This window comes from Cuculus canorus, chromosome Z, assembly GCF_017976375.1.
Source record: "Cuculus canorus isolate bCucCan1 chromosome Z, bCucCan1.pri, whole genome shotgun sequence".
Lineage (NCBI taxonomy): Eukaryota > Metazoa > Chordata > Aves > Cuculiformes > Cuculidae > Cuculus > Cuculus canorus.
In genome coordinates, this window is record NC_071441.1 from 77,738,384 (window position 1) to 77,860,621 (window position 122,238).

Genomic DNA, 122,238 nt, shown 5'->3' on the forward strand with positions numbered 1-122,238 from the left:
CCCCGTCTGATGCCACCTCACCAGCCAGGAGGCCCCTCGCTTTGGTAGGAGGATTTATTTGCTAGACTGCTTTTAAAAGAAGTGACGCTGCTTTATGTAACTTCAGAATCCTGATTTCCCTCGGAGGGGATGCGAGCTGGCTCCTCAGTTTGCAGAATTAGTTTAAAACACCGTCTTGAGAAGAAATCCTCCAAACCAGAAATGCCAAAAAATTTCAGCTATGGAATGTCTGTACACTCATATATTGCGTAGAATTGTCACTATGGTACTGACAAATGTGACGGAGCAAAGCAGAAATCTCACCACAGTTTCAAAATTCAGGATTAGGTGCTGTCAGATTCACTCCAAATGTCCCAATTTTGAAGGCCACTGAATTATTCATTCATCTCTCTGCCTGGGTTTAGTGATTTCTAAATGCCTCTGCTTTACCTTGCCTCCGCAGTCTGTGAATCCAGCCAAAAACCTTCACGCGCTGGCCTCTGTAAGCCTTCAGGGCTTCGATCTTCACCTGTGAACGAAGAAAAGCAATCAAATAGACAAACGAGTCGCCATTTAGATGGTGGGTTTGAGTAGAAGGGCAAGGACACCACCCTCCCAGGCTATGAGCACAGCTGCGATACCAAGCAAGCCGTTTAGCACGGAAAGAGCATTTCAGTGAGTTCCATCACAGGTCTGGACAGTGTTCCCAGACTCCTTCCTATTCCGCAGACTTACTTTGCCACGTGGGAACTAAGGATTTAGCTTTGAAAAGCTTTCATGGAAGCGCGCTTTGCGTTTGATGCCGAGAAGTCAAAGCGCACAGCAGCTCATGCCACAAGACCAGAGCATTCGGGCGCTGCTGGAAATCCGGGGCGTGTTAAGCACCGAAACACCAGGAAAGGACAGCTCTGACAATTCCTGGGATAACAGGTACATCAGAGATGTCGCTGAGGTGCCAGCGCTGCTGCAACGCAAAAGCTAACGCAGCCGGTGCCTCTGGAATGGTGCGGAAGAGCCCAATGCCAGTCCCGCCACCCCTGTCGCACAGCACAGCCAAGAGAGGCTGGCCACAGCCCACACTGGTTCTCACTCACGCATTTTGGCTCCGCAAGGCTGGGATCATTCTTGATGACAATCTTCTTGGCTTCCTCCAGGTTCTTTTCTCTTCTCAAGAGATCTTCTGCCTGGTTGAAACAATGAAGTATTAAATATCAAACAGATTGGAGTTATTCCAAACTCAGCACTTCCAGCCATTTCCTTCTCCTAATCCCAACCTATGTGTAAAACAGCGACACAAAGAACCAAACAAAGCTGGTTTGGGAATAACAAGGAGATGCTGTTTGATGTTTTGGGGAGAGAAAGCAAGGATGCTTCCTCCAATCTGGGATCATCGGCAACCTACCTCCTTCTTCTCCTTCGCTTCATTCTTCATTTGCTCCCGGTGCCACAGCTTCTTGACATTCTTCATCTGCGACTTGGAAATAATGGCCCATCTCTAAACCGACCCGAGGAGAGAGAAGACAAGAGGTCACACTTGGGTTCCTTCACACAAGGAGTGTTAATTCCTACTGGGAAGCTCTAACACTACAGCACCTCATTTTCCTTTTGTGAGTCCACGTAAATGGTAGGAAATGGTTCCTTTCCCGCAGTCATCAAAGCCTAAAATGGAGGAGAAAACAAGAGTGAGTGGCACTGCAAGCGAAATGAAGTCATCCTTGAGGAGACCAAGCAGGCGCCCTGCTCCCATCCTTCCGGTTGGAGCTGCAGAACAGGAATGAAACGGACATTCAGAGTCATAGAAATGCTTAGTTGGAAAAGACCTTTGAGATCCAACCGCACCCATTCACTGCTATCCCATCTCCGAGCCCCTCATCTGCCTGGCTTTGGATGGGGACTCCACCCCTGCCCTGGGTAGCCTCTGCCAAGGCTTCAACATTCTTTCCGTGAAGGAATTGTTCCCAATATCCAATTTAAACCTCCCTTGTAGCAACTTGAGGCCATTTCCTCTCCTGTCACTTGGGAACAGAGCCCAGCATCCACCACCCCACAACCTCCTTTCTGGGAGCTGCAGAGAGCGCTGAGGCCTCCCGTGAACCTCCTCTTCTCCAGACCAAACAGCCCCAGCTCGCTCTGCCACTCCAACTCCTGTTCTCTAGACGCTTCCCCAACTCCGTTCACTCTCCAGATGCGCTCCAGCCCCTCAATGTCCTTCTTGGAGCAAGGGACACAAAATCAAACACAAGATTTGAGACGCAGCCTCAACAGTGCCAAGCCCAGGAACACGATCCTTTCCTGCTCCCACTGGCCATTTTGGGATGCTAGGCCAATCGCTTGGCCAGAGGCACTGCTCGTGCTTTTCCAGGGTGGCAGCGGAACTCAGAAACCCCTCCTATGCTCACCTTCAGAACAGTCTTGAAGGGTTTCTTCTGCGTCCCATCGCCAGTGGAGTCACTGCCTTCCCGATCGGAGACATAAAGATCCTCTGCAACACAGGACAAACACAAGCTAATTACTCAGAGAGACTAATTACCGCCTATGGAGACAACCCGGAAGAACCTGGACACGCAAGAATGTAAAAGATCCAGTGTCATTGGCCTGGAAAACCTTGGTTGAGAGAACAATTCCTTCTGCCTTAAACTACTTGTGTTTGCCCACAGCAGAAGTCATGTCCTTCAACATCTTATCTCATAACAGCAAGCACAGCCGCACTCACTGCCCAGAGAGGTCACGCTGCAACCTTGTAGGTAGTGAGAGCAGAGGGAGAATGGTTCCTCAGACCTGACACTGCCCAAAACCATCTCAGTGATTCAAAGAACCATAGTATGGTTTGGATTGGAAGGAACCCCAAAGCTCGTCCAGTTCCATGGGCAGGGACACCTCCCACTGGATCAGGGGCTCCAAGCCCCATCCAACCTGGCCTTGAACCCCTCCAGGGATGGGGCAGCCACCACTGCTCTGGGCACCCTGGGCCAGGGCCTCCCCACCCTCACAGGAAAACATTTCTTCCCAAGATCTCATCTCAATCTCCCCTCTTTCAGCTTAAACCCATTCCCCCTCATCTTATCCCTGCCCTCCCTGATCCAGAGCCCCTTCCCAGCTTTCCTGGAGTCCCTCCTTCTGCACTGCTCTAAGGTTTCCCCGCAGCCTTCTCTTCTCCAGGCTGAACAACGCCAACTCTCCCAGCCTGGCCTCATACAGGAGGTTCTCCAGCCCTCGGATCATCTCCGTGGCCTTCTCTGGCCTCGCTCCAACACCTCCACGTCCCTCCCGCGCTGAGGCCTCCAGAACCGGACAGAGGCCCAGCCTGGGTCTCACCGCGCGGAGCAGAGGAGGACAATCCCCTCCCTCGCCGCTGGACGCAGCCCCGACCCCGGGCGGCCCCTGTGCTGGGATCTCCCCCGCGCCGCTCCCGCCCCGAGCCGCGCCCCGCCTCACCGAGGCCGAGCCCCGCCGCCCTGCCCAGCACCTCCGCCGCCATCGCCGCGCGCCGGAAGAGCCGTGGCTGCGCTTCCGCCTCCGCTCGGGCCCCGCGCCCGCCCCCCCGCCTCCCCAGGTCAATCCGCGGCCGCCTCGCATCCGGCCCCCCGCCCTCAGCCAATCAGCTGCCGTGTTTCATCCGCACGCCCGCTGCATGCCCGCCCCGCCCCGCCCCCGGCTGCCCTCAGCCAATCGTGTGCCGCCTCGCATCCACCGCCTCCATCTCTCAGCCAATCCGCTGCGACCTCGCACCCTCGCCCACCGCCTCCCGGCATGAGCCCCGCCCCGCGGCCCTGAGCCAATCGGCTGCCGCGTCCAACCCCCCCTGCCCCGCCCCGCCCCGCCCCGCGGCCGCAGCGCCCCCTGCTGGGAGCGGCGCTGTGGTCGGCGGCGTTCGCGGAGGGACCGAGGGAGGGGAGGCGGAGATGCGGTCTGGGGAGGAACGTTCTCCTGCGAGGGCGGGGGGTGCCCCATCCGCGGAGGTGCCCGAACCGGGCGGGTTCGAGGTCCCTTCCAGCCCAAACCATTCGAGGGTTCTACGATCAAAGTGTCGGTGCTTTGCCGCTCCCCCTCCTGGCTGCTCCGGCCCCGCTGCTGCCACTGGAGAAGCGGTGCGGTGGAGCCCTCTGGGCGGGTCCCTTCCGGCTCGAGGCTGCTGCGGGCGGGAGAGGGCACTCTGGCACTGCGCGGGGCGGCCTGGGCTGGGAACCAGCGCTCGGGGGAGAGCCCCGACCGGTTGTGATGGGAGTCCTCGATGAATGGAGGGCGAGGACTGTGCCAGAAATCATAGAGAACTTTGAGTTGGAAGGGACCTCACAGCCCATCCAGTCCCACCCCTGCCACGGGCAGGGACACCTCCCACTGGATCAGGGGCTCCAACGCCCATCCAGCCTGGCCCTGAACCCCTCCAGGGATGGGGCAGCCACCACTGCTCCGGGCACCCTGGGCCAGGGCCTCCCCACCCTCAGTGTGGAGAAATTCCTCCTTATGTCGTGTCTAAATCTGCCCCTCTCCAATGTAACGCCATTGCCCCTCATCCAATCCCCACAAGCCTTTGTGAACAGCCCCTCCCCAGCTTTCTTGTAGCCCCTTCAGGTACTGGAAGGTCACTATAAGGTCTCCTTGGAGCCTTCTCCTCTCCAGGCTGAACAACCCCAACTCTCTCAGCCTGTCCTGGTATGGGAGGTGCTCCAGCCCTTGCATCATCATTGTAGCCTCCTCTGGACCCATTCCAACAGCTCCATATCCTTCTTAGGCTGAGGATTCCAGAACTGGACACAATCCTCCAGATGAGCTCTCACAAGAGAGGAGCAGAGGGGCAGAATCCCCTCCCTCCCTGCCGACCACGCTGCTTTGGGTGCAGCCCAGGACACGGTTGGCCTTTGGGGCCGTGAGCACACGTTGCTGTCCTTAAAACTTCTCCCTAAGAAGACACATATTTCCATCGCGGCCACGATGCGCCCAGCCCATCCCAGCCTTCTCTGCTGCTTTCTCCTTCCTTTCCAGTACCAGCAGATGGATGGGGGGACAGCGCAGTGAACTCCAATGGGGAACAATTAATGAAGCGAGAGTGCAGGGCACTATTTTTAACCCAGCTCATTGCCTGCTCCCGCAATCCGTTTAATGCCATGAAGGTGGGAGCAAACGGCAACTGAGGAGGATCCGCTGCTGCCCAACGCTAGAGGTCACAGAATCACAGCATCACGGACTCAGAGAATTGCATGGTTGCAAAAGACCTGCAAGATCATCGAGTCCAACTGTCCATGGCTAAACCAGAACCCTGAGCACCTCATCCACACAGCTTTTAATCCCCTCCAGGGACAGAGGTCTGCACAGTTTCTACTTGCACAGTTTCTTCTGAGCACAGGCGCCCGGCAGAGGTGACGTCTGTGTGTCCTACATCGCTTTTGGCTGTGCAAATAAGGCGGGGGATCAGCACTGAGATTCAGCCCAGATTTCCACTCAGTTTTACCCCTGGGTCCACCACACAGGATTTGCTCCTTTGGTGAAGAGGCTCCTCAGCTGCTCTCCACACTCCCCAGAGCAGAAGTTGAGCTCTTCAGGGGACTCCTGTGATGGTGGTACCCCACAGCCAGGACATTCCCCTTGGAGGGACGCCTCCTGGTTCCTTGCCTCTGTTCCTAATGCTAGGAGGGAGTGATTCTGCCCCTCTGTTCCTCTCTTGTGAGACCTTATCTGGAGGATTTTGTCCAGTTCTGGAATCCTCAACATAAGAAGGAGATGGAGCTGTTGGAACAGTCCTCATAGAGAAAAGGTGCAGCTGCACCTCAAATCCTGGGTTCAGGTTTGGGCTCCTCTCTCCAGGGAAGACCTTGAGGGGCTGGAGCATGTCTGAAGGAGGGAAAGGAACTGGGAAAGGGGCTGGATGGAGAACAAGAGTTATGAGGAGCGCCTGGGAGGCCTGGGGCTGTTTAGCCTGGACAAGAGGAGGCTGAGGGGAGACCTCATCACACTCTGCAGCTCCTGAAAGGAGGTTGTGGGGAGGTGAGTGTTGGGCTCCTCTCCAAGTGATAGGACAGGTGGAAATGGCCTCAAGTTGTGCCAGGGCGGGTTCAGATTGGACATCAGGAAGCATTTCTTCCCCTCAAGGTTTCTTGGGTACTGGCAGATGCTGCCCGGGGGGGTGGTGGTGTCCCCTTCACGGGAGGGGTTCAACAGACAGGTGGATGAGGAGCTCGGGGGTGGTTTAGCAGTGGACAGGTCTGGTTGGACTCGATGATCTCCAAGGGCTTTCCTAACCAAGCCATGCTCTGGTTCTGTGGCTGAAGCGCAGGATGAGACCCTGCATTAGCCGCGCTCACCAAGCAATGAGGTCAGCGTAGGATAATGGGGAAAAGCGAACCCCGCCACAAGGAAACGGCATGTCGATAAATGCGACTTCTCCGGTTTTTATAAACAAAATTAAACTTAATTTGCTGCACAGTAGCTAAGGTGCCGTTAATTCAAAGCGCACAGAAGAACCCACTGGACACAGTTAATAGTCAGCAGACCACATAGGCCAGGCTTTGAAAGCATTTAATATTCGCTGAAGTGCTGCTTGTATCCAATTATAACTCACTACTTGCCATCTTAATAATTTAAATCTGTCCACTCTTTAGAGAGGAAAAAAACGCACTAATCAAAGACATGAATGCACCTTTTGCTTTTGACAGCATTAAATTAAAACTAAATGGTAGATCTTGAATGAGTTACTCTGCGAGAATAAAGGCATTAATGAGGTAATTTCATTATAGAGGCTCATCCAAGCCTATGTGAAAACAAGGGAAGTAAATGGAGAGGAAAGCCGCCGAGGAAATTAGGGTTCCTTCCACACTAATTAATGTTTTGGGGCATTTAGTACAGGCACCAAATTAACTGCTCCAAAGAACTCCATTGACAAAAAAAATACATTGTTGCCCTGCCATGTAATTAGAAGACAGGACAAGCAGAACACTTAATGAGTATAAAGCCAGCCTTTAACTGCTTCTGCCCGGCTGCTGAAAACCCCCCTTTGTGGCAGCCTAAGTTTAAGGAAGCACCGGGCGGACAATATCGGATTGTTTAGGTCCTTCTGTTCGGTGAGCTGTAAACAGGTAGCCCTGAATGAGAGCCTCTGAGACTCCTGGGAGGCCCGGCTTCCCAGGAAAGGAGGGGGAAAAAAGGCTTAAATGCATCCCGAGAGGAGAAAAAAAAGGTGAATAGAGGCGGCCCGGGCGGCGCGGTGAATGCTCACCGCTGTCTTAAGTGATTACATGATGTTGGGCCGCCCCCTCTCATTGAGTTATCTTTACACTGCTTTTGTCTCCTCTAATTGGAGCTGATGAGGTGCTAATTGGTTGCTTTTTTAAAAAAGCACTGCTTAAGCACCGGCCAACAGAGTAAGACAGCGTGAGGGGAGTTAATGAGGGCTTAGCGGGGAAAAAAACCCAACAAAAAACCCCAAACCCAACCTCAAAAACCCCCAAAGCTAAAACCACCCCCCAACGAACACAAACACACCCGGGGCAGCCTTCCTGGGGGCGAACGTAGGGAAATCAGGGAAAAGAGGGTGGGGTGGCGTGGAGGGGACCCTGGAGAACATGGAGTCATGGAATGGGTTGGGTTGGGAGGGACCTTAGAGGTCAGAGGATCATGGAATGGTTTGGGTTGGAATGGACCTTAAAGATGAGACAATCACAGAATGGGTTGGGTTGGAAGGGACCTTAAAGAGATCTAATTCCAACCCCTGCCACGGGCAGGGAGACCTCCCACTCAATCAGGTTGTGAAGGTCTCAATTGGGTGAGAAAAGGGGCAATATGGGGAATAAGTAGGTGCCTACTGCCTTGGCTGCTATCCTCAACATCTTGGGAATGGGCTGAAGCACCCCAGTAGCTGGTGGGGTTACCCAAAGGCCGGTTCCATAGAATTATGGAATCATTAAGGTTAGCAAAGCCCTCTCAGCTCATCCAGTCCAACCATCAGTCCAACCCCACCGTGCCTGCTAAACCATGGCCCCAAATGGCACATCTACGTGGGTTTTGAACCCCTTCAAGGATGGGGACTCCATCGCTGCCCTGGGCAGCCTCTGCCAGGGTTTAACCACTCTTTCAGCGATGGAATATTTCCTAATATCCATTCTGAACCTCCTCTGGTGCAACCTGAGGTCATTTCTTCTCATCCTATGGCTTGTTCCTTGGGAAAAGAGCCCCTGCCCTGCCCCACAGGGTCCCTGCCTGCAGGCGGTGGGGCTGCCTCAGGAAAATGCCAGCTAGTGGGTGGAATTTGTCTCACCCCACTTTGCAACTTTCCCGGATTGCTCAGGGAAGCTGTGGCTGCCCCATCCCTGGAGGTGTTCAAGGCCAGGTTGGATGGGCCTTAGAGCAACCTGATCCAGTGGGAGGTGTCCCTGCCCATGGCAGGGGGTGGAATTGGATGGGCTTTGAGGTCCCTTCCAGCCCAAACTATTCTATGAAAACCAGGACAGTGGAGTTGACGCTATAAAACTTACAGGAAGCCAAGGCCCCTTTTGTAAGAGGACTCCGCTGACCTATTTATATGGAAGAGAAAGAGGCAGTCAGGGCTCCCCCTCTCCTCACCTCGGTTCTTTTTTCCCCTCTTTTTGCCTGTGCGTAACTGCAGTTAGCAAAACCAATTAGTTTGCAAACAGCTGGTCACTTGAGGGTGTGTTTATGCTTGGTAATTTGTCCCCCTATTCACATTGGAACTGGATTCCTTTCACTGCAGTGCATGGTCACCCGCTTTTCTTTCCGTTGTCATGAAAACAGAGATTTCTTGCTGGCTGGTAGAAAGCAACTTCCCCGTGAACAATGAATTCCGTGTGTTCCTAGAGCTGTCCATCTACAGCACGGGCAACAAAGCAGAGCTCCTTGCTTTAGGAAGTCCTCAAAGATGCAGAGATGAAAAGAAGCCGGGATCCCTGAAGGCTCACTGAATCTATTTGGGTTGGATGGTTTGCGATTCACGTGCTTGCAAACCTTCACATGCTTTCTGAGGCAGGTACGACTGTGCCCGCAGAGATGAGCGCTCTGGTCGCTGCTGCCCGCTGGGTTCTCACAGAATGCTTGCAGGAGGTAGTTCCTCGGGTTTCCTTTGTTTCCTCAGCTATTAAGCTCCTGGTTTACCACAAGCCAGCGTGACATGGGTTGGGGAACCGCATGCTGTGCATGCCAAGACACAATCCTTACACATGGTCTGACCTCTTCCCACTTCCTCCTGCAGTTACCTTGTGCCTCGCTGCTGTTGGGAAAGATGCTTCCCAGGCCCGCTCCCTTCCTAATGAGCACGGCCAATTGTGCTCCCATTTAAATGGGAATGACCTTCATTTTCTGAAGGTGAAGAGTGATTCTGTTCCTACAGAACAGAAGCGAGAAGAGCTGGGGTCCTTCCCCAGGGTCACACAGGGGATGAACACAGCCCTCCCACACCAACAGAGCAGGTAGGTTTGGCTCTGGAAAGGTCCTCTTTTCCTGCAGGAGTGATGAGCAGTTTGGTGATTGCAAAGTGCATGGAGTAGATGTCATGAGGCAAAGGCAAACTCGGCTCTAGAGCAGAAGCATCTTTGGCTTCCTGATGGGAGTTGTTCCTGAAGGTGTTTTCAGGCCATCCTGTCTCAGAGCCTGAGCCACAGGCTCCTGCTGTCAATAAATCTCTCCTCTTTGACCTTGGGAGAGGTAGCAGATGGCAGCGGACGCTCGGTACAGTGACACTGCACCTCGTGTGGGAAGCACCAAAGCCCACCACCACTGCCATCAGCAGTGACCCAGAGAAAGCAAGGGGATGGGGCTTGGAGCAACCGGATCCAGTGGGAGGTGTCCCTGCCCGTGGAATTGGGTGGGCTTTGAGGTCCCTTCCAGTCCAAACTGCTCCATGATTCTATGATTCAGTCCCTCTGGAAATATTAGTTCAGTATAAACTCAGTCAGGCTAGTGTTTAACAGGTAAGTGCTCTCCAAAGCAAGTAAAAGTAAACCTCCAAAGCCCTGTTGATGGGCTTTGAACGCAATCAGGATAGCGCAGCGTGGGTCCGAGCAGGCTCAGCGGAGCAGGTCAGCGTGTACAAGCGTGCCTGGGCACAGGCAGCTGGGGATGGGCGCTGGAGTCTCCTCCCAGGGCAGCCCAGGGCCGTGCTGTGCATTTTCTGATGTTGGCAGCTCTGACATCCTCTGTCCCTGGGCCTGGCCAGCCGGGGGCCGGGCTGCTGGGAGTGTGTCTCTGTGTGTGCTTTCCCCTGCATGTTTCATCCTATTTCAGAGAGCTATTCTCAATAAATCTAAATCAAACGGGGCTTTTATCGGAGTAGTTATGACTTTAGGTACCAAAATCACCAAGAACGCCTTCCTGTTGTGTATAGAAATGAAAGGGGAAAGTGTGCAGCGTGTGTGCCTGTGTTGAACACAGTCTGCATGGTTCTCCACCCGTCAGCTGCTGCTTGAGGGGTCATTCCTTACATTGTCCTCCCCACCGAGGCTGCTGCTTGTATTGCACTCGAGGAACAATGAATGTCTGCAAACATGTCCAGCTTTTTTGTCACTGGAAAGAGCGAACAGGCAAAAGAACGGAGTTGAGGTAAAACAGCTGAGGGAGCGCAGATGTAGCAGAGGTGGGGCTCAAAGTCTGGGGCAGCCTTCTGACAAGTGAGATGGATTCATCACGTAGAAGTGACGTAGCGGCGAGAATCATAGACTCATAGAATCACAGAAAGGTTTGAGTTGAAAGGGACCTTAAAGATTATCCAGTTCCAACCCCCCCTGCCCTGGGCAGGGAAACCTTCTGCTGGATCAGGCAAAACCGGGGTGGTTCAAGCTGCACTGTGCAGAAGCGCAGGCAGAAGCAGTTCCCCTCAGAAAGCCAAAGTTCAAAGCCAGGGATGCTTCCACATTTTTCGTGGTTCGCTTCCAGGTCATTTGCTTAAGAAACTTCTCAATTTGATGGCTTCTCATGTTCAAAGGTGTTCAGGTGTTTTTAAATCCATTCAGCTCATCCCTGCTTGAGATAAATGAGAAAGGGTCAGTTGGTCATTTTGATAAAATTCAACTCTAAATTAACCATTCAGAGCCACAGAAGGGAACCTTGCCTTGGCCTTGTAGAACCTCATGAGGTTCACACAGCCACACCTCTCCAGCCTGCTCAGGCCCCTCACGCTTTAACAGATCAGCTCATGTTTGCCGTGTGAGCTGCATGGATGTTTAGCCGTGCCCACGATGTCTGTGTGCTTGCCCTGTCAAATCTCCCATGAGATTCATTCCCAGCGCCTACAGCCCTAGGAGAGGGTGCGTTGCATCCTGAGCTGGTGGAATCCTGCTGCCTTGCTTTTCCATGGGCTCAATCCTTCAGGCTGGTTTCGTTCTGACAGCGTCACACAGGTAGCAGCTTCCGTCAGGACCGACCGCAGGAAGAAACCAAGGTCTGGCACGGACCGCATGTGTTAGCGGCGCCAGCTTACGCAAACACTGACAGCTTCACACTGAGAAGCCGTGAAATCCGTGAGCGATGACTAAAGCAATTTTAGCAGAAAAAAACCCCGAGGTTTGTCAAGCGTCATTGTTTTGGACTTGTGGTGACCTCACTTAGCAGAACGGTCCCGCTGCCGGTAACCTTTGTCTCCAGTATTTTCGGTGGTAACTAGCTTTGTGGGCATTTGTTTTCTATCATCAAATCATTAAATAGTAATGCAATTGTTAGTTTCCTTGCCCCGGCTGTAATACATTTTGCGGCCAGTCACCATTCCCAGTTCATTAACTGACTGACCTCAGCATTAACACCCCCTCTGCTCGCGTTGCCTTGGAAACAAAGCTTCCTGTGCGTAATCCAAGCTTATCGAGCTCTTTATCCTACATGTGACCCTTAATTACTTGCTAAATTAGAATGGTTTTCTGAAAATCACAAGAGGAGGTTAATATGTTCTTCCAGAGCTGGTCAAGCTAAGATGACACTAAATTCACAGGGAATTCAAATTACATGATCCCTGAAGGCGTCTCTTTCAGAAGGAAGATGAACTTTCCCAATGGGAGGCAGTGTGCCATGATAATGCTCCTGTCACTCACTTTCCTTGCCCTGCTTGTCCAGCCACGGCTTAATCCAGTCGGAACAATGCAGTAAGTAAATATCAGGTTGATTAATTATGGTGCAAGATTCAGTAACCACTTGTCTTCTGTAATTAACATTGTAATTGGAATTAAGTAATACACTACATTTCTGGACTGGGAGGAGGAATGAGGCAGAATCCTCCAGGCTGTGACAGGGAAGTGAAGGAAACACCAACAGGGGGCAAAACATTCATTGTCTCTTTAAAATTGCGCATCTTTTCCAGAAACATTTCGTTTAAAAAGAAAAAAATCACTTCATTACTTCCAGAGGTCTCAAAGAGGTGTGAGATGGGGTTGGTTTGCCCAAATACTGCTTACAGTTTCTGAAAATATATCTTTCCATCGCTGATTTGAGAAGTGGAAATGGTAAAGAAAGGTGACGCTCTCTCAGATGCTCAGTGGTTCTTCTCTCTGTCGTTCCCAGTGTTTTTTCTCTCTGTTGTTCCCTGTGGCACATCACCTACAGGAGCACGAGGCTTTTGCTCACACAAGCAGCTTTATAAACTTGTGCTGAGGCTGAAGTGCTATCACACCATCGGAGAAAAAACCAAACCCCTTTGCGTTCCAGCTGGGGAATATGGGCCAGGCTGAGGGATCTCCTTGGCAGAGCTGAAACTGGGACTCGAGATGGCACTTAGTGCTACGCCCACAAGTGACAGGTGGGACGTCTGTCTCAACAGAGCAGTGCTGAGGGGCTCAAAAGTTGCTTATGTGTCATAGAATCACAAACGGTCTGGGTTGGAACAGACTTCAAAGCCCATCTAATTCCATGAGCAGGGACACCTCCCACTGGATCAGGATCTCCAAGCCCCATCCAACCCGGCCTGGAACCCCTCCAGGGATGGGACAGCCACCACTGCTCTGGGCAATCTGTTCCAGGGCCTCCCCACCCTCACAGGAGAACATTTCTCCCCAAGATCTCATCTCAATCTCCCCTCTCTCAGTTTCAAACCATTCCCCTCGCCCTATCCCTGCACTCCCTGATCAAGAGCCCCTCCACAGCTTTCCTGGAGCCCCCTTTCATAGTGGAAGCTGCTCCAAGGTCTCCTCAAAGCATTTTCTACTGAGGGGAGACCTCCTCGCTCTGCATGGCTCTCAGAAAGGAGATTGTGGGGAGGTGGGTGCTGGTCTCTTGTCCCAAGTGACAAGGGATAGGACAAGAGGAAATGGCCTCAAATTGCACCAGGGGAGGTTTAGATTGGATTTAGGAAAAAATCCCTCACAGGAAGAGTGCTGAAGCCCTGGCAGAGGCTGCCCAGGGCAGTGGTGGAGTCCCCATCCCTGGAGGGGTTTCAAAGCCGTGTGGCCGTGGTGCTCAGGAACAGGGGTCAGCGGTGCTGGGTTAGACTCAATGATCTTAAGGGTCTTTTCCAATCTCAGTGATTCCCTGATGCAATATTTCTGATCTGTAAAACATGCAGCTATGGTTCACTGCTGCCTTCAAGTCAACAGCAGAATTCCACGGATTTTAGTGGAAGTGTGCTCTGATCCATGGTAATTTTTTATGTTGCTGCTAAGTAGTGGTGTTGGAAAGTTGTTGGGAACTTTCCATCCAGAAGGCCAGGTTGGATGGGGTTTGGAGCCTCATGATTCAGTGGGAGATGTCCCTGCCCATGGAACTGGATAGGTTTCCAACCTATTCCATGATTCTCTCGGCATAGTGTGTTCCCAGGTGTCTGCCGGGTGCGTGAGGTGGACAGGACAGGGTTTCCACTGCCCTGGCGCAGACAGCACTGAATCCCTGTGCCCTCAGCATCTGCCACTGAGCAGCCCGCCAACCCGTAGCCCCGCCCCCGCCCCGCCTCACAGCCCGCCAACCCATAGCCCCGCCCCCGCCTCAGCCCGCCAACCCATAGCCCCGCCCCCTCCTCACAGCCCGCAGCCTATAGCCCCTCCTCCCGCCCCGCCCCATGGACCGCCCTGCCTCCTCGCCCCGCCCACTGCCTCCTCTGCATCGGCTGCCGCCCCGCCCCTGGCCCTTCTCCCCGCCCGCCCCGACCCATTGGCCGCCCTACCGTCTCGCCCCGCCCCTCTTCCCTCCCACCGCCCTTCCCACGGGTTCATGGCCCCGCCCTCCTCCCCCCATTGGTCCCCGCCCTCCTCCCCCCGCCGGCCCAGCCCCTCTCCCCGCCGGCCAATGGCGCGGCGCCCTGTTGGCCGCGGCGGGCGGCAAGATGGCGGCGGCGGCGGCGGGGTGGCGGGTAGTGGTGACGCTGTTGGCGGCGGCGGTGCCGCTGCTGCTGGTCCTGGTGCGGGCCGAGGGCCCGGGCACGGCGCCGCCGCACCGGCGCTTCGAGTACAAGTACAGCTTCAAGGGGCCGCACCTCGTGCAGGCGGACGGCAGCGTGCCCTTCTGGGCCCACACGGGCAGTGAGTGCGGGGGGCAGGCGTGAGGAGACGGGGGAGGGGGGCCGAGAGGGGAGCGTGGAGGAGGGTGAGGAAGGGGGACCTGGGGTGGGGGTGAGGGGAGAGCCTGTATGGGGGGGGCAGGGAGGGAGGGGGAAGGGGGAGCTGCGGGAGTGGTGAGGAGAGAGCCGGCGGGGGGGGCAAAGGGGGGGCCAAGAAGGGAGGGAGCGAAGGGAATCGAGATGGGGGAGCTGGGAAGGGTGAGGGGAGGGGGTCTTAGCGGGGAGCAAGGGTCGAGGAGGGCGGGAAGTTGGCCCCCGGGTAGTTTGGGGTGCCAGGCCCCGGCAGGGGGTGGAGGAGGGCTTGGGGAGCCGGGTCTGGGCAGCTGAGGTGATGATGTGTCACTGCGGTCAGCTCGTGCCAGGCCGCTGTGCTGCTCCGTGGCCAGAGGCCCTGCTGGGTTCCGGGGTGTAGTGGGGGATGTGTGTGTCCCCCAGCACGAGATAAGGGTCTGACTGTGCTCAAAAAGGTGCCCAGTCTTCCCTGAGTCTCCCCAAGAATGTGACGATATTTACTGCACTTGGCATAGTTTCTTTGCTGGGCTCTTGTTTATTGGCAACCTTTAATTTAGTTTGTATTGGTTAATCAACGAGCGTTGAGTTTTAACTCTTCTTCTTCTGGGTTCTCATTTATTGCCAAGCTTTAATTTAGTTTCGACTGGTAAACTAACAAGTTTTGATTTTTGACTCTTCTTTGATGTAATGCTACAAGTGGTATGAAGGGAACTGCCCGTAGATGAGGTTTTTTAAACAATCACCAAAATAATTTCTATTTTTAGAAGTTATTATCTTTAGTCCCTTTTAAGTCATGCTTTATGGTCACACCTGGGAGGGGGTTAAGTCTTCTGTGAAGCAGCAGCAGTCATCAAGGTGTTGAAAGTAAAGCTGTGGGGTTTGGTTTTTTCCTTCCCTGCTACAAAGTTGGTTTGGAATCTGTTCTCTAGTTGGGGAGACCAGAAAACCTTGTGAATTCAGGTTATTTGTTAATTGGCTGGTTAATACCTTCTTGTTTATGTTCTGTGTCGGTTCCTTTCCTTTCCAGATGCCATACCGAGTGCAGATCAGATTCGTATCACGACGTCTTTGAAAAGCCAGAAGGGATCGGTGTGGACGAAAAACAAGTCAATATTTGAATACTGGGAAGTCGAGGTGACCTTTCGCGTTACTGGAAGAGGCCGCATTGGAGCCGATGGACTGGTATTAAGAGATTGTTCGCACTGAAAACAAACAGGTGCGCTTTAAATAGCGAATCGTGACTTACGGCTCTCCCTTGCTTTCTGCTCTAGGCCATCTGGTTTACGGAAGAGCAAGGCTTGGAGGGTCCTGTCTTTGGAGCAGCTGATAAGTGGAACGGTGTTGGAATTTTCTTTGACTCCTTTGACAACGATGGAAAGGTCAGTTGGAAGCATACTATTCTAGGAAAGATTAGAAATCAATTTCCTGCCTGTGTTGTTCATGTCTTCGTGGGAAAAACATAGGAGGTTGTTTTCCTACTCTCCCCTCTTCACTCCTCATAGATTTTTGCAAGGCTTTGGCATCCATTTCTTTTAAGCATGAAAGTTAAAGCGAAACACCTGATGATTGTTGGTTTGTGCGTTGGGTTTGGAGGGAGTGTGCCACGTAGGAACTGAAGTTTGGACTGTCCATGGACAGCATGAAGTGTTGACATCTCTGGAAGAAGTGTAGGACACTGGGAATGCAGATTTCCATCTCTCTCTCTCGATGCTCTGTGTCTTGCCCCAAGCTGCCTTGAGCAGTTCAGCAGCAAAAAGTCTCTGGCAGATGGTGGTGACAGTTGCTGTTTTGAGTTGCCAGTTTTCCAGCCCAGAATGATCCTGGGAGACTTCAGTAATACATAATAGATTTGCTTTGCCTCTTTTGCTTTTCCTGCTCTAATTTGACCTGGATTTAGATGCTTTAGACATGTTTTTGTAGATATGCAAGATGTACAGCTGGACTTTGATATACAGCAGACTTCAGCATATATAAAAGCTGAAAGGCTGAAGGTGACAAAGTTTCTGCTCTTCAAGGACAAGACAGAGAATCAGGATATTGTTCAACTATTTAAGGATTTGTAAATCTTTAGTTTTCCTATGGATGCTGGTTGGTTTAACTGGCTAGAGGTGCTATGTACCAAAGGCTCGGTAGCACCGGGACGCTGATGGTGACAGCACCTGAAACCTTTTCTTAGGAAGTGATGATGTGGCACTTGTGGTCAGAGCAGAGTTGTTGTCATGCTGGTATTGGTCTGATGTTACTGGAGCGTGCAGGACTTTTTTTAATGGCAGCCTGTTACTTTCTTCAGTCCCAGCGTGGAGAAACTCTTCTTCTTGCTGTTCCACTGGGGGCACTTGAAGGTGCTCAGTGCTCCAACTGCTCCTCAGGCTGATACGTTGGGGTCCAGAAGCAGCCCTCGGCTAGTGCTGCCAACTCACTGCCTATGGGGCTGGTTTAAAAACTGCAACCAGGCCTTTTTCTGTCTTCTTTCTAGGCTGTAAGTTTTGCTAGAGTTCAGTTTTGATTTCTCTGTAGACTAGAATGGTTTTGTTTGGAAAAGACCTTTAAATCGAGTCCAACCATTGATCCAACCCTGCTACGCCTGCCTCCAGACCATGTCCCCAAGTATGACATCTGTCTATCTTTTAAACACCCCTGAGCAGCCTCTGCCAGCGCTTGGTGACCCTTTCAGTGAAGAAATTCCTTCTGATATCCAGCCTAAAACACTGTTCTCGTCATAAATCCAAACTGGAGCCCCGTACGAGCTACTGTGAAGAAACTTGACTCTGTCCCAGGCAAAACCAATGCCCTTTAGGAGAAAATAAATAGAAATCTTGAAGGGGAAGGGAAATGAACTCCTGTGCTCTTGTAAAAACTGGAGTTCACTTTGTAAATTTGTGAGAGCAACCGTACATCTGTTCTGCCGGTGTCATTTTAGCTCGTTCTCGTCCTCTAGCAGTTTAAATAACTGTGTGTGTGTTCAGCAGACTGGGTTTAGTCTCTGGCTGGCAGCTGCTGAGGCTTTCCTAATGACTGTGGTGAGGCTGTGGGTGATGTTACTTGTGTTCTGCTTCAAATTAAACTATTCCTTTTGTTCTTTTCTCTAGAAAAACAATCCTGCAGTGCTCGTTGTAGGCAACAATGGGGAACTTCTGTATGACCATCAGAAGTAAGTTTCTTTTTAGTGTTATTTATGGACGTTTGTTTTCAAATGATGAAATGTGGTGTGAAACTCTTTGAGAAACGTTGTGAAGGTTTCTTTCTTACGGAACTTTGTTGTTTCCTTTCCATTTGAGCATTTCTATTTGTTAAAACATTGTTTTTGCAGTAACAGCACAGAAATGGGTGACTTGTGAATATTTAAATGGCCTGAGTCCTTTGGGATGGATGAACTGGGATAAACGGTGGATGAACTGGGATAAATGGGGGCACAGACTTTTTACCTCTTTTGCTTACATGTGTTTTCTGCACACAGCCATGCTGACAGAAGTGAATGACTGAAAGTTGATTGCCTGTTACTAAATTAATCAGTTTAATTTTGATGTCTGTTGTTTGTCAGCAGCACAATTGCGATCTCTTGGGTTCCCTGAGGTGTCTCACTCACTGTGTAGTCCACACTGTAGCTTATTTCCCTCTCAGCTCCCAGATGCAGGAATATCGGTTGGAAGCAGGCGGATTTCCCCGCTGCTGCATTCCATCTCTATTGTGTCTGTGCAAAGCATCTGGTGCTGCTGATCCCAGACTGCAGGAAAGCTCAGTGCGATTGTGGGGCACATTTGAAAACGTGGCGTACTGTGAAGCTGTCGAGATGTTGCTTAGTGATCTGCTGGTGCTTTGTCTGAGCTGATAAACCATAAGATGCAATTTCATTCGAGTTGTCTTCTTGCCTAGTGATGGTTCCACGCAAACGCTGGCCTCCTGTCAGAGGGACTTCCGTAACAAGCCCTATCCTGTTCGAGCAAAGATAACTTACTACCAGAAAACGTTGACTGTAAGTATTCTGGAATAACAGAACTACTCGTGTTTTTCAGCTTTTTAAGTGTGAGTTTGCTGCAACTCTTTGGAAACCCAAAGACCCCATCTGTTAATTCTGATGTTCTTGAAAATGTTGAGTGTGGTAGCTGTCATATGGTAGTAAATGTTTCTCCAAAGGTAAACATGGATGCACCTGAAAGCGGGTGGACCTTGTACCATGTTGTAATGGGAAAAGCTCTCCATTACTCTTGAATGAAAATGGAATTTCAGGCTCCAAGGCTGCTCTTTTTGAGCGTGCCTGGTCCCCAGTGCTGTATCTGGAACAACTCTGGCCTAAGTGGTGCTGCCAGCCTTAGGAAACGTGTCCTCTCTAAGCTTAGCTTCAACCAAAGAACAGTAAGGGAAGGCTCTTCTAGATCAGCCTGCTGAGCCGGGGGTTTCTCCTCATAGCCTGTTGAACAACCGGGCTGGATGATCACTAGTGAATGCCCATGACGTCGGCCTGTGAATTACTTGATCCGTTGTATTTGTTAACTGATAAAGGAATTCACACAAGTAGATTTATGTGGTACAATTGTGTTTCTCTTTTAGGTATTAATTAACAATGGCTTTACTCCTGATAAAGAAGACTATGAATTTTGTGCGAAAGTGGAAGAGATGGTGTTGCCATCACAAGGATATTTTGGAATTTCGGCAGCAACGGGGGGACTGGCAGGTAGCAAACATTGGAAGTTTTGACAAGCGATGGGGGGACTTGTAGGGGTTTCACTGTTCACGTTGATGCGTGATACCAGTTTTTGTCCATGACAATTTAATTAATCCTCTCAAAGTTACTGATGCTTAGGCCTTTTCCTGGCTAGAGCAGGACTCTGTCCTGGCAAAGAGCTTGTGCGCTTTCATTCCCCACTGCGTAACCCCCTGGGAGGGCTTTGGGAAGAGACTGCTGCCCGAAAATCCTTTGGCTTGGGAGATGGCAGGGTTTGTAGTGTGCAGCAGTAGCGATTAACAGCGTGCTTTTGGTTTGTGTGTTGAAAACAGATGACCACGATGTCCTGTCTTTTCTGACTTTCCAACTGACGGAGCCTGGGAAGGAAGCGGTAAGGATCTTCATGCATGATTAGTAAAATACGTAATTGTGTGTGCTTTATATGTAGCACCAGACAATGGTGTTTCCTCTGAAGCCATACTTGGCATCTCTGCATTGGGATTTTGGCAGGTAGCTGTGCCATCATCTCTAGAAAAAGGACACTAATAGTGTCACGTTTTGGTAATATTTTAACATCTTCAAGACCAGAGTTCTTGAATCAACACTGAGTTAGCAAAAATCCTGATGTTTCATCAAAACACATGGAGAAAACAAATGAAGAATACACTTTGGGAAGTGGACAGATAATCTGTTAGTACTTTCAACTTCCTGTACCTCTAGAATCTTCTGTGCTGCTCCACAGCTTCTGTCTTTGTACAATGTGATTTGCTTAATGTACGAATGCCTGGTTTACACTTCAAATTAGAATTGTAGAACATAGATTTACCGTGTAAATGTGCTCTGCTCATGTTGGGTCTCAAATCTGACACCTGAGCAGCCTCACCGGAGAGTGAGTTATATCAGAGTGGTGGAGGACATAATAAACATTTCTTCTTCTATCCCTTTACTCTTTTAAAGCCAACACCTGGCGCAGAAATTCCTCAGAAAGATAAAGAGAAGTATCAGGAAGAGTTTGAACACTTTCAACAAGAGCTGGACAAGAAGAAAGAAGAGTTTCAGAAGGAACATCCTGATGTGCAGGGACAGCCAGGCAAGTTATTTTGGTGGTCGTTCAGCTGTACTTAAAAAGTACAGCCTTTATTTTCATGTGTTAAGCTGTTGATAAGAAATGTAAGTTTGACTGAGTAAGGCAGAATTGCCCTTTGCGCTATCGATACCGCATACCTGCAGCTCTCTACAGGCAGAGGTTTAGAGAGATTTCAGGCCGAGCAACTGTTTTACGCTGATTTCAAGTGATATTTAATTTAAGGAAGTTCTACTTACGGCTCTCGCCCAGTGGTTTGGGTGTTCAGCCACAGTGCTTTGGCTCTGATTGTTCTGCTGTGGAATGCGGTGGGAATTTTGTCATCAGAAACGTACTTTGGTGTCTAGACCTGGAACTTCAGGTTCCTGCCTTTGTGCAGTGATAAGTTAGGACTGTTCTAAAGGTCCTACACCATTTTAGCTTCATCCATGTCTGAGCAGAAACAATGTCCTCTTTTCATTTGATATCACACATGACTCAAATATCCAAACAGGAGCTTTAGGGTGGAATCTGGGTTGGAACATGTGGGTTCTCTCCAGTCTCATTCCATTTGTCTCCTTTTCCGTGGCAAGGGTGGAGAAATAAACACCAAATATATCAAATTATGGGAGGAAAGCACATCTACTTGGAGATAGTACAGTGTGACTTCTGAGGAATGCATGTATCTAAGAGCTACCTGTGCTTTTTTTCTTTTCAGCTGATGATCTGTTTGAAACTGTCAGCGATCGTGAACTGAGGCAAATCTTCGAGGGGCAGAATCGAATCCACCTTGAAATCAAGCAGCTGAACAGGCAGTTGGACATGATTCTGGATGAGCAGAGGAGATACGTCTCCGCAGTCACTGACGAGATTGCTAAGAGAGGAGCTGGTTTACCAGGGCAGCAAGGACAGGTAAAGAAATATCCCGTGATTGGTAGCTGAGCCCAATTCCAGCAGCACAACCCATTTGCTCCTCCTAAGATGGGTTGATCTTTATTCTCCCCACACCCCTGCCAGGTTCCCCAGCAAGAGATCGAGACAGTTGTGAAAACTCAAGAAGAGGTCCTTCGACAAGTGAATGAGATCAGGTAAAAGCTTTCTACAAACTAAACCTGTGTTTTGAATTTGAGGTTATTTCCCACCTTTTCGATCCTATTTATTATTTCGGTAGGAGAATGTTGACAAATTTCTGTGCCAGTTCCTTAATGATGTCGCTTTGCACACATTTAATTTCAATAATAAATTAAGTTCATGCCCCTGAGGTGGCTAAGCCCCCTCTTTTCTTATCATGAAGTCCTACTTCAACAGGTAAGTTCAGACCGGCTTAAAAATAAGCCATTTCTGCTGATACGATAACCTGGTATGTCGTGGAAGTTTGTCGCTCATGATTTATAGCGTTGATAAGAAACGTGGGTGTAAATGCCTTTGGTTTATAGCTAGTGCCCCTCAAAAAAAGGCGTGTTGGAGGGTCTTGTTGATATAGTTGGTCAGTGCTCAATAGCGTGATTATATATTAAGATATAGCATTGTGAATAAACTCTATAGCGTTATATATTGGTACTGTTATAGGAGATGTATTCGAGGTTTTGTTGATTTTAAACAACCTGCGCAGGCCTGTGAGCAACCCTGAGAAGTAGTTCTGTACAAATGAAACTGCCTGTGTGTGTGATAAGAGTCGGTGAGATTCTAGTTCTCAGTTTTGGAAAGTAGGTCACTTCTTTCTTCAGAATGGACTGAGATTTGGGTTTGAGTTTTCCCCTTACTTTGCTCTGATGGCCTAAAGTTCCTGTGTGGATGATTGCTCCGTAGTGCTCTGCTAGTGCTACTGATCAGCACATCACAAAGTGGTGGCTGCCCCATCTCTGGAGATTCTCCAGGCCAGGTTGGATGGGGCTTGGAGCCCGTGATCCAATGGGAGGTGTCCCTGCCTGTGGAACTGGGTGGGCTTTGAGGTCCCTTCCAATCCAACCCATTCCATGATTCTATGAGGTGCTGTGCTGCAAAATGGATCTGAGAAGAGTCCTCTTAGATCAGGATGTCTGGGTGCTGCTTCCAAGATGTTTTACAATCGCTGTCTTTAGTGGGAATGGCTTTAAGTTGGTTTAACCCTTTGTTTGTGGTAGCTAAAAGGTTCTTTACCTTAGGCTTAAAAAGGAGAAACCCAGTTCCTCCAGCTGTGGTTCCCTGCGTTGGTTCAAGGGCTGCTCTTGCGATTTATCTAAGTAGGTCAGGTTTTGTGGCACGAAGATTAGAGTGCTTCCATTCCTGCACTTGTTCTTCCCCGAAAGCTTTTATGTTAATATTCTTGACAAATCTTTATACCTTGCAGGCAAATTAGATTTTCTTGTTAGCGTTGGCTGTCTGCCCTCACAGTCACTGCTTATTAGGTACGAGCTTGCGTAACATCGTCTTAATGTTTTTCTTAGATTAAAGAAATGTTGTGTTTATGGATAAAGATGAACAACCTGCTTTTGTTGCCGGTCATCCCGGAGGAAAAGGACTTATGCCTAAGTAATTTTCTTGTCAAGATTTGTGGATTCCTTAATCATCTGATTACAGAAGAGTCTCGCATGTTCCTACAATAGGAGCGATCAGTGTGGCATTGTTTGTGCAGAAGTGACCGTAAATTAAATCCGATGTGTCGATTTAGGGACATTGCTATGCTGCTAACCAGCCGGGGGGGGGAAGGTGGGTGTGTGGATCACTGTTAATCAAGTAGGGAAGGGATAAAATGAGCGTTGGGCATCTTCTGGCACTGAGAATAGTGAGTCTACGTAAACAGTGGGATGGGTGCGGACAAGTAGAATTACTGTCAGCATTCGTTAGGCAGCGGTCGTAGAATGGGTTAATTAAGAACAAAATCTTCCAGTGAAAAAACTGTTTATAGAATAGGTTATTAAACCAGGACAGGTAAATGTTGAATCAATTTACTTTAATCTATACAATTGAGAAATATGAAATGACTTCTGGATAATGGATCTGCTAATTGAATTTGGGGCACAGGAGAGGGTTCTGTGCACGTAAGGTTCAGCCCAGAAGTGGAGAACAGAAGGTGAATTGGAGCATCATGGAATGGTTTGGGTGGGAAGAGACCTCAAAGCCCATCGAGTTCCACTGGCAGGGACACCTCCCACTGGATCAGGGGGCTCCAAGCCCCATCCAGCCTGACCTTGAACACCTCCAGGGATGGGGCAGCCACCACTGCTCTGGGCAACCTGGGCCAGGGCCTCCCCACCCTCATCGTGAAGAAATTCTTCCTTATGTCTAGTCTAACTCTGCCGCTCTCTAGTTTATCCCCATTGCCCCTTGTCCTGTCACTCCATGCCTCTGGAAAAAGTCCCTCCTCAGCTTTCTTGTGGCCCCTTCTCCAAGCCAATCCATCTCCAATCCCACCTCCCACTGGGTCAGGGTTCTCCAACCTCCGAGTCCTTTCCAACCCGAGCCGCTCCATGATGTTATGATAGATTGCTGAGCACTGCCGAGAGAGGCCGGACTGCACCTCGAAGGCATCGAAGTAAGCTCTCATCTGAGCAAAATGGGAAGTTTTAAGTAAATGAAAAAGAAATCCAAAGATGTACATTGTGATTGTTTGTTGATAAGGAAGAGATTAACTTTCACATGATAAATATTTTAGCTGAGGATTAATCCTCTTTGCAACTGAAAAGAGACATCACAGTAGGGGAAAATTATGTAAACATATTGATTAGAGATTGTTTTTCTTTCATTGACTAGTTCACCCCAAACAAAATTAGTTATGGAACCTCCACTTTTTACGGATTTAATTTGATTTGTTGTAGAGGCAAAATGAATTCCCGTGAGGATGATATTAAGTATTATGACAACGCATATGGGAAATGAGTTTCTCGTATAAATGATAATCATGAAACAAGGATGTATCTAAATCTTTCCTTATCCCTAAAGCCTCTTCTTTATTTTTATTTCTTACATGACTGCCTTTATTTCTTTATTTTCAACCAGCTTTGGGTTTTCTTCGAAGATTGTATTAAACTCTCTTATCCTAAAGCCTTGGCGGGAGCTTCAGATAAAACACTCGCTTTGGACCTCATCAGTTGGGCAAAGCCGATGTCTGGCAAGGGAATATTTGCCAGGTCTCAGTTTTCAGCGTGAATTTGGGAGTCGATGTGCTGTGTGAATTGAAATTGTGTAGTTACACTTGGAAAAAAAAATCACAGTTTGAATAAAAACTTATTTCTTGATAGGTGTTCTCAGAAGCTGGAAAAAATGTGTCCTGCTTTTTGGGTGTTTTAAGGTGATTTTAATGGACTAAAGAGAGCAAATGGTGTTTGTAGCAAAGCTATTAGGTGCTGACAGCCACTGTGTTGCCGTCTTTCAGGAATTCCGTGGCCGATACGCTGAAGCTGGTCGGTGGAGCTCAACACCCCGGCTCTGCCGCAGGAGCCTACGAAACAACTCAGCACTTCAACGACATCAAAGAACACCTCCACGTCGTAAAGAGGGACATCGAGCATTTAGTACAGCGCAATATGGTAATTTACGTGCTGGTGGCGTAAAGCGGGACCGTAATGCTGCTTGATTTGGCTGTTAGTGGAAAGCTAGGATGAGCCAGCATGCAATTTACGGAGCAATTAATCCTTCATTAAGCTGCTTCGCTAAAACTGCACTGCCTTGACCTAACTGCATGATCTGTGTCTTGATGAGAAGTTTTGCACAAAGAGCATGATTTTTAGTCTAATTTCCTGTGGAAACAAGGTCAAGCAATTAGGTTTTCTGGGTGCTTGTTTTGTGTTTGTCCCCCTACTTAACAGCTCTGCACAGAGGAGATTCTGTGTCGCTCCGGCACAGGCGGGAGAGCTTTAATCAGGGGAACTTGGGCAGGCTCTGCTTACGGGCCCCGAGCGTGAGAGGGGACGGCGTTCTCATTCAGGAGCACCTTGGTCTGGGTAGCAAGTGAGCCGCCAAATTAGCGCGTGATCCCAAGGGAGGGTTTTGACTTCTGCATTAATTTACCAAAGATTCGTTCTTTCCCCTGTAACCCTCAAATTAATGTATATCAGTTTATCTGAGAGACGTAAAGGTGAGAAATTAGAATTAGATGGGGTGTGAGACTTTTCATGTCATTTCTGTCTGTGTTTTCTGCTTAGATTCTGATTTTTAGATACGTTGCAGAGACCTTGTGTTTCTTCTTACATAGAACAAGTCTTTTGATGGTACATCTTTTTTGCCTTTTTCTCAAATACTGTTTGTTTTTTCTTGTTTTTAAGCCACCAAGTGAGAAAACAAAGTGTCCGGACCTGCCACCGTTTCCCTCGTGCTTATCTACAGTGCACTTTGTCATATTTGTAGCGGTGCAAACAGTGTTATTCATTGGTTATATCATGTATAAGTAAGTATGGTTTTATTTAAAGATAGCAGGGCAACTGATTTTAGACCTCCTGACCGGCAATGCAATCGCAGGGGGGTGATTATGTTAATCTGCTTTGAAACAAGCAGTCATTGCGATTGGAAGAGACCTTGAGCGGGCTCTGCTTCAGCCTCCTAAGCGGGGTTGACACTGACTTCAGACCAGGTCGGCCAGTGTTAAGACTGGTCAGGTCTTAAACTTCCGAGAAGGGAAAACTTACTGCTTACAGAGCCCATTGGAAATGTTTAATTACCAAAATTAAGTATTCTTCCCCCACGGTCTGTCTAATGGGAACCTGCCTTGTTTCAGCTTGACCGTTTTCTCTCTCTTATGTGTATCTCGGTCAAGAAACTGCCCTTGTCTCCTCAAGAACATTTTGTGGGTGCTGGGAATCTGCTGTTAGATGCCCTGAAGGCTGGAACAAGCCCCGTTCCCTCCCTCTCCTCTCTCGAGGCACGTGCTTCAGCCCCTGCCCACCATCCTTGTGGTCCTCTGCTGGCCTCACTGAAGTTTATTGATACAGTTTAAGGGGAGAAAAAATTGGATCGCATTTCATTAAGATATCAATATCGTTCTGGCTCCTGCCCAGGATGTTTAGTTTCCATCTGTCTGCTGCAAAACTGGATCCCAACAGTGATGTTACTTGTCTCTGTAAACAGGAAAAATTATAGCCTGTGTTCGTGGTGTGACTTAAACTTGATTTCCCTAAGTCTCTGCTGACAAGGAGTGGAATCTTTTAATCCCTAAATAAATATTTCTTTGAAGCAGTTAGCTGATCTTATACTATAAGTACTTAATGCATTCTCTGCTGGTTTTTCTTCCAGGAGTCAGCAAGAAGCGGCAGCCAAGAAGTTCTTTTGATGACCCATTCGGTTAGTGTGTACGTACCAGTGTATGCACGCACAGAGAATCCAATACGACTTCTGGAAATGAGGGAAATCTTAGTGTTTGATATACTTCAACATTGTAAATTATTGAATTTTCTTAAACAAAAGGAGTTCTCACTTCAACCGTTAACGAGGGACTGGGGAGCAGCAGAGCAAATCCTGGCTGGGGGAAGGCTGTGGACCTGTCTAGGTCTGTGTTTTGAGCTCACTTTCTCATAAATGCCGGAAGGCGAGTGCCGTATTCATCATCTTGTGTTCAGATTCCAGAGGAGGGAATTGAAACGCCCAGGTTGGGGGTGGCTCATCATGAGAATTGCAGATGGTAGCTTGCCGTAGCAGTTTGAAAAACCGCAGGAGTGAGCAAGCAAACAAAAAGCACCTCAAACAATGGTTCTTTCCCATTTGTTATAAACATTTCAGTTCTTTACCACTTGGATTTAACGGTTTAAGAACTCTTAACTTGATTCATGAAATACAGATTTAACCACTCTGATATGTGGGCACTTTTTGACAGGCCCATCGCGGTTTAGTACCCGGTACAGAAATCAAACTGCAGAACAAGCACAGAAAGGCTGATCTCCTTATTTTGGATTTAGGCAGTGAGAAAACACGATAAAGTCGTTTCTTCAAGTCTCTTGTGGGAGTGATTTCTTTTTTGTAGTTTCAAGTCTATCTGTGATTTTGTTGGGAGATTTGTGGAACTCTCAGCAGAGAGATCATGGCTTTTATACCTCTTTGAATCTGATTTTATTGAGGAGATGTTTAGTATATGACAATGTCTCTAGTTCTGTGATGCTGTCTTGTCTTTCCTGTGTCAAATATAGCTGCTTTGGTTTAAATCTCGATGTGGCATCCTAAACTACAGATGTGGAGTGTTAGCCCGTCCCTTCCCAAGCTGTTGCTTCTGCCGTGGTTCGTTAACCCAGCAGCTACCGTAGAACCAGTGCTGTGTGTCAAGTCCTGCTTTAATATCCAAAGCGTAAGACTGAACGGGTGGTTTTGATGCTGCTTATTAGGTGAATATTTGCTTCGGCAAAGGAACAGAGCAGAACAGCCCAAATTAGGAATGCAAAATGAATTAATTTTGCCTTGTTTACGTATCCGTGGTAACTTTGTCCTTGAGTTGTTTGTGTGGAGTTAGAACAGGGGTTTTGGGGTGTTTTAAATTCTATCAAATACACTAACGGGTCATGGCGTTTCACTTTTAATAATCAAATCTATTCGTTAGAATCTGCAAAACCTATCTGGAATCTACCGTACTGCTCCCGTGTTGCTAGTCTGCTCCCTTGGAGTGCTGCACGTGCTGCCAAATTCGCTGTCGTGAGGAACATTTCAGTATTGTGCCTGTCAGTTTGGAGAAATGATAAATCTATGCAATATCTTTTGTTACTTAAAATACAGTGTCTAAAATGTGGGTGTCTGTGCGTTGGCAGTGAAATGAGGCTGCCTGTGCGCTTAGTCGCATTGCCAGAGGACGGAGCGTGCTGTGTGCGGTGTGGCTTTATGGACTCATTCCTAAGGTTGAGAAGATTTTTGCTGTGCTAATTGGAGAAGCTGCTGCCTCAACCAATCTTGTTGGATAAATAGGGTAAATCGGTGGGAAAAGCTTTTTGGATAAGCCAGAATAACACATGGGAATTTATCCATTCAGTTCTTTCAACACCAGCAAATCCTTACAGGTGCCTTGAGTCGAAGCTGTTAGTACTCAGACTCTTCTGACTAAACCTAATGTATTTTCTTATTTTCTTATTTTCTTACTGTTCTGAACGGTGTTGTTCCTTTCGATTCCGAGCCCCCTAACAGAGCTCCCTCTTGCCACAGGCCCTTGATGCAGAAAGGCTGGTTTTTAACAAGTGTGTGTTCCTCCTGGAATCACGAGGAACAGCTCGAATAGGAGGACGCCTGTATTTTTTATTACTGTGAATTTATCCAACCCTAACTTTGTTTAAAAGCTGGAGCAGCCGCTGCTGCTGTTAGAGGAGAAGGCTGGGGGTGAGTTAACATCTCCAGCGCGGCTCAGCCTGTGTTTGTGCTGCTAACAGACCTGACACGTGTCCCACGTGCAACGGGAAACTCCTGTATCGGGGAGCAGGAGTTCTAAAGTGTAACCACCACAACGTGGTAACTCTGCTTCGTGCTTGGAACTTCTCTAACTGCCTCCTCGCAGGGTTGCCCAGCTTAAATTCTGTCCTCTCTGGGTTTGAAGTGATAGCAACACATTTGGACTTTAAGAACATCTGCCAGTCAGTGTAGCCTCCTGCTCTGGCTGCTGGAAGCTCCTTCCAGCTCTGGTAGCGTTTGATTCTTGTCAAGTCAGATTTCAGGACCAGGAGGAGACCTCTTGGAATCCAGTTTGCCAATAGGAAGGAGAGCAAGTCTGATAATCACATTAGAAGTGTGGATGATAAGCAACAACCATCTGGCAGTGACAAGAGAATCACAGTGATCTGCGTACGTTAAATATGTTGTCACACCTGAAAAATTCACAGTAGGGGTTGTAAATCAGCCGGCTTCTTGTGGGAAGGAAATCTGCCATCTCTCGATTATTGTAACTCCCAGGACCGGCTACTGTTCTTTTGAATTCAAACAGCTTCATGTTTCTGACTAATGTAAATTGGAGTTCAGAGATAACGTTATTTGAATAAAGATGCATATTTTTAGTAAGCTTTTTTTCTTTTCATGTGGTACACGTGGCTGCCCCATCCCTGGAGATACTCGAGGCCAGGTTAGGTGTGGCTCTGAGCACCCTGATCCGGCGGGAGGTGTCCGTGCCCTTCACCGGGGGTGGAAAGGGATGGGCTTTGAGGTCGCTTCTGCCCCAAACCAGTCCATGATTCTTTCCTCATGGATTTTTAACGGTCCTATTCAGTAAACTGTTTGTGGGAACCTCCCGCAGGAGAGTAAGAATTCACTCCCTGGCCATTGTTTTCCCCTCAGCAAAGAGCAATTTCTCTCACAGGCAAAGGAGAGGAGTCTTTACTCGAATTGAGAAAGCCCCATAATGTTAATTTCTCTCTTCTGGTGCAAATATGTGTTCTGACATGCAGAAATGGTGATGTCCTTAGAGAGATTTGAAGCGGAGGGGCTGGGAGAGTCTTGTGCCTTCTGAGGAGCATTTCACTACCTTGAATTGTGCGGTTGGAGTTGGCTGGGCCTGCGTTTTGGGAGCGTTCAGAAAAGGCCGGGGGTGCGGATGCCTGCCTTCAGCATCTTAGTTTGGGGTTTTCTTTGCGATTTGCCTGGCTTGGGACTCTGAATCCTGTTCTGGGGTTGGAGATGCCTGTGTTCTTTGGGTAGGGACTGCAGGCACTGGATTTAAGGACAGGATGGCATCCAGAGGGACTGGACAGGCTGGAGAAGTGGGGCTGTGAGAGCCTCAGGAGGTTCAGCAAGGGCAGGGGCTGGAACTGGATGGGCTTTGAGGTCCCTTCCAACCCAAAATATTCTATGATTTGTAGTTGTTTAACTTCACCAAAAAACAGCTTAGATTTCATTTCATGCAGTCAACTTCAGACCAAAGCGCGCTCGCGTTTAACACTCACTGGTTAAACTGGGATGAGCTATGGAACGCCGGTCTCGGCTCTGTTAGCCATCTGGGCAAGTTCAACGCAGTTTTGGCAACCAAGGTCAGATGTTGGTTCTTGCCACAACTCCTTGGAAGCGATTGTGAAGCATCAGTTTTGATGTACGAGGAATGTTTTCTGCGCAGTGTCTCAAGGTGGGGTGGTTTGGAGTTTGTGCTTCCGAGTGATGCTCTGGTTCCAAAAGAAACACAGAGTTTCTCGTTTAATCACTAATAATCCAGGATTACAGACCGTCCTGCTTTTTTTTTGAAATAGTAACAGGTCTGCTTTAATTAGAAAGACTCTAATGCAGATTAAAGTGTTAGGCAAAGCGGAATCCTCCTGTCTCTCAGGGAAATGATGAGAGCTGGGAGGACCATTTAGAAAATCAAAACTGCGGAGGGGTTCTTCGAGGCGTGTGCAGGCTGTCGCAGGAGTGTAAATGCTCAACCCCCCCAAATTCATCAGGTTTTGATACCTAGAGGATTTTCTTTCCCAAACCAGGCTGTGAGCCAGGGAGCAGATCCTCACCTGGGCAGAGCTGGTGAGGTTTGGAGGGGTTTGACCGCTGGGGACCCCCACGACCATCCACAAGCAGGAGATCCCCGGGCTGTGCACGGCACGCAGGGGCAGATTCAGTTCTCCTGTCCTACCAGTTCAGGTTAAAAGCACCCATAGGAAGATGGGATTTGCTTTTTGGGGGATTTTTTTTCTTGGAAAAAAGTAGTAACAGCAGTAATGCCCCATTCACCTGTGGGACAAAGCAGCTGTGTGCAAGGGGATGAGAAAAATCACTCAATTGTACTTTCTGCCCAGTGTGGTGAAATGTTGCTGTATAAAAAGGATCGGGGGTTTTGCTTAATGAAGAACTCCAGATTCCAAATCTTGTTTGATTGGGCAAATCCAGAAGGGATTTCTGCTTAGTAGGCGCAACGTCACGGTTTTATTATGGCCATTTAGTCACCCAGGTTTCTAATTCAGATCTCTGGTGTCCCAGGGAGCATTTTCATCCCTGTGAAAGTGAGAGTTTGGAGACTGAAGAAGTCAAAATGCCATTGCACACGGTCGTTGCTTTGTGTGTGCGTGCGCACAATTAGCTTAAGGTATTAATATAGAAAGTAGGTAGCTGCATCTAATGATTTTTTTGGAGTAATCTGAACCATCTGCCTCTAGATATTAAGGAGTTGGCTCTTTAATCCAGATTATGGCTGACAAACTGGTTTTGGCGTTCGCGTTTCACTAGCACTGTGCCCTTGGAGAGCTGATGTGGCTGTAGGACCTCGCTCGCTTGGGTTTGAAAACACTTGGGGTTTGGTTTGGCTTTGTGGTCGTTGGGTGCTCGTAGCTCCTTTTTCTTGAGAAGATGGCCTTCTTAATGAAAAGTATGTTGAGCAACCAGGTAAAGAATCTGGGACTTGGAGGTGGAGGGGAAGAAAGCAAAGAAGAAAGCACTCCTTCTGATCCAGCAGCAGCTGCGGGAATGACCAGAGAGGAGTATGAGGAGTATCAAAAGCAAATGGTTGAGGAGAAGTGAGTACCTCTTCCCTTCTTATCAGTGCGGGGCTGGTGGTAACGTTGTGCCGATAAGGATAACCCAAAGAAAAGCCAAACGTTCACCTCTCTTCCCTTTTTTTTAAAGCAGAATCTTTGCTAAAGAGATTTTCTGAAATAAAAGTTCACCGACTAGAAATGATAAAATATTATGTTCCCCCTCTCCCCCCTCGTCCTGCAATTCTCTCCCGCACTTTCCTGCTCTCCACACACCTCGATTCTCTGGGTTCATTCCTAAGGGATGTTCCTTATCCATCAGGGTTTTCCATAGGCACAAAGCTGTCTGTAGAGCAGGAGCTAATTCTAAACTGATTTGTTCTCCTAGAACCCCTCGCAGAGCACACTTTCCATACATAATCTTTCCTTTATCCACCTTTGTGACGGCAGACAGGAAAAAGCAACGAGCGTTGCATTAAATGGATGATATTTCTCTAGAGAAAAGGTTTCAGATGGTTATTTTTTGTAGCTGCAATTTCAGTTATTTTTTTCTGACACTTGATATAAAGCAGAACATCTTAACTGATTAAACCTCAATTTTATTGTCTCTGCAATTATACCCTTCACTCCCTGCAGCGTTAAATATCAAAACACATAAAATAAAGGACCGAACTTGGAGTTCAAACAGTGCATAAATATAAATAAAGCATTTGAGGTGATGCATAATTATGAATAAAACAATTGACTTTTAGATCTCAGCTGCATCTGTTCCTCTAACGGTCAATTGCGTAATGGTTGTGTAAATCCTGCCTGTAAGATGATTAGAGGTGAAAGGTTAACGACTGACGGAACTCGAGGTATCCAGGTCTGTATTTAGCAGCAGGCACCGCTGTCATAACCCCCTGGATGCATTTGGTCTGGGATGAAATAACGAATGTATTTTGTCAAAGGGGTGTTTAGAAGAGAGATCACCGCCCGCCGGCTTTCCTGGGGCTGAGGAGCGGATGAGGATTCCTGGAATGGGGAAAATGCTTGGGAAAAAAAATGATTTCTGTGTTTTCAGTGGAGGACGGTGTCCATTAGGTGCTGAATAGGTCCAAAGGAACGGTGCAGGAATCCTCCTGGAAGTGCAGCTTGGAGCTGCAGCAGGGATGCTCCATCCCTGAGGTGTCCAAGGCGAGGTTGGATGGGGCTTGGAGCCCCTGATCCAGTGGGAGGTGTCCCTGCCCGTGGCAGGGGGTGGGACTGCCTGAGCTTTAAGGTCCCTTCTAACCCAAACCATCTGTGATTCTATGATTGTAAGAGGGGAAAATAGGCCAGAAGGGCTCAAAACCTCCCTTTCCAATAGTCTCACCAACAACCGGCTCAGAGGTTTCAGACAGCTCCCAGTTCATGGAATACGAGAGAGAAGCCCAAAGCTTCATTTGTGGAAGCAGAGGACAGATAACCCTTCATCTCTCAAGCAGTTCTCTGCCACCAAGTGCCTGTACTGCAACCAAACCCACTTTGCCTCAGGCTTCCCACGGCACTGCTCCTGGGAAAAAAATCTTCAAGGGAGATGGGGTAAGGCGAAGGTTATCAAATGGTACCAAAAATCCTCCAGGAGACGTGTTTTGCAAATACGTAAGAAATCAAATGGAAAATTATGCTGAACAGTTCTTAAATCTGGTGAAAGTATTTTATAAAATCACAGATTCAAGAAGTACTTTTCCGTACAGGGAATCATAGAACCATGGAGTGGTTTGCATTGGAAGGGACCTCAAACTCATCCAGTTCCATGGGCAGGGACACCTCCCACTGGATCAGGATCTCCAAGCCCCATCCAACCTGGCCTGGAACCCCTCCAGGGATGGAGCACTGCTCCGGGCAATCTGATCCAGGGCCTCCCCACCCTCCCAGGAGAACATTTCTCCCTAAGATCTCATCTCAATCGCCCCTCTTTCAGCTTCAAACCATTCCACTCTTTCCATCCCTCTACTCTCTGATCAAGAAGTTGTGGAATTCATTGCTGCAAGAGGTTCTGAAGCAATAAAATGCTGCAGAAAAGACCAGGAAAATTCATAGATGACAGAGGCCATCCAGGGGGAGTAAAGACTATGAGATTGGGCCCATTTCCAGCTCTTGCACCCCGGTTTTTGGAAGCTGAGCAGACCAATATCCCTTTGGATCAGTTACTCAGCTTCGGGGATAACTCTGCATGTGGCTTTTCACAGCCCAGCAACTGATTCGGTGTAAAAACACGTTATGTTTGTATCCTGAAGAAATATTTTCTGTGCTTTCCAGGATGGAAAGAGACGCAGCGTTCGCCCAGAAGAAAGCCGAGCGAGCCTGTCTGAGGGTGCACCTGAGAGAGAAGTACAGGCTGCCCAAGGTAAGCGCTGCTCGCCCCCTTCAGCGGCCGCTTTGAGGTTCGTGGGCAGCAGCTGCTTCCCACAAAGAGCGTGGAAACATAGCGTTTAGGTGGATAGTGTTCTCCTGACGTAAAACCACATGGATACAAACAAGGAGAGCGCTCTGCTGCATTTAAGTGCTGTCCTGGTTCAGAGAAGTCTCGCTCCTCTGTCTGTTTTCTGGTCATCTTCCACGGTTTCAGGGATTTAGCAGCAGAACTCTTATCAAGGGTGTCATTGAAACACTCGCATTTCCCAGACCCTTCTGTCCTGGGATTGTGGCTCTAGTTAAGGTAGGGAACTACCCGTGCCACTCTTTAGTCTACGTTAATTAAGCTGCAGTAATGAAATCAGCCGTTAACAGGGAGTTCGACACATTCAAAATGCGCTCGGCTATGGAATTAATAATGCCCCAGAGCGCTTCGTTCCTAAGGGCTCGGGGTTACTGTCGCAGGGATTACCCGACAGCAGGGAACCAGGAGTCAACCTGAGCCCGCTGGCACCTACCCTGTAGGACCCAAACTGAGGAGCTGAGGGAAAAGCCTTCCCAGGACCTACGTCTTGTGGTTATGGCTTTGGAAAAGCACAAGCATTGCGGAGGGAGTCCAAAATCCCTATCCCATCTCCCAGCACCTGCAGGAGGAAGGGAAAGACGAGGTGGCACAGCTGGACATTGGGCTCTGTCACCTCTGGCAGCTGCCGCCTGGATTTGGGCCGTGTCCTTCACCTGAAAGCTCTCTGCAGGTTTGATCTGCTCAGCTCCCACCTGCAGATTGGCTCTGGCTGGGCTATAAACGCCAATCCATGGCCCAAAGTTCCCAATGGAGTAGAATCATAGCATCACAGAATCATCCAGGCTGGAAAAGCCCAGCTCAGGCGGTCCAACACGACCAATAAATCATGTATTTTCCTGCAGTGGTTTGATGGTCCCCAGCCCTGAGCCAGTAGAGGCCCTCTAGTGCCTTGGATTCACACTGCACTGCTCCTAAAGCAATCCTTTACCTGATCCAAAGGGCAAAGCACAGCCCGGAGGAAAAGGGAATCACCTTTGTGCCTCAGGTGAAGTTTACCTGCATTTACCCAGCGAGGAAGGCGGCGTCCACAATCGGGGACGGAAAAGGTATTGTCTCTAACTTGGAAAACAAGTTTTTGCAGCAAAAACCTTGCTGACTTCCCAAGAAAGAGAACTGCTGCCTTAAAAACAGATTTATTTTTTTTTTAAGATGTGTCCAAGGGGGAAAAAAAAGCTGTGGAGACGCCTCAGTTAAGGCGCCCCTACTTGTCGTCCCAGCGTGCCGGTGTTGAACTGAAAGCTGTCGTTAGCAGATTTGAAGAGGATAATTCTATATAACAACTGATTTCAGGTCAATGTGCTCTCTGGCAGGACGTGTGGCTCTTAAAGTCAAAGCTGAAGGCACAGTGGTCTTCACAAATGAAGGCATCTTCCTACCCCTAAAGCCTTTCGTTTGAATGCCCGCTTTAAATGGCAGTAGAATCAGAGAGTAATTTGGGTTGGAAGGGACCTTAAAGTCCATCCAATCCTCATCACAGAGACAACGAGGAGGAAAGCATATCCCGAGAGCAAGTTTAATTACAGCAAGATTAATTACAGGCAAAAAAAAAAATGAAGTACAAGATTTTGAGTGGTTGATTGGATTGCAGGCCTAAATCGCTAAACACCAGCATTTTAATTAGCAGCTGAGAAGTAAAATATCATTAGGCTTTGGTTTCCTTGTGGAGGCATACGCTGAGCCGGCTACCGGGCAGCGCCTCCCCACACTCGGCTCCAGCTTCACAGCCCGAAAGGGGCGACTTTCAGAGGCTTCAGACCCCCCACGCTCGTGAGAGACCTCATCTGGAGGGTTGTTCCAGTCCTGGAATCCTCAGCATGAGAAGGAGATGGAGCTGTTGGAACGGGTCCAGAGGGGGCTACAAGGATGATGTGAGGGCCGGAGCACCTCCCGTACCAGGACAGGCTGAGAGGGTTGGGATTGTTCAGCCTGGAGAAGGCTCCGAGGAGACCTTAGAGCAGCTTCCGGTACCTGAAGGGCTACAGGAAAGCTGTGGAGGGGCTGTTTACAAAGTCCTGGAGTGATAGGATGAGAGGCAATGGCTTTAAATTGGAGAGGGGCAGATTTAGACTGGGCATACAGAAGAATTTCTTCATGATGAGAGTAGTGAGGCCCTGGAACGGGTTATCCAGAGCAGTGGTGGCTGCCCCATCCCTGGAGGTGTTCCAGGCCAGGTTGGATGGGGTTTGGAGCCCCTGATCCAGGGAGTTGGAATTATTCTATGATTCTGGCCCCAATGAAAACTCAGCGGAGTCGGGTGTCTCTGGGATTTGGAAGTTCTCCCCTCTGTGGTGCGTTGTCCAGATCTGAGGTGATGTTCAGGTCCCCCTGGTTGCCCTCCAGCAAGCACGCTGCCACCCCAGAGCACCCATGAGCTGCCCCATCTCCACCAGGACCTTGACTTTGATATACACTAAGTGTACTTTCAGGCCAAATTCCAGGAGTACCCACCGAAGGCTTCCCCGGAGGCAGGGCAGGGGCTCTAAACCAGCAAAAAACAACGTTAAGCATAGACTTAGCTTTGCTGATTTGTGATAGCAGCTAACAAAGTTTGCAGGATGTGCTTCTCTGTGTTCTCTCTACCTCAATAGCATCTCTTGGTCAAAGGTCTGCTTTCTTTTCATCAGCTCTTACAAAAACATACGTTATATCAGGAAGAAAATGGCATTATTACATGCAGGTCAATGGCAAAAATTTGACTCCGTGATAGAACATTATGGCAGCAAAATGCTCTCGGACTTGCGATAACGCATTAACTGCTTTGAACAACGAAAGGCATTTCAGGTAGTCCCGTAAGGGGCAGAATCCCCGACTATTACCAGTATCGATCACTCGCACGCATTGTAAGTGGAAGCATGAAATTCAGGACAAAGCAGGGCCCCCTTTTCAGAGCAAAAGCTAAAGCTTCGCCCTATCTGGGCCAGATTTATAAGAGAAAGCAGTCCCTTAATGAACCTAATCCTATTAACAGAATTGTCAACTTCGGTTTGTCATCAGAAAGATGTTTTTAGCCATGTGACATTTGATCTCTGGACAACTTTTTTTGTCTTCAGAGCGTTCATTGCATCACCGCCATACAAAACATTTCTTAAGAGTTACATAAATGCATAAATAAATATTTTAATTCAAAAAAAAGGAAACCACACTGAGCTCTTTTATTCACTTGATGCCTTTTTCCTTAACCCAGTAACCAATTAACTTTTGCACAGTCTAAATGGAGGGGTTTAGGGGGGTGGTGGTGCCTCGGATGCAGGAGAGGAACATCCAACCTGTCCAACCCATCCAAAGTCCTGCACAGCGACCTCTCCTCAGGGTCCCACCACCCCTTTCCCAGCGCTGCTCTGCACACACAGCCACCGCCTCACCCCAAATGCTGGCACCCCCGTCACAGCGCTGGGGTTCTTCTGTCCCGGTGTTTGGGGGGGAAGACATGAATTCATGTCTCGAGACGTGAATTTCCAGCACCTCAGGAAGGGTCTCTCATCTGCTTCAAGCAGGTGCGTTCCTTCCCCTCCTCAGAGCCCTTCTTTACAGGATTCTCTGTTACAGAACCTCAGGATGGTTTTTGTTCACTGATATTTGGAGGGAAAGAGGACTCGGGTGCAATCAGGTGCTGATCTAAATGGTTTCTCACGTGGCCTGCGTTCACCTGCCCAGGGCTCTCTGAGCACAGCCATCGGCCCATGTCACGACAGGAGAATTCAGGCCCCAAGAAAGGCACACAGCGAGGCCGCAAAGCAGCCGCCCTGCCCTGTGCCTCCGTCTCTGAGCTTTGATCTCTTCTCGTTTACAATCAGACCCCATAAAAGAGACACTTAAGCTGTTTTCTGCTCGCACCTCCGTGTCTTCCATGACTGTTCCTCTTTGACACATAAATATGTATGTAGGTTCTGTTGCACCTGTAACAAAATGGAGCCGAGTCTGCAGCCCACGCGGAATCGGGGTTAAAGACTATTCCCAGGCACCAGGGCTGTATCGCCTGCGCCGTTGAATTGTCAGAAGAGTGTGTGACCCACTTTGGGCCTGGGCACTCTCCCAAGCAGTTCCCAGGGCCCGTTTGGGAGTTAGGACAGGCATTCCCAGGAGGCAGTTGGATGGGACCACCCTGTTTGGTGGGGCGAGAGCGTTCCATAGCGACGCCGTGGGCTGGCCAGCTGGCCTTGGGGTGGGAGACCAGTGCCAGGCACAGCTCATTTACCAGGAGAGATGTTGCTCCTGTGTTCTCCGAGATCCTAAAAGGGTGGCGGAGCACTTGCAGAGACCTGAGACGGGTTAACACCAACAGGAGAGCGGCCGTCCAGGAGGTCACCAGAGACCACAGGGGGCTTTCCGTATGGGTTTGCAGGAGCCCACGGCCCCGGCTGTGCCCATTTTGGGTGCGCTCGTACCCAAGCTGAGCGCTGCCTCTCACCGCCAGAGCCACCGCTTGCGCGGGGCACGGAGCGGTCCCCACGCTGGGGCACACAGGGCCAGCAGGATCTGCACCCCCTGCTCGCGCTCCGAGCGCACGCTGCTGGCTGAAACCAACAGGCACGGTGCATTCCCAGCACCACATTCCTGATCCCAGCGTTCAGAAATGCTCGGAGCTGCAGGACACTCACACCGTCAGCCCGACTTTAAGAACATCTGTGGGAAAATCTGATCGGTCCTTGTGAGAAAACACGCTTTGACTTATTTCCACCAGACTTAAAAGAAACCTCAACAGGCAAAATCAGAAACTTAAAGCTGCATTTCCATTTCAAATCCAAGTAACAGAACCAGATGTGTAAAATGTTAGGAGGAGAAGAGGCCACACACATCTTATGTGCTCCTTGGCTCGGTGGCGAGCGATCCTGCCCTGCCGAATCTCCCACCAGGTCTATGAGACTGAATGCCAAGTGGGTCGAGGAGGTGGCTTGGGTGGAATTGCACTGCTTCAGACTACATCTGAATGTGTCCTGGTCTGGTCAGAGAACACTTTGAGTCCCCAAACTGTGTTGCACACCGCAACTCAGCCTTCAGGAGGACAGGGAGCTTTGGTGCAAGAACGTGGCAAACAACTGTTCGTGTCACCAAAGGGGCCTTTGTGTGCACATCTCTCCACTTCATACACAGCAGCGTGCAGTGATGACGCCTGAAATTATAGTTCTAAAGAAAAGAACATGTGTGATTGTCTGCTTTGAGGGATCTTTTCAGTAATTAACCCAGCACTTTTTTTTCCATTCTCCTCTGCTTCTGCCTGGGAGAACTTCAAAAGGGACCTCCTCCAACAGCCAGCACTCGCTGATTAAAAGCTCAGCACATTTTTCCTGCTACACAATCAATAAAGAGTACTGCCGACTGGGATAGTGCTTCTAGCGCCCACAGATCCAAAAGCACCATCCCTACCCAACGCTTCAAGAGCCATCCTCACCATCTCATCCTCATATAGCAACGATGGTGAGACACCTCCCCATATCTTCATAAGAGACACGGGGACAAAGCAGGATGAAGGGAAGAACAGTCATTGCGGACATAAAGCTGTGCAAATACACGTAGCAGTAAATAGTGGCTATGCAGTCAAGCATCCCAATCTGCCCGTCCTTGCTTCGGCCTGGAACTGCAGACACTGCTCATCTACGTCCTCCCATTCATTTTTGCATTCATTCATTCATGCAAACCCAAGACTCCTCTGACTCTCAAAAACACCTCCTGCTGACAGCGTTGCTGCTCATTCACATCAGGCCTTTGCTGCTGTCATGCTTCATTTTGGGGATGTAATGAGGCATTAATGCTCATCTTTGATGTGTGAACTGTGTCAAAATATCCTGTTCTTCGGAGCTCTGGATCCATCAGTATCCACCACAAAACGTGAACAACATCGCCATTGTCTGGGAGACGGACGCAGCCCCACTGACAGAGTGGTGCAGCGGGCAGGCAGGAAGCAAGTGTGTGTAGCGCTTACTGCATCTCAGCCCTTTTAATTGCTTAACCAGTTCCTTCTCCTGTCTCCTTCTGCTTTCTCAGACTCACACCCAACCTCCCACCCCTCTTTTGTTGTCCAAGTCCTCCCATTACTCCACTCTCAGCACCGCAACACTGCTCCGATTGTGTGCTGGGCAGCCCCTGCTCTCCCTCACAGCTCAGAGACGCCAACCAAAGACCCAGGCAGAGTTTAGATATGGTTTGGGGAAGATGAGGATCTTTTTTCCCCACTAATTCTTTCCTAAACTGAACGCCTCTTTCTCCAGGAAGGCTTCAGTTATCTAAAAACCACCCACTACCAAATGAACAGGGGAAGAGCAGCCACACCGTTCTTCTAAAGCCATCGTATCATCAACCAAACCATGGAGCAGATGACGGCCTGGGCAGTATGTTCCACCGTGTCACAGAACCATAGAATCATTTGGGTTGGAAGGGATCTTAAAGATCTAATCTAAATTTGTAATAATACAAATAACTCGCAGTGGATTTAGGGTAGAATCCGTGCGTCACCGCACACAGCAAAGAGCTCCAAACCAGAAAGCGATGTCATGGGCTTCAGTTGTGACACCACACAAACCCCACAAAGAAATAGCATTGCAATTGTTTGAAAAATGCCGTTGTACAGCAGCCGGTGGAGGCCCTGAGCTCATGAGCACCAACTAAAACCTTTCAGTTGTCCCTAAACCAAACGAACTGAGCCCCATGGGGAGATCCTGGGATGGCAGAAACGCTCTCATGTCCTGTGTTTGTTCTCTTTTGTGCCAGAGCGAACTGGATGAGAATCAAATACAGATGGCTGGCGACGACGTGGACTTGCCAGAAGACCTTCGGAAGATGGTGGCAGAAGATCAGGTGGAAGAGGAGGACAAGGACTCTATCCTGGGACAGTTGCAGAACATCCAGAACATGGACATGGACACAATCAAAGAAAAGGCACAAGCCACCTTCACCGAAATGAAACAGGCAGCCGAGCAGAAATGTTCTGTGATGTAGGAGAGACGCCACGGGCTGGGAACTCGGGCTTGTCAGGGGCTGGGGAGGAGCGCACTTAGCTCTAGAGCATTAAATGTCAATATAGAAAAGAAAGAGAGAGAGAGAGAGACTTTTAAACCCTAAGGACTGGCAAAATTTATGTGCTGCAACTGCTTAGTGCAACATTAGAACTGATCCTCATTTTTTAACATAACATTTTTCCCCATGGAGGAAAAAAAAAAGGCTTTGAAAAAGCCAATAGTGGGGAAAAAATGTGCCTTCTTCCATTTTTTCAAAGTGATCAGAATGCTATTAAATGTGTATTTTTTAGCAAAACTGTGGTTCTGATGCATAACACATAGGTAACCACTCATTTAACATGGCTTTCAGAAATATATACATATATTTCTAATAGAAGCCTGCCTGTTTCAACCATTTTGAAACAAAAAAAGTATTAAATATTGACAGTTTCTGCAAAAAAACTTGAAAAAAATAGTTTTGATCATCTCTGTAGTAAATACAGCAGTAAGTAAACCATATAATTCCACAGCTTAGGACAAAACTGTCATCGTACGTAGAACCGGGTGGGACTCGGAGGAAGCCAAGGCTCGGGAGCTGTGGGCAAACCATGGGCAGCGAGGTGAGCTCCAGGCTACTTTAACTGCGCAGCCTCTCTGTCTTCAGGTGCAGCTCAAGCGCCGAGTGACAGCGGCGGCTTGGCCGCTACGTGTGCCAAATTCCAGGGCTTGGGGTTCTGCGGTGAGCTGAGGGACGGCTCCTCGGGCAAAGCCAGCTCCTCCAGCCCCAGCTGGGTGGGAGCATCCTCTGCCTCCGCACTGTGTAGCCATGAGCCATCACCCACAAGAACCCACACAAAAGCTGCACAGCCCTCGCACGGGGATGATGCTCACAATGCCGCTCCCGAGGGGCTCAGTTGTCTGTATTCTCAGATACTCTACGCAACACAGAACTGTGCAAGGTCTCCAAAAGCCAGCGGTGAACAAAATTCACACATGAACACAACGTAGCACCTTCCTGCAGGTTTGCAAGTCTCTTTCTCTCTCTCCGTCTCCATCCAACCAAGTACAAACATTCATTTTAAGTGAATAAATGCACTAACTATGATTGCCTCTTTTCTTTTTTTCCCTTTCCCCTTCCCTTTCCCTTCCCTCCTTCCTTGTTCTTTCATTCTTTTGTCTCTTCTTCCCTTCCCATCCCCGTACAACACTTCTGGGCAGCAGAGGGGCGGATCCAGAGCACATTGTTACTGGCATTCGTGTTGATCTAGAGTAAATGACTTTATTTCTGCCCCCATTTATGCGTGGGATCATCTGCCACAGACCCATAGGGAAGAACTGCACATCTCCAGCTCCTCTCTAGACACTTTTACCACTGAAGCCCCAAGAAAACATACCTTTTCTTCTCATCACTGAAGAAACACAGGAGCTGTCAAGTTTACCTCCTTCACATTTTCCAGAGGATGCCCTGGTCCTTTCAGAGGGGGATGTGAGTGGCTCTGGTGTTGCAACAGGTCGTTTCTTTAGTGGAGAACACCCATTCTCAGAGCTAACAAACGCTAACTCAGTCTCAAACACTGCCTAAAACCACCGAGACTTCTGCTCTAACTTCTGTCTCTTGGGGTCCTTCTCTCACATGCCACCAGAGAATGTAATTATCTAATTATTTAATAATTATCTAATTAGTTAATAATTAGTTAATTGTCTTTTAATCGTTAATTATTAAAGACAGGTGGAGGTCTTTACATCAAGCAGTTAAAATAGTCACCAGTTCAGCTCAACCATCCCTTGCCCGGGGAGGATCGATCCATGTCTCTCTATTTGCACAGATCTGGTGAGTATCTCCAAACCATCCCGTTACTCTACAGAACTGTCTCATCCGTGAAACACCAGACTAAACAAGCCTAAGGCTTTCCACCTTCAAATTAAAATGTGCCTGGGACATCCTGAAAATCTTATCGAAAGCATCTGGTGCTTTCAAGGAGCTAATTAAATTTGTCAGCACATATAGGATCAGCGTTTTCACTGTTTAAAGGGCCAGAGAAGAAAGTACAGTCGGAATCACCAAACAAGTGATTAATGAGGTTCCCAAACCCTGTCAGGGCTGGGAGGTGGCTGTGGGCTGTCCTGGGACAGGGGCTGAGCCCATCCGCAGCGTGGGATGCTCCCCAGCCCCGACCACAGCCACGCCGACCCTCTCCCAGGAGGGGAGTGGGCAGCTTGGGCGCCGTCCTTCAGCGCTCTGAGCCTGTGGCAGGGCAGGCAGGCAGCACACGGACTCCGTTCCACCTCTTAAGCAAAAAGAAGGAAGATTATCCCCAGTGTCTTGCACTAACCAACCTTTCTCCTAAGGCTGCTGGAACCTCGAGAGGCAGCCCCTGCGCTGGCGCGTGTGTAAGGCGCTGCACATGCTTGTGGCGGTGTGCGCAAAGGCACACGCATGCAGCAGTGCACACGTGTGCATGTATGTGTGCATCCATGTCCGTGGGTGGGTGCCACACGGTAGAGGAGCAGATTAAAGCGTTGGGTCACGTGGGAGCTACTGCTGGACGGACCCTACCTGGGATTTGGGTTCTTACAGTTAATAGGATCGCTGGGGCTCAAGGCCGTCATCCCATCAAGATAAATGTCTCTAGTGCCCACTTTTAAGCAATCCGAATTCAATTAGGCTAATTGGAAAACAAGTAAAGAAGGATTGCGTTAATATAGCCTTACAGCATGAACCTCCGCTGCCTCCCTGCGCGGGGATGGCTGAGTGCGGTGAGACGGCACGGCGGAGCCCTCGCACCAGGCCCTCGCTGCTCACATCCCGGAACGGGCCCCACGTCCGGAACATCCACAGCCGATGCCGTGTCCATGGCCAGGACGGCAGCGGGGCAGGCGTCTCCGCGGAGTCTCGGGCACCGGGCTGCACAGGGGTGGCTCAGCACTCCCAGCGGGATAAAAAGCAGTGAGGAAAACACAAGCAGCCCTCGCAGGGCAGATCCGGAGAAATCTCTCCAGGGAAAAGCAGGAGGAGAATGTCAGGGTGGGAGCAACACAGGGCAGGGGGAGGCTGGAGAATGTTCTTAAACTGCACCCGCAGGAACGCCTGGGGAGACAAAAAGCAAAGCCATTTTTTTCCGTTGTTAGCAATTGGCTGGATGGTGCGGAGCACGCAACCTGCAGCAGGGGAGGGTCCTGCTGGGTGGGTGCTCCCCCCTTTCCCACGTCGATTTGCTGTCTGACCCCAAAAGCCCTGTTCCTCTTGCAGGGAGGGGCTGCACACCGCTGGCTTGGAAAGCCATGTTCCCACCTGCAGAGGGACTTGGGCTTCCAACGGCCGCTCTGTGAGGCATTCGCTATTTCAGCTTGACTTAGAGACGAGACAGGAGGAAAGGAAGAAAGAATATGGGCATTTTATGGCGCTGGTTTCACCGTGCAAAGCCACGTCCTGTACATGCATCTCACAACACTGACCGGATCAAAACTGTCCCCATTTAGCCTCCGCTTAGGGAAGAGGAATAGCAGAGAGCTGCGCTCTAGAAACTGTCCATCGAGAGGGCTGTTAGCTTCCAAACATCACCTCCGCAGTAATTTTTGCAATCATACATTCTAAGAAAAAACTAAAAAAGGGGGATAGAATGAGGACTACTTTTTGGAAAGGCAAGGGCCAAATCCCACCGATTTAACCCCCTAATGAATACTCTCAAATCTGATCCTGATTGTGCACGTTCCCAAAGGGAAACAGGTTTTAATTCAAATTTTCACAGATTGTGACCAAGTGAGTTGCTTCCTCTTCTGATGACTCCACTCCCCTGCAAGAAGGGTGCTACAGCGGCAAAAGCAGTTCCACACATCCAACACAATGGTAGCGAGGAAGGAGGAGCCTTCCCCATTAGGGAGGATGGTCTCGTGCACTCTGTGGGAAGTGTCCCTTGCTTTGGGGGTGGAAGAGGTTTTCCTGTACGTTCCCGTTGGCATTAACATTAAATTCGAGTCTTGTCCCTGTATTTGACAATTTTGATAGCAGCCTCTGTGCCAAAACACATGGATGGCGCTCCATGGCAGGCCAGGTTCCGGCTACAGGGTTTTTGCTCCTTCCTCTCACCTTGCTATCTTTGTTTGCTACAACAAGCAAAAACAATTCCCAAGTTTGCCCGGGGTTTCTGGAGGGACGGGGCACGTTTTGTGAGCACCATAAAACCCCAGCTCCAAATTAGAAGAAATTAGGGACATTGCACAGTTCATTCATCTTCCCTAATAGAGTTCTTGGGAAAAACACATGTAGATTAAAGGAACACAATGGCCCCTGGCTGATTGCTTTGAGTACCCTCCAATGCCCCCACAATGGTATTGACTTGCTTTTCATATTCTGCACAAAAGCCACACTAACCTTTTCTTGTCTCCTCTGTTGGTCTCTTCCCTCCCTGCAAGGCCGCGCAGCCCCTGGGCCCGACCCCCCCAGCAGCCACCGGAGCAAACCTCACCTGGAGCGGAGCTCAGCCCTTCCCAAAGGGATGAACCCCACAAACCTCACGGAGGTGCGGGTGAGCACTGCCAGCTTTGTTCTGAAGCCATTCCTCTGCAGACATCCACACAAAAGCCATCCTTTGGGGCTGGGGGGGAGCAAAAAGAGATGTGTGGAGCGGTGGTACCTGCTGGGAGCCTCGCTCGGGTGTCGGGAAGCAGCGGTGGTGGTCGCCGTTCACTCCAAACGGGAGCGTCTTCAAAGCTAAAAAAACCCCTCTGGAAGTGTCTGTTTGTCCCATCCGGGACACGCGGGCTGGTGGCTCAGGAGAACCGGGAACTGCAGGCGTAAAAAGCGATAAAGTGTCAGAAAGAGAAAAGCAGGAGGAGCACCGCCGCGGGAGGGAGCAGGGCGGGAGGCAAGAGACGCCGCCGGTGCGGGGTCAGCGCTCCGAGCCGGGCGGGAGGCGGCGGCGGCGGCTCCGAGCGCGGGTGGGTGTCCCGCGGGTGTCCCCCCCAGCCCCACAGGGGACAGGGCCGCAGCTCAGCTCCCTCACGGCGCCTGTGCTATTCCCACACCTCAGGGACTCCCCCGGCGGCTCCGCGAGCTGCTCCGAGCGCCCCAGGGGGATCCCCTCGGCGGTCCCCGGCCCGCGGCACCCTCACCGGCAGCCTTGGAGGCTGACACCCGCCCGAGGCAGCAGGACGCCGTCCGGGAGGGAGGCAGGACGGGGTTCCTGCGATGCTCCGGGAGCTGAGGATAACGCGGGGCCCCGGGCGGGTACGGATGCTCCAGCCCGGGCCCCTGCGGCCCCGCTCCCGCGGCGATTCCCGACGGCTCCGAGGGGGCAGCGGGGGCTGCTGCGGGGCTGGGGGCGCCGGGGCAGCCCCCGCACTCCTGTGTCCCCCCCCCGCAGCCCCCCCTCCCCCCGCAGCCCAGCCCCGCCGGAGCCGCCCCGGGACCGGAGGTGCCGAGCCCCCCCCGCACTGCTCCCCCCTCGTCCCGAGCAGCCCGGCGCTACCAGGTGGCTCCGCCAGAGCTGCCCCGGCAGCGGGGGGTGCCGTGCCTTCCTCCGCGTCCCTCGTACTCCCTCCCTGCCCCGAGCAGCCCGTTCCCGCTGCCCCCCGCCTCCCCCCCGCCCCAAACAGCCCCGGGACCGGGGGTGCCGTGCAGCCCTGCCGACCCCCGCCTCCCCCCCCCCGCTCTAAGCATCCCCTCCCCGCTGCCCCCGCCTCCCCATCGCCCCCCGCCCCGAGCAGCCCACCCATTGCCCCCCTCTCCTCCTGCCCCGAGCGGCCCAGCCCACCTCCCCCGCCTCTCCCCCTGCCCCGGGCATCAGCCCGGCCCATTGCCCCCCGTCCCCCCGCCCCGGGCATCCCCTCCCGCGGCCGCCCATCCCCGCGGTGCCCGGCCGCCCCATGCACCCTCCGGGCGCGGCGCTCGCCATGGCCGAGGGCGCGTTCTCGCTGTCGGCGCGGAGCCCCGGGGGCGGCGCGGCGCGGCTGCACAGCATCGAGGCCATCCTGGGCTTCCCCAAGGAGCCGGGGCTGCTGCCGCCCTTCGCGCCCGAGGGCAGCGCCGAGGAGCCCGAGCGCCGCGGGTCCCGCCCGCGCCTGCCGCCGCCCGAGCGCTGCCCCGGCGAGCGGGGGGCCGCCCCGGGCTCCCCGCAGCCCCCGGGCCCCGAGCCGAGGCCGCCCGAGGACGAGCAGCCCAAGAAGAAGCACCGCAGGAACCGCACCACCTTCACCACCTTCCAGCTGCACGAGCTGGAGCGCGCCTTCGAGAAGTCCCACTACCCCGACGTCTACAGCCGCGAGGAGCTCGCCATGAAGGTCAACCTGCCCGAGGTCCGCGTGCAGGTAACGCCCGCGGCCCGCAGGCACCGAGCGGCCCGGCGCCGGCAGCCCTCCACGGCGCGAGCATCCCGGGAGCTGCCCTGGCACGGCGCATCCCCGTGTTCCCGGCTCCGGGACCCCGTGAATCAGCACGGCCCGGTGCATCCCCGTGTTCCCGGCTCCGGGACCCCGTGGATCAGCACAGCCCGGTGCATCCCCGTGTTCCCGGCTCCGGGACCCCTTGGTCCAGCAGAGCCCAGTGCATCCCCGTTTTCCCGGCTCTGGGACCCCGTGGATCAGCACAGCCCGGTGCATCCCCGTGTTCCCGGCTCCGGGACCCTGTGGATCAGCACAGCCCGGTGCATCCCCGTGTTCCCGGCTCCGGGACCCCGTGGATCAGCACAGCCCAGTGCATCCCCGTGTTCCCGGCTCCGGGACCCCGTGGATCAGCACAGCCCGGTGCATCCCCGTGTTCCCGGCTCCGGGACCCTGTGGATCAGCACAGCCCGGTGCATCCCCGTGTTACCGGCTCCGGGACCCCTCGGTCCAGCACAGCCTGAGCCGGTGCATCCCCGTGTTCCTGGCACGGGTGATGCCTGCAGGAGTTACTATTGCAAAAAGTGGAATATTTTTTCTCTAAGCTGAAGTAGAGTTAAGTTTTATCCAAGTAACTCTATTTTTCTGAAAGTTAGACAGTTTATTCAGTGGCATTTTCAGTACCACCAGGAACCCCCGACCCGGTTTAGCCTCACGTTCCAGGCTCCAGGAGCCGCTTGGCCCCGCACAGCCCATCCCCGTGCAGCCCCACATTCCCAGCGCCGGGAGCCCCTGATCCGGTGTGGCCCCTTGTTCCCCGCACCGGCAGCCCCTCAGTCCAGCACAGCCCATCTCAGCACGTCCCCATGTTCCCGGCTCTGGGATCCCCTTGTCCCGGCTCAGCCTTGTCCAGCATATCCCCACATTCCCTGCTCCGGGAGCCCTTTGGACTGGAAAAGCCTGGCCGGGTGCATCCATGTGTTCCCAGCTCCCGGAGCCGCTTGGCACAGCCCATCCCTGCACAGCCCCACATTCCTGGCACTTGGAGCCCCCGGCCCAGAACTGTCCTTTGGCTGTGAGTGGCGGCCCAGGGCAGCGGCTAGCGGGTGGCTAGTGGGTGGCTAGCAGATGGGCAGGCAGGGCCACCTCCACCATAGGGTGGTGCGTGGTTTCCCCGGTGCTGCTGTATGCCGAGCGTGGGGCTGCAGGGCTGCCCAGATGCCATCGCTACCCAGCTCGGCATGGCAGAGTCTGCTGCACCACCGTGTCCCGCTCGCCCTGTTCCGCAGGCACCGCTGCGCCCAGGGGAGAGGCTGTGCCGCCCGTGGCCTGGCTAACGCCACTGTGCTTGCAGGTGTGGTTCCAGAACAGACGGGCCAAGTGGCGGCGGCAGGAGAAGCTGGAGGTGACCTCCATGAAGCTGCAGGACTCGCCCATCCTCTCCTTCAACCGCTCGCCGCAGGCAGCACCCATGGGTGCTCTCGGCACCAACCTGCCGCTGGAGACGTGGCTCAGCCCACCGGTGCCCAGCAGCACAGCCCTGCAGAGCCTGCCCGGCTTCGTGGCGTCGCCGCAGAGCCTGCCCGGCAGCTACACGCCACCGCCCTTCCTGAACTCTCCAGCCGTGACCCACGCGCTGCAGCCCCTGGGAGCCATGGGGCCGCCGCCGCCTTACCAGTGCGGGGCCACCTTTGTGGACAAGTTCCCCTTGGATGAGGCAGACCCACGCAACACCAGCATTGCCGCCTTGCGGATGAAGGCCAAGGAGCACATCCAGTCCATCGGCAAGCCCTGGCAGACAATCTGAACTCCTTCCTCAGCGCCTGGGAGAAACCCGCCGGGAAGACGGTCCTGGGACGCCTGAGGGACTCCCTTGCCCTGCTCTGGCTGCCCACAGCCAGGCGAGGGAGGGCACAGCCTCCCCCCTGCGCATTGACTTGCTTTGTATTTTGTGGTCCTTTTAATTCCCTTTTCCACATGCCCTGCAGAGTTAGGGGCCTGATCATAGCTTAGGAAAACCACCTCTTTTGCTCTCCCTCCAGGGCTGGACGCTGTAGTTGGAATAAAAGCTGCAGTAGGGCACGGAGCTGTGTGAGGTGGCTGGAACAGCCGATGGTGTTACCCAGGGATGGATTCCCGCTTTGGCACCGTTAGATGGCACAGAAGGCTGTGCGTCATGTTTGTGCACCAAGTGGGCTGCTCGGGCTGGACCCTCTGCTGCCTGTGATGTGCAGAGGGCTCTGCCAGGCCTGGCCGTGGGGTCTCCTTGTCCTGCTCCAACAGCAGAACCCTGCCCAAACCTGCTTCACCCACCCCTGAGCCCTCGCAGCTGCCCCTGTGAGGTTCGGGTGGGCTTCACCCACCCCTGAGCCCTCACAGCTGCCCCTGTGGGGTTCGGGTGGGCTTCACCCACCCCTGAGCCCTCACAGCTGTCCTTGTGGGGTTCGGGTGGACTTCACCCACCCTGAGCCCTCACAGCTGCCCCTGTGGGGTTCGGGTGGGCTTCACCCACCCCTGAGCCCTCACAGCTGTCCTTGTGGGGTTCGGGTGGGCTTCACCCACCCTGAGCCCTCACAGCTGCCCCTGTGGGGTTCGGGTGGGCTTCACCCACCCTGAGCCCTCACAGCTGTCCTTGTGGGGTTCGGGTGGGCTTCACCCACCCCTGAGCCCTCACAGCTGCCCCTGTGGGGTTCGGGTGGGCTTCACCCACCCCTGAGCCCTCACAGCTGCCCCTGTGGGGTTCGGGTGGGCTTCACCCACCCCTGAGCCCTCACAGCTGCCCCTGTGGGGTTCGGGTGGGCTTCACCCACCCTGAGCCCTCACAGCTGCCCCTGTGGGGTTCGGGTGGGCTTCACCCACCCCTGAGCCCTCACAGCTGCCCCTGTGGGGTTCGGGTGGGCTTTGCCGACCCCTGCCCCGGGGCTGGGGGTGGTGCTGATCCCCTGCCCTTGCTGCCTGCTCAGGGAAGGGGCCCTGAGGGTGCTGCAGGGCCTGTGCCCCACATCCCCTGCCTGGGGGGACACGGGGGGGAGCTGGCAGGGTGTTGGGCACCCGACTGCGTGCCTGGAGCTGTTGGCAGGGCCCGCTGGGCGCATCCTGCCCGGTGCAGCTGGCACGGTGCTGGGCTGTACCTCTCCCCCCCGGTGCCCACCACCACGCTGCCGAAACTCAAACTGCGGCATCTTTATTTTCCATTATCTCCGTTACTGCCTGTAATGGGGCTGAGAAGCTGTAATGAAACACCCCTTCTCCTCCGCTGGGCACGGGGTGCTCCACACACTCTGGAGGTTGTGGCAATTAACATTTCTCATTAGGGAAGAGAGAAGGATGCACAAGCGCCCTCATTGTGTCCTGGGGATGATTCAATGCGGACTGGGAGACCTCTCCTTTCACCATTTCCCACTCGTTGTGGCCAGACAAAGGCTGGCATCTAATTATATTTTCACAATCTGTGCGTATCTTTTAAGAGTCCTGTCAGAAACAAGTATGTCAGCTTTGTTCAGCTTCACTTCAGAGAGCTTTTTAACCTTAGACTGCAGTTTCTAAACATCCCTTCACAGCCTGCTCCGCAGCAGCCCCCCTCTATTGTCTGGAGAGCTGCTTTTACAGATAATAATGGGAATTCCTCGATTTTGAAATGCCTTTTCCTCTCCCCCCCGGCCTCCCTGCGGATGCATCCTGCCTTTGGGGACCGGAGCACATGCTGTGCCCAGGCTTCCCGTGCCAGAGCCGTGGGGATCCAGGGAGGCCCAGCGGGTGCTCCCTGCTGAATCCGGGGCGATGTAGCCCCGCTCGGGCTCTGGACCTCAGTGCCACCGCATGCGTCTCCATGGTGGTGCCCAGCGTCCCCAGCACACGGCCTCCTGCTTCCCCAGCAAAGAACGTACCGTGCTGCTGGAAAACAACGTGCTGTCGCTGCTGGGACCATGTTATCTTGCTAGCTTCCAGCGAGCCAACTTCTAGGGGCGGGAAAGCAAAACCTGTATTGGTTTTAGGTTTTTAGGTCTAACTCCAGTGGTCCTTTCACGGGTGAGCTTTGCATCACCAAGGATGCTGGGCTTGCAGGAAGGCCCATCGCCGCGGGTGGCTACGAGGCAAGGAGGTCTCGGTGTGCTCCAGAAGCTCCTGCACACCTCGGGCTGTGTCAGTAACACGGGGAACCAAGGAGGGACATGCCTCTTGCCCTTACCCAGCTGCAGTCCAGCTGTGACTCCGACACCGCAAACCTTCCTGCAGGAGAGCGCTGCTGCCCACATCTCTCGCTCGTCCCATCTCCCAGAGATCTCAGGGGTGCTCTTCCACACCTGGACACCACTGCCGTCCCTCCCTGCCGCCCCAGTCCTTCTGTGTCCTGTAAAACCCCTGGAGAGGTGCCCCTGACTCCGAGCAGCGCTGCAGCCAGCGCTGCCGATTGGTTCTTTGAGGCAGTGGAAGACCAACAGTGGCTAAAACGCAGTGCCAGGGCAGCAGAGGCAGCAGCTGAAGACACCCAGTCGCTGTTCTTAAGCTCCTGATCCAACACCTGCGAACAAAAACTGAAAGCCATGACGACTGTTCTTTTAGTGCCAGATTAATCAGGTCTTTTGTCATACGCTGTACAAGTGAACCCTGTAACGGATAATCTCTGTGCAGTCAGGTCCTTCAAGGAAAGCTATGAGTGTATTGCTAAAAATCAATATTTTAACAAGCGAAACATCAGGGGGCACAGAGAGGTAAATATTTCCCAAACAAGCAAAGGCACTGAGGCATTCGCAAACTCGTATCTTGCTTGGACCCTGTCTAGTTTTCCGTGTTCCTATGCTTTCTTTCAAATGGTCCCATTCCGTTTTAAAAGCTCATTTGTTCATTTTGTTGTAAATATCTTCTCCTTCTTAATTGGGTGCTGAGTCTAATAATCCTGCCTCGGCTTGTTAACTGTACAATAGCAGTCAGAGTTAATGACCCATTAGTGATTAATTCCTTAAACAGCATCTAATTGCTCACTGTAAAACCTTTTCTTAAAACTGGATTAAATCATCTAGATCCTTAACCACTTCTTTACTCTAACGTTGCTAAGGCTATTAGCCTGGCCTTTTCTAGCTCTCCTTTTGCTTAAACTGTCTTAGCAAGACAGCATTTTTAGTGCCTATGTTTGACTTCTTTGCAGCATCTGAAGTTCTAAGGCGGAATAATGCCAATAAAAGATCACCAGCGACAATATTAAGAGATTTGCTCCTTTGCAATGAGACAACTGCAGCCAGCAAATATTGTGCTGCCTTCTGGGAGAGGGGGATGCATGGGACAGAGTTTGTCAGTGGCCACATCTCCTCAGGAGGTGTGTAGGATGCTGTCGGCAGCTGCTGCTTGTGGAAGGATGCAGGCTTTGGCAGGTGAAGCTGTAAATGCTTCTTAGACTTCATAGAATGGTTTGGGTTGGAAGGACCCTCAAAGCCCATCAGTTCCACCCCCTGCCACGGGCAGGGACACCTCCCACTGGATCAGGAGGCTCCAAGCCCCATCCAGCCTGGCTTTGGACACCTCCAGGGATGGGGCAGCCACCACTGCTCTGGGCAGCCTGGGCCAGGGCCTCACCCCTCTCATCGTGAAGAAATTCCTCCTTATGCCCAGTCTAAACCTGCCCCTCATCCTGTCACTCCAGGCCTTTGTAAACAGCCCCTCTCCAGCTTTCCTGTAGCCCCTTCAGCACTGGAAGCTGCTCTAAGGTCTCCTCGGAGCCTTCTCTTCTCCAGGCTGAACAATCCCAACCCTCTCGGCCTGTCCTGGTATGGGAGGTGCTCCAGCCCTCACATCACCCTTGTAGCCTCTGACCTGTTCCAACTTCTCCATCTCCTTCTTATGCTGAGGATCCCAGAACTCAGGTTTGTTCTCTGCAGTCAGCATCTTCCCGTCTCCCTGATGCCACGGGTTACAAACCCTGTGGCTTTATCAGGAGTTTGTCAGCCAGAAAGGACCCATGTATAAACCCTGACATGGCAGAGAACGAGGAGTAAAACACGCAGAAGTGAGCAGAACGCAGTGCTGCACAGGCCGGGGTGCCGGCCCCGGCAGCATTACTGCTTTCTGCTGGAACGAATTGTGTCCCCTCTCGCTGAGCATCACTGTGTTCCGCCAGCGCGGGATGCGCAATCTGGCACTCACCCTCTGTCATATGCCGGTTCTGCCCCACAGGAGCTGTGAAGCAGCTCCAGAATGTTTGGGTCTGTGCAGAGAAGCAGCTGAAGGGCAAAGCGGGAGGGAGGGGGTTTAAATGGAGGCACCAGAGATTTGGATGAAGAGCTCACAACTGAAGTTTTTGCCTTGAGCACACTAACCCAGGGGGAGGCCTCCCTGCCCATGGCAGGGGTGGAACTGGATGGGCTTTGAGTCCCTTCCAGCCCAAACCACTCTGCGATTCTATGATACAGAAGGGAGCAGTGCCTTTCCCCCCTCCGGTTTTCTCAGAGACGCCCTGCAGGGCTGGATGAGAGGATGGGCATTAACCAGCCCCGGCCTCAGCTCACTGCTCCTCCGGGAATAAAGCTGCCCCACCCCTGGAAGTGTTCAAGACTGGGCTGGATGAGCCCCCGATCAAGTGGGAAGTGTCCCTGCACATGGAACTGGATGGGCTTCGAGGTCTCTTCCAACTGAAACCATATAAGCTCTCCCCGCAGCCTTCTCTTCTCCGGACTGAACAGCCCCAGCTCTCAGCCTGCCCTTCTACAGGAGGTTCTCCAGCCCTCGGATCATCTCCGTGGCCTCCTCTGGCCTCGCTCCAGAGCCTCCATGTCCCTCCCGTGCTGAGGACCCCAGAAGGGGCCGCGGGGCTGCGGGAGGGGTCTCAGCAGAGCGGGGGGGGGGGGGAATCCCTCCCGGCCGGTCCCACTGCTGAGGCGAGGGCGCCGCCTGCCGGTGAACGACAGGAACTGCAGCGGCCCCGCTCGTGGGGTGCGATGGTCCCAAACCCGGGGGTGTGGAGGTGGGGAAGGATGGTTCTGATCTGCACAACTGCAGTTACTATGTGCGATAACACTCATTTGACTGATTTCTCTCTTGCCTTTCACCGGGTGGGTGAGGCAGGAAAGGACCTCGGGAGGTCACCGTGCCCAGGCCCTGCTCAGACACAGTGCTGTTGTCCAGAACCACATCCAAGCAGGGTTTGAGTATCTCTAAGGTCGGAGGCACCCCCCTCTCCGGGCAGCCAGTGCCGCTGTGCAGTCACCCTTGCAGGGAAAAAGTGTTTCCCGATGTTCAGAGGGAACCTCCTGTGTTCCATCTAGTGCCCATTGCCTCATCCTGGGTGTCCCTGGGAAGAGCCTGGCCCTCTCTTCTCCAGGCTGACCTCCTGCAGCCTTTCCTCACAGGAGAAGCGCTCCAGCCCCTCAATCACCTTTTGTGACCTTTGTTGCACTTTGTCCGATCCACCCATGTCCCTCTCGTACTGGGATGCTCAGAGCTTACACAGCAGTGGCCTCACCAGTGCTGAGCAGTGCTACCTCTTTCTCCAGACCCACTTCTCCTGCTCTGCACCGAGCTGTGGGTGGACGGATGTCCTCCTTACAGCCTGGTCTGTCAGTGCTCTCCTTTGAGGAGAGGTGGTAGGACATCATCTCCTCACCTGGGCCTCCGATGGTGCCATGTGCTGGCTGGGGTGTCACGAGCTCATTCTCCTGGGAGGCAACAGTCTTCCTTCAGTCCCCCACGGACGCATAACAGCACCGACCTGCTACCGCATGGTGAGGAGCGTGTGGTGGGAACGTGCTGAGCTGCCGCATCACCTCCCCGTCCATGAAGGAGGCAGAGCATCTGTCAGCAGATCTCCTGCGTGTGCAAGCCCACGCTGCGCTCTGGCCTCGGCCTGTCAGTACCGTGGGAAGGCAGGGTCAGCTTCCCTCTCTTGGAAAAACCACCACAGAGCAGGAAACGGTGCAACCAGGAGCTGAGCTGCAGTGGGAAATCAATCACCCTGTTGTCTGCTACTCACTCTGGCACAGCCAACTGCCATTTCATCGACTCAAATAAAAGCATAACCTCAGCCCCTTTATTAGTACTATTTATTGCGAATGTGATGCCACATAGCTTCGAACTAAAAGGTGATCTGATTAGATAGGCAACTCGTACAATTAATTGGAAGACCCTTCCGTGACAATTATAGATATCAAAGCCTCTCGAGTGAGGAAACACAACCTTGACAATGAAGAAGAGAGTTTAGTCACTGCTGCAACACACACGAATACGTGAACCTAGGGAATTTACACAGAGGAAATCTTGTTTACAGAAAAGAGACCTTGTTGATTATCTGATACAATTGAGTGCTTGCGAAATAGAGTCTCTTACGGAAAGTATTCCACTTCTTGGAGATTCAGAGACCTTCTTTCAGCTGGGAGTGCTCTCTTTCATATTCACAACTTGAAGCAGATAGTCCATCATCTAATAAAGAGAGAAAAATATAATAGAGCGGTCCTGAAAAAAGCCCTGTGCTAAGTTAATCAGCCCAATATGTATCTGCTCTGTATACTCACAGAACAAACACATTCCTCATCATCTTTCCAAACCAGACCTCGTTTGTCTTGGTTAACGTCGTAACTGAGCGCCGAAGCACGGGTAAAGCCACTCTCCCCCACCACTATGCCTGCCTTCTCATTTGTATAGTGTCTCATTAGCGCCAACAAGCCAAGGCACAGAAACAATTTAAAGCTTATTACCCAACTTACTTTTACACAGTACTTTTTACAGATTGCAGGAGAGATTTCCCTTCTCATTCTGAACTATTCTAATTTATTCACAGAACAGGCAAGCTCTTCATTTGCCTGGTATGAACTGAAAACAGAAGAAAACAACTCAGAGGCACCACCAACAAATGCACTGAAGGATCTGGAGACCTCGAACTGAGGTACCTGAAGCACGTATCTGTATTCGCTCCTGCAGCAGTTAGCTTTGGGGACAGTGACTCCTGACCTTCACATTGAAATTCAGATGTTTCATTAAATCAGCTGAATCTAAAAAGCCGGTGAGGCAAAGCCCTTGTAGCATGTTTCTTCCCAACGCAGCCTGTCTGCGCTTTAGGTGCAGCAGCCGGGAGCACAGGGCTGCACACACAGACGGACTCCTGGGCAGCCCTGTAGTGGGACAGGGCCCTGGACACCTCTTCCACCAGCTGACAGTGGGGTTCATGACAATGACACCAAGCTGAGCAGTGCGGTTGCCACACCCGAAGGACAGAAAGGCATCCAGAGGGACCTGGACAGGCTGGAGAAGTGGGGCTACATGATCTTTAAGGTCCTTTCCAACCCAAACTATTCTATGATTCACAACTGACCTTGGTCCCTCAGTCCAACAGCCCACTGCACAGTAAACAGCAACCCACCGTAAATCTGGGGTCTGCCTGCTCCTAGAATCCCTTTCCATGGCAAACTCACACACAACATGGCTGGAAATGTATTTAACATCGAGTACAAACATCTCCCAGGCATTGCATCGTCAGCTCACTCTCTCCAGCCTTCCTCCACCTGGGCAAGCAGCGACACTCCTCGCTCCTGTGTGCGGACCCCTTCATTACAGCAGCACTGTAAACGAAGGTGCTGTCTAACCAGAACTCATGAACCCCTGACATCCAGAAAAAACAAACCCAAAAGTCATCTCTACTCTCGCATCACTGCCTGCATGCACGACCTAATTTCCTACGTATGCCTTTATAAATAAACAAAGCCTCTTTTATTAGAAAGAACAATTACCATGATTTAAATGCTTAGGAAACAATCACAACCTTCTAAAATGTAAAGTACAGCCCTTTTGATCTTCAGGTCTTCATCTCGAAAATAGAAATAGCTGAACTTTCAGGTCCTTGGTTTTTACTTCCCAATCCTAAGGTAAAAGAAGGCAATGGCTCTGATTCAGGCTCACACGATCAAGGCCAAAACAAGGAACGCACAGGTTAGGAACTACAAGGTGGTTAGGTTTTACTGTAAGGTGGAGACAAAGTAACTGCTGGATGCTTAAAACCAAATATTCTATGACAAAAATGATGTTCTACGAGTTGTTATATATCTTAGTCACAAGAAAGATGTTATTTTTTTACCAAACATTGCAGAAATCTGGATATTAAGGTAATAATCTCATTATTCCATGTCTAGGTTCATTCTATGGTTCTATGTTCAATGTCTGACCACAAAAACGTGGGTACTAATTTTAGGGTAAAAGCACACCCATAGGGACACGATTCAGCTTCCTGGAAGCAACTTTCATCTTTGTAAGCGCGATTTATTACCAGATACTTGGAGAAGTATTTTCCTCTTTACAGGGCATAATGGAATTAACCTAATTTGATCCAAAGCTGCCCACTAAGATAAATAGGTTTGATCTTAGATAGCATCAATCACAGAATAAGCATCACTGTCATAAAGCCATGGCCAGAGAGAAACCCACGTAAGAGACTTAAATCATGGCTCAATACAATGGGTGATTTTTACCCATATTCAAGTGGGTGACTTCACTTGCAGGAGGGAGACAGGGCTGAATTTAGCCCAGGAATACTAACTCTACCATATTACAGTAGACTAGGGGAAGGAAAAAATCTTCCCATTACTGCCTTTCAGTGGGTGTTTTGCTCTTTTTATTCCACTTCAGTGTCACCCAGAGGAATTCTGCAGTGGCATCTGATGTGTTACGGAGAAAGGAGGTTTCTGGTCAGTTCTGCAGTTCACATTTTGTCATTTAGATCCTGACTACTGTCTGCAGAACCTCACTAATAACCTCCAAAGTTATTACTTCATAGGATTTTCCAAGATAAGAGGGGCGAATCTGTTGTACAGTAAATGCAGGGACGAAGCAGTGGGTCCCAGGCACACAATTCCTCCAGATTCCCGGCTGGGTTTCACACCTCCCTGTTTGTGCTGGGTTAATCCAGAACCTGGGGCTGATGTGATTGCTTGTGCATGCAGTGATGGAAAAAGAGAGAATGGAGTGACCAAGCAACTCCAAGGGAATCCAGCCACTAAAATCTGCTGAGGTTACACCCAGCAGCAAATGAATTAATAAAAAATACAGCCTGGGAGTGCCCAGCTGCAAAGAGCAGAGCCTTCCCCCCCGACTGCCTAGGCATGAGGTGCGTTGCTGCTGCTGTTCGGACAATCCACGCACTGATTTGCTACTGTAAAATGAAATTGGAATAGGTGGAATGTTTTGACAGGTTTTCTCTTACTTACACCTTTCCAGCTGCTGCTGTCATCTGTCTCCCAGGTGTTCCTGGCATACCAGGGGAGCCCTCCTTTGGAAAAACGAGCATCCCTCCTTCCGCTCCCTTCCAGCAGCCGCAGCAAGTACTTGGAGACTTCTTCCCACGGCACAGAGTCTTCAGGCTGGTTGGGATTTTCAGGCAGTGCTGGAAACGGGGTCTTGTTTTCTTCTTCATAAACATAAGGGAAATCTCCAGTGCTCTTCTTCCCCATTAAATGTCCTGCGGGAACAAAGAGATTAACCAAAACCCCGCAGGTATGGTTGTCCGGGCATCAGCTGGAAGTTCTGACTGACAGAGGGAAAAGAAGAAGGGAAAGGGATGGGGGGACAAAAGAAAACGGGAAAGGGAAGGGGGGGAAAGATGGGAAGGGGGAAAAAGGGACGGGTTAGATGATGTTGAAGTTGGAGCCCAACTGAGAGCAGAGATTTTGTCACACACAAAATTAATCCCATCTCCTGCGCGACACTGTCAGGGAAAACGGTGTCGAGGGCAGCAATAAGCGAGCGTTTTCCCCGGAGAGGCGCCCGGTAAGATTCTCTGGAATCAGCTGGGAGCGGGGACAAGAGGTGCGGGGGACCGGGGCTGCGGGACACGGGGTGCGGGAGACCGGGGCTGCGGGATCGGGGGTGTGGGACCGGGACAAGAGGTGAGGGATCGGGACAAGGGGTCCGGGACAGGGACAGGGGGTGCGGGACGAGGTCTGCGGGGCCGCAGGCGGTGACTTACCCACGGCCCAGTGGCTGCCGCGGGGGTAGAGCTTGCCGAGCGCGGCGGAGCCGTCGGGCTGGAGCGGAGCCGCGCCGCCCCTCGCCGCCAGCAGCGCCAGCGCCAGCAGCGCCCGCCCCGCGCCCCCCGCGCCCATCGCACCCGGCACCGGCCCCGCCGCCGCGGCACTTATACCCCGCGCCGCCCCCGCGCCGCCCCGCGCCCCGCCCCGAGCCCCCCGCCACCGGCCCCGCGCTCCCGGCCGCACCCCAGCCCCGCTTCACCCCCGACCTCCACCCCGGTAGCCCCGCAGCCCCAGCAGCCCTGACCCCCGCCCGCCCCCGGGCCAAGCACCCCCCGGCCCCCCGCTCTGGCTCCCGCGCCTGCCCGTTGGGTCCCACCTCGGGCCGTCGGTCCCAGCCGCTCCGGTACCTCTGGAGGGAAGAGGTGACGCCTCCCTCGGCGCCGATTCCTCCATTGCGTCCAAAACAGCAGAAACTTCTCCCCGTTTGCTTTCTCCAAGATTCCCTCCACGGGTGCTTCGAGTGCCCCGGTGGCTGTGCCCGGGAGATAAAGCGGCTGCAGGAGAAGGGGGCGAGCGGGGCCGGCAGCGTGCGAGGCTTTGCCCGACTGTGTGTGCCCACATTCAGCTTTACTTCGTGAGAAGGGTCCCTGGGCCGGGGGGACTCGGCTGTAGCTCTGCTATCATAGAACCATGGAATGGTTTGTGGTGGAAGGGACCTCAAAGCCCATCCAGTTCCATGGGCAGGGACACCTCCCACTGGATCAGGGGCTCCAAGCCCCATCCAACCTGGCCCAGAACACCTCCAGGGATGGGGTGTTCAGCACTTCTCTGGGTACCCTGGGTCAGGGCCTCCCCACCCTCACAGCAAAACATTTCTTCCTAAGATCTCATTTCAATCTCCTCTCTTGCAGCTTCAAACCGTTTCCCTCATCCCAACCCTGCACTCCCTGATCAAGAGCCTCTCCCCAGCTCTCCTGGAGCCTCTTTCAGTACTGGAAGCTGCTCTAAGGTCTCCCCACACTCTTCTCCAGGCTGAACAACCCCAACTCTCCTATCCTGCCCTTGTACAGAAGGTGCTCCATCCCTCCGGTATCTCCATGTCCTTCCCGTGCTGAGGACTTGAGCACAATCTGACCGGTTGTATTTTGGCAGTGGTACTGGTATAAAGTAGTAAATGACCAAACTCAAAGGACAACGTCACTCAAAGCTTACTGAAATAGAAGATCTTGTGCAAAGAGTTTCCTTTGGTTTCTACTCCCACCTACATTTCCTGTCACAGGTGACAGCAACGTGACTCGGATTTACAGGGCTTTCTCTTTTCCTTGCAGAGACCCTGTCAGCTTCCCAGCACACCAAGGCCACTGGAAGCAGCCGATGTTGTAATGGTGAATGGGTGAGGAGGCTTCTATCCCGAGGAGGCGGTGGGGAGGAACAGACGAGTGAATCACCGAAGGAAAGCACATATGACCGCAAAGGCCAAGGAGCGGAGGAGCACTCACTCACACTCAGCTCCTGGTGTGTTGGTGGTTCCACTGGTGGGAAGGCGAGGGAGCAGCAGAGGGACAGCGAGTCGCGATACGCCGCTTGTCCTGGAGGAGAAGCATGGAACAGTGATGCTGTCATGTGAAGCCAGTGCGGTGCTGCCTAGCGAACTCTGTCAGGAAGCGGGACACACGGTCAAGGGACAGTAAGGAGCCTGCCAGATTCTCCCCCCCAACCCGCACGGCTGGAGTTGAACCGTACACCACGGAAACCGCTGGGGATGTGAATCAACACCATTAGTGGGCAAAGTGTAGAGTACGATCCCTTTCGAAGTCATTGTGTACTCTGCTGTACAAGCTAAATTGTTCCCTTGTTTAGGCTTGGTTTATTGCATCTTCTTTTACAGATTCATGTGATTCATTCTTTTATTTTGGTTATTAATTATGCATTCTTGTTCAATTTACAATGCTGTTCTCATGCCTCAATTGGGACTTGCGCTGCGCAGCCTGCGGTGCCTCCACAGACAGCGTGTGCTCCTTGCTGGGCGACACCTGATCGAGTGCAGCATTGCCGGCCCTGAGAAATGCTGATCGCTCAGTGCCTTTCAAGACAGGAAACTGAAAATTTAGGGACCTGCCCACTTACAGAGAAAAAATAAATCAAAGCAAAATATTTGTCTTTCCTGACTTTCTCATAGTGGAGAAATTCCTCTTTATGTCCAGTCTAAATCTGCCCCTCTCCAGTTTATACCCATTGCCCCTCGTCCTATCACTCCAGGCCTTTGTAAAAAGTCCCTCCTCAGCTTTCTCGTAGCCCCTTCAGGTACTGAAAGGTCACTCTAAGGTCTCCTCGGAGCCTTCTCTTCTCCAGGCTGAACAATCCCAACTCTCTCAGCCTGTCCTTGTATGGAAGCCTCTGGTCCATAAGTCTTGTACAACCAGATAGAACAGTTATGCCAGTGGAAAGCCTTGGCAAACAATGCCAAAGGCCAAATTCCTACTCAGTTACTCCTTGCCCAGTCATCCTCAGTCTCTTTTACCACAAATAAACCTTTCTGCTGTTTTGTACATAAGCTACATACATTTCGTAGGTTAAAGGCTCCGCCTTCACATCAAATCTCAGGGTATGCTGCCTCGACCTACTTTAATTTGAAATCGTTCCTTAAATGCTCCCGGTTTTCTACCTTGTATTGTGGACTCACTGAAAGTTTAAATTGGATTGCCTCTTAGGTGGTTAAAGTCACAGGGAAAAGCAAGGATTCAGAGAGCTAATCAAGTTTGGGGTTGAATTTTCTGCTTAATTACAATTAGCTTTTTCAGCAGAGGGATATATTTTGCCAAGAAACAGACATTTTCAGGGTTTTGTCATAAAACAATGCAAAAATCTGTTTAGCTCCTTCAAACAATCAAGCCAGGTTATTTGAAGCAAACCACCAACAAAAACTCAGCATGAGGAGTTTCTGGCAAAGGAAAAAACTCATTTTCCTGCCCTGAAGCAACCCGACATCTTTATCCCTTCGAGGTCTACCTTTGCTTTCATTCTGATAGCCATCGTGAGAGTCTGCTCTCTTCATTGCGTTCCATGGGAGTTTGTCCTTCCTGCCTGCAACAGGACAGCCCCTGGAAAGATCTTTATTCCCACAACTCGCACGTGTCTCTGGGCTCAAGCACATGCAGAGCTGATGCCTGCAACAATGGACCTGAAGCTCTGAGCGCCCAGCAGGCTGCCCGACGGGTCTGCACGGAGCGCGAGGGGCAGGCTGGTGGTTTTCCGCAGCAGCCAAGGCTGCCCAGCTTGTGCTTTTCCCTGAATATATCACATTATGTATAAAACATGCCAAACACATCACAAACTCTGCCTGACTTACCTGTGAGATAGAGCCGGGGCTTTCTGCTGCCTGCTGACTTTGGGTGGCTTTTGGGATCAAAACATCCATTGAGACATTCTTAGGACCTTCCTCATCCTCTTAGAATGACAGACAAGCCAACCCCCCGACAAGAGCCGACCCCCCCCTTTCCCTGCAGTGGCAGAGCGTGTGCACAGTGGGGATGCTGGAGCAGTGGTACCCGCCCGTGTGGAGAGCCTTGGGGCCGGAGAGTGTGCCAAAGGCCAGGAGGGGCAGGGACACAATAGGATGGAGGCTCCCCATGGATGAATAGTCTCCTCTCAGCAGCAGGGAGGGATCGGGGTACAAGGAACATGTGTTATCACTACAACCGATTCCTTCGAGACACCTCTCTTTCTTACAGATCGAATCCCATAACACAAACCCATGTTTGAACATCAAGAAACAGCTCTCTCCATTTTAAAACACCTCTCTACTCACCTATCCTGGGGCAAAATGAGCTCTTGTGCTCCACAGCAGGAAAACATGGGTGTTAAACACCCTTACCACAATTACACACACTAATCTGCTTCCTTTACCTCTCAGACAACTGTGATTGTTCTGTCAGCAGGCAGTTGGGTGGAAATAAAAGGGGATAAAAGACAAATGGTGTGCCTTTCATTATTGTCTTTGTGGTGATCCTGATGTTAGCGACAGAGAATAAACAATGGCTTGAGCATATCGCAGATGTAATAACGGGTGCGACCGCCAAGGAATACTTTGTAAATGTTGAAGATGCTGAATAGACTGAGCTCCAGCGCTTCCGCCCCGCAGCCGGGGCAGGCCTTCTGCAAACAACAGAAAATTGACTGCGGTAACAGTTCCCTGAGGAACCAACGGCATTTTTCAGAGAGCTCCACAACTTTACAGAGACTGAATAATATGGAATAATAAACATTTATTTAATAAGGCTGAGTTTAAGATATTAGACACTGCTTGTGCATCCAGTTCTACATCTCCCACTGCATCAGGGGGCTCAGAGCCCCATCCAACCTGGCCTTGAACACCTCCAGGGACGGGGTGCTCAGCACTTTTCTGGGCAACCTGGGCCAGGGCCTCCACCCCTCCTTACAGGAAAACATTTCTTCCTTACGTCCCATCTAAACCTGCCTTCCTTGGCTTTAAAGCCACCACCGCCCCTTGTCCTACCACTACAGACCCTGGTAAAAGTCCCTCTACATCTTATCAGCCCCCTTCAGGTACTGGAAGCTGCTCTAAAGTCTCTCCCCCAGCCTTCTCTTCTCCAGGCTGGACAACCCCAACTCTCAGCCTGTCTTCACACGAGCCTGTCCTCACACATGCCAGTGCTGGAGGTTCTCCAGCACTGGCATCATCTCTGTGGCCTCCTCTGGCCTTGCTCCACCAGCTCCACGTCCTTTGTGTGCTGAGGACCCCAGAACCAGACACAGGACTGCAGGTGGGTGTCGCAGAGCAGAGCAGAGGGGCAGAATTCCCTCCGTCCCTGCTGGTCCCACAGCTTTGGATGCAGCCCGGGACACGGGTGGTTTCTGGGCTGCAAGCACACATTGCCAGCGCCCGTGCGTACCTCAGCCCATAAGAAACTGTGCCCCAGGCTGCAGGGGGACACTTGTGTGTTCACGGAGATGGGAACCAGCTCCTGCCCTCGCCCTGAAGGCCGAACCTGTTCTCCTCCTTTGCCCTCATCCCGCTCCTGGTTTCTTTCCCCCACGTGCTTTGCTGAACCTGTTCAGCTTACAAACCCAGCAGGGAGCTGCCAGCTTCTTCCCAGGTTCACACGCTGTGTGGGCTCCCCTGAAGATGAGAGCTCACACAAAGAGAGAGGTGACCAGGCTGTCAGCAGGAGCACCCTCCGATCTCTGCACCCGGAGCTGATCCACCTTCTAGCTTGTCCTGGGGAAGCCTAGCAGCAAAGCTGGTAACACGCAGCTACCGAATATATCAGACAGCAAACGGCATTCTCTCTGCTGCAAACACTAATTCTATTTAGAAGACATTAAATCATTCAAGCATTGCACAGTGCAATTTACTCACAGCAGAAAGAAAACATTCTCCTGGTACGCATTTCGCCATCGAAGCTCATTTATCATTGCTCATCAGCCTAAGGAACCAAAGTTTCTGCGCTGTTACCTAGCAGAGGGAAGGGTTATACCAGAAACCGAGAGTCTAGACAAAACCCCTGGCACCCCTCCCCTCCACAGCTGTGACACTAAGGACATTAATGAGCAGCACTAATTAACTAGAGCATCAGAAATGGAAATGTTGTCTTAAAGTAGCTCAGACAATTGTGGGAGTGAAAGTCAAGAACAGACTCATGTGCAACCCAGCCCAGTCGTTTGCGAATGATCTCTAAGCACCCCAGGCATCCAACCCAACCGACCCGCGGAGCAGCCACTGGGCAGCAGGCTCATGCAGCTTCTCACCGAGAAGGTACGGCTCCCAGTGATCCACAGAAATGCCATGAGAAGTATTTAGAAACGATTATGAGATTCCTCAGTCCCGAAGTATAAGCAGCCCATCATCCTACTTAAGAACAGCTCTACCATGTTTTAGTGCATTTAGTATATAGATGTTATCCTGGTGCCATTTTATTAATCCTCAACACATCCCCATATTAATGTGTCAATCCATCGTTTGAGTCACATCTAGAACGCTGCTCTCCAAGTTGGAGCTGGTTGTGTTGGGGGTATGTGCAATAAATTCCAGTTTCAGCAATACTGGGGGGGAAAAAAAAAAATTGATCTTCCTGCACACAGACTGTCTCCAAAAATTGAATTATTTTCTTAACCAGGGTGGCACACTTCTGGGAAGGCTGCATTAAGGATACCTAAATTATTCTGACATGCCATTTATTACAACCAATTTTATTTGTACACAATTTGGCACAAAATAAGTAATTTTTATAATACAGCATGTCGTGAAAACTGTGTAGTAGGACACAAAAGAAGTAATATTAGTTGGAAAAATTCAGCAGTTGTCTGCCCCTCAGTCCTCCCAGTCACAACAGAATGGTGCCATTACTGTATAATGGTACAGGGAGGCAGGGGAGTTCAGAAGAGACAAAACTCCATGGGAAGAAAGCATCACGCTGTTCCTTATCAAAGCTACAAAATAAAGCAAGCCCGAAAAACAAGGTCTTCTCTGTTGAAGGTACAACGCTGACTTTTGAAGCCAAGAAGAGAAAAATCCAGAATTTCATCCAAGACAGCTGATGGGAAAGTTTTAAAGTGGGAAATCAATGTTATGTTAAGAGCACTCAGGTATGATACGACAGAGGAGAACAATAGTCTCTAAACCTACATGAACCATGTCTTACCCTCACTGGCCGTATTGCCCAGGTGCTCTGCTCTGCTGTTCATTAAGGAGCTTAAAATGAAGCCCTCCAGAATCTTTCTGCTGGGTTGTTTCATAGCTAGGAACATAAAGGCAGAACGGTTAACAGCCCGAGTCCTACAAACATACGGTATCCCTAAAAATCAGGCCTCTGGAAATCAGCTTTTTGTCCCCACGCCAGAAAGAAGCAAGTTCCAAAAAGCTCCAAGTTTCCATTTCTCAGTCTGAGACCCTTTTGTGTCCGTTTTCGGCAGACCATCTCTATGCGACCTTCTTCAGGCATTACCTGGCTGAACTCCAACACCTTGCTACCTGCTCTAACCCCTGTGCCGTGTCCTTACTAGTACCACCACAAACCACCCGCACGCTGTGGAAAGAGAGGACGCTGGCAGATTAAGAATACCCAAACCAAAACAATGAGCAAACAGGAGGGAGAAAGAAACTTAGAAAAGCAACATGGCATGTCGAGGAGCGCATGAGCAGCTTGAGCACGTGATGGTGTCTTCCAAACAAACAGAAGGCCAACTGAGAGCAGCTTCTATCTGCGACAGTAAATGTGCTATCGCAGAACCAATCAACAGCCAAAGCCTCACTTATTAGCTGTACGGTTTATTTAGACCAGACAAAAGCTTGCACGGTTCTGTAAATGCATACAGAAATATATTAGGTTTTTCCCCTGTACATTTAACTTCGCACTTTTCTCCTGGAAAAGTGACTCCTTGTTGCTAGGATTCACGTTTCAGCAGCACATATGCTCCCATCACTGCCAGAAGAGCGTACTGCAAAAGGAAAGAGAATACAGACTGATTAGAATTTCCCTTCATAGCAGCTCTGAAACGATGAACTGTTCCTAGCGTGCCCTCTCCGACGCTGCGCCTGCCAGATGAGCACACAGAGCTGTGCTCCCAGAGAATTACAGCAGCATTTGAATGGGATTGTATCTATCATAAGGAAGAACCACAACTCCACACACTCAATTTATGGAATTCCTATGAGTTAAATCATAGAATCATGGAATGGTTTGGGTCTGAAGGAACCTTAAAGATCATCCAGTTCCAAACCCCTGCCACGAGCAGGGACACCTCCCACTGGATCAGGGGCTCCAAGCCCCATCCAACCTGGCCTTGAACACTTCCAGGGACAGGGCAGCCACCGCTGATCTGGGCAACTTGGGCCAGGGCCTCACCACCCTCATCGTGAAGAACTTCCTCATAATGTCTAATCTAAATCTTCCCCTTTCCAATTTAAAGCCATTCCTCCCTCATCCTATCACTCCATGCTCTGGTAAAAAGTCCCTCCCCAGCTTTCCTGGAGCCCCTTTCCCTACTGGAAGCTGCTCTAAGGTCTCCCCACAGCCTTCTCTTCTCCAGGCTGAACAGCAACTCTCTCAGCCTGGCCTTGTATGGGAGGTGCTCTAGCCCCTGGATCATCTCCACGGCCTCCTCTGGACTCGTGCCCATAGTTCCATATCCTTCTTACACTGGGAATTCCAGAATTGGACACAAGGCTCCAGGTGGGGTCTCACCAGAGCAGAGGGGCAGAATCCCCTCCCTGCTGGTCCCACTGCTTTAGACACAGCCCAGGACACGGTTGGTTTTTGGGCTGCCGAGCACACGTTGCCGGCTCCTGCTGAGCTTCTCCTACGCTAGCACCCCAAGTCCTTCTCCTCATGGCTGCTCTCACATCATCCCCCAGCCTGGATTGAAAGTGTAGATTGCCCTGACCCAGGCACAGGACCTTGACCTTGTTGACCCTCACAAGGCTCTCACAGCTCCACCTCTCCAGCCTGCCCAGGTCCCTGGACTGACGTTTTCAAATGACAAGAAATGCTCAGTTCTACCCGATAACAGATGAGCTACAATGAGCGAGGAACCAGCTCACTTTACATCACATACCAAACCCCAGAAACAGATGCACTAGCAGGTATCCTTGCAGACAAGACTCCTGCCACCTTCACTTGCTGTTTGACAGTCTGAAATTCAAATATGCAAATCTCTGTACACATACCTTAAATTTGGGGTAGTCATTCATTATGATAGTCACCATGCCAACATACGGCAAAAACCTGGAACGGACATGAGATGAATGCAAAGTTAATCCTCAAATACACGTTTCAGTGTTACATAGTCTTGAACATTTTCGATAACAGATTTCAGAGAAAAAAAAAATCTGATAAGAGAGCAAGAGCTTTAGAGATCATTTGTACTTAAGGACAATTTGGGAGGAAGAGCTCTCATGTTTCCCTCTCCTCCCATGCTTCATCCTGCTGGGTATTATTAACAGCACTAAAACCACATGGGTCCCAGGGATGGCAAAGTGAATATCGTTGTGATGAGGGGTTCCCACAAAAGCCTAGCAGTCTACAGCCCTGGGAACATGCTTTCCAGGGGCTCCTGTCATTCTGCAGCCATAAAAGCTGTACAATCTAACACCAAAAGGGTTTCAAACTGGCATGGAAAGCATTTTAAATGAGCATTTAACCTTGCAGACCAGTACTCAAGACTTAGAGGGGCACCTGCTCTGTTTCCTTTTATTTAACTTGAAGGCAGAGTCTAAAAAATCAAGCAAATAAATATCCCTGCAGAGAAGCATCTTGTGCTGTTATGCAAGTTACCCCTTTATTTATGACGGCTTATGGAACACTTTAACCGGGCAAGAAAACAGACACGTGTATAGCACGGAACAAGCAGCCCTGCTTCCCGCCTGGTTTGGCTCGCGACATGGATCCTGGTCTATGGGACATAGCCTCAAGCTTGCCATGGCATCACAAAGCCTCTCCCAGCCCACACAATGCCTTGCCAAAAGCATTCCAAACAGGAGCAGTGTAAAACAATTGTTTCAACGCAGAGCTGAATGCAAAATGATTTACTTTGTCTGTAGGTAAAAGGTATTTGAGAAAAACCTTAAGGGTTTTCATCTCAGCTAGGAAGAGGCCAACATCAAAAGATCAAACCTTGCAATTAAGTTCCAGGAGAATGTGGAAATAATTTTCTAGCAAATACAATGATAAGTTGGTTACTTTTGTATTTACTGGTGAATTATCTGTTAAAGATGCTGCTTGTTCAAAAACCTCATTTCCCCTTCTCCCGTTGGTGAGAGCACTACAGAAAGCAACTTCTCCAGATAAAACAGTTTTTTAATTACTCTTATCTATGAAATTAAGACCTACCACGCCAGACCTAGTTTGTAGCAAATGTGGAACCGATTTAAATGCCACAGTTCCTATATTAGTACAAAGGACGCAGATGTTTTGCTTTACTTACCCTCTTGCTCTCCCAACAACATCCTTCTTCTCTAACCAGTTCTGACCTTCTTTGTACAAGCCTCTATCATCAACTTCGTTATTGTCACCTTTCGTCAGAAATTTGATGTCCCCGTTTTCTCTGGAAGGCAATGCGGTGAGACACTAAACACCACTTCATTTACAAACCTCAATTAACAGCGACACAGCACAAGTGCTACAAGATTAGATAACACTGTTTACCTCCAGCCCTGCTCATCTCGTGTGTTTAACAAACACCATTAAATCATTAATGTTACAGACTACTCAGTCTGCAGATTTTAAACATAAGGGCTTTTTAAAACACTCTGAGATTGCCATTTGATGTCAGCAATTACACAACAGATGTGGAAGGGACATCGCCTGTTCAGAACCATCATTAATTTAACCAAAGTAGAACCACAAATTTCAGATGAGGCAGACCCTGAAAATCTTCCCTTAAGAACACTTTAGGCAATCCTCTTTCAAGTTCCATGCACTCATTTGCTCGTAGCAATCATTTATGCCAAAATAAAGCTTTAGAGAGACAAAGTCAGGCTGCTCCGTTGGAGATGGAGCTGACAACCTGACCTCTCCTGGGCACACAGGAGGCTCAGTCTTTTTGTAGTAATAAAGGTTTAAAACACTGAACACGCCCATATCGCCACCTTTCCCTGCTATTTCTAATGAACGAAGTATCACAAGCTACATTTTGAATGTGGTATAATTTAAATGCTGCTGCTGGAAAGCCTGTCCCAGTTCGCTCCCTTTCAGGCATTGTGCATACGTGCAGGTGATGGATGCAAGACTTCGGTTCAACACTCCCATTTAAATAAAGTTATTAAGGTTGCAGTCTCCCGAATGATTCTGCTCAAGAAGCTGCTAACTGCAAGCAATGAAGGAGAAACAAGGAGGTTTTATGAAGACAAATTAAGTATTAAGAAAGAAAAAGAGGTAATTCTTGGATATCCATATTTGTTTCAAAAATGTGTTGAAAATTAGGTATTACTTAAAGCTGAACACTTTCAGCTCACAGCCAGGACCGCCTGAGGAGCAAAGGGCCAATGCTTGGCACTTCCAGGTCAGCTTTTTGCTAAGTGGAATTAAAAACAGAACTCCCTCTCTGTTGTTTGAGAAGGAACTGTTTATCCTATCAGGCACAAGCAACAATAAACAACAGTCATCGACCTGCCGCTTTTCAGCGTGAACTGTTGCCAGCACTGCAACTAACAGACACAAAGAGAAAGAATCTTGTCTTTCATTGAGTCAAACTTCTGTTCTCTGGAAAACTTAAGTGAACAAAGATCATGTACTGGTCAGATTTCATTGACAGCTCTGATCCTGAGCCTTCCCCTTCCTTCAGGGATCTGCTCTCTGACGGAGCTTTCTCCTACCCAAACCCCAGTGTGACAGTAGTCAGGACTGGAGCGGACTCTGCTCCCTCACACAGCACCACTGCTGGCCAAACAGTGGGCACGGCTCGCGTTTCTGGACTGCACACCTGAGCAGCATTACGGATGAACAGGGATCAGGGTCTTGGTAAGTGCGCCACAGCCTTGGGACAGCAGCAATGGCACCCTAGAGACAAATTTTACCTTACAGCACATCCTCACCTGCCTTTTTCATCAAACACTACCAAATCAAAATGGAACTGACAACCACGGTGGAGGAAACGGTATTTAGAAAGAAGAAAAATGCCAAGCTGCATTACTTTTCATGTATTTTGATTACTCTGTGAACTATTGGAATGTCTCTGCCTTCGACTTTAAAAACAACTATTTCACCAGCTCTGATCGGGTCATTGTGGAAGTTGGTTAAGAACAGCAGGTCTCCCCTGTGAAAAGCTGGTTCCATGCTGCCACTGCAAACGAAAACAACAGAAAGAGTTTGTTAGCATTACTAACAAAGTGTTTGGGCATCTCTTTAAGCAGGTGAGACTTCAAACTCCAAACCTATCCAAGGGGGAAGGGGAGGAGACAAAGGACAGCAAAGTATTTGGACTTTAACAAAAAAAGGCAACTTGCCTGAGTACCACGACAATGGGGCTTTCGCTTCCCGTCACGACGATCAGCCCTTTCCATATCATCAGAGCAGATGACACTATCATAGCAAAGTTTAAGACTTGGTAATACAGCTATATGGAACAAGAAAATTGGGTTTAAACATTACCATGTTATACTAGAAAACACAATGTAGAATTCCAACCCATTTGCAGCACTAATCGCAGTCTAGGCACATGGACTTCTGTGTGAGCATCATATTGCAGCAGCAGGCTCAGAGAACAGTCTTCCACATCGGCAATCCAACCATAAATACCCATCCAACCACCCCGCAGCAGAGTGTTTTAACCCACTGCCTCAGTCCCAGCTTACTGTGCCCATGTGATACTCCATGTGTTGGCACTCGAGGCTAGTGACAGCACGAGCAAAGACTTCCAAAATACAGGAAGCTCTCTGGAAATAATTAATCTACTTCAGTCACACACCCTTTGCTCCTACCAGAGCTCCTCGGTATTTCAAATAAACAGAAAGAAGTAATATAATGGAACATTTTTGTGTAAACAGAGGAGCGGTGAGGGTAAAAGAGAGATGATAAAACTTCCCTTTATGCCATTGTCAGGAATCTGGAAAGTCTTACGAGTTTGGCTAACTTTCTGCCCCAAGACCCTACTGCTCCACCAGCTGTTACAGCAGGGACACACTCTCTGCACTCTGCTGGCAGCCAGCTTTTTCCTTTCTCCTGCTTCACTTGGCAGTGGCCAAGCTTCAAAATCGGGAGTAACTTTTATTAAACAGATATTTAAACAAGATCAAATCAATGAACTCAGCACAGGATGGACGTGGATCTGTTGGAGTGAGTCCAGAGGAGGCTACAAGGATGATGCGAGGGCTGGAGCACCTCCCATACGAGCACAGGCTGAGAGAGTCTGGGCTGTTCAGCTCTGAGGAGACGTTAGAGCAGCTTCCAATACAGAAAGGGGCCTCAGCAAAGCCAGGGAGGGGCTCTTGACCGGGGAGTGCAGGGAGGGCTTTAAATTGGAACGGGGAAGACTGCGACAAGATCTTGGGGAGAAATGTTCTCCTGGGAGGGTGGGGAGGTCCTGGGCCAGGTTGCCCAGAGCAGTGGTGGCTGCCCCATCCCTGGAGGTGTTCAAGGCCAGGTTGGATGGGGCACTGAGCCCCCTGATCCAGGGGGAGGTGTCCCTGCCCCTGGAACCGCACGGGCTCCGGGGTCCCTCAAACCCAACAAGTCCCACGGTTCCCTGAAGTCGGACAGAGAGAGCCGGAGGGCTCCCCCGCCTCCCGCTCACGCAACATGGAGCCCGTGCCGAAGCCCACCTGCCGCTTGTTCATGCGCCGCAGGTCCCCGAACAGGTCCATGGCGCCGCCGGGGGAGCGGCAGCGGGCCACAGAGCCGCTGGAACCGCCGCAGCTCCGGCTGCCGGCCAGGGGCCACCGCGCTGCTCCCCGGGACTTGTAGTCCCCCTCCGCCGCTGTCCCGCCCACGCGCTGTGCGGCTGGGGGCGGTGCGGACTACAATTCCCAGCATGCATCGCGCCCGTGGGGTCCTGGTCGAGAAGCCCCCTCGTCTGAGGCTCACGGTGGTGCCAGTCCAATTCTCTGTCCTCAGGGACTACTGGTGGGCGCTGAGAGACCACAATAAGGTGGAATGAGCCATACTAATCCGCGCAGCGACACAGCATTGGTCCCATCCTGCTGAGCGAGGGCGTTTGGATCAGGCAGCTGCTGCGGGCAGCCCTAGTCTGCGCCGGCATGGCGTGTGCGCAGCTGATTGGCGGGGCTGGACGGGGCGGGGCGGGAGGAAAGATAGGCGTGGACAAGGAGGGAGGGGCGGGCCCAGGAGATGGAGGGGCGGGCCCAGGAGATGGAGGGGCGGGGCCAGCGTTTTGGCGGGCTGCCGTGAGGCGGCTGAGAGGGTTGGGGGCGTCTTGGCGGTGAGAGCCCTCAGCCTGGTGCCAGGGCGGGCACAGCCCCTGGGACGGGGTCCCAAGCTCTGGGAGCAGCCGCAGCCCCTGGGACGGGATCCCAAGCTCTGGGAGCCAGGACAGCATTTGCCTCGCTGGCGATGGAAGGACGCGGATCGTCCCGTTCCAGCAGCCACCTTGCACCTCAGCTCCGCTCAGGGCCTTGTCACTGGCCCTGGGAGGAGAACCCCATCAAGGAAAAGCTGTGCTGCCCCGTGGCAGCAGCCTGGTCCGCTCCGCAAGCGTGGCTGCTGGTCGGAACTCGGCTCACAGCAGCCTGCAGCATGGGGTTTGCACAATCACAGCCTTCCCTTCGCCTTCATCCCACAAGAACTGGCATTTGTAAAGTCTGAGCTTGCAGGCAGTGGTGAGAGAGCTGGGCTTGGTTTGGGGGATTCCTGGATGCTCCCTTTAGCAGGAGTGCCAGGCAAAGGAGTTTTTCCCATTGTTGTGCTCTTTGAACCAAGTGACTGTGCAGTCAACCAAATTTTCAGCTGATCCATGTGAAAATGCTTCCAGATAAAGCATTGGGATGATGAAGAGGGGAGTGTTTCAAATGGCATTTTCACCCAAATCCAGTTCCTTGCCTGTCTCCACAACCAGACCAAGTTACCTTCCCATGGGCTGACCAGAGGATTGTTTGACATCAATTCCAGTTCTGCCTTTGAATGATTCTGTGAACATGAGAAAAAAACAGCCAGATATGTGCAATGCCCAGAGCTTGCTGATTTCCTGGGAGTGAAACGGACCAAACAATGAGGATTAGCTCCTGAGAATGAGGAATGACAACAAAGGGACTCAGAGCACAGGGAAATGCTGCTAAGATAAGTGGAAGCAAATTGTTTGTGTGAGGGAGTGTTGGAAAGGAGATTCCGGTTTGCCAGAAGCTGCTCGAGACTTGCTGTTAGCAAACAGCAGGAAAACAGTGACCAACAGAGGCTGGACTGGTGTTAGATTGCAGAGGAGTGTGTCACGGCATCACAAAGGGACAGGAATGGCAAATGGACAGCAGGAAGAAAGCTCTGAGGACACAAGCTAGTCCTGATCTTGGCAACGTCCTTGATGTTCCACCTGATTGTTCTTTCAGCGCTGCCAGGAGAGTTCCTCTAATTTACTTTACTTCAGGTTAGGTTTTTTTCTCTGGTATCCCTTAAATCCCCAAAAGAGACAATTGTGTGGAAGTTTCTGCAGCTCCCTAGGAGCAGGTTTTCATACCATGCTGCTCAGACAGGTTTTTGAAGAACTAGAGGTTTTGTCCTTTGTGTACAAATCTGCTTGTCAGTTTAAAAGAAATGACAAAATAAAGATTAAAGATGGTGACTGGGACAGAACAATCTGCAATTAGAATCAGTGTAAGGGAAACTTACGCTGCCCAGTCTCTTGCTGGTGACTGGCATCCACAAAGCCTGGAGCTGCATGCTTTTCCTGCTCCTTCTATAATGTATGGAGTCCTTTTGCCAGGCTTACAGAGGTGTCCGTGTTAGGCAGAGCAAAGGAGCAATACAGGCAGTTCAGTGATGCTTTAGGGATGAGTTCAGATCTGCTGGTCACCTTCTGCCGTGGAGCCACGTGAGAGCTCTTACTGCGTCAGGGAAGTAACTCAGGCTTTTGGTTTCCTACTTGCTCCTCTCAGAGTGGCTGATTGCAGATTCTCTTAAAAGAATCGAGTGTCTCACATGTTCTTCTGTTTCAAATGCATCTCATCTTGATGAATAAACCGTCAATTGCTGTCGTGTTGTTAGATGAGTGCTGAGATGATGATTTAGAACCCACGCCTATTTATGAGCTGCGAACCTTTGCAGCGCCAGCGAAATCCTGCTTTTCAGTGCCTGAGTCTCCCATGAATGCATTTCCCTGCGAAGCGACGATCACAAAACTACTAATTAAAATATAGAGCACATAAGCTACTCATTGTCTAATTACATTTCTCTCCCAGAAAATTATGCCTTACAAGCAAAAAAAGGCCAAAGTCTCATTTGCACCCGAAATAACTGTACCTGGAGTCAATCTCAAAACCACACTGCTGATTTACACTGGGGTAAAAGAACTGGGTTTAAACCAGTAACTCACAGGCAATTACTATTAATCTGAGAATTAAATATTTGTTAAATTTGCTTTACCATGGAATGAAATCTCTATGTTTTTCTTGGGGTCCTAGATGTACATCTCACCTTAGCTGCCAAAATAATTCCTTGTATGAATGCAAAATATCTTGTTTGCCTTAATATGAAAACCCACAACAAAACAGTTTTTGCTCCAAAATACTGTGTTCCACCCCCAAATCCCTACTACAGTAGAATAAGTTTAAACCTCGCTTTGCATTTAATTCTATGTTTACACTGAACAGTAAATATGTTATATAAGTATGTTCCTGTTATCCATTATTCTAAGCAAGTTTCTCACCCTGTTTGCAAAGTTATTCTACACTGGTAGTGGTGTTTGAAGTGCTTTGGGCTGGTTAATGATATCCCACTCCATGGAACTGTTTCAGAGTGGATTTCCTGGTTTGAGTGCTGAACGGTACGGTGATACAGGATAGTGACCTCGCGCTCCGGCTGCCAACACGCTCTGCAATCCTCAGATGCTGTGGTGCAAGACACGGACAGGACAGGCGCAAGGAGGTAAGGCTATCAGCCGTGGGGCTCTCTGGGGGCTGCTGCAGCCACCAGTGAATCGTGCCCCTCCTGGAGCTGTGGCAGGATCTCATGGGTGTAAAGGAGAGGGGAAGACTTAGGATGCTGTTGTGCACCCTGCACGTGTAGCTCAGTGCGGCTGCGCTGTAACGAAGAAGCCACAAAATGAGCAGCTGAAACAAAATGGGTGAATGTGCATCCTGGTCTAGAGTTGTGCTGCTGCAGCACATGGAACGAAGGGAAGTGGCTGTGATGGCAGAATGAGTATTACTTTCCCATTTACTAGGGAAAGGGCAGTGTCTGAGGGAGAGCAAATGACAAAGCCTGGACAGCGTTAGGACAGTTCCTTGCAGTCATTCCCAATGGAGGAGTTATAAGTGAAAGATCAGATGATGGAATCTAGTTCTGTAACAAGCAGAGAGAGACAGCAGAGCTACTGCATGGGCAAGTCAGAAAGCAAGAAGGGAACTTTGTGCTGAGACACAGGGGGACTGAAGCTGTGTAGTTTTGTTTTCAGGGAGGTGCAATATGCTTGTCCATGGCACAAACCCACACCAAATTCTGAGACTGAGTATCTTTGCCAATCAGTTTGCTATTGATTAGATTTCCAAAGCCCAGAAAACGCTTCTACTCATCCAATGTTCATGGTAAGTCAAGGGAAATATGTTAGGAACGTGCTTTTCTTCCCTTTCCACCAGTGCTAGGAATCACCCACACTTCTGTTATTTTGCTGTCTGGATGATTTAGATTATTAAAGGTTACATGTATTTTGAAACCTTCCCGTACTCTGGGTGTTTGACTTCAATATTTGTACAGCAGATCTTTTGGAGGTCTGCAGCTCAAAAATTATGCTAATTTTTTAGTACACAGAAAAAATGTAGCTCTTGACATTCCGGCTGATTTGCCCTTTGCAAACACCCAGGCGTTAGTGCCAGCTCTAGGTATAATATTTGAATTGCAGCTCTTTGTGTTCAAAGGGATTGCTCATGGGCAAAGGACAAGCACCTTGCGCCTGGGCTGAAAAATGTAGGTTAATAGAGAAAGCCCACAAAGTCCGTTTGCAGCCACTCAGAGTGAAGCACAGAGAAATGCAGTGACTGATCTCCCCTTCAAGTACTCCCTTTTTCTAAACACTGGGAACTATTCTGCTTCTCGCTCCTGTGGCTCAGCAGGCTGCAAGAGCAGCCAGCAATGTGCACAGTGCTGGCCGAAAGCAATGGGGTGCCCTTACACCAATGCAACCCTGTCTTCCGGATTCGTGCTTGGTGTACTGCGCTGGCCCTGTGAGCAGCTGGAGCTGAGTTCAAGCAAGCAGCAAGCAGCTGCCTTTGCTCTGAAAGAGGCTTCTGCTCTGCCTGCCAAGCAATAGCCTTGAGAGGGAAAAGATGTGTTGGAGAAGGGATGTATTTCAGGGGAAAAGGACTGAGGAAGGAATATCAACAGAGGTTTTAACTGAACACATCTCCTTTGAGCCCTTTGCTTTGGAAGCAGTACTGCCCGTGTGCACACAGTAGACACTACTGTTCCTCAGCTCAATTTGCCTTTGCCACGTCCATAAACAGGATCATGATCCCAATTCCTCCTCCCATTACCTCCAGTTTGTTGCCAGAGGAACCATGCAGGACCATGTGTCTCTCTCTGCAGATCCAGTTACTCTGCGTGTCCCCCCAGGATCATGCACTTGAGCAAAGCTGCAAGGGACTCCACACTGTAGCCGGTGTCCGCCTCTTCAGTTTCTCAGGCAAAGCAACCTCCGAACATTGTTCTGTTCTCTGAGCCACGAAGCCAAGCTGACAGTATGGGCCAAGACAGACAGCCTGCTGCGACTCTAACCCTGGTTCAGTTGCCTCCTCCTGCATGAAAAACCCCGGTTCTGACTGACACAGCAGTGCCCACAGCTATCCTGCGGCAGCTGGTAGGGAGTCTCAAATACCTCTTTCCTCCGCTTGTGTGGGTTCCATATGGCTTCATTATCTGTGGTGCTTCAGGCTTCTCATTTCCACACACATGGTACCTACTGCTGTGCTGGACGGCAGTTTCTTCTGGGTGCAAAACTCCTGCAGTGGAATATGGTCCTGGGTGCGCACTCTTCCTTTTGGAAGCAAGTTCTGAAGGAGTTTCAGCTGGTTCTGTCAGGCCACAGCCCAAGCAGTCTCAGGTCACACTGTATGCCTTGCCTTCGCAATTCCAGTCGGGTTCCTAACACTGGGTGCTTAGCAGGCAGCACTTTGGGAGTGACCTGTCGCTGGGGTCACGTAGCCTTCGTGTCTGGGGTTACTAACATGCTTTCCTGCCCTATGTCCTGTTGTTTCGAGAGGGTTTTTTGTCAGTCGCTGAGACACCAGTCATTTGCATGTCATTTAATGTCATTTTTAATGGTACTAAACCTATTTCCTTCCTGACCCCCTGTGGATGCGCACACCCCAGTTTGGAGACCACTCTTTTGGAGCACCTGTGGCTTCTGTCCCTGCCTTCTCTGGGGAATTTTGTTATCTGCCTTGGTAGCAGGCGAGGATCACTTTGTAGGCACAGTTTTCAACCAGAATTTCTCTTTGCATGGTTGTGATAAAAAGGTGATAAAAAGTTTCCACTAAATTAGGGGAAGGTACAAAGGTTTTCAAAAATTCTAACAAAAAGAAATATTTAATCCTCATTCAAGAATGGTGAACTAACAATGTGTGTAAAGCGCTTGGTTTCGCGTTTTGCTGAGGGAGGGAGAACACAGATGGCTTAGAGGATGTTTTGTTTCTTTTTCCTGTGAAAACTGCTATGGCTTTTGCATAAAACCTGCTTAGCTTGAATCCAGAATGATCTGAAATGCTCCCAGCATTCTTACTGCCTTACATTACTGCCTTCCTGGCCTGGCTTAAGAGAATTTACATGTGGAAGGGGCTGGGAGCTCTCATGGAGCTCTCACCAACTCCCTCGGGTGTGGTGGGGCTATGAGGAGGAGCATCTCTGAAACCTCTCTCTGCTCCCAGACTGAGGTAGGGCTCTGTTGTCAGAGCCACCACTGTGCAGTGTTGGAAAGCTCAGGGGTGGGTGATGATTTCTTTAGGGAGCTACGGTTGCATCACTTCTGTGCCTTCCTAGTGTGTTTTAATTTCTGGACAGGTTTGTTTTTTCTTTCCCAAAGTGTGTCTGCAGCTTTTAATTGCTTGTCACCTCCCTGCCTTGAACCTCTTATGACTTTCTCACTGTCTCTCTTCTCTTACCTGGGAGGATCAGCAGTGTCGCAGGAGCCAAGCTGCCCGATAACAGTGCTCTGCTACCTTGCTGTTGGCTTCACCTGCACTGAAAAACTGAGGCCAAAACACTGCCTAGGATAACAAAAATGGAATTATATGGCACTTATAATTATATATACACATACACATTACAATTATATGGCGCTGGCACTTGAAAACCTTACTCACAGCACGTATAAGCTGATCTGGCCCCTGGTCACTGAGTTCAGTAGAGATGAATTTCCTCGTCGATGCTTGTGCCCTGACTTTTATGAGCGTTCGGAAAGTGCTTGATGTTACTGAGTGGAGCGCCCCATGTGAGAGAAGCGTCTTGGTGAGGTAAAGTGTCTGGAGCGGTGCTGGTGCTGCTCAATGTCTCTGTGCCTATAAAGGGCTCTGCTCATTCTGCTAACAGCGATGCTATGCAAATGTAATGACCAAGCAGTATTTGGAGACAACAGCTCCTCCAATTACAGCCTGATTGCATTCACTCTGCATTTTAACCGAGAAAGTGGCAGCCGCTTCACCCAGGAAATATTGCTGTGCTTGCCCTTTCTTATCAATCTGGCACAAGGAGCCGGGGCTGCACTAGCCGAGCAGACTCGGAGAGAGCAATGCTCCTAATGTAGCGCTTCCATAACCCCACCATCATATTAGAGTCATTAATGCAAACCAGCAGGATTTGAGGCTATGAAAGAGCAAAGTGGATGAAGGCTTCTGCCAAATCGTGTTAGAGGACATGACTGTGAGGGGTGCAGCACTCGGATTATTCCACTGATAGTCACATTACTGCTCCAGATACATTTTTCCTTCAAAGTAGAAACCAGGGGGTTAGGGAAGAAAACTGTGGTGACTCAGTTCATTTCCAGGTGATTCTGGGCCTTTTCTGAACCCTTGCATTGCCAGGACTTTTCAAAGAGCCTGCAGCAGCAGGGGAGGGCTCAGTGCTGCCACAGGCAGCTCTGCTCCCACCCTGGCTGGCAGCAGCCATCCTGGGGGACAGTTCTGGTGGAGATGGGGGTCTGCATGTGTCAGGATCTGCCAGGATTCAGTGCTGCCAATAGCTTCTTCGTGTTCCTTCTGCATCCTCCTCTGGCTGCAGAGCCCAGGGATGTAGGTCGGGTGTGCTTGTGCCTGCTCCGTTTGCCGCGTTCTGTACTCATTTTATTTCTCCCTCCATTCCCCGCCCCTCATCCTTCTGGCAGCCTGGACAGGTAACCTTTTAGCAGTAATCTGAAATTCAAATACAAAGAACTGACTCCTGAATTGCCCTAATGTTTGAGAAAGGTTTTAAAAGGAAATAGGTTTTTCTGTGTCCCATTATCAGCCTGGCAGCTGCAGTGTGCTGGCTGTGCCGAGAAAGGTGGTATTAACAGAATGAAAAGGTCAGGTTTATATAAAAACCTTTTTAAAACCAAACAGACCCACCGTGCTGAATTCTCTGCGGATGCCCAGAGGTTCAGAGCTGTGCACACCTTATGCAGGTCAAGCTGTGCGCCTGTAAGCGCGCTGCAGAAACACAAAAGGACAAGCGTGAAGCACAGTGACTGTGGTTGCCCAGGCTCAGTTTCTGCTGTGCCCATCTGGGCTGGCTGTGCTGGGGCTGAGCACCTCTTGAGTGGGTTAGACCAGCCCCGCTAACACCAGGGTGCCATGGAGGCAGCTGGGGTGGGCAGTGCATGCGCGCATCCTGCCCAGTAACCCCATCAACAATGAGGGCAAGTATTTGTGGGCTGGAAAAGGGGCCATGCGCCGGAAAGATGTGCGTTCATTTAATCCCCAAGTAACAAGTGACAGGACGAGGAGAAATGGCCTCAAACCAGGGTAGGTTTAGATTGCATAGTGGGAAAAATTCCTTCACTGACAGGGTGGTGAAGCCCTGGCAGAGGCTGCCCAGGGCAAGGGTGGAGTCCCCATCCCTGGAGGGGTTAAAAAATCATGTGGACGTGCTGCTTGGGGACAGGTTTAGGCACAGTGGAGTTGGGCTGCCTGTTGGACTGGATGAGCTGAGAGGGCCTTGCCAACCAATTCCGTGATTCTATGTGTAATTAGACACATCAATTACCTACTTCTGGAGGTAAGGTGAGGTGCGCAGCCCCCATGTTATCCCTGGGGAGGGCAGGATGCCAGACAGCAAAAAGGGAAAATAAACCAAAGTATTAATGGTGGCCATGAAAATTTACCTTTTACTGTCTGTTCACTGCATACAAAGCACCATTCCACATTGTGAGAACCCATCTGTAGTACAGCCTACAAGGCAGAGCGACAAATGAGTGTTCAGAGGCAGGAAGGGCAGTGGCGGCCAGCACCAGCATGCAGGAGCATCCCGCGGCACCAGCCCTATGCGTTAGGGTGACACGCATCTTGAGATCACTTGGTGTGCCGGTAACAGACACGGGATAGCGGCATTTACCAACAAACCAAATCACAAATGAGGGTGACAAAAGAAAGCAGAGCTAACACATCCATCCGCCGCTTCCAGAGTGAGGAATGTGGTTTACAGAGGTGGCTGGGAAGGATCCGTATTTCTCCAAACACTTCCATTTATAAAACTGTGATAAAGAACAGAACCTCACAAATCTTTAGGGGCAAAATGCTCCACATTTATTTACATATGAAATGTGTTTAATACAGTTGTGATGGACACTGTGTGTAGGAACATCCGACAGCAGCAAGACTCAAGGAACCAAACAATCACTACCGAGTACCATGCACCTATCGATATATACACAACTGGCTTTAAAAAAAAGTACAAAATCTGTTTTTTAGGGATACATACAAGGTATAAAATGCAAAAGAAACAAAAAATATAACTCTCACAGAGAACTCTATCCGAAAGGGACAGCGCGTACCGGGTTGTTCTGTGTGGAAGCGTGACCAGTGTCGTTAGAGGACTCCGAACCGATGTGGCACGTGTGCCCGGGCACTGGCACAGGCTGAGCTGCCTTCTGACGGTGCCCGGTGCTGACGCTGAGCACCAGGATGTTTGGCAGGAGCGCATGGAGCTGGGCAGGACCAAACCCTGCAGCGAGGGTCAGCTCTTCTCTTCCAGCAACCAGGAACAAAGGAAGATACGTAATGCTGTGCACTCGCTCTAGGTAATGTTTAATAAATTACAATGACAAAACCATTATCGTTATAAACCTACCCCTCTAATTACATCATATTTGTTAAATCCAGAGCACTCAGCCCTTTTTAACAGTTTGAGCTTTGATCGTGAGCACCTGATGGCCTAAAAAGTCACTTTATGACACAGCGAGTTGTGCGACTGAAGTACTTCTACTACTGGGGGCTGCGCCCCTGCTGGATCTGCCCCCTAAAACCACCACTGCCCGTTACGTGCGCAGTGGGACCTTTTTGTTTTAAAACAGATATTTTTAAGAGAAAGTTTAAAAGCTCCCTTAGATTTTTAGAAGCACAAGTTCTTGAAATTTAAAATCTGCCCTCCCCGCTGCCTTCTGATGCGCTCCCATGAACTGAACTTTCCTTTGGAAGCGTTCAAATAAGAAGCAGTTCCGGAGAACTGGAGGAACCACCTCACCGTTCCAAACTCTGCTTTAAAGAAACGTACTAGAAAAAAAAAAAAAAAAGGGAACAGGAAAACCCAGCTTTTCCACTAGATACCCATACAAACACATAACAAAGAGTATAAAAGTTATTAGTTTAAATATGTACAAACTCTTTTCAACTCAAATACTGCTTCCACGGGTGTGAGGGCACAGACAATGAGGTGAGTGGGACACTGTTATGCAGAATATATTGCAACAGCCTGAACAGTACTGTGAACACTGCGATACTTTGAGCTTCCTGTAGCAAAAGTGTCCTTAGTGTTCCAATGTGGAGAGGTTTTTGCGTCCCAGATGCTCCGATCACTTCTCAGCAGAGCTCATTCGCTTTGACTTAATGAAGGCCATGCCGTGTGTTCGCATGTGAGTGTTTAAGGCCGCTTCAGTTTCGAAAGTCTTGGCGCACACTTTGCACCTCCTGTCCGAGGCTGCACTGTCGGACGAATCATCCTCATGGCTGGGCTTATTCTCCTGCTGGTTGTCCTCCCCGGCCCCATTCTGCTTCGACACTGGCTGAGGCTCCTTCAGCTTATGTACGATGAAGAGATGCCTGGAGAGAGACACATGCGACGTGTAGCAGAGTCCGCACTCCCGGCACTGGTAAGAAGAGCCATCGGATTTATGCTGCGGAATGTGTTCGTGGAACTGGAGGAGATTTTCCGTTGTGAAGCCGCAAACAGCGCACTTATGAACTTTAAACACATTTATCTTCAGCTTCTTCAGCGGCTGCGTGATTGCCCCACGCGGTGGCCTGAACTCCAGCACAGGCTCCTCCAGCTTACGCTTTGGACTCGGAACCTGCAAAAGCCAGAAATGGAAGATCAAGTCAGTGTATGCATGCAGTGCTTCTCTTACCTGGCTGTGACTTGCAAATTTCAAAGCCTTTCCCTTGGGAGATTCCAGAACAACTTTCATAAACACAATATTTGAAATAATACAAGCCAATCTGTCCTGTATTATTGGGAAAACTAGGGGTTTCCTTACTTCAAACTGCACATAAAACTTGTTTCATCAGCTGTGCTGGAGCTGCAAAATCTAATACACAGCACAAACCTGAATGTTTGCCAGCATAACTGCACCATTTTTTAAACAAATTTAATTAAACTGATCACTTTTAATATCGTTGTTATTGTCCTGGAATGACTCTTCCTCGAGAACCCTCCCTGTTCTGCGTAGCTCAGATGGCTCCAAGATGTTTATGAAACCCCCGTATGTAGCTGTCATATTTTCAATAAAAGGACAATATGCTGGGCTGAGTGAGCCACGGAGAGGACAATGGCACTTTAGATACCAGGTATCTCTGTGTCGCTGCTGCCAGCTTTGGACACACTGTCAGAGGTGAAATTCTTCATCATGCACAGCCCAAAACACCTAAAAAGTGTTAATCTCTGTATGTAACAAGTCTCTGGACAGTGCTATCATCTTTTTTTTGCCTTCCTCCTAAGACTCATCATCAACAGAAGGATAGAATCGAATAAAATAGAATAGAATCGAATAGAATAGAATAGAACAGAACAGAACAGAACAGAACAGGACATTTTCAGTTGGAAGGGAGCTACAGGGACCTTCTGGTCCAGCTGCCAGACCTCTTCAGGGCTGACCAAAAGTTAAACAATGTTGTTAAGGGCAGTGCCAAAATGCCTGTCAAACACTGACATCCCTGGGGCGCCACCTGCCTCTCCAGGAAGCCTCTTCCAGGGTTTGACCACCCTCTCCGTACAGAAATGCTTCCTCTCAGTGACCTGAGGCTTCAAGTGATTACCTTTGTGTCTTCTTTCACTTCCCTTTCTTCCATGTTGGTGGATTCAGCCATTTCTTTCACGTCAGGGTCTTTAATGCCATGCATCAGCTGGATGTGTTTCTCCAACATCAGCCGCTTGGTAAAAGTACGTCTTGAGTCTGGGCAGTGCCTGCATAAACACAGAGCAGATGTGTGGATTCTCAGACATCAGGCACAAGAGCCACGGTGTTCCTAATGCTCAAACAAGACTAGGAAATGAATCCAGACTGGAGTACAATCTATTAAAGACAGTGACAGTGTTTTTCCTATCAATTGCACAGGGAATTATAGAAAAATGAGCACAATTACAGAATAAAACTGGAAATGTTTGCACAATTTACACACAGAGCAACCGAGGAGTTCTCTGAAGACAAATAACAGCCACAGTGGTACAAAGGGTGAGTCAGAACATAAAGCCTGGAAGCAGCTGGGTGTGTTTCTTGAAGCTCTGCAAACACCACCAAGCTGCACAGCCCGTTGGTCACTCCCCCAGGTTCTCCTGCACTGACATCTCCCAGGGAAAGCAGCTACCGTCCCGGCAGGATGAACGCTCCCTTCCAATGGCACTCAAGTCTGCATTCAAATCCAAACACTTTATCTCCTTTGAACTGGCAATCCCTTCTCGGCTCCCTGTCCAACCGCAAACAAACCAGCAGAAGAACCTTGTCGCTCCCAGCCTGTGCTTTGCTCCCCTCCCAGATCCAGCTGCAGTGCTTTCAAACCTCCCAGGTGCTTTTGGGAAGCATGTGTCTCCTGAGCTCCAGTGTTGGAGCAAACCGTACAGGTATCTGGGGGAGGGACAGCCCGACCAGGGCTGCAGGGGAGAAGGTGCACTGAAAATGCTCTCTGAGTATCTTGCATATGGGTTTAAATTTTCAAGTGGCATTTCATTTAACTCAATTTAACAAAAAGACAAACCCCAGCACTGTAGACATCTGGAATGAAAACAGAGCCTCCTGCTCTAACGCTACACAAAACCCATCACATGCCCTTTGTTGTACACCAAGACAAAGAGTGTCCAGGTCTGCTGGCTCCTGTGGGATGCCGTACAAACTCAAGAAACAGGAGAAAAGAGCTGATGCTGGGGCTGTGTCAGAGCAGCTGCGGAGCACGGAGACAGAGGGTCACCAAGCACTTGGCTGGATGCCATGTGATGCATGGCAGCCTCAGGTTTCCACACCATGGAGCCAGAGATGATGCTATGGCAGGGAAGGGACTGGTCAGACCCCAGCCAGAGACTGAACACAGCTTGCTGCTCCCTCCTCAGAACTTCAAACAGCCCTACAGCACTCGTGCACACACAAAACGGCAAGAGGGATGCCACAGAACATTTGCATTAGGTATTTCATCTGATCGACAAGGATTTTGCTATTAACTTAGGTATTGTCTCTGCAGCTACTGCAACACTGCTAAGGATTTTCAGGCATCACACGCTGTTCTATGCATGATACTACACAAGCACTGGCTTTTGCAGGTTGAAGAGTGGGCAGTGTGTTTGCAAACCAAGTTCACCATGGTTGCTGTGCTTTACACATGCAGGACAGCCTCAACAGTGTGCCCTGTCCATGTATCCAAATACCAGATTCATCTGGATGAACAGGACACCAGCTTTTAAACAGTCAACAAAACAAATTCAGTAACAACGTGATTTGTGGGTTTACGTTCTGTTTCCAAATAAACGAAGGCAGCACTTACGAGCACGTATAAACCTTCCTGATGCCTTTGTGCTTGATGCGATTGTGGCGACACAAACTGTGGGAGGAGCTGAAGGATTTGTCACACTGTCGGCACGGGTGTTTCTTCATTTGCTTTAAAAAAAAAGGAGAAAACCACATTAATTAAAGCAGCTCAGCAGAAGCGGTGCACGTGCCAAACCTTTTAATAGCAGGAAGGCAACATCGCTTACTGGTGCCGGGTACCTCACCTCGGAATCTACCCTGCTGCCAAAGCCGTGAACCCTGACCACTGCCAAAACAGTGTGGCCAGCACCACTCACACCCACCTACCGCAGCTATGAACTGGTGCCATAGGCTGCAGGAAGAGAATCTTTCCAGCCAGGGAGCCCAGGGGATTATCCCACAGACACTGACGCACTAACAGGGCTGAAGAGAGTCACAAAGAAGTGAGAGGCACAGCCTGATGCCAGATGGAGGGACGTCTGCCTGGGGAGCTCTGGGGTTTATTTTGTTGTTAAGGGGAAGGAGAAAGACAAGGAAGGAAGCTGGAAAGGATGGAGTGGTCTCCATCTACGTCATTCCAGCTGAACATGGTCACAGGAGCTCTGGTATCCAAAGAAATAACATCTCCCAAATTGCAGAGTTATGAGTCCCAGGAATGACTGACACGATCCTGTCCCTTTACTCCTGCCAGCCCAGCTCAACCAGCACACCTCATCCACCCCAGCAGCAGCACTAAGGGAATGGAAACATTACCCATCAGGTTCCCTGCTCCCTTTCACAGGCTGCTCGATTGTTCCTAAGAAGAAAACCAAAACAGCATCTTGGCAATTAAATCCCACCCTGACCAAACAAATCCAACTGAGGACCTTTCCACTTTCCTTTTCAACACTCCCTCCAGGGCCTGGATCTCACACTCATCATTCCCTATAACGATTCCTGCCAGAATCAAGGGGTCCTTGGGCTGAAAAAGAAATGGATTTTATTGGAACCTCCCCAAAGAAATCTGGATGGCGTGGACCCAGCTTTCCAGTGTTCCAGTCAGAGGGAGGACGCATGCCTGCCAGTCGGGCACAAGTGAAGTAGCAGAGCATCTTGTACCATCAGTCAGTACCTAGAAGGAAAATCACATTCCTTGGATGGCTTTTTCCCGCTCTAGCAGTGATTGTAGTTTCCCTTCACAGTATAAATAACATTCTCCTTCCTGCATATTAGGAAAATGAACAAGACAAGTCATTAAATTTTATTCTGCTATTCCAATTGAGGACATGGAGCAAGAGACCTGGATCAACATCTGGAACTGGACCCTTGACTGGGGTCCCTGTTCTGGAAAATCCACCGTAGGTCTGTCCCTGTGTTCAAAAGCATGCAATAGCAAAGATTGTCTTCATGGAATAATGTGTAGGATTTGGTTCACTTATTCTCACCTTCTGAAAAAGTGACAAGCTCCTACACAATGGGGATGCACAATAATCCACATGAAGATCCTAATATCATGAGCCATTTTCTCGTGCCTAATAATGACAGAATAAGAATTCTCAGTCCTAAATAATGACAAGCTTGAACTGCTCAGAAACAGAAAATCATCCATCTTATCTTTGTGCTTGGAGGAATGGACTTTCTGCTGATGTTCATATTCTCCCTCATGGCTCCAGTGCTCTTGAACAGCCACAGAGCAGCCAGGGCAGATCTGCAGAGTTGGTAGCAGTATTGCAAGTTATCACTAACAGCGAAGTCTGGGAAAAAGGGATGTCTGGAACAGCTGAAGGAGTAAGAGCTGTTATGGTGAGATGAAAGACTTTCTTCTGTCAAGCCCCAAAACCTGGAGTGTCGGGGAAGGAAAGAAAGGCCGCCCATGCCAATGTGGAGCAGCCCCCTAGGAAGCAGGATGTGGTCATTTTACTGGGGCCGCTCGACAGGGCGCTGTTGGAGGCACAGCACTGTTCAACCTCAACTGCGTCTTCACATTTAAAGGACAATTAAAACAAAAGGAAATGGACATATTTCACTCTTAAACTGTTATGGGTGAAAAGCTGACAGTGTGTATGCCCAGCACACATTCTTCAATGTTAATGCATTAATCCACACACTTTGCAGTGTGCTCATGGCTGTGATGTCCAGGAAGAGCTTATAAAGTAAACCAAAGTGTGAGTTCATATCAGGGCCCCCATCAAGAAGCAGCCCTACCCAGGCTGTACCAACACCCCTGCCCACGTGTCTCTGCCGAGTGTGGACGCACCACACACTCCATCAGAAAGGCAGCCAGAGGACTGCGCTCCATGGGACTCAGGCCTGCTTGCAGCACCAGAGCCACTCCGTGGGGCCACCGTCTGTGACACTGCACACCGGCAACAAGCTCCCAGCCTCTTTACAGCAGGAAGGCTGGAAGGATGGAGTGCGAGTTAGGGAAGGCAAGCAGAAATACAGAAACATGGCTCCTGGCAGTCAGGGTTGGGTGCTGTTTGCTGGCAGCTGTCAAGAAAACTAGAGATGGCACTCGGTATCTGGCACTGCCAGCCTTTCCATAAAACGTCTATAACCAGAACACAATCAGGTGCATAGCAGCACTAGAGATAAGCGCTGCCACTTGACGGGACACCAAGACCTCTGGAAATGTGCAATCCATCATCACTGCACATTAGCATCCCAAAACTGCAGATTCTCACTCGGGGTGACTCCTCTCCACTTCAACAAAGAAGTCAGTTTCGCCTTGCAGTTCCGCTCCTTCTCTGCAGCCAGCACAGCCCATTAGCTTAATTCCCCGCTTCCCAGCTGAGGAAGGAACCAGACCATTTGTGGCAGCACACCGAGAGGGACAGGACCAGAGGACAGACAACTGCTGCGTGCTAGCACCGGGCCAGTGCTTGCTGCAGCCTCCCCCTGGAGGAGCGGTTCCACTATTGCCTACCCGCCAACCGCCTTAATTCCATTTCATCAGCAACACTACGGGATGCAGCATGGACATCCAGCTGTCTTTCTGCTGCCTGGAGAATGCTGCATTCCCGTATTTCTCTCTCAGTCCACTTCAACTAATCTACCACAAATCTAGCTGCTTTAAGCACAACATTCAACCCACACGGATCTACAAGCGTACCCTTAGGGCGAAGTCTTGGCCTCAGAGGGTGTCTGCCTTCAAACTGGAATGCCATTCAGCACGCACCAGACCACTAAACCTAGCCTCTATTCCCAGAGTCTTGACAGCTAACGAACTTTCCAGAGAGAGAGGCAACTGCGAAGGCACAAAGGAGGAAATAAGGACCCGGGTCAGAGTAGATGACTTGGACAAAACATGGGGACATCTTTCACTCTTTCCATCTTGAGGAAGTTTTGGTATTGGATGAACAAGCCTATCATTGAGTAAGGGCACGTGCATCTTCTCCATAGAACTATGTAGGAAATGACAATGGCCAAGCAGCCAAGGGGAGAAAGATGAAATTGGTACAAGAACTGAGAAAAATAATTATGGAATTTAAAGGAATCGTTTGCAAAACCACAATGGAATTTGGAAAAGGATGACGTCATATTTCAGGCTTAACTCACTTTTTGTAATTGAATACCATTCATTTACCTTCCCATGCTCTTTCCTCATGTGGGAGATGTAAACGTCTCTTTGAGTGAAGAGCCTATCGCACTCCCAACACGTCCAGCCAGGATTAGCTACCTTTTTAGGCTCTGCCTTCTTTATGGGAGAAGGCGATTTCTTCTCCAGCTTCTCTGTCCCGTTGACAGACTTTGTGTCCTCCTTGTTGTGCCCGGCTGAGTTCTGAGTGGTGGGTTTGGTGCTGAGGGGTAGGTTTATCCCCAGGTTTGGTGGCCCCTCAACACTTTTCAACGTTCCATGCATAGACTACAACAAAGAGAGAAACAAAGCACAGAACTAAGCCAGACGCAGATGGCTGTACTGACAACACGCAAGCACCTCTGAGTCAACAGCCTTCGTTTACTCCTTCGTCACACCATCACCAGATCACACTCAACTTCAGAATCACAGCTAAGCAAAGACAAGGACTAGCACAAAGAGAAACCAGCCAGCAGCACTAACAGGTACCGCCTGTGGCCAAAGAGGAGTTCTCTTCACCAAAAACAAAGAGATTGTAGGTTATGTTTAAACTGCTCCTCCTTAATACAGAGGAGAAAGGGCTCAAGAGATTCTGCTGAGTTTTATTTCTTGCTTTACTTACCTACAATAGTCTGACCATCCTCATTGCAAACTATGTGACTGAAGGTGTCTAGGAAGGGAAGGTTTTTACTGGCAAATTTACCTGGCACACTAGTAAAAGAGGCAAGAAAAGGCACCTCTGGGAAGGTCAGGCACCTCCATTGTTTAGGATATGCTGGTTAGTTATGTTAGGCTACGCTTAGCCATGAGCACCCTGACATGGGGCTGCACTAATGAGAGTCCTTGGAAACAAAGGTGTGTGGGGCTGAGGGGGTCCCAGGGCCAGGAAGAGCTGAAGAGGGCCAGGAAGAGGGCCAGGAAGAGGGGTCTAAGTGCATGCTCGAGCACCCTGCAGCTCCTAGACACTTTCCCACTTAGACTTTAAGTAAACCATCAGTAAGAAGGGGAGAACTCTTCCACCTCCTCCTTCCCCAGTTTCTGGAGCCAGTGTCATATGGAATCACGGAATGGTTTGGGTTGGAAAGGACCCTTAAAGCCTGTCTGGTCCAACCCCCTGGGGGCCAGAGGGGACATCCTGAGCAGGGACATCCTCAACCAGATCAGAACCTGTCCAACCTGGCCTTGAACACCTCCAGGGATGGGGCAGCCACTACTTCTCTGGGCAACCTGGGCCAGGGCCTCCTCACCTTCACAGGGAAACATTTCTCCCTAAGATCTCATCTCAGTCTCCCCTCTTTCAGCTTCAAACCGTTCCTCTCATCCTGTCACTACATGTCTTGTCAATATGTATGTCCCCATCTTTCTTACAAGCCATCCCAATCATCATTATTCTTCCTACAGCTCATCTCAGAAACTAGAAACATTCGATATGTTCTTGATTCTGAGAGTATCAGAATACAAATCTATTCTTCACTGTAAAACTTCATTATGAAGTTCTTGCGTAAATCCCATGGCCTTTGGGACCTCCCACTGGCTCTACCGCAAATGTCAGCCTGATCTGTAAAGTGTGTTCTTCTACTGAACAATTTCGGTGGTTTAGAACACTGAAATATTATTAAAAGCAAAGCCCACAGGAGCAGCTGTCTAGCTCCAAAAACAAACTCAAGCTGTGCAGCAAAGGAGGAGGTTGCCTTCCGTGTCCCACTGCACCAGCACAAGAAGAAAGAAGCATGGGTGGAGGGGAAGGAGGCTCCAATACTTCCAGGCAGCTGAAGCCTGACCTGGAGACTCCAACCCCACATGTAAAATGTTGTAAAACTTTCTAAATGTCTTTTAAACACAACACCTGAAATTCAGATTCTTATGTGACAATAACTAAGAAGCATTAAAGCAGACATGGAGTGACAGTGCTCACAGCACCAACACCAGCAGAACCAGAGCATCACAGCTCCAGTCCCTCCCTGCCTGTTCTCCTTGCCTGTCGGAAATGTTTGCGTAGCTAGCCATGATGGAAAAATATGATATCCATCTTGCCAACAGGAACCACTCACATCTGGAGCAGTTATTCTAGGCCATTTTTTGTACCCTTAAACAACCTCCTCTCGAGCATCTGTCTCTCTTTCTGCTCCATTTGCACCTGAGCACCCCCTGCCTCGGTGGCTTCTGCCTATGCTAAACCACCACGCTCTATGCAGCCCGTCTGAGCTCTGCCCTTGCCTGGCTCTCGTCCCCTCCCTGAGCCCTCTTCTGTTTTCTCCTGCACCCTGTTACCAGTTATTTCATCTCCTGAAGTCCCTGTACACATCTCTGCTGCTGTCCCTACGCACACTCTAGATGCGAAGGCGCTGGCAATTCTGAACAAAAGCACTGATGCTGTCACTGCAGGGGTGTGCTCCAACCCTCTGATTTTGTTCTCAGAAAGGGCTGAATCATTTACAGTGAGACAGGCTACAAAAACGCACGACTACTGGCAGGGACACCAAAGCCAGAAGGGGACCATTTAAGGTATCTGGCATAAACATTAGACGATTCTTACAGTAAGCATTTCCAGTTCAGAAACAAAGGAAGCATCCAGTCCTTGTGTTTCTGAATGCCCTGGGTCAGCTCTTCCCTCTCTCCTCCTCAGCTTTGGGGCTGGCTTTAAGACTAGCGGTCTTCACATGCCTGGTGATCCTGTTTTCAACATAACTTCAGAGATTTCTGAGGTTACAGGTGCCATAGTAAGGACTGAAATGCGAAATGACGGTTACAGCAGACAAGATGTCTGGTTTCCCTCTGCTCTACATACAAAACTTACTGTGTCTTATGCGTTGCTGCTAGGGAAGTCCATGGAATTAAGGACTGCTCTTTCAGCCTGTAATGCTGTGCGACGGTGTAGAGAACTTCAGGGGTTACTGGGAACCTGCACTGCTGGTCCTTAATAACACAATTTGCAAGGGTGACAGCAAATCTGCTGCAGTTATAAGGGCATTTATGAGAAAAGCCACTTCAGGTTGTTTTCAAAGCACATGTGTTCATGTGGTTAAGTGAACACATGCACACGACCTCTACGTCTATGCCAGAAACAGAGTGGTTCCTGACTGGCAGACGTTTGATTTTAGGATGTACTCAGCACTCCCAGCTCCTAACAACTGGAATAACACTGCAATGCTGTAAACGAGGCTCAATACTCATTCAGAGCAGACTAACTTCACTGTGCCCATTACTATTTTGATAAATGACCTGTGGAATGCCAGGTATGGAGACAGTCCTAGCTTTCCAAAATCAACATTGCAGACACACCGAGGATAAAATATAACATTTGAATATTGGAGAACATCATTCACTGGTTACCCTTTGGAATTATTAACACCCCCTCTCTAAGCACGTTACCCCGTGCCTTTCACAGCATTTTCTCACAGCATACATCTCACGACAATGGTATCTAGGAAGGAAACAAGAGAAGATGCCCACACACCTTGATATGGTCCATCATAAGCTGTTTCTGTGCATACAGAAGAGAACAGTCTGGACACTTGAAAACAGACACCTTCTGGTTTTCAATGTGCTGATCAAAGTGGCGATAGAGCAAAGGTTGCAGAGTAAACACAGTGTCACACATAGAGCATTTATATATTATTCTAAAACAGAAGTACAATAAAGAGTGTCAGTCACGGCGATGGTCCCTGCAAGAATCATGATGTTAATTTTTCTCAGCAGACAAGATCTCACATGGTTAAGCAATCATTTCACGCTGCCCAAATGGTTACAGTTAAACTAATTCAAAACATCCTCAAATTGCAAAACATGGGAGCAGCAAACGGGAATGTAGAGAGAATAATCATTAAAAAGTGCAAACAAGAAGGAGAACACAACAGGGCGCGCCAGTTATCTGTGATGCCAGTGCCTGCTTGGGGCACACTGGAAGGTAAACACTTCAGTCTCTGAACTCACATTATAACCAATGGACAACAGACCTGCTCTGGGCTACAAAGGCAGGGACTGATTCCATCACAATGGGGGATACTTCAAGGTAAATTTACTTTTGGCAACATATAGAATCATGGAATGATTTGGGCTGGAAGAGACATCAAAGCCCATCCAGTCCCACTTCCCCTGCCATGGGCAGGGACACAACCCACTGGATCAGAGTACTCCAAGCCCCACCCAACTTGGCTTTGAACCCCTCTTGAATGTTCATAGCCACTGTGTGGCTTTGACCCCTCGAATGCCAAGCCTGGCCTCTGTGAGAAGCTGACTCTTCATGGGACGGTGCTTCCCCCTTGTGCAATTCCAATCCTTTACGACTCTTTGGAAGTGATGTAGAGACACCAAACCCACAGCCTCCTCTCCCAGAGCGCATGTGACTTTCGACACAATCTACTGAAATCTCCCATTCTGCCAGCCAATATTTCAGTAAAAGCTGTAACAAAAGCTACGTCTCAGCAGCTAAGAGTGGAGAAGCAGCGCATCCATGGATGTCATTTCAAAGTGCCTTAAGAGACAGACACGCTGACTAACCAAGAACTGGGTGAGCACTGGCCACTAAACCACAGCACCTGAGAATGAGCAGGACAGCGCAATCCTGTGTTACAAACTCCTAAGAAAGCTATTAAACAGCCTGAAAACAGCTGCATTCATAGCAGATCCTTGCCAAGTGCCTGTCCGATGGACAAAAAACAGGGGAACCAGACCCACGCTCCTCTTGACCAAACTGCTGCCACAGCTCCCACAGGACGAGTCTGAAACTTGTTTTGTTCTGCTAACGATTTTATAATGGAAAGTATAGTTTAAATTGCACTCTAGGTAAGGATTTGCTCATTGGCTTTGCATATCCCTCTGTTTGTACTAAGAACAATTCCCTGGCACCTAGAGGTGAGCCCTGGCATCAGCCATTCGGCTGCAACCCTATAACAAATCCGTTTAGAAACAGCAAACAATTCCATTCTCGCACAAACTTCACACTCTAACCTGGCAAATGAGTGAAAGGAAAGGACAGGTGAAAGCGAAGCAACACAGACATTTGCCATGGATCACGGGAGGAGAGAGAAACCCAATCCATTAGCCATGGTACTTCAGAAAAGTTCACCTGAACTCAGAAAGCCCACACGTGGTGCTTAGCAGCTCTGCGGAAGCACCGTCCCGAATCCCAGTGACTGCAGGCTTATCTGTGCCCTAAGGAATGCCTTTTCATTAGAAACCCAAAGGACTCTGCTTGCTAGCATGCAGAATTCTCTCAGTATTGTCCAAAATGCTGCAAGTCCTTTCGATACCCCTCTTACCATCAGCAGCGCCCTGGTCAGGAGCTCTGAAGAGCACTCTGTGCTGTCTCAAGATGACAAGAACAGGGACATGAATGGCTTCAATGGCCAAGACATTCACTCAGTCCAAATACTTGAAATAATGAACAATAGTACCTGAACCACAGTAAAAATGTCATCTTTGTGGTATATTGCAGCAGTCCCAGCTTCTCACACGTGCCGAGATGAATTCATTATTCACACAGTATCCTCTGAGGACCTGGGGCTCCGGCTGTGCTTTCTGGGGTGAACCCTCTTTAGAGGTCGACTGACCTCACACCACTGCCTTAGCCTGACCGGCACGGCGACCAGGAACCCCCTCCCCATGCTCAGACCCCTCACCTTACGGTCCACAAAAGTTTCCCAAACACTTCTCAGAACAAGTATTTGAGCTTCTAATGTTATTGCTAACCTATACCGCTTCAGAATCCCAACTGCTCAGACAATTTTGGTATGAATGGTGTTACAGAGCATGCCAGGAATAGGAAATACTTTTTGGTATGAACTGGTGAGAAGGAAATGCCAGGTTCCTAATAGGCAATACCACCTCACATCAACAGAAACCCCCACACTCCACCAACAGTTCTAATGGAGATCCAAAAAGACAGGTTCTGGGGGAGGCAGTAGGGTCCCTGTCACCAAGGCTTTCTGGATGTGGTGGGACAGGGTGCTAGACAGCCTCACCTTGGCTCCCTTCCCACCAAAGGCTGGACATAATGATCCTTCAAGGTCCCTTCCAACCTGGGCTGCTCTGGGATTTTAACATAGAATATGGCAGCAAATAAACCAGAATCTGAGCAACGTTACAAGCATTTGGTACCAGCTTAGCCAAGGCTGTGAGAAATACCCTCAGGAACCAATGAACTGAAACAAAACATTTCCTTTGGGAACGGCTACCAAGTGGCTAATGCTGAGGAGAACCACAGGTCCTGACAGCTCGAAACAGACCTCATCAACCAGTGAAACAGCAGCCAGCGTGAGCAGCCTCAGTGCTGGGAAATGAAGGCAGAGAACTCTGAACACTGCAGACTGGGAAAACCCTGCAACTCACTCGTCACCTTGACTAGAACTGGCAAATTTAAAGAAACACCACTCTGAAGAGGAGCACTCAGCTACAAATTCCACCCTCCAACAGTACTTCACAACATTTTAATTTAGTCTTTTTATAACCAAAATGAATTCATCAAAGAACTCAACTGTGAGCACACCGATATGGAAAGCAAACTAACACAAACTACTCAGCTTGTGAAGCTGATCAGAAACAGTTCAGCAGATCCAAGTGCAACGCAAGGAACATTCCACACCTTCTGTATGTGAAGAATCTAACACAGATGGGATCTCAACCTTTTGGCTTTCTCTAACAGATCCGAGACAGGTTTGGATTCAATTTTGGTATTTGGAGACCCCATCCTGAACTAAAACAAAGCACCATTTGGCACAGGGTGGAAATGTCTCCATTTGGGATCAGACATAGTCTGTTGCCATTTTGCTTTAACGCAGGTTTAAACAGCCCAAAGAACAAATCTCCCATTAATATGTTAGAAGAAACAGCGGGAAACCAAATTCTTCTGAAAACTGGTTAATACAATACCTCTCATGGTACTTTGTTTCTCTCAGCTGCCTCCAGTTTTCCTGAGCCTGCAAGTGTTAGAATGCACCAGGGAACAGTGCGGAGTGTGGTACCTAACAGTGACTGACCACTGCACTTGGACCCGTGAGGAGGAACAGGACAGAGGAAAAAGGTCTGCAATGAAGAGGCACCAAGCTAAGACTGAGGAGATTTGAAGCCTGACTTTCACGCCCATCAGCCCCTGCAGCTCCCACTGGCTGCAGAGAAGTGGAGCTTCCACACCTTTAAAACAGAGACTCTGCAGCCAAATCCCCAAGACCATCATCTTAAGGAAGCAAAACACTAGCTCACCACTCCCAAACCTATATGTTTCATGAAGAAAAACTGAGCAGGCAGAAAGGGGAGGGGAGACCCTGCGTGAAGAACAGCACTTGACAAGCAAGCAGCCCCAAAGCGTGGGGTATGGCAGGCGGCTGTCACCCGGGAGAAGAGCTCAGCACCCACCTCCCCACAACCTCCTTTCAGGAGCTGCAGAGGGCGATGAGGTCTCCCCTGTCTCCTGCAGGCTAAACAGCCCCACGTCCCTCTGCTGCTCCCAGAACACCTGTGCTCCAGACCCTTCCTTCCCCAGCTCCGTTCCCCTTCTCCAGACACACTCCAGCAACTCAATGTCCTTCAAGTCTTAGCAGATGTTTTTTTGGAGAATCTGAACTGACAGTAACAATGCACGCCCTGAGCACATAAAAATAAAAGACTGAGAACACACTCGCTGCCTGTCTAAATCCTTCTGCCATTCCTGCATCACTCTGGCAGTGCACAGTGTTTAGAGGAGCTGCTGTCGTGGTGTGCATGGAAATCCAACCCATGCCAAACAAGCCACCCGCTAAAGCTCATGAGAACATGCCACGAACCCCCATGTCACCAGCAGGATGAGGAACCGCCAGCTGCACAGCATGTGACTTTTCAGGTTATCAGCACAGGACAGAAAGCAGTTTCACAAGTCATTATCACAGCGCAGGCAAGTGCAGTAGAAGAGTGGTTTTGCTTACTTTGGTTCGCCTATCTTGACCCCCGGGTGTTGTGTGTAGGCATGGGAGTGTGTGCTGGGCGCAGACTTAAATGCCATGGGACAGATAGGACACTTGTAAAAGACTTCACAGTGAGAACCTTGGATGTGAGACTTGAGTGCCGCCACGTCAGAGTAAACGACATTGCAGTGCACGCAGCTGCAAAGAGAGCGGAGAAGAGTCAGTTCAGCCTCGCCAAAGCAGTGCTGGAAGAAACGGAACAAACACTGATGGTCAGGAATGTGGAGGAGATAAACACACACGCACAACCGGATAAAATGTCAATTTGAACAATCCAACCAGAATCAACATAGAGAGATTTAGGTATCAGAAAGTGAGAACAAAGAACATTTCCCAGGTTCAATTTGAAAATCTGAGATGCAAATTCAGAATGTAGTTTGATGGCACCACAACAAAACAGAAGGGCCGGCAGAGGAATGGTCTATTGATTGTGGGAAGAACGCTTCTGTCCTCTGCGCATTTGCAAAAAGATTTTACCCAATGTGTTTCTATCACATGCACTGGATCGAGTAAAGGGCAACGCAGCAATTTAGGAACCACCCCCAAATGAAAACCCAGCAAGGAAAACATTCCCATTCCCCTCGTTCAGATTTAATGAAGACAAACTGGTAATGATTTTCTGTATGCGTAATCAAATCAGCGCTTGGATTTAGAACCAAAAGAAGAGCAATTTAGGCTCAGGACAGCTAAACCCAGTCTTTACAATCAGAGTGATCTATCAGATTGGAGGTCTGAGAGAGGTTTGCAAAAACGTACTTCCGCTGTGCCGAAAATGTGTGACCTTCCCGCATCTATTCTAAAATGAAACGACCAAAACATTGAGTTAATATTAGCACACAAGGATTTCTATACACAGTGGTCCCTCCAAGTACCACGTGTCCCGTGCTAACTGCTCCCAGTCAACCCAGGAATCAACTGCAACAGCAACTACAACACAAACATGTTTCCAATTGACCTGTGCTCTGCAGTCAGCCGCACTATTTAAACCTAAAAGGCCTCCACCCTCCCAAGATGTTAATTGCGGCATCTGTCATAGCAGTACTATTGCTGTCACATGAACACAAACCATTTTGGACACTGTTTTAATACCCTGATGACAGCCATACAGCAGGACACAGCTATACGCTGAATTCAAGAGTTCCCTTCTCCTTCTAAAATGTGTCTTCTTGGAATGTTATGCCAGTGCATTTTCTGAAGGATGATCCCGTCTGTCTGGGCCTGTGCAGATCCCCTCTGTCCGTACAGAGCTGAGCCTTTCGTTGCAGCAGCACAGAGCATGATCCCCTCGTGCTTAACAGATCCGCTCCTGAGAGAGCTGGGCTGCACCTCTCACCTCCCCATCCCACCTGGCCTGGGCTCCATTCACTCGGGATGTGACAGAATGAGTGATCCTCTGCATCCGCCACTGCAGACTGAAACAGTCTGTAAGGACCAAGCCTTCTTTTCCTGGGCAGCTGTAACAGCTTGCTTGTTTTCCCCTTGGAAGGAGGTAATTCAGGTCGGAATTTTCAGCTGGTTTTGTTCAGACAGCCTAAATCCCTGGAATCAAACCAAGCTCCCTCACAGAAGTCCTTCGGGAAGGCAAGGCAGGTTACACTGTTCCTCCAGCAAATGCGCCGGGGTGACAAGGAGTGCCGAGGAGTCTAGGAAGGAAGATGTGCACGTTCTCAGATGCTGTTCCTCTTTGCCTGAGCATTTTTGATTTGGCCTCACCACACACAGAATCCCAGCTCGGTGTGACACCAGATGTTTATGGTACACCTTGAAAAGTTCAGTAACTTTGGATTCACAGTGAAGGACCTGCAAGTCTTCTGCTGTCAGTGGTGCAGCCCAGGAGTGAATGCAGATGACTGCATGCACCACCCAAGGGACACGGAATAGGGAACAGAAGCAGAGCGGAGGCAGGGATGTAAGTAATGCTGCCTGGGAGAAAAGAACAAAGGAGAAGAACCCAAAGCAAGACAAAGAGCTGGGAGTTGTCCCAGGCCATGGGTTCACTCTGGAAATACTGTCACAGAAGCCAGGCTGAGGCAGTGAAAACGCTTCCTTCTCTCCGGGGAGATTGCACACCATCCCAGTGGCATCTCAAGGGCAAAGTTGCCTGCTGCTAAGGTTTTAAATTGCCCCTCTCCACCAGACAGGATGAACTGGAAACATTTCAGGAGCATGGAGCAAAGCCAGCTGTATGGGCTGCTCTTCAATCTCCTGCTGTGCTGCCTGCCACTGAGCGCCAGTAAAATTCTGATAAAACCATTTCCCAAGCCTTTCAAAACTTAACATTTCTGTGAAATGGCTCTGATTTCCATTTTCTCAGTGAGCTGCCACTACGGGAAACAGAAAAGTAAATGGGAAACTGAATAGTGACAAAGAACCAAAAGAGCAGGCTGTTTGAATGGAAAAGGTAATCTTGGAGCGATGCAAAGTCGAAGGAATCTTGGCTTCCAGCAGTAAAGCAAGCAAACAGACAGGCACCATGCTCCCACCAGCATCCTGATAATAAATCCTGGCACTCAGTACTGAAAATTACTCTTCTACAATCTAAAATTCAGTGTTCTGAAACAGCTCACAAAGTTTTTTTAAGAAATGTAGATCTGGATTCTCTCGACCTTGTGAACTGTGAGGTCCCAGATCTGTCACTTTATGGCTGGATGAGATTAGCTGATGTTCTGATTTAATAGCACATAAACCAAAGCTGAATCCTAAGGTGGCATTTATCCCCAAATCTATAGCACTAAAACCATTTTTGCCATGACAACCGTAAACCCATAAGGCTGTGTTCTACAAACAATGCTTGTGAAAATGGAAAATGACTGTTAAAAGCATAAATTACAGACAAATTGACATAAAAGTAATCATTATACTGACCGAAACCCAACTCTCCGGGTATAATGCAGGCAGTTCTTAGTGACATGGGTCTGGAAGTGGACAGATCTGCAGATTGCTCCACATTCGGGACACGTATATGGAGATTTGTGCTGATGGATTCTCTGGTGTGACGCAAAGCTGCACTGGTTAGGAAGCAGCATCTGGCAGATAGTGCATGTCTTCTAAACAACAAACCAAAATAGATTAAACAAAAGGTTTGGTTCAGCTATACACAACGTCTTGTGTCACACTGCAATACATCAAATAAGAGGTTAAATGTTACGACTGCAATGTGAACCAACAACAAATTCAGGCCCCGCAGGACAGAGCTGGCGGGTGCTGGAAACTGGACACGTTGGGATGCTGGGCCATTCTAACCCATAAAGCTCTTCCATGCACCACTGGCAGCGGGGGATGCATGCTGCTCTGCATGGGTTTTACCTGGATGGTGCAAGGGGCCGAGTACCACGGGACAATCAAACCGTGCAGTTGTAACTCCATGCAGCATGTGGAGTGAGAGCCCCACCAAATACACGGTCTGTCCTGTTCCTGACCCTTGCTCCTGAGGAGTTCTTACACTGATATCCACAATGCCAATAAAATGTGATGGTATCAGGCAGAGAGCGCACATATCAATTCAAAATGTATTTCTCAGGCTAAAAGATAACATCTGCATTGTAGATTGTGTGTCTGAGTGAAACCAGAGAGATAAAACATCCATAAAGCTTTCCTTTGCAGAAGCAACTCACTAAACTAATTCTTTCCTTGTGTTTTGTTACCCAAAAACAATTGAAAAGAATCTGAACTCCATGCTGACCAGATGCTGTATCAGGAACACTGAGGTTCGTTGGGTGTTTTGTGCCGCTTTGGGAATGAAGTGCAGGTGCTGCAGCCCAGCTGTAAAACAGCTTTGCTTTGGCTCGGGCTGCTTTCCCTCTCTGCAGGGCACAAAGAACACACCAGTGAAAGCGCCCCAGAAGAGGCTCTGGTGACAGTATCCCAGCTCAGAGCTCGAAGCAGAGAGCTGACACCCGGCATGGAGCTGCGCTTCTGCTTAGCTTCAGCCAGAGAAGCTGCTCCACTGATTTAATGGGAGCACTCATGGTCTCGGGGCGGAGCACAAGCACAAGCCTTGGAAGAACAGGGCTTTAACTGAGCTTCACTTCATAAGACTTTGCCTTGCAAAGTTTTTCAAATTATTAATTCTTATTAACTGGGACTTTAGAATCTCACCAGTGACTTAGGAAGACTTAAAAACAAACCCAGGACTCCTTTGTGCTATGGGTACTTATTAACATTAGATTTGCTTATGTTAGAAACGTTATCTGTAAGAACCTTGCAGATGTGCTGATGTGCACATCTTGCAAGAACACGGAGCAAAACAAGATCTCCAAAGCTGCGTTATAAATGATTTCTTACCCAATGTAATGAGGAAATCATAAACTGCATATTTAAGAAACATCCCTTGCCTCATGGTAAAGACAGGTGTCTCACAAAAAGCCAGCCCCTTCCTCCAATGTAGGCGTCTCTCCTTTAAACTTCACTTAAGAAACAAAGATCCAGATGACAGAGCAGCAGAATTGAAGCTGTGGAAGCAGCAGTAGTGTTGCAAACAGCTCTCACAGCACCCTGACTTACCAGTGCCAGCACCTATGCCAGTAAAATTAACCCATTCTCATTTAATCAGTGGAGATGAGCACCAACTCCAAGAACAGATGGAAAAAGCCTTTATAGTCACTGCATAAATGGTTGGTTTTTACTAATAGGACACTGTTTAACATTGAGGTCTAACATACCTTCTTAACTGCCCCAGCACTTTCAAAGTCTCACTGATGTTCTAAGAACAAGTCTATGAATTACAATCTGCACACTCCATTTTTACTCCAAAACACCCTAATCTAAATGCTTATTTTTCGGGTGCACACCAATACTTTGGTTCTGTATCTAAAGCCAGTCATTTCAAACAACACTGTCACCAGGGAACACCTCGTGGCTATGCACACAGCAGCCAGGAGTGAATTTCCATCCAGTTCACCACCAGTGCTTACTTGGTAAACACGTGGCCCTGGTACCTTCAAACACAGCCTCCATCCAAACAGCTCCCAAAGGTCCCGATGGCAGCAAGATGGGAAATGTAGGGCATCACAACGGAGGGAGTTAAGCAAAGATCTCCCATTACTGAAATGCAGGCTCAGTATTGGTACTGCTGCCAGCCCAAAGGATTGGCAGATGGTACGGGTACATTCACCACCCTTGGGAAGGCTTTGCCGGAGGGGAAGTGTCTGCGGGGATTTGGAACCATCACTTTGCGACACAGTAACTCTGAAACTGTGTTCCAACAGACAAATGTTCCCTTTCAAATGGCATAGAGCTGTCCTCAGCTGGCTAAGGGACCCACCACATCCCGCACTCTGGCATGGAGCGAAGCTGGGCTGGGCTTTTGGCTTTGTCTTCAGCTCCGGCCTAAGGACAAACCCCGACTGACCCTAACGCTGCTGAAAATGGGGCTGCCACATCAGCTCGGCTGCCGCACCGCTCTGAAAACCTATCCTTCCCCATCTGGGCACTGATGTAACAATGGAGACTCTGGAGTGTTTTTCCATTACATAAGGAAATAGCAAACCAGAACTTCTTATCCAAACAACAGAAACACACGGGGTTTCACAGCCCCTCCAAAGCCTTTCCCCTGCAGGAAGCCGGGATGCTAGGCCAGAAGAGCCACACGACAACTTTGCAACACACATCCTGCAAGATCCATCTGTAGTGCTGGTAACTCTTGATGCCAAATGCCAATAACACTCTTGGCTGTTTTGGGGAGAGCAGTAACATGTGAAATTGTAACGGATTCCAGCAGAATCCAGAAGAATCTACCGGGAAATATGGAAATTTGGCACGTTTGCTTACCATTTTATTTTGGGCTTAAGGAGGCACTAACTTACAATCTTCTCATTCCAACCCCTACCAAAACAAAACAGTTTGTGAAAACCACCACCTGTCTGCATTTACAGTCAAAGTTCCAGACAAAAAAAAAGGGTCAGAAAGGACAATGGTGGAGGTAGGAAATAAAAGATCCACAAGAACTATGAGGCTGGAGGGAAAGGAGCTATGCAGTGACCAGGGGAGCGATACTCGTATCTGTAAGGTGTACGCTAACAGTAATTAGCCCAGGTTTTCTGCTTCCACCCCAGTAAGCAATGAGGGTTTCATTCTGCCTGCCAATAAGCAATCCCATTCCCTTTAACAGGAATATCAATGGGAGTACAAAATTCCAGACAGGTACCAACTTTATAGGGAGCATCTTTTAATTGCTGGGGCTGCTTTACTACTCTTTAGTGTAAAGGAAACATTCTACCTAGGTAACAGGGCTTTGGGAAGAACAAGAGATAACAGTTCCTGTTCTTCCCAACTCTGAAACACAAACCAGCACACAATTCCCACTTCCAGAGCAATTCCATGGGCACCAGACAGAATGGTAACCTGCAAATAATAACTGCTTTCCTATCAGTTGTTTGCCAATTCCAAATGTTTATCTTTATTCCTTCTTCTTCTCTTCCAAAGTTAGAATACCAATTTCACCTTCCTTGCCTCTCTCTTTCCCCCAAACAATGGGAGCTTCACAACAAAGAGCCAGTTCCAAGCACTAAGAAGGAGCAAAGAAGTCAGAGTGTATTTTGTCCAAGCTTTTCGAGGGGTAACAGAGAATGAAAAAAGTACCACGTTTATTAACAAATGCCTATACAGAGCCTTCCCCCCACATCCACCACCCCTGCAGCAATGCTTGGGGCAAGAAACGGACACGAGGATAACAAAAGGCGTGCAGGATGCACTGCCCTCCTACAGCAACTCCGCAACGGACGTTTCAGCGTGGAACACTACCATGCGCAAAGAAACCCAAGGTAAACAGGACCAGAACTGAAAACTCTGCTGGAAACAGGGAGAGGGCTAAGGAAGATATGGAAGTTTTAAGAGAGTATTTCAACATCGAACATTGAAAACTGCATTTATTAAGGCTGTTTTAAAATGGAACATGAAAACAGCAGCAAGGCTGAGATCCGTGCCCTAGTGCACCAGTATTGTGGCCTGGTTCACACATCTGCTATTAATAGGAAGTGAGTTCCCAACCAGAGACACGGACAGGCAGCAGGCAATGCCAACTGTTCTCTGCACCTGCCTGGGCTCTCCTCCCTCCAGTAAACCACCAGGACAAACAGCATCTGCCGAGACAAGGAAACTTGGCAGCCACGGGGCAAAAGCGCCCTGCAGAGGCACCAGGAAAGGGGGAAAGGTTCCTACAGATGGGCTTAGCTGGCCTGGCTGTACAGAACAGGGCCCCATGGAAAGTGAGCACTTCATATCTTCATCCTAGTTCCTTTCTGGGTTTTCCATTCACCTTCCCTCGCCCTCCCATCCTGCTCTCAGCATATCCATCCGCCTCCCACCCACTTGCTTTGTCCTAGTGCCTTCCTCATGGCTTGGTTTTATAGTGTAAGAACAGCAGCGTTTGCACAGGGACAGCTGGACCTTTCCCTACAGGTGACAGCTAACGGACCCGTCATGGGAAAAGAGACAGCTCTAACACCAGTTAGCACCAGCACAGGAGTTGGCTACAACCCAGTTATCCAGTAACTCTGTTTGCCATTCACTCCTGGCCTAGGGTTCCCATAGGCGAGAGGAACACCTGGTGTGCTCCATGGAAACCTCCATGGAATGCCAGGCAGTGCAAGCAGGGACAGGTAACCTGGGACGTGTACAGAGACACTGCCCGGTTGTGTAGGGATGAAGTCAGGAAGGTCAAGGCACAGCTGGAGCTGAACTTGGCATGGGTTGTAAACACTAACAAGAAGGGCTTTTACGGGTATGTCAGAAAAGGAAGGTCAAAGGGAAAGTACGCCCACTGATGGCTGGAAATGGGGATCACGTATCAACAGATGAGGAGAAGGCTGAGGTACTTAACAACTTTTTTGCCTCAGTCCTCACCGATAACTGCTCTCCTCGCCCCTCCTGGGTCACAGGACAGCAAGATAAAGGGTAAACCCCCTCCCACAGTAGAGGAGGATCAGGTTCGTGACCACCTGAGGAACCTGAACATATATAAGTCCATGGGACCTGACGAGATGCATCCCAGAGTCCTGAGGGAATTGGCAGATGTTGTTGCCAAGCCATTCTCCATGATCTTTGAAAAGTCCTGGCAGTCAGGAGAAGCCCCTGGTGACTGGAGGAAGGGTAACATTGTGCCCATTTTTAAAAAGGGTAGAAAAGACGACCCTGAGAACTACCAACCTGTCAGCCTCACCTCTATGCCTTGGAAGATCATGGAACAGATCCTCCTAGAAGCTATGCAAAAGCACATGGAGGACAGGGAGGTGATTAATGGCAGCCAGCATGGCTTCAACAGGGGCAAATCCCGTATGACCAACTCAGCGGCTTTCTATGATGGGGTAATCGCAGCACTGAACATGGGTAAACCGATGGATGTGATCTATCTGGACTTCTGTAAAGCCTTTGACACAGTCCCTCAGAACATCCTTCTCTCTAAACTGGAGAGAGATGGATTTGATGGCTGGACAGTATGGTGAATAAGAAACTGGTTGGATGGTTGTATTCAAAGAGTAGTGGTCAATAGCTCAAAGTCCAGATGGAGATCCATGACGAGTGGTGTCCCTCAGGGGTCCGTACTGGGACTAGTGCTATTCAATATCTTTATCAATGATATTGACAGTGAGATTGAGTGCACCCTCAGCAAGTTTGCAGATGACACCAAGCTGAGTGGTGCAGTTGCCACACTGGAAGGACAGGAGGTCATCCAGAGGGAACTGGACAGGCTGGAGAAGTGGGCCTCTGAGAACCTCATGAGGTTCAACAAGGCCAAGTGTAAGGTCCTGCACCTGGGTCAGGGCAATCCCCATTTTCAGTGCACAATGGGGGATGATGTGATTGACAGCAGCCCTGCAGAGAGGGACTTGGGGTGCTGGGGATGAGAAGCTCGACACGAGCCGGCAATGTGTGCTCGCAGCCCAGAAGGCCAACCGTATCCTGGGCTGCATCAAAAGAATCGTGGCCAGCAGGTCGAGGGAAGTGATTCTGCCCCTCTATTCCTCTCTTGTGAGACCTCATCTGGAGTACTGTGTCCAGCTTTGGAGTCCTCAACGTAAGGATACGGAGCTGCTGCAGCAGGTCCAGAGGAGGGCTACAAAGATGACTGAAGGGCTGGAGCAACTTCCCTACGACGACAGGCAGAGAGAGTTGGGCTTGTTCAGCCTGGAGAAGAGAAGGCTGAGAGATCTTATAATGACCTTCCAGTACCTGAAGGGCCTACAGGAAAGCTGGAGAGGTGCTATTCATAAAGGCTGGTGGTGGTAGGACGAGGGGGAACAGGTACAAACTGGGGAGGCAGATTTAGACTAGACATTAGGAAGAATTTCTTCACCATGAGAGTGGTGAGACACTGGAACAGGTTGCCAAGGGAAGTTGTGGCTGCCCCATTCCTGGAGGTGTTCAAAGCAGGTAGGATGGGGCCTTGGGCAGCCTGATTTAGTGGGATGTCCCTGCCCATGGCAGGGGGAGTGGAACTACATGATCTTTAAGGTCCCTTCCAACCCTAACTATTCTATGATTCTATGAACCAATGCTACTGCAGACAAGCGAACGGTGAGCTGTTACCGAGACAGTTAAGGGGATTCCACAGGACACTCAAATTCCAAAGCACAGGAAGAACCACTAAATTCTTAGCAAAGATCTCTATTAATTTCAGCTTTCGAATGTTCAGTGGTAAGAAAGCTCATGCTGAATTTTAGCCAAAATAGACAGCACCACTTTCAGATCTCAAGGCCTAGAAAGGTTCTAAGAAAACTCTCGCTGACTTGCTATAATTGCTCACAGGGTTTTTTGTGGTTCTCGTTTATGCTTTCAATGACCGAGGTTCCAATAACAGCTAAATGAAAGTGAAACCACATCCGAAGACTCCTAGGCCTAGAGACGGAACATTGGAATGTAAACGTATGATACTCTACTTGTCCACTTGCGTCTGCAGCCTGCTGGAAATGAGTGGCAAGGGATGTCTCATCCTGGAACACTTCGTTACACTCCAAACACTTTAGACTATGCCTACAGAGTTTCGACGGATCTTCATCCAGTGGCATGGCTGGAATCACAGGAGTGCTGGCTGGGGCCGATATCACCGTCCCCGTAAGGCCGGACTGGATCTTTGTGCCAGCGTGTGTGCCTGCTGCCCCAGGGCTCGGGAGCAGAGATGCAGCAGCAGTGCCTGATGGAGACGCTATCATCTGATCTGCTGGCACTGGCTTTAGAATCAGGTGTGAACACTGCATTACGACTCCCTTTTCCTTGTGTCCGCGAGCGTGAGAAAGGAGGCTGCACTTATTGTAGAAAACCAAGTTCTTTGTGCAGTGGTTACATGTCACTTCGATCCGCACGCTCCGCCGGTCGTAGTGCTGGGTCAGGCTCTTCTCGAGTGCAAATGAGTCGCCACACTCCAGACACTTGTAACCTCGTGTCGGTAACGTTATTCCGGCATTGGCAGGGGGGCTAAGGTTTGGGATGTAAACTGGAACGGGATTGACGCTACTCAGCACCTTATTGAATGCTTCCACGACCGAACTCTGCAGGGATGACACCACCTGCACTCGAGACACCTTTTTTGAGGGCTGGGAGGCTGCCGCAGAAATTATTGCCTGCTTGATTTGCTGCTGAGGTTTGGTGAGCACTTGTCGGAGTTCGGAGGTGGTCTGAGCACCCTGAGGCAGCAGGTTAAGGTTGGCGAGATGGACTGTCTTTGGCACGAGTTTGGCACTGGCGAGGCTCGACGCTGGCACCACGACGGTCTGCTGTTGGATGGCGTTGGCGGCTTTGATAATGGCGCTGCTGGCACTCTGCACTGAGGCAGCAGATATCACGGTGGCTTTCACTGTCGTGTTGTTAGCAAGCTTCAGATTGATCACCTGCGAACCCGCTGTTTTAACTGCTGACACGGGGAGAAAGGCTGTGGCCACAGGTTTGATTGTGACCTGTTTCGGTGCGAGTTCTGCTGAGGCGACTGCGTTGGTGACCACTGTGGACTGAAGAGGAGCTCTGGGAGGAGAGGAAAGAACAGCAGCAGAGGTGGGTGAGGACAGGAGAGACATGGAAGTCACCATAGAAGGGCTCTGCTCCGGCTTTTTACCGGAGTCCAGATCGACCTCAGGCAACACTCTGGTAACAGTTCTCTTGATCTCCCCAGAGGAAGTCTTGATGGTCTTTATGCGAACCTTGGGGATTGCTGGTGTCGACCCTGCAGGAGAAGAGGGAGACCCTTTGCTGCTGTTCTCGCTCGACACGCTCCGGGGACTGTCAGGTGGTTTGAGAGACGGCTTCTTAGCACCATCGATGAGACTCTGCGACTCAGGGGATTTCTCAATGGCCCGGGGACTTTCACTCAGGTCTTTCGGTAACGGAGAAGATTCTCCTGAGTGAGGCTGCAGATCTTTACCGGGGTCTGTCGCTGCCTTTTTAGCGCTCAGCGCTGCGATTGCAGCAATGCACGAGGAAAGCTTGGCTGATGACTTTGCTTTGGACTGCGAAATGCTGGACAGACTGGTGTCACTTTTCTCAGTGCTCAGTTTTCCATCAAGCACCCTGTTTTCAAGAAGCTTTTCAGAACCATCCTTTAGCAATTTGTCCTCTGTTTTTCGAGCTTTGAAAGGCTCGTAGACACCTAAATTCATGGAGTTTGTCTCTGTCTCTCGTTTAGCAACTTTATTTTTATCTATACTGCTTGAAACTGGGATTCCAGACTTCATCAAGCTCTCCCCCCCAAGCACCTTCAGTTTGTCATATTCCTGCTGGGATACAGATCCTGCCAGGACATTGGCTCGGAAATTTGCCCGCATCTCCTCTTTGTCCGGAGGGTCATCCACCTCAATTTTTTCATCATCATCAAATTCTTCAGCGCTTGATATCGGGCTAAACTGGTTGAAGGCTGAATCCTTCAGTGCAGCCTCAGAAACTGACCCATCATCTTTAAGTGACTTCCCCTCATCCTTACTGTAACTATCGAGTGCTGACGACGTCAGAAAGCCATTGTGCAAGCCATTGCCTGTGGAATGGTGGCCATCCTTGTCCACACCCTCAGAGGAGTCAATAGTGCGCACGTTTTTCACGATGACACTCACGCCAACATCAGATGACGATGGAGCATGAGCATCTTCATCTGTGTGAGCATTCTGTTTTATGTGGCTTTCATGGTCGTCGTGTCCAGACTCAATAGCTGCTTTCGGATCAACCATGTCTGGTATGTCAAAGGCGGCGAGGAGGTCATCAAAATCCGGGGTCTTCATATCCCCCATGGTCATGTATTTGGTCGTAAGCAAATCTGTGAAGTAAGCAAAGTCATCACATCAGTATTCAGGCTCCAACAGCACAGTCTTATACAACATACGCGTGTGCTCACAAAGATCATGCTAAAAGCTGCTGCGTCACCTCTGAGGTAGTACTGAAGAAATTATACCTTATAGCAGTGCTCCAGTCAGACTCCTACCCCAACAGTTAGAGGAATCCAACCCCTTCAACTTCTGTACCTGAGCCATTCTGTTCTCCCCAGGGACCTTCCTCCTGCCCTCTCCTACACACACCAGGATCATAGAGATACCTAGACTTCCATGAAAATAACATCCTCCTCAGTCTGGATTTTCCCCATCATTTGTGTTCTCAACCTGACAACCCTTCTTGCAGATGGCAACAGATGTGTTTCACCTGGCAGTTTAGGACTATTGCAGTGTTTTCTACCGATTTAATTGCTTTATAAGAATTACGGAGTAAGTATCTCTGGGTGCTCACAATCTCTTTCTTCTCCAACTCCCATGCCCTACTGTATCCACACTACTCCTGATGTGTGTCTCACCTACTGTAAAGACCTCCCATAGCGGGGATCCCACAGCCTCCAATGTAACTTATTCCCATCATTCACAGCTTTCAGTGTTATGTTCTGTACTGCATAATCTGAATCTCTCTGGATGTGATCTGCATGAACTCCATCTGGTTCTGTTTCCCCCTCCTCTCCGCAGCAGCACTTTGCTCTGAGACCACCCTGTCCCCTTAGTCGTCTCCTTCTTAGGCCAGCAAATACCAGAGCTTTAGGGTTTTCCTTCATCTCACAGATAACATTTTGCAGATGCTGTTCTTTCTGTTCGCCACTGGCCTCTATGGTTGTTTTTTTCCTCTTTCCAATTCCCAAACCAAGCAGGTCACTCAAACCCAGAACTTTAGGAATGCTGTGTAAACATAAAATTTAGCTCTGAGTGCCCTCCGTAGGTTTAAACCCCTCAGGGACTTTTGCCTTTTTCCAGAAGTGTGCAGGGAATCACTTGCAGAGATCTAAAACAACCCATTACAGAAAGCGCAAATGCCTTTTTGCTCTCTTTCCTAAGTACGCTCAGGTCCAATTTGTATTGTTGTGGCAGGGCTGGCTTTAACAAACTTTCACTGTGCAGTAATTATCAGGCCAAGGTCAGTTCCCATGGGAAAGACACCTCCCCAAATGAGTGTTAGAGTTAGATAGTGCCCCTTCAGGTGGCATCCTGCCTTTGTATGGCCACTAAGGACTGGAAAACAGTTACATAGCTCCATGTTCTGTCTTCAGTATGGATCAACACAGGCCACCAGAGAACCATGATGTGTCAAACAGCAACAGCACTCTCCAAGCTCCTTGCATCAGTTCAGAGGAGCAGGAAACAACGTGCCAATGGAGATGCACCCAACAACTTCCTTCCTCCTCCTCTCAGCTCACTAGCTGAGCTCTGGAGGGAAGATCCTTCCCACTGTCGAACCCAGCTGTGACAACGCTACGAGAAGCCAATCAGGGCACATGTGTGCTTAAACACTCATTTTTACGTGTATTACTATCATCATGGGCAGCGCTGTGACCACTCCTCGGAAAGACGCAGTTCATCACAATGGCCAAATCTCTCTGCTGGACAGAGATGCGCAGGGCTGGCGCATTCAGCGCATTGGCTACCTGGGAGTCATCTGGGACTCCACAAAAGGCAACTGAGGAATGTTTCCCAAGGACACTGGAATACACAGACATTCCCGATGGCACCTTCAAATAAACACTGTTTTTGTAACTGTTTACCCGGCCCACTTCATGGTTGTGTTTCTTTGTCTGACATTAAATCCTTCTCATCAGACCAAGTCCTTCTGCAGAGCTGAACTCGGCATGTGGTTCTCTAGGAAATACGAGTGTGCCATTGCGACTGATGAATTTACTCTCTTAATTAACTCACAGTTCCTTTACTTAATGGACAATCTATAACAGCCTATCATGGCAAATGCTCATTATCAAGACTGCACTACTTTTGTAAAGCACACGGCTATAATCCATACTTATCAGGCATAAGATTGCTTCCTAATGCTGCTAATTCTGGGTTTATTGTGTATTTGTTTAATTACAAGATTTAAAACCCCATTTATTCAAAAGCAAATTTCTAGCCCTTGTGCATTCAGAACAGGTAACTGAGGTAAAACGAACACAGAGTTAAGACGAGAGAGTGGACAGGTAACAGGCACAGTTCAGCTCTCACAAGACACTGACCCATCGTGTTCCACACACATGGCAGCAGGTGCCTTCCCACACCAATGCAAGGTGGTGACCACGCTTACACACTGCCCTGCAGGCCAGACTGCAGGCTGCCCCCAGCCAGAAGAGGATCAGGACCCCGTGGAAGGGCCACAACTGTAAAGGTGTAAGCGGAAAGTGAAAGAGCCAGTCCTGGAATGAGTGCCTCCTCTGAACAGCACGAAGAACACGCCAAGGGGTTTAGCCAAGGGAGGATCCCTTTGACTGTTCCACTGGCCTGCTCTTCCCAGTCAGCCTTTTCACACCAGTTCATCGGATAACACATGCCAGCAAGGCACTCAGTTGGGTAATTATGTCAAAACAGGAACCAGTCCGTGAGAACTCACTACCAACAGCGGCACAAGCAGGACAAGAATCTGATGCTATGCCCATGAGAAGCAGTCAAATCCCTGCGTATCTCTTGGGACCTTCCTGTCCTGGCTGTCAGGATGGAAAGCCTAAGGATGCATTCAAAGGTTTTAAAAGGCTAAAGGGGAAAACACCTGCAAGATGTACCACATCCAGGAGCTACTGCCCTAACATCAGGGATCCAGAGACCATTTTGGAACGGTGCTCTTGTACAGCAACTGTGTGTGCAGATGTGTGGAAAGCTGGAATATGCAATGACATGAATAACACACAAAGAAATACCAGAGCTTAGAAGGGAATAGCTGTTTCCGAGCATCAGTAAAGGCAGGTTTGTTTCACTACATGGAATTCTCATCACTCGTCCCCAAGCCCTGCAAGTGGAAGGACTGGAGCTGTGTGAGGGAACCCACCAAACCTTCTCTTTCATGCTCCCTGCCAAGGGAGGAGCAGACACACAGGGAAGGAATCATTCTGTTTCACTTCCTAAGCTGATTTATCCTGTAGCTGGGGCTTGAGGGCAGCTGTGGATGGGGCCAGTGTTCTCCACAAGGAAGGCCAAGCTGCCTGTCAGTTGCTGCTGAAATTGAAAGATACTTCTGGTGTAAAGCTGAGCCAATTGTCAGCACTGGGAACAGACTCAGACTGAGGAAGTTCAACAGCCTAACGAGGAGAGGGAAACGGAATCAGGTCCTGCCTCCAAACCATTCTGATTTTGATCTGTCAGGAACAAGAACAACGCTTTCCAGGCCTAGCAAGGACCAACAATACTCCTCCCTTTCCGATACTGTTCCAGTTCATATTCTGTACCCATGAAGGCTTCTAACTATCATTTCTGGATCACAAGCATGGTTCTCCACATTCAACCTCTATTCTTTGATTTCATCACTAACATTTAAAGAATTGGCCAGCGTTTCCTCCTGGACTCTCTCCCTCCCAGCTCATCCGAATCTCCACTGCTCAGCCACAAGCTTGGTGACTCTGCAATTCCTTTAACTGTCTGTATTGGCTCCGGCTTTTCTGCAGTATTAAATTCCTTTGCCCCCAAATCCCACACAACTGCCTGCCTTACACCATGTAACTCCAGGCCTGGGCTCAAACCACCACTCCACTCAAGCTTACCTCAGCAGCAAGGCTAATTATTGAAGGGAATGGGAAAAACCCAACTTCCATGTTCAACTGCCGATGGAATCCATGTTCTTGTGACATTCCTTTACCTTCCCTTCCCTCCTCCTGGAGTGTTTACCTCTGTGCTCTGTGGAGCTGTGGCCCGTCCACTGCTTAGGGCACAGACCTTTGCTTCTGCATGTTCTCCACAGAAAACCAGTGCTCTTTTCCGTACTGCAAGAACGAAAGTATGGAGACACTGCTGCTCAGTGTCCAGCACACGGCTGTGTCGTGGCTCTGTGAGAATGCTGCTGGTGGGACCACACAATAATTATTCTGTTACAGCTCCAATGGTATGAATTCCTAGTCAGACACACCATTCCAGAAGAAAATCCCAGTAATCTGGTAGAATTACGCCACTTCTAAGCACAAGTAACAATGCCTAAATAACATCAAGCTCCTTCTGGAACAAAACGCTGCCCAGGCAGCAGTTCCAGCCCCACCAGCACAAAAGCTTTGGGTTTTCATTTCTGCATTGTTATGCCAAGACATTTCACCAGGTGGAGAAGCCTGAAGTGAGTCAGTTGGATGTACACCCTAACATCAGCCTGAAACACAGATGGCAAGCAGTTCGTTAGCTGTTACGTGTGTATCAGTAGGTAGGACTGGCTGACACAGAGTTCTGATCACTTCCTTTAAGAGCCGAGTCTCTGATGGGAAGGCAAGAGCAACACGCAAATCCAACCCTCTCAGGAAACGAGACCCCCCCCATCTCCAATCACAACATGGTGTGGTGGGAAACATGCAGCGGGTAGGCAGGATGTGCAAGGATACCCACTTCAACCACAAGCCCCAATGCCCAGCGCAACCATAGGGAACACGGGTTCCTTTCTGCTTATTGAAGGCCCCACAACGCGTTACTGAGGCAAAACTCAGACCTGCTTCCAGACATGGCGCTTTCCTAATGGGCGCTGACCTCTTAGGATGAAGAAATCCTCTCAATATGCACAATTACATAAAGACAATAATAGAATCATAGATTCATGGAATGGTTTGGGTTGGAAGGGACCTCAAAGCCCATCCAGTTCTATAGGCAGGGATACCACCCACTGGATCTGGTTGCTCCAAGCCCCATCCAGCCTGACCCTGAGCACCTCCAGGGATGGGGCAGCCACCACTTCTCTGGGCAGCTTGGGACAGGGTCTCCCCCCTCTCGTCGTGAAGAATTTCTTCCTAAGTGTTTTCTTAAGCATGTTTCCACGGGGTTTCCTGACAGCGAAAACAGAATGGCTGGTGGTTCATGACTCCTTAGAAGCTTTATCCTGCAGTCCAACTCCTCCATTCTTAATTTCCTTGTCTTTTTGCCACATGGGCATCTCAAGTTCTCTTCGGGCAGGAGAAAGCAAGAAGGGAAGGAGCAGGGGCATCCTCTGAGGCCTGTCCATTTCCTCTCCTCACACCACCACCGAGCTCCTCTGGCACCATTTGCAGAGAGCCATAGGGAGCTGGTTCCAAGTTCACCATTACCAGCCTTTGGTGGCAGAAAGCAGAGGGATAGCCCAACACATTGGCACGACATCTCCAATCCCACACCACACGGAGCCGAACAGACCATCTACCTACAGCTGACCAAGTGAAACCTCTCTACATTTATCAGGAGATCCAGATAGGGCACCAGGGCAGCAATATCTAGAATTCTTCCTAACGCGAGGATGAATTCATGAAAAGCGGGTAAATCCCTATGCCATTATTTTTGTACTCGTCTTAAAAATAAATTATAAAAATGGCTTGATTTGGTACTTCTGCATGTGAAATGGGCTGGGATAATTCGGGTGTACAAGAAGAATGAACACAAGTTTGAGGTTCCCAATGGAATGTCAATTGGAATCACATTCACAGTGGCAAATGATTCCTGTTCACTTCCTTTAATGCACTTTTTTTCGGTGGATGGCACCTCTTGCTCCACACCAGCGGGCAGCAGCGTGGGCAATCTCGGTGGGAGCATTCCAAGCAGGCAGGGCTCGCCTGTGCCACACCGGCAACAACCAGGCCCTGAGACAGCAACACCGACAACGACTGGGCCTTTAAGCAGCAACACCGGCAACAACCAGGACCTAAAGCAACAATACCAGCAACAACCAGGCCCTAAAGCAGCAACACCAGCAAAAAATAAGCCCTAGGAGAGCAACACTGGCAACAACAGGGCCCTAAAGCAGCAACACTGGCAACAACAGGGCCCTGAGACAGCAACACTGGCAACACCCAGGCCCTGAGACAGCAGGGCCATTTGGGGGGTTTCCACACACACGTTCCCAGTAATCTGTGCTATATTTATTTCTTCACACGCATTCACACTCCTAAGAAAACCGGCATTAGTTAATTCATTCAAAGGCGGCTCAGAATCCGATAAATCATCTCCCTTATTCTGCAGATGGAATCCCGAGAGAAACCTCAGTGCAGAAGGAGACCGCGATGGCTGACACAGAGAACAGCCTGGCAGCACCGAGCAGCATTTCCGCTGGAAAGCTGGCCTGCACGCAACGGCAAAACCTCCTGGTGAAGAGCAAATCGGAACAAATATTAGACTGAAAAAATAAAACTCACCAAGAACAGGGCGGCCTCCAGCATCTATTCGGGCTTCTCATCTTACAGCCTACAAAAATCCCTGCAAATTCAACACCTTCTTTGCTAAAAATAAACATTCGTGGCACAGATCCTGTTCGAAAATCCCAACAAGACAGATACACCGAATTTAGTGGCAATTCAAGAAGTTACCGTTTTAAAACTGCTTCCTATTCTGAGAGAGAGAGGAAAAACCCCAAGAGGTGCTCTCATGTAACATGGATTTTAGCTGACACTTGGAAAAGAGCATGCAGCAAGAGACAGGATTCCTATCATGCAACAAGAATTCCTGTCTGCGAGCACAATTCTGCCCTCAAACGCAGAACCTCTGCATCCCCATTTGGAAAAGAGGAGCAGAAATCAGCGCCGTGCTCAGCATCTTGCTCCGCCACCCGTGCACTCGCTGCCCTCGCTCCTCTGCCCAGCCCCACAGCTGCGTCCCCCAGCCCCATCTCCGGGCTCCCCACCAGCACGCCTCTCCCCTCGTCGACAATGAATCCCTCAGCGCCTTATGTAACGCGCCGCGGGCAGGGGGACAGGGGCTCCTGGCACTGTCGCCAGCCTCCACACCACTTACCAGCGTCCACAGCCGCCCGGGGCTTGTCAGCCAGGCTACTTTGTTCTGCGGGGCGCGGAGGGACAGACCCTCACGGCACGCCAGAGCACGGCACGCTCAGTGTCTGCCTCCATGTTTAGCTTGATTGCAGATTACCCGAGCAGCAACCCCGGCCAAGGGCTGAAAAATCATGCTGGAAAGGATTCTGGGGCTGCTGATTTCCTGCTCTGGGAAGCAACAGCTCTGGCAAAAGGATCCCCAAGGCAAATGTTTAGTGTTCGCCCCTGTAAGCTCTAACAGCCTTTGTTCTTCCCTTTGCTACATTCATTACGGCTTTCTCCTCTCTCCCCCTCTCCCTCTCTGTGAATCCTTCAGCCTCCACTCTGAGACACAAATGCGGGCTCAAATCTAAGCGCACGTTTGGTTTTCAGATGGGGGGGAGGAAAATCCTGTCCGTTCTCCGTCCCTTTGAGTTAAAAGCAGGCATCCCTCAGGAGCCGGTGCTGCCCACCCGGCCCCAGTCTGTATTCCCTCTCAGCATCACCTCGATCGCCCCCAGACCCCGCACCCCAATCCCCGCGAGCCCCGCGGCGGGCTCAGGCGCGGCCTCGCCGCCTCGCGGGGGGCTTTCTGCGCTTAGCGCGGGGGCCTCGGTTCGGAATTACGGGTCGGGGCGCTCGGACGCGGCCCGACGAGCCGCCTGCGGGTCAGGAGCGAGCGGGCGCCGAGCGGGTCCTGCCATGTGGCTCCCGATTTACCACCGTCACTCAGAGGCCTGCTCCGTGCCACCACACTGCGGAAAAACAACCAACATCAGCGATTCCGGCGACAGCGCCGCGTTTAGCTCGGGTATCCGTGCGTCTTTACAAAGAATAGCTTTAATCCTATTAAACCTGGAGGCCGCTACGGGCGTTCCTCGGGGAGCGCCGAGCCGGCGCGTCGCGCCCGCACCCCGCGCCCCGCCGCGTCTCACCTGCGAGCCTCGGCCTCGGCGGGGGCGCCGCCCGCTCAGCGCCGCATCGCCCCGCGGCGCGGGCTGCGGGCACAGCCCCGGGGGCGCCGGGAGCGCGGCCCCCCGAACCGCTCGGCCCCGCCGGGGTCGGGTCCCGCCCCGCCGCGCGCTCGCCGCGGGGGCTCCGCGGCCATCGGGGGACGCGCCGCGCGCCTCGCCCGCCGCCAACCGGATCCAGCCGGCGCCGGGCACCCCGGCACAAAGCGGCGGCGGCGGCCCTGCCCGCCGAGCCCCGCAGCCCCGGCCCCCCGCGCCCCGCTCACCGGCCCCGCGCCGCCGCAGCCGCCACAAAGAGCTCCCGCGGGGACAGGGCCGCGGCCCGCTGCCACACCGCGGCCGGGGGCTCCCCCCGCTCCCGCGGCGTCACCGCGGCCCGCCGACACTGAGACACAGGGAGACGGAGAGCTGGGGAGCCCGGGCACCGGTGATGCTGAGCCTCGGGCAGCCTCGGGGAGCCTCAGCCTCGGGGAGCCACAGCCACGAGGAGCCCGAGCACTTGGGACCTCAGCAATGTGTACCCTCAGCAGTGTGTACCCCAAGCCATGGGGAGCCCGAGCCACAGGGATCCTGGGAGCTGGGGACCCCAAGCCATGGGGAGCCCCAAGCCCTGGGGACCCTGGGCGCCGGGGACCGCGAGCCATGGGGAGCCTCAGCCACGAGGAGCCTGAGCACTGGGGACCCTCGGCCATGGGGACCCCGAGCACTAGGGAGCTCTGAGCACTAGGGGCCCTGAACCATGGGGAGTCCAGAGGACCCCAATCTCTCCCTGCACCCCGCAGCTTCACGACAGCCCCAGCCCCCAGCGGGGAGCCCCAAGCCCCGAGAAGCCTGGCTGCTCCCCACATCCCTCTGCTCCCTGCACCCCGCGGCATCACGTGGCCCCAGAACCCGGGGAACCTGGCTGCTCCTTGCACCCCCCAAGTCACTGCGGCCCCGGGGAGCCCCGGTCGCACCCCACACCCTCCCTGCAGCCCCGAGCCCCAGGGAACCCCAAACCCTCGGCGTGCCCAGCCGCTCCCCGCACCCCCCATCCCCGGGGAGCCCCCGCCTCCCTCCGCTCCCTCCCGGCCGCGCCTGGGGCCGCTGCAGCATCGTGCGGAGCTGCCGCCCCGTCCCCGCACGCACCTCCCTCCCCGCCGGAGCTCGGAGTGGCCCGGGCAGTGCCGGCACCCCCCGAGCCCCCTGCGGCACTCAGCGCCCGCGGGGCTGATTGTCTCGTTCTACGACTGGACGGTCCTGAGGCAGCGGGGAGCAGAGGGCGGGGGTCCAGCCGGGGGTCCAGCCATCTGTCTGTCTGGATGTCTGGCTATGTGTCCAGCTGGGTGTCCAGTTGGCTTCTCTAAGGCCAGTCTTTCACTACCTTCCCTGCTCCCCGCACATCACTGGAGGCTGCACTGGGCTCCCCTCCCCGACATCCGTGTTGTGGTGGGGCCGGTGGGAGGCACCTGGGGCTCCCCCACATCTGCACCCCAGCCCTGCTCCTGCATCCCCGGGGAAAGCATCCCGGCAGCTCCAGCGGTCCCTGCCCAGGGTGTTCGGGGGTCCCCGCTCACAAAGGGGGATCACTCCCCAAGAGGGAACCAGCTCCCATCACTCCCCCAGGGCTCCCATCAATTCCCTGGGGCTCCCATTGCTCTCATCACTACTACTGGGCCCCTATCGCTCCTATAGAGCTCTCATCACTTCCCTGGAGTAAGTATCTCGCCTATGGGCCTCCCAGCTCTTCCCAGAGCTCCCATCGCTTCCCTGGGGCCCCCATTGCTCCCCACAGGGCTTCCCTCACCAGGGCTCCATGTGGGGTCTCCCCAGAGCAGAGCAGAGGGCAGAATCCCCTCCCTGTTCCTGCTGGTCCCACTAACTCCTTCTCCTCAATGTTGCTCCCAATCCACTCTGTGCCCAGCCTGGTGGATTTGCCCCAACTCCAGTGCAGGACCTTGCCCTTAGCACACATGACCCCCATCTCAATTTTATGCTTAAAGCACGGCTTTCACAGAGTCTATAGACAAGAACTACGTATTCTGGTTGAAGGCGTGGTGCTTTATTCACATCCCTAACACCCCGTAAGGCAGCGAAGTTGCAGATGCCCTGCGTGGCTGTTAGCATGGCTCCTGGGGTGGATCGGGCATGCGGGACTGCACTGGGGTCAAACTCTGTCTCGTCCTACTTAGCCACAACAGCAGCAAACTGCTCCGTTGCCACTGTGGCCACCAGTGAGTTTGACGAGTTTATAGGATTTGAGTATAATCAATTGACCTAATAATTTATATAAAAAACAAATGGATTTGTGTGCAATGTTCGAGGAAGGCCAGGAAATCCAGCTCACACAAGCCTGGGGTCATCCTGCAAGTGACCTGCAGAGTTAGGCCGTAACATTAAACACCCTATTCCTTCCCAATTAGCTGGTAAACTGATTTGATAAAAGAAGCAGAAACCACAGTGTGTTTTCTTACTTTGCAGTCCTGTGCTTGGCCTGTGTGATAGCACAAAGAAATGGCAGCTGCTGCTGCTTCAGTATTAATATCTGCACTGCTAATTGATTTCACACTCTGTGCGTGGCACGAAGGTCCTTGTGCACGCTGCCTGTCAGGCAGATTTACTGGTCTGCTGTCGCCACGTCTCCTTGACATCTCCATGGCAGAAAGTGTCACCCCAAACGCCTGGCTCCCAAAACATACAATGAGAGTTCTACTGTCATTTACAAGTGGTGCCGGGTTGATCGCTCTTCTGCACTGGCTTTTTAGCTCACACACGCAGTACCAGGCAGCTGTGATAGAAGCTCCCCTACAACGTCACCTCTGCTTTTGTTTGTTTCTTAGCGCATTGGCCTTACCTCTTGGATCCGAGATTTGGTCCTTACGTCATCTCAAGCGTGTTGTGACTCTGCCTGTAAAGCTGTTTCGGTTTACTGCTGGCGAGGCCACCAGTCATGTTGGATTATCCAGCATTTCTAGAGGTGGGAACTGGCATCCTTTGCTTAAGCAAGACGGGTTCAGTGAAGATTCCATATTTCCAATCCTGAATTTCCTTCTCAGACCAACAGCTTTACAGCTTTTGGCAAAAGCTAGATGCCACCTGTTACTGCAGTTTTAGGTTTTCACTTTAAAATTGCCTGTATCGTATCATCCACAGGAGCAGAGCAGAAGCCCGCATTTCTTGGTTTAGAACACTTAATCTTTTTCTTTTTATCACTGTTTTGAATGCACTGGCACTGTTCTTTAACCACCGTCTTTAAACATTCAGTATTACAGAACAGCTTACAATGAAGCTGCCCCTTTTCAGATGCTCCTGTTCCTGTTCACTAGATATTTCCTTGGCAAAAATCCCATCCATTTCCTTTCCTGGTTATTAAGAGACGTTTCCTATTATATTTTGGACTAAAAGCTCTAGGATTGCTTTAGAAAGATGAGATCTATTAAAAGAAAGGGGTCTCTTGTGCGATAAGATGGAGGACTTTGGTAGGCAGAAATCAATAACCAGCTTAGCATATACGTTACCTGCTGCTGAGGTCAAGTGGAAGTTAAAATCTGGGATGGTTTGGATGGAACGTGTCTCTAGCAAACAGACAACGATACAACAGACACGCACAAACTTGCATCCACATCTGTGAACTCTAAATTACAAACTCCTCCTGGCCCAGCAGCACATTAAACCCCAAATCTGCCGTGCACCATGCTTCTAGGAGTGTGGGAGCGCGGTGGCTCCTGGCCAGCTGGGAGGCTGCAGAGCTGTGATTTATAGCCATGACTCGCCCCACAGGCGGGCGGGGGAGTGAAAATTCACCTAACGCTCCCTCCAGATGCCTGCATCTCATCTACAATTTGCCAGACTCCTCACAGCCCCCAGCTCGCCTTCTGCTCCCAGCGCTGGCCTGCACCAGGGCCAAATGGGCTGCTCCGCCTGGCTCTCGTGCAGTATCTGAAGATCCCTTCTCCCCATTGCTCACTGGCGATTCAGGATTTTAGGGAGTCAGCCTTGCTCCTTTGCAGCCTCCAAACCTTCATTTCCTGCCTCCTCCTCCACCCTCAGCTGGAAGGATATTCTGGTGCTTTGCTTCCATGCCTGTAACCCTGTGCGGAATGGAGCAAGGAGAGACAGAAAGCAAAGCCTGCCACCAGCAGTGTGAGGGTTGGGGTCCGTCCAGCTGGGTAATCGAGGTCTGTGGTGAAGCCATGGTTAATCCAGGCTGGACATCACATACCCCTGTGCTACAAGGAAAGGTTTGCTGCTCCGTGGAGGATGGAGCCTGACCCACCATCTAAAAGCAGATAAACTGACTGGTGACAGGGGAGTTAGCTTTCATTTTTAAACCCAAAATAATTGAAATGTGGGCCAGTTCTACTGGACTTTAGAAGCATAGTTTGGTAATCCTGGTCTGGAACATTCTACAGAAACAATGCAGTTTGCATTTTTCACTGGGATTCGCTCAGAAAAAGAGCATGGAATTGTTGCCAGTCAGTGATGGAAAATGTGTGCAGCCCATGTACAGATGCATTCAAAGTCCTAAGCCTCTCCTGTCACTGTAGGGCCTGCTAGAAATTCTCTCTCCATATTTACTATAGGCCCCCTTTAAGCACTGAAAGGCCACAAGAAGGTCCCCTCCAGGCTGGACAACTCCAGCTCTCTCAGCCTTTCTTTAT

The 122,238-nt window shown here is 50.2% G+C and overlaps 7 protein-coding genes across 17 annotated transcripts in view; 3 read left to right on the plus strand and 4 right to left on the minus strand.

The window, feature by feature from the left end:
* NARS1 (asparaginyl-tRNA synthetase 1) overlaps nt 1–3,515 on the minus strand; it is a 10,571-nt gene extending 7,056 nt beyond the window's left edge. Inside the window, exons 1-6 of the mRNA XM_054054239.1 lie at nt 3,415–3,515; nt 2,379–2,461; nt 1,573–1,638; nt 1,382–1,474; nt 1,074–1,163; nt 430–508 (exon numbers count right to left, since the gene is read on the minus strand). Of these exons, the coding sequence (XP_053910214.1) occupies nt 430–508; nt 1,074–1,163; nt 1,382–1,474; nt 1,573–1,638; nt 2,379–2,461; nt 3,415–3,457 (454 nt within the window). The 5' untranslated portion in view covers nt 3,458–3,515. The remainder of the gene's footprint in view (nt 1–429; nt 509–1,073; nt 1,164–1,381; nt 1,475–1,572; nt 1,639–2,378; nt 2,462–3,414) is intronic.
* Nucleotides 3,516–14,179: 10,664 nt separating this feature from the next.
* On the plus strand, nt 14,180–29,125 carry LMAN1 (lectin, mannose binding 1). The gene is made up of 13 exons (XM_054054146.1): nt 14,180–14,411; nt 15,489–15,643; nt 15,733–15,840; nt 17,551–17,612; nt 18,335–18,434; nt 19,010–19,133; nt 19,457–19,515; nt 20,082–20,214; nt 20,906–21,099; nt 21,205–21,275; nt 24,542–24,695; nt 25,431–25,552; nt 26,395–29,125. Exons 1-13 carry the CDS (start codon nt 14,216–14,218, stop codon nt 26,429–26,431), a joined length of 1,515 nt encoding a protein of 504 aa, XP_053910121.1. The 5' UTR covers nt 14,180–14,215; the 3' UTR covers nt 26,432–29,125.
* A 144-nt stretch (nt 29,126–29,269) lies between these two features.
* Nucleotides 29,270–41,967, plus strand: CPLX4 (complexin 4). The gene is made up of 3 exons (XM_009563348.2): nt 29,270–31,550; nt 33,792–33,879; nt 40,678–41,967. The coding sequence occupies exons 1-3, from the start codon at nt 31,384–31,386 to the stop codon at nt 40,903–40,905; spliced, it is 483 nt and encodes a 160-aa protein (XP_009561643.1). The 5' UTR covers nt 29,270–31,383; the 3' UTR covers nt 40,906–41,967.
* A 4,752-nt stretch (nt 41,968–46,719) lies between these two features.
* RAX (retina and anterior neural fold homeobox) lies at nt 46,720–49,632 on the plus strand. Of its 2 annotated transcripts, none has more exons than XM_054054634.1 (2): nt 46,720–47,198; nt 48,577–49,632. In XM_054054634.1, exons 1-2 carry the CDS (start codon nt 46,770–46,772, stop codon nt 49,027–49,029), a joined length of 882 nt encoding a protein of 293 aa, XP_053910609.1. In that variant the 5' UTR covers nt 46,720–46,769; the 3' UTR covers nt 49,030–49,632. The 2 variants fall into 2 exon arrangements, with proteins under 2 accessions (XP_053910609.1, XP_053910608.1); XM_054054633.1 differs by having other exon boundaries at nt 46,720–47,210; nt 48,577–49,628.
* A 5,609-nt stretch (nt 49,633–55,241) lies between these two features.
* On the minus strand, nt 55,242–59,300 carry GRP (gastrin releasing peptide). Of its 2 annotated transcripts, XM_054054600.1 has the most exons (4): nt 59,161–59,300; nt 58,403–58,653; nt 56,965–57,062; nt 55,242–55,628 (listed from the first exon to the last, which is right to left on the minus strand). In XM_054054600.1, the coding sequence occupies exons 1-3, from the start codon at nt 59,294–59,296 to the stop codon at nt 57,006–57,008; spliced, it is 444 nt and encodes a 147-aa protein (XP_053910575.1). In that variant the 5' UTR covers nt 59,297–59,300; the 3' UTR covers nt 55,242–55,628; nt 56,965–57,005. The 2 variants fall into 2 exon arrangements, with proteins under 2 accessions (XP_053910575.1, XP_053910576.1); XM_054054601.1 differs by lacking the exon at nt 56,965–57,062.
* Nucleotides 59,301–65,322: 6,022 nt separating this feature from the next.
* SEC11C (SEC11 homolog C, signal peptidase complex subunit) lies at nt 65,323–72,595 on the minus strand. The gene is made up of 6 exons (XM_054055002.1): nt 72,441–72,595; nt 71,127–71,236; nt 70,814–70,963; nt 69,107–69,226; nt 67,851–67,908; nt 65,323–66,622 (listed from the first exon to the last, which is right to left on the minus strand). The coding sequence occupies exons 1-6, from the start codon at nt 72,480–72,482 to the stop codon at nt 66,569–66,571; spliced, it is 534 nt and encodes a 177-aa protein (XP_053910977.1). The 5' UTR covers nt 72,483–72,595; the 3' UTR covers nt 65,323–66,568.
* Nucleotides 72,596–81,522: 8,927 nt separating this feature from the next.
* ZNF532 (zinc finger protein 532) lies at nt 81,523–118,330 on the minus strand. 9 transcript variants are annotated; one of them, XM_054053995.1, is made up of 11 exons: nt 116,611–117,152; nt 116,016–116,127; nt 107,341–109,697; nt 100,331–100,512; nt 98,222–98,261; nt 97,427–97,650; nt 92,986–93,148; nt 89,538–89,816; nt 85,989–86,101; nt 84,276–84,423; nt 81,523–83,311 (listed from the first exon to the last, which is right to left on the minus strand). In XM_054053995.1, exons 3-11 carry the CDS (start codon nt 109,675–109,677, stop codon nt 82,817–82,819), a joined length of 3,981 nt encoding a protein of 1,326 aa, XP_053909970.1. In that variant the 5' UTR covers nt 109,678–109,697; nt 116,016–116,127; nt 116,611–117,152; the 3' UTR covers nt 81,523–82,816. The 9 variants fall into 9 exon arrangements, with proteins under 9 accessions (XP_053909970.1, XP_053909972.1, XP_053909975.1 ...); XM_054053997.1 differs by lacking the exons at nt 116,016–116,127; nt 116,611–117,152 and adding an exon at nt 117,865–118,330; XM_054054000.1 differs by lacking the exons at nt 116,016–116,127; nt 116,611–117,152 and adding an exon at nt 117,563–117,719.
* Nucleotides 118,331–122,238: the final 3,908 nt, after the last annotated feature.

Excerpts from the sequence above, each read along its gene's own strand:
- LMAN1 (XM_054054146.1), top strand. The coding sequence starts at position 14,216 with ATGGCGGCGGCGGCGGCGGGGTGGCGGGTAGTGGTGACGCTGTTGGCG. Across the intron at positions 14,412-15,488 it reads CTTCTGGGCCCACACGGGCA|ATGCCATACCGAGTGCAGAT; the intron begins GTGAGTGCGGGG and ends TTTCCTTTCCAG. Across the intron at positions 17,613-18,334 it reads CTTCTGTATGACCATCAGAA|TGATGGTTCCACGCAAACGC; the intron begins GTAAGTTTCTTT and ends CTTCTTGCCTAG.
- CPLX4 (XM_009563348.2), top strand. The coding sequence starts at position 31,384 with ATGGCCTTCTTAATGAAAAGTATGTTGAGCAACCAGGTAAAGAATCTG. Across the intron at positions 31,551-33,791 it reads AAGCAAATGGTTGAGGAGAA|GATGGAAAGAGACGCAGCGT; the intron begins GTGAGTACCTCT and ends TGTGCTTTCCAG. Across the intron at positions 33,880-40,677 it reads AGAAGTACAGGCTGCCCAAG|AGCGAACTGGATGAGAATCA; the intron begins GTAAGCGCTGCT and ends CTTTTGTGCCAG.
- RAX (XM_054054633.1), top strand. The coding sequence starts at position 46,770 with ATGCACCCTCCGGGCGCGGCGCTCGCCATGGCCGAGGGCGCGTTCTCG. Across the intron at positions 47,211-48,576 it reads TGCCCGAGGTCCGCGTGCAG|GTGTGGTTCCAGAACAGACG; the intron begins GTAACGCCCGCG and ends CTGTGCTTGCAG.
- GRP (XM_054054600.1), bottom strand. The coding sequence starts at position 59,296 with ATGGGCGCGGGGGGCGCGGGGCGGGCGCTGCTGGCGCTGGCGCTGCTG. Across the intron at positions 58,654-59,160 it reads CGGCAGCCACTGGGCCGTGG|GACATTTAATGGGGAAGAAG; the intron begins GTAAGTCACCGC and ends TTGTTCCCGCAG. Across the intron at positions 57,063-58,402 it reads ACAGCAGCAGCTGGAAAGGT|GATTGGGAAGTAAAAACCAA; the intron begins GTAAGTAAGAGA and ends CTTTTACCTTAG.
- SEC11C (XM_054055002.1), bottom strand. The coding sequence starts at position 72,482 with ATGGACCTGTTCGGGGACCTGCGGCGCATGAACAAGCGGCAG. Across the intron at positions 70,964-71,126 it reads CCCATTGTCGTGGTACTCAG|TGGCAGCATGGAACCAGCTT; the intron begins GCAAGTTGCCTT and ends TTTCGTTTGCAG. Across the intron at positions 67,909-69,106 it reads GTTGTTGGGAGAGCAAGAGG|GTTTTTGCCGTATGTTGGCA; the intron begins GTAAGTAAAGCA and ends TGTCCGTTCCAG.
- ZNF532 (XM_054053997.1), bottom strand. The coding sequence starts at position 109,677 with ATGACCATGGGGGATATGAAGACCCCGGATTTTGATGACCTCCTCGCC. Across the intron at positions 98,262-100,330 it reads ACCCGGAGAGTTGGGTTTCG|AATAGATGCGGGAAGGTCAC; the intron begins GTCAGTATAATG and ends GTTTCATTTTAG. Across the intron at positions 84,424-85,988 it reads AGGAAGGTTTATACGTGCTC|GCACTGCCCAGACTCAAGAC; the intron begins GTAAGTGCTGCC and ends GTGTTTATGCAG.